Here is a 144,179-nt window from a genome sequence, read left to right as displayed (position 1 = left end):
TGAAAGGCACAATACAAATGTAATTTTGTTGTTGTTGTAGTGTGTGTTCTCATTGTATCTCACTATATGTATATGGATTAGGTGTATGTGTTATAGTTTGAACAATTTATGCTGTGTTTATACTGCTGGAAGCAATGACATCTCCCATCTCCTCCTCCCCACCCTTTCCTCCCCAAATCTCCCCATGCACAAGTGCCTCATAAGAATCTGTAAAGATAGCATTTTTTTAACCAGGTCTTTGATATTTGATTTAATGGCTGAGTTGAAGCTCTGCACAGAACTCTTTTGTTCTTCACATCCAATTTGATCACAAATAATGCCTGAGGTGTGGTTTCTGGAGGAAGAGATGAAATCTACCTCCCATTACGGATTGCCAGATTCAAACTTTTGCAAAATTCAGAGAAACCTGACTGCTGTACTCCCACTTGTGTTAAAGTTTTTTTTTCAAAGCTCAAACTACATTTCTATTAACCTTGTCGTGCTCTTTCATGGTAGAAGTCCAGTTTCAACCCGTTGCTTGTGGAAGCAAAGCTGTACTGCAGGAACAAAATATGCCTGAAGGAAAGGCACTGTGTGTGAGCTCTGTGATTTGCTTGAGGATTTTACAGGATGGGGGTATTGTGAGGGAGCACTGCTTTCATAATGAAGCATGTCAGCAATGCAGAAACTTGGAGGCAGGGAGCAAAAGGGGAAATAATGAATAAAAGAACCAGGTTTTCAAAGGGGTTAATCAGATATGCATTTGAATTGTTGTCATCTCTTTGTAAGAGCTTTGAGATATCTTGATATGATAAGGCATTTTATCAAGTACAAGTATTATTAAGAATTTGACAAGAAGGGCACAGTACATTGTTGCTAATTAAGTAAAAACTAATAAGTGGAATTAAACTATTAATGCCCACCTTATCAAATATTTCGTAATTTAAAATACCTCCACCGATTTCTCCCTTAAATGCCTCATTTCTAAAAAAAAATCTGTGTCCTGTCCAGTCACTTTTGATAACCTTGATGTATTGATTGGGAAGTAATAACTTGCAATAATAATAGTAATAATCCTTGCAGCATGTTATCGAGACATCTCCAAAAGCTTCACAGTATATATGGTAAAGTGGAGCGACTGTGTATTTTATGGACAATTATGCTCCCCTTTTATGAGCATTGCTTATCATTGGTACCAGATGTACATATTATGTTTCTTGCTTCTTCACCTCTTCACAGCCTTCTCACTAAATATAGATGATGTTTGATAATGATGTAGCGACTCAGCATAAATACTGGCTTGGACGGACCTACTGGGACGAATGGCTTGTTTCCGTGCTGTACAATCTATGTAAATCTATGCAAACTGTTAAATAAGCAAAGCATTGAGAAAGCAATTGGATTTCTTTATCAGAGGGTGTCTTGTGAAAATTAACATTAAAGTAATGGTGGCATTGCACAAGCTGTCTGATCTGCTGCAAATGCTCACCTTTTATGAGCATCCTTATCGTTGGTACCAGATGTACGTATTATGAAATACGAAAGTTGTTACAACATTAAGTGGCATTTAGGCCAAGATAAAAAAAATCATTGGATTAAATTTAAATAAGCCATTCTTTTGCACACAAAGGAATCCACTGAATAACCCTAAAGACACAAGCCATTATTACACCTGGAATGGAAACAGTGGAAATACTGATGAAAAATAAATGTTCACAGATTTGATTTACTGAAGTGAGGTAAGAGAACTGAGCAGAACACGGTTAAACTGAGTACCATTTATGATTCTCATCTGTTTAAAACTCCTCTCTGTTTTATTTTCCAATTAGAACAAATATGCGATCCTCTCCTCATATTTTAGGTGTCTACATCACAAAACAATCATCCCAGTTTCTCTCTCTGACCTTCTAATCACCAGAGTGTACTACAGTGCAAGCAGAACTCAGATAACAGGAGGACAAGAAAATTAGCCAACAACACAGACTCAAAGATGGGTCATAGAGCACTCACTACATGTACCACATTTTTCAATCAAACCGAGGGACCTTCTCAATGATTACAATTGATGGCTCAGCACATATGTTTTGGATTTACATAAAATAGAGTGATCATAGCTCTATCTTCAGATCAATTGACCATTGTCCTCAGCTAGTATACTATATTAATCACTCCCATACAATAAATATTTGCCTTGATAGAGCCTAATAGGCTTTGCAGTTTGATATTTCTGGGTGAGACCTAGAAACTAATGGTAGAATGAAAGAGCATCCTGGGTGCAAACAGTGTTTCGTTACAATATCATTGTAGTAACAATGTACTCGCATATGTTTTTGTAATTGAATTCCCTTTCATTTTTTAAAAAATATTTCTTTCCTATGAAACAAGGGAGAGAATGCACTGATATGCTTATTTAAGGGACTCTTAACAGAAACAATAATAAATTACCGCGGTGATACAAGTACAGTGCTATTCCAGACTCCAGGACAGTCTGAGCTATCAGATGGGAGGCTAATTGGCGTATATGCAAATTTGTCCCCAAATTTGTTACTGGGCCAGCCATACTTAGCAGACTGGATGGTAAAAGAAGATAGGATGTATTTCATTACAGTCCTCAGGGACAATGAACACTGCTAGAGAAGATCAAAGGACAGATTATATGACCAATGGATCAACTTGAGAGCATTTTACTTCAGTAAAAATTCTAAGCGTTATTCCTGTCCTCATTATGTTAGGCCTCCTGATTTACATAATTCCTTTTTTAGTTCTTACATTTGACATAGCGCTTTATCAAGTCAAAACATCTCAAAGTTTTCTTTTTCAAGAATTTTCTGCAAACTGTAGACAAATGCTAGTAGTCTTGGCCCTTGGGACAAATCAGCACCTTGCGACTTCCTCCCGATATGAAAGGCACTCTATGAATGTAATTTTGTTGTTGTCGTTGTAGTCTACACTAGTAGTTCTATTTGCGCATTGCGATGTCCCACAAAATAGCCGGGAGGTGAATTGAAATCACCATAGAAACACTGCAAAAATCACCACAGAAATTATCACAGAAATCACCGTAGAATTGAACAATTCATTGGAGCATTGTTGGCCAGAATCTGGGAGAAACTCACTTTTCCTTTCAAAACATGCCACGAGATCTTTAGTGTTTGCCTGAAAAGATAGACTGGACCTTGGTTCAATGTCTCACCCAAAGAACAGCATCTCCGACAATGCAGTTAGGACCCCAGCACTACATTGAAGCATCAGACTAGGCCATAAGCTGAAAGTCGTCAACAAGGGACTTGAACCCACAACCTTTTGACCAAGAGGTGAGAGTGCTAACAACAACAACTTGCATTTATATAGAGCCCTCCACACAGGGCAGCATCTCAGAGCGCTTAACAGTGGCAGAGCTTGGCTCCAAACTTGAAAAAGGGGAGACAAGGGGCAAGGTAGAGGTATTGAGGGAGAGTGTTTCGAAGTTTCGGGGCGTAGTGGCTGAAAGCACGACTTCCAGTGGTGGAGTGGAGGATGTGAGGGACAAGCAGGAGGCCGGTGCCAGTTGAGTGAAGGCGGCGGGTGGTGGATTGTGGAGTGAGGAGGTCGGATAGATAGGGAGGTGCCAGGGAGTGAATGGATTTGAACATGAGAGTGAGGATCTTGAAGTTGATCTGTTCAGTGATGGGGAGCCAATGGAGCCTGGAGTAATCCAGGTAGGAGGGACAAAAGCATGCACGAGGGTTTTGGCTGTATTTGGGTGAGGTACAGTCGGAGGCAGGCAATGTGACAGAGGTGGAGGAAGGCGGTCCTGGTCAGGGACTGGATGTGGTTGAGAAAGGACAGCTGGGAGTCGAATTGGACGCCTAGATTGTGCATTAGTTCAGTGAGGGAGAGCCCAGGGAGGTTGAGGAGTTTAGATCCGCAGGAGTGAAAACATTGATGGGAGCCAAAGTGTATGGCTTCCGTCTTGTCCACATTCACCTGCAGGAAGTTGATGGGGCCAAAGAAGGACCCTGGGGTACCCCGCAGGTGACCGGGCAGGGGTGGGAGGAGAAACCATTTGCCGAGATGAAGTGGAGGTGGTTGTTTAAGTAGAACTCGAACCATGCAAGTGTGGTCCCACTAAGATGAATGAGGTAGGAGAGGCAGTGGAGGAGAATGGCGTGGTTGACTGTGTCCAACGTGGCAGAAAGTAAGCAGAGGTAGTCCTGATAACAGAGAGAGAGTGCTGTCGCTGTGCTGTGGGCAGGGTGAAAACCAGACTGCAGGGGCTCAAGGAGGGAGTGGAGGGAGAGGTGTGACCAAAGTTTACCTGCAACAATGCGTTCCAGGACTTTAGCAAAGAAGGGTAGATTGGAAATGGGATGGCAGTGTGAGAGATTAGAGGGATCGAGGGTAGATTTTTTGAGGAGGGCTGTGATAACAGAGGTTTTCAGGGGGAGTGGAACAGAGCCTAAGGAGAGAGACTGGTTGACTGTATCGGCCAGCAGGAGGGAGAGGAGGGGAAGTTGAGTGACCAGCAGCTGGGTGTGGAGGGGATCGAGGCAGTAGGTGGTGAACTTCATGCAGGTGATTGTGGTTGAGAGGGAGGAGGTAGAAATGGGGGCAAAGGAATGTAAGGAGTGGCAGGAGCTGTGGGAGAGGAAGAAGGTGGATTGGATGGTCTGGGTGAGGTGCAAGGGGACAGTGGGGGGGGAGGACGATGCAGCCAAGTACTCTCTGACAAACTGATTAAGCACTCTCTGACATACAAGAGAAAGAACACCAAGTGTTAATTCAGCTCCATTATTCAGTGAGAAAGTACTCAGCATCCTTGAAGTGCAAGGAAAATCAAAGATGACTGACACCATTTAAATATCAATACAGAATCAGTCTGTACATTACACCATGGAGACTGATTTCTGAGAACAGGGAAGCCAAAGGGTCTGGAATATATCTGTTGCCAGGGACAGCTATAGCAGGTGTATGAATGGGGAACCTTTCCCCAAACAATAAAGTCCCTTTTCTGAGGAATGTTTATGAAATTAAACACTGGGGTGTAAAATATGGTATGATATGACATTTACTGTATCATGGGACATTCTGTTCCTTGTGTGGGTTTCAAGAAGGAAGTTGACAGGTTTATGAAGGATAGAGGCTTGAAGGGGTGTGGGGATAAGACAGGGCAGTGGGATTGAATAAACACCTTCCTCTGAGTACCGGTGCAAACTTGATGGGCTGAATGGCCTCCTTGTTTGCTGTAAATTTCTATGATTCTATGGTGATTTCCCAGCAGGAATGGCAGTGGATGAGAACATCCTTGTCTTGTTCAAATGATGCCCACAGCCACTTGCAACAGCCAGTAGGCACAAACAAGCTGAAGAATAAAGCACCCTGTACTTTACCTATTAGCCATAACAACAACCTCAGAAGAGGAGCTCCACACCCTTCCTCTCCACTGAACTCTCAACCTTCCGTGGGTCTCAGTTGTCCAGTTTCTGAGCCAGGGGTGTTTGCAGTACTCCAGGGCAAACCAGCCAGGCTAGCTTAATGGCAGGACTTGGAAGGGCAGACTAGTCACTGAGGCAGGGACTGCTACCATTCAGCTCCTGTTAACAATGCAAGCCAAAGCCCAAAAGAGGAAGATGATCCTAGCAGGACAAGCATCAGTAAAGCTTGGCAAACAGTACTCTCAATGGCAAGCTATGCGGTTTGAGCTGGTTAGACTCCAGCAGTACCCCAACGCACAGTCTGTGGTCCCCAAGCCTTTGCTCTTGCCAACCTCTGCCTAAAAGTTTCCGGAATTGGGTAAGCAGGATGCACACAGGGAGTGTTTGTACATTCCATTCCAAACACAGAAGTTTCCCTGGGAATGTGTAGGTGGCATACACGTTTAGCACTCTCAATCTGGCTTGAATGCTTTAAAGCACAGACTCCTGACTTACCCAAAACAATTATTTTCCACGATGTGTGATTGTATGAGGTGAGTGATTGTGTGAGTGGTTTTATGTGTGGGTTTGCGAGTGATTGTGGCTTGAGTGTTTGCGTGAGTTAGTGAGTGATTGTTTGTTTGTGTTAGTGATTGCGTGAGTGAGTGATTGCGTGTGCGTGAATGATTGTGTGTATGTGAGTGTTCTTTCCACTTCTCACAGCAGTCATTGAGTCTTCTCCGAGCTCGATTCCCAACACGGGAAGATCCTGCACTGTTTTGTTTGGAGCTGCTGGAACCTGGATCAAAGACTATCCAGACTCTTCATAAAATGGACTCCTAAACTTGACAGGGAAAGACTTTGTTTAGATTGATTCAGAATTAATTTGAACTTATACCGCAAAGCTCAAAGGATACTTTGAGTTTATAAGCTAAACTTCTGCAAATTCCATTAATACACTTGAGGACAACAATAATTAATGGCACACATTAACAGTAAAAGGTGTGCTATATCACAGATCCAGTGATCGCATTTGGGACTGCTATAAAACAGCAGTGATGAATGCTCCAATGGGTTTAAGTACTTTATAACTGGTGAGTTTCTTTGTTGTTGCCTTCTGGAATGCTCTTTCAAAATCCCTCCACCTTACACCTTCTCTCTCTGCTTTCAAAACCCGTCTTAGACTGCACCTTTAGCCACTGCCCTGGGCCCCTCCTATCTCCTTCCCAGCTTGGGCTTTCACTCAGTCTTCACGAAGCAGTTTGAGACATTCTCCCTATATGACAGGTGATGTATAAGTGTAAATTTTTGTTGTGTATGATTCATTATCTCACTCTGAAATGCCTACTGAATGAGAGCAGTTTGAATCTGAGAATCACATCATTGCAGCGAGAGCCCAAGAACCAAACACAAAAGCTTTGTGACTTACAAACGTACTTGAACCGACTGATAACAGGAGAAGGCGTAGATACCAGCACTGGATGCAGTCAGATCAACTGCTCAAACATTCATCTGATCCAACTGTGAAGAAAATAAGTCCTGATATGGCTACAGGTTTTTACAGATGAATATACAAGAAAGAAACAGATTACCAGAGTTAACCAGGAGTTCACCAGAATAAATAATAATAATAATAATCGTAATGGGAGTTTACTAGAGAAACCTGGATTTTAACAGGGTAACCAGAACAACCAGAGGTTTTATAGAATCACCTGGGGTTTACTAGAATAATCAAGAGTTTACTAGAGTAACAATGAGCTGAACCAGGAGATTACCAAAATCAACAATGTATACTTTTTAAAACATCTTTCACATCAGGCGGATGTCTCAAAGCAATTCACACAATGGACCACGATGGAGCTGGGGGAAAAGGTAGCCGAAAGTACAGTTGAGAGATGGGAAGGGAGGAGGAAAGCCTGAGGTCGAAAAGAAAAAAGAAGCAAAGATGGTGGGTTTCACATGCGAGATGACGGAAAAGAAATAAAAGTGAAACAGGGTTGAAAGTGTAGAAGGACGGGGAGAGAGAGGAAAGCGGAGGCACAGAGTCTGTGGTGGATTCTGTGCTTCTAATACTTGTGAAATGAAGGCATTGGGGATCACATGACTTTAGTAACATTAATCACCATAATGACAAAATGACAAGCTCTCCACCATTGCACCAGAGTGTTTCCAGAGCTAACACCTTGAGGCTTCTTAGGCCATACGTTCAAGGTTTTTATATTCCTGTGAATACTGTCAAAAATGTTGCACTGCTGAGCTTAAAAAGCAGAAAAAAGTAATTTATTACAAAAAAAGTATTTTGGGAATGAGAGATGCGCTGTGACTTCAGAGAGCCAATCTCTCCTGTCTTTCCTCCCAGTCAGCCTTAAGATTGAGGTGCTGTCTATTGTATGTGCCAAGTCCACTGAAAAATACCAATTTCTGCCAGATTTGTTGGTCTGAAGTTCAATTTAAAAGTAAATTCTAAGACTGGTTTAAAATGGCCCTACAGGTTAAAATCAGATGAAATTCTGGGTTTATTGCCTATCTCTTGAGTACAGTTCAGTCATTCAATTTGAATTGGAATTCAAGAATTGGATTAGGCAAAATCTGTTTTTCTGCTTTACTTTTTTTGATGATATCGTACAATAAAACTTATTTGCTTCATCCCTTTCCATCCTGTTTAGGGCCTCAGACTTTATTAGTGATGCAGTTCATCCTTCAAAAAGGTTGGACTCAATGTAAAAGTCGTTGGGAACACTCAGCAGGTCGGGCAGCATCGATGGGGAAAGGAAAGTGAGTCAACGTTTCAGGTCCATGACCCTTCGTCAGAACCTCTGTTCTGACAAAGGGTCGTGGACTTGAAGCGTTGACTCACTTTTCTTTCTCCATAGATGCTGCCTGACCCGCAGAGTGTTCCCAGCGACTTCTGTTTTTGTTTTCAGATTTCCAGCATCTGCAGTATTTTGCGATTTGGACTCAATGTATGTTGCTGTGTTGGGTCTCACTGATGGAGTGTTACCTAAGTGTTGTAGTGAGCATCTCCAGTGTGGTTTTACAAGACTGATGGCTATCATTGTGATTCTCTCACTGCTGTATGCATCACTCTCTGATTTGATGTTACCAGTGCAGCGTTACTGTGTGCAATGCCCAATTTGCCATTGTGCAACTAAGCAGTGTATACTTTTACAGTCTGCTCAACAATCTTCAGAGATGTTTGCATTTCAAGAGCGAGTTTCTCTCTCTGACCCTGCAAGTGAGGTAATGTAGGAAGGAATGTAAAAAACAGTGGGGAACACTGAACCACCCTGGGTTTATTCCTGCGCTTCTGCTGAAACTTAGATTGCTTACACCATGCAGCTCAATATTATGTGCATGTCTTGCTCACTTGGAGGTACTCAATTGGTTCTGGGTCAAGTTATGTAATAATAATAATAATGCTTACATTTTCATGCTTCATAGACAAATGCCATTGTATCCTCTGGATGTGATGTGGAACTGAGGTCCCACTTGCCTGTCAAGTGGATGTTAAAGACACCATAAAGAATGCATTTTAAGGGGAATCTAGATAAGTACACGAGGAAGAAAGGAATAGAAGGTTATGTTTGAAGGCTTAGTTGAGGAAGGGCAGGAGGAGGCTCATGCGGAGCATAAACACCGGCATAGACCAGTTGGGCTGAATAGCCTGTTTCTGTGCTGTATATTGTATGTAATTCTATGTAACCTATTTAAAGAACGAAGGGAGTTTCTAAAGTCCTGGTCCTCACTTTCAAAGCCCTCATTGGCCTTGCTCTTCCCTACCTCTGCAGCCTTCTGCGACATCCTAACCCCCTACCAACTTGCCCGCTCCCTCCACTCAGCAGTCGTCGGCCTGCTTCACGTCCCCCGCCTCGCATGCCCCATCATCGGCGGGTGGGCCTTCAACCACTCTGCCCCCACCGTACGTAACTCCATCCCACAGTCCCTTCGCCTCGCCCCCTCCCTTGCCTCCTTCAAGACCTATCTCAAGACCCTCCTCTTCGACCGTTCCTGTGGTCACCCTCCTTCCCCCCCTGCCCTCCACCCTCCCTGATCCCGACCCCCAGCTTGGGTCAGTAACACTGATTGTCCAGCACCTTGGAACGTCCTCCCGATGTGAAAGACGCTATACAAATGTAATTTTATTTTTTTTATTGTAAAGAAAGTTACTAAAATCGACAATCATTAGCAATAAAGTGCTTTGTAATATTATAGCTGGATTACTAAAGGCAAGGATTATAAGTCCATTGCCCTGGTAAGAACGTCAGAATTTACTGTTTTAACACTACCTCCACATTAAAAAATGTGCACTTTCTATCTTAAACACATTTTAATCAGATTGATTCCATGCAAATGGCCAAGTTGAAAGGGATGCTGATGGTGAGACACTGGATGAGTTGAGGGCTTGTCACCTATTGTTGATGCAGGATCAATTTTGAAGCTGGTGTGTCTTCCCGTTGTTTAGGGAGATATTCATGCTGATGAAAGGGAGGAATGTTACTGCTTTCACTTTAAATATCAAGTGCTGACATCAAGCAATCCTAGATCAGGTGTAACAGGACTCAAAGATACACTGCACACCATACACTAACAAATCCACACAGGCACTTTATGGCCTGAATTGCCAAGTGTGAAAATACAATTTTATTAATAATGGATTTATGAGCAGTGCGGCCCAATAACAATGATGAGCATTTCTTGCTTCTAAAACATGTAAAGCCACTTGACTCCTAAAATAAAGTTTGAATGTCCCAAGAATAGAACGGGGGAGTGGGGGTTGGTCCCAATGCAATTGAAAAGTGGGAAAAACTCCAAGCTTCCAAAGAGCATCTATATCTATACCATACTCAGACCAGCCATGACTGAGAGTCTCACGTGAATTCATTTATTTTGTATTATGTAACATCTTTACATCTTTACATCTAACAAAGAATCCTATTATTCTGGCTGGATTTGAACCCATGTTCGCAGAGGAGAAAGGACTATGTGCTACCCCACTGCCCCATCCAGCCTTCAAGGTGCCTTCCCTCCAGGTTAAAACCTTCCATAATGAAGCTGATGCTTTGAAATTGATAAAATAGGTTTTGAGTGTTAAACTAATGGTTGACTTTTTTTCAACTACCTGCCAGAGCTGTTACTATGGAAACATCTCAGAATACCACTTCTGCATTATCTTAATGTTGCAAAATCTTTTATATATTATTTGTTTTTGCTCTGATATCCTACTGTGCCCCACAACACTCGAGGGTAGACAGCGACTGCTGCTAGCAGGTATATCATGCGACAAAGTCCATAGATGCTTACTCTCTCAGGAGCGCTCTCTCTTGATTCAGCTATTCTACAACCAGCTCATTAAAGTCAGTAGCAAACACTGAGATACCAGAGATCATCAGCAGGTCAACAGATAGGTTGACTTTTCAGTAGAGCCCGTGACTAGATGGAACAACAGGCTGGACGAGATGTTAAAGGATAAACCGCAACAAGACAAAGCAAAACTACCAATAAAATACATGGGAACACGTTAGAAAAAGAAGACTGGTGGTGACCAATAACAAATCATAGAATGCTGGTAACTGGGGGTTAAGGATAAAACCATAGTGGAGAGAGCAGCAAAAAAACAGAATAGCATAAGAAATTGGTGGAGCAGGTGAGATTTAAAATGCTCTAAAATCCATAGTCAGGCTGAAGAGCTTCTAACAAAAGTAATAATAATAAACAGTAGAATCCTGTTATAAGGTGCCCCTTATAAGACAGGTTCCCTTATAAATGTGCCTGGTTTATTGCTGCCTCACACTGTTTTGACATAATGAGCGTGGAAGTCAACTAACACTCCTTGATCTCTTTCAGTTTCCCCCTTGGTAAATTCAATTCCATCTATGGAATACTTGCGTTTCCTATTCTTGCATCCTATATTTAGTACCTTGCTATTGTATCTTGTTACCTTGTTACGTGTTATTTGAGTGGGATACCGTTCAAAGGTTCCCTGCCTGATCTGTTAAAGATCTCGTGCTGCTACTTCAAGAACAAGGAATTCTACTGATGAAAGAGGAATTCTCCTGATGGCCAATATTCCTCTTTCATCCAAATTCAATTAGATTCATTGGTGATTTATCCCACTGACGTTTGTACAATGTTGTTGTCACAAATTAGATTCTTTACTTTTATTAATTTCGCTCGTTGTGTGAAGTTCTTTGATTGTTTATTCACTTTGAAATGTTTCTAAAACAAGCATTCCAATCAATCACATCAATCATTTTAGGAGCTATACTTACAATTTTAAAGGCTTTCTCTTTCTTTGGAACCTTCCATATTCCTTTTGCTGAGTCCATTCAATAAGAATGATCTGTCAGAGGCCTGCGTTTTGCATACTATGTCTAAAATACTCTTAATCTGTATTGATTCTCTTGGCTATTTTTAAAAACAGAATACTGAGGTCTAATTTGCAGACTGTGCTAACCACTGTAGGTATTAGCTTGGCTCAGTTGGTAGTACTTTTTCCTGAATCAGAAAGTTGTGGATTCAAGCCTTTTAGGACTCGGAATTCACATAATCTAGACCTGGAGGAGCACTACATTCTCAGATTATTATTATACACCTATGTAAAAAGGGAATTGCAGGCATTGTTAATTACTCAATTTAACAATCAGTGAAAAGGAAATACAGAATGACCTGGACATAACACATGGTTAACAAAAATCAATATCCAGTGTTGATTTCAACTTTTTCTTAACTAAATATGCGGGTAATAAGATTGTCAGGTAACTATTCCCTCCAATTCATCCAGAAAGACAAAATAATCCTGCTGATTCGTTCACACACACACAGCTCTGACATTTCTATTCATCTTATTCAGCAGCTTTTCTCAAGTCACACGCTGGACTTTTTATAATGTCAATTAAAATGTCTCCTGTTTGAGTTTCTAGGGATCTGATGCCAAGTTGCATATTTAACTTCGTTCCCCAATGTCTTCATGCTCCACATTGCATTTTGTGTAATTCTGACAGAAATTGATCAATGGCTGTATCCCATTGTCCCTTTACAATTCAACTTCTTGGCTATGTCGCAGGATATGTTCATTTAACTAACTGGGAACAAAACACAAACACAAACCAGGGGGAGCAATCATTTATGTCTAGAGCTTAAATGTTTCATCATTATTATTACTTCTCAGCTGCTAAAGACATTTCAAAACTATATTCCAGGCTGCCATCTCAGTGAGAGCCAAGCTCTTGTTAAAGACATACAGTGTACGGCTTTGTACCTGTGGAGCAGAGGCAGCAGATTAAAAACATGCAGTTCCCTTAGTGAAGTCAAAGATCAACAACAAAGCAGGCAGTAATTCCTGCAGTCATCCAATGCAAAGGTCGGAATTTAATATCTTTCATTTATATCTTATCCGCTTCCAAATGGTCTCATATTAGAGTCAATATGAGTCTTGCTTGCTTTCCTTCCTCTCTCCAGTGGTTTCAGAAGTTTTCAAGGACCAATCTTTTGTTCCAAGGTAAGAACGTCTACACTTGCGCAGGATTTCATTAAAAACAACAATAACAAATTATATTTGTACAGCGTCTTTTGTATCAGGAGGACATCCCAAGGCACTGGTTAATCAGGTATTCAGACCCAAGCAGGGGGTTGGAATCAGAAGGGGTGGTGGGCAGGGAGGGTTGGGGTACGAGGGTAACCAAGGGTGTGGTTGAAGAGGAGGGTCTTGAGATGTGCCTTGAAGGAGGCAAGGGAGGGAGCAAAGTGAAGGGACTGTGGGATTGAGTTCCAAAGGGTGGGGGTAGAGAGGCTGAAGGTCTGATCACCGATGGTGGGGCAGGCAGGGCAGGGATCTTGGAGCAGGCCGGAATCTGCTGAGCGAAGGGAGCGGACAAGTCAATGTGGAGGAGCAGGTCACCGAGGTAGGAAGGAGCAAGGCTATGGAGAGCTTTGAAGGCAAGGATGGGGATTTTGAACTCTCTCCTCATGGGGATGGGGAGCCAGTGTAGTTGGGCGAGGGTGAGGGTGATAGGGTCATGGAGCCTGGTGCAGGAGAGAATACAAGTTGCAAAGTTCTGGATGATCTGCAGCTTGTGGAGGGAAGGGTTGGGAAGTCTGATAAGCAAGGAGTAAGCGTATATCGAGCCTAGATGTAATGATTGAGTGGATAATGGTCTCAGAGACCTGAGGGGAGAGGCAGTGGTGGAGCCGGGGGATGTTTTCATTGGGATATAATGAAATATAAATATGTATGTTTCCTCTTCCTCAACAAAGTTCTCCAAATAGGTTTTTAGGAAAACCATGGTCCTTAAATTCAAAACATTTGTACACTGCACACTGACGAGGCCTGCACATGCAGAACAGAAAATGAACCAAGTACAGCTGGGACTCAGTGCTTCAGCTGGATTTTCATAAAATGTCAGGCCCTACTAGAAACATTGAAATAAAGGTCAACCACCCAATTCACTCAATGCAGTTGCCATTGAAGTTTGCTTGCCATAAGATTGACTTCATTTCTAATTAATCGTGCTCCCTATGGTGTTATTTTTACATGAACTACATAACTTGTAAGCCCCAAATTTTCACCTTGAGATCATGGTGTATGCTAACACTCTAATGACATGTTGGGGAAGGTCTACATTGTCAAAGGTGCCGTCCCTTGTTCACCCATCTGCCTGTTCAGGTGGACGCTGAAGATCTCATGGCACTAATCAAAAAGAGAAGGGAGTTTCTCCTGGTGTCTTAGTCAACAATCCCCAGATAAATTGGTAATTGTTGTTTGTGAAATCTTGCTGTGTGCAAATTGACTGCCAACAAATACACAATCACTGCACGTAATACAAATTCCCTGTGAAATGTTCTGAGACGATTGTCATTATAAGTGCTGTACCAAATACAGGGTTATTATTATGTGTTGTCGTGGTTGACTTGAAAAACATGTATTATCTAAATTCTTGTTGACTTGTGAAGCATTTGAATCAATGCATCAGAAGTACAACCCATGTACCAGGCAATAACTCACAGAGCATTGGCTAGACAGCAGAAGGAGCTCCAGAGTAGCGTTCTCTGCCTGTCTTTTTGTACAAAAAACAGCAGCACAGGAAATATCAAGCTGATCTGACCAGGTTATTTTCCTAGCCTAACAGATTCCACCTCAAAGCAAACAGTTTGGTTCAGATTATCTTATTCCTGTCAGTAGCCCTTACCAGCTCCCATGCCCCCACTACCAATAGCGTCCCATTATCCTGAGGAAACATATTAAAAAGAAATTGAAAACATATGACTAGTGTGCACCTATTTAGCCTTGGAATAATAACATTCACAAATTGACTAACTTTGAAAACAGTACTTTGAATAATTAAATAAGATCTAACCCCAACAATTGGTTTGATTAATATCTTAACATTAAGAAATGTTAATTGACACTTAACCCATTACACCTGCTGTTACCGCCTATCCACCCCTGCTAATATTCTGAGACAACAACCCAGTTTAGTGCCACTATTTCCATTCATTTTGACACTTTTCAGTGCTGAGTGTCCATTAAGATGGTTGTGACAGTAGAAGATTGCCTGGAGTCATCATGTGAAAAGGCACCAGAAGAGCAGAGGGCTGCGGGGTGGGGGAGGGGGAAGAACTGGAGATAGATTTCGTGGGCAGGATGAAATATCAATGCCGACACTTTGAGCAGATTTCAAAGCTCTTGTGCCTATCTGAGCCCTCTGAAAATCATATTAATAATAATAATCATTACCTTTCACGTCAGGAGGATGTCTCAGGATTTACTGTAAAGTGTCAATGCTGTGTATTGTGTCTGTGAATGCGGCAGCCAATATTTCAGAAACAATCCTGAAGTGAATGGATTAGGTTTAACATCTCATTTGAAGAACGGCAACTTCTGCAATGCACCCCAGCACTGTATTGGGATGTCAACTTAGACTAAATGAGTTCAAAGCCACTTCTTCTGACCAAAAATGTGAGCACCTGATGATATTCGATCCTGGAAGATGGAAGAAAAATATTACAGATAATAATAATAATGCCTACATTTGATATAGTCAAATGAGACGTCTCAAAGTGCTTCACAGGTAAAGTGTAGTGACTGTGTATTCGTACGTGATCTAGTTACGTCACAAACTGGACTTTTATCTGATCGCTTGCCCTCTGGACTAAAGTTAATTGGCCAGAAGCAATGGTTCCTGATCATTCAAAAGAATAATTTTTCTTTAAACTGTAATAAATTATTTTTTTGACTGCACTAAAATGCTTTCCAGATTAGGCGTTTCTGGAATCTTTTATCAAAAAATCTTTTCTTGTTCAGGTTCGAAGAAACAGAACAACTGGTTTACTTCTTCTTTCGCAAAATTGAAGCAATAATAGGCGACCAAATCTCAGAGCAGCCACAGATGGGAGGGAGTGAACACAGTGCACCACTGTGCAATAAACTATACAATATCAGGGGATACACAGCAGGTACCTAACTTCAGTCAGACCCCCAAAGGCAATTCCAACTCAGAGCCTGTGATTTTTCCAGTCTGCAGCACCAAGGCACAGAGTACCTTAAAGCATAATCTCACTCTGATTTCTTTCTGCACTTTCAGCCGTTAGCATGCTGCAGGTAGGTGCTCTTTCCCTTTAAGAGTCTTAAATAGTCCTCTATTTAACCTTTTCCCAGCTAAATGGATTGGATACAACTGGATTCCAACTTAATGCCATAGAATTTCTAGCTGGAAAAGGACTCAAATTGAAGTGGTGATGAAGTGAAAAATCAAGGTATTTGTAAGCTCTGTACATTCCTTATATGCGCCCCTCACCTCCTCCATGTCACCGTCGGTGGCCAAGGCTTCAGCTACTGCATCCTAACCTCTAGAATTCATGCCCCCATCCCTCCCTGTCCTCCCCCATCTATTTGTCTTTAAATCCCACTTTAAACCCACCTCTTCTACCGCACTCCTTGCTTGGAGTTTAATCCCTGCATTGTAAAGCTCCCCAAAACATTATGTGAAGGGTACTATTACAACAACAACAACAATATGGATTTATATAGCGCCCTCCATGCCGGACTGCGTCTCAGAGCACTTCACAGTAATGGATCCCGGGGCCGAGCCGGGGGAAGGGAGGAAGGTGACCAAAGGCACAGTCGAAAAGAAAGGTCTTCAGCCGAGACCTGAAAGTGGGAAGAGAGGGGGCGAGACGAAGAGTGAGGAAGGGAGTTACTATATAAATGCAAGTAATTATGTCTATCCCTCAATTTACCAAAGCTTTATTAATTGCCCAGAAAATGTTTTTACAGCCTGTCCTGTCACCCGTCATCAATGTATTTAAGAGAAACTCGATGCATAGATAAGGCAAAAGGGAATAGAGTAGTATAAGTGAAGGGAAATACAAGGGGTGGGAATTCAAGTGGAGAACAAAAACTGGCACAGACTAATTGGGCCGAATGGTCTGTTTCAGTGCTGTATCACTCTATCTAACTATGTAAAACCTGTCCTGAACATCTGGTTTGTGATTGAATAACTCTCCCTAACTTCTAGAGAATGGATTCAGTATCAGCCCATTGCACCTGATGCAAATTTCACCTCCAGTATTCTGTTTTAAATCACATATTTTTGAAACAAAGAATCATTTTAAGTAGATGAGGGTAAAGATCTGGAGGTCCGGGTTAGCACCTTGAATATTATTGTTGAATTGATTTCTTTTGACTATTCCCACCTTAAAAGAAATGGTCTACATTATTTGAAAACTTATTAATCTATTTTGGATTGCCCATAAATTTTGTCTTATAAGGAATACAATATGGGTTGACAAAGCTGCCATAATTGGACTGCACATTTTGTAAATAAGAGTATGTCAAACAATCTTTTCATGAAGACAAAGTCCCTTCAAGAACTGTGACTTTTTTGAGTTATCAAAAACACAAAAGTTGAAGGCTTTCCAATCCAAAGGTTAAGTATTAACATTTCAGTCAGTCCACAAAGCAATTGTGATAGAGACTTCAAGGCAAGATAGAGAGAATAAATATATTTTATTGATCTGCTTCTAATCATCTGTTTAACTAATTTAGCCAAAGCAATGTTGCAGCTATTTCACATGGCCTATTTTTTCTGTAAATTAATGTTTTCTTCCTTGAGCATAAACCACAAACAAACAATGAGATGGAGCCAGTTGTGGTGCCTACGATTACTTCCGTTTAATAAAAAGTCACATTTATCATCTTCTCAAATCTTTCAAGAATTATCAGATTGCTGTGAGGAAGCACCATCAATAACACCATCAAATATCAAACAGAGCTGAGGGTTGTGTCTGGTGCACAGTCATCAGTGTGCAGTGCACTGTCCGTTCAGTGAAAGAAAATTTATTTTGCATGTAAAAGTGACCCTTGCTTTTCCATAGCATAAACCTGTCATTTCAGTGCCAGACGAAGAAACCTGTGTGAAAATGTGACCAGCTTTGTGAAGTGACTTATATCAACCGGGAACAGCGAGGTTCATTTTTGACCTCAGCGTGTTGCTCTGTCAGGGTCTTGTCTTCGAGAATCAATTCAGAAAAACTTTGCAAAATTCAAAGGACACAAAGATTTCTGTTCAATAGCCGAAAAGACACTTGTCAGTATCAATTTAGCTAATACTCCCTTTGGTGCTGATATCTCTCACAGTTAAGATAAATCGCCTTCACTATCAGCCTCGTTGCTTTCAATGTATCAATTCCCTTGCTACAAGGCTCAATGTGAATTGTTTAGCATGCTCAGCTTCTTCCAGTCTCATTGATATTCACTTTTTTCAGACAAGAGAAACTAAAGCTGCTTTTCAGTCATAAGAGTCATTTTCCCTGCTCTCGGGGCAATTTTTGTTAATATGTTAATATTAGGGATCACAAAGGTCACAGCAGATGACAAAATCAATTAGAACTTAATTAACAAAGCAAGTCCATCATAATATTCATGAGTAGCCAATTTCTGGAACCTTAGGCATTGGAATGGCATTAATTGGAATGAATTATCATTTAACGGAGGGATAGGAAGATTCCTTATGAAAAGTGATTCATTTAACTTTGTAATGCCATTCTCACTGCAAAGCGTGCTGCCGGTGAGATCTTTAAGATTTAATTCAAAGCATCAGGATTACTGCCTTACTGCACAAAGCCAGATCTAGTCCAATGCAAAAGTCACGTGGCCAAAGGCTGAACCAGCAGAGACTATAAAACAACAGATCATAGATGATAATGATTCTTGCATTTGATGTAGCACATTTCATGCTGACAAGTTGAAACATCTAGAAGTGCTTCACAGGATATTACCCAAAAGTATAGTAACTGTATTTGTAGACATAAGAACATAAGAAATGCCAGATGCAAAAAAAGTCCAAGGTCCATCTAGTTCTCCTTTCACCTTCCTGCCGGTCACATGCACATATGTCCCAAACTACCATGTGCTATATCCCATAATGTTACTTCCTAAAAGGAAACTATCTAATCTGTGTTTGAAGTAATCAACATTTCCTGCTTCAACCGTCTCCCTAAGGAGACTGTTCCACAGGTGACTATTCACTCACTGAAATAATGCTTGCATAGATTCGTTCTGAATTTATCCCACGTCAACCACAGACCATGTCTTCTGGCTTTACTATTCTGGACAAGTTGAAACAGCCTGTCATGATCTATATTGCTAGCCCCTTTAGATTCTTAAAGACAACAATCATGTCTTCTCTCAATCTTCTCTTTTCCAACGTGAACAAGCCCAAATTTAGGTGAACAGTATCTGTATGTACCTATACGCATCCAAAAAGAGATGCTCAGTTATTATCTCCATAGTCCATGGTTACTTGTATTTTGTCCACATTTAAGAACTATTTCAATGGGACATTATTAAGATCTTGTTATCTCTTGCAATTGGACTTGAAACTGCTGGCAGAGGTTCAGTGGAATTAGTACAATCATTGGGCACATATTCAGCCCCAGTTGGTATTCAAATTCAATGCAACTTTGGGATGGAATTAATGGGGTTTTAGAGCATGTTCAATGTTGTATCACAACAAATGTATTAAACACTGCTAATTCCACACCTTTGTTATTCTGATTAGACAGAGATTGAATTTGCACTGAGGGGGAGAGTTCGCTTTCCTGATGATAGGGGTTATTACACATAGATTAGACTCTGTATCTATTCCACGTAGTAAAGAGAAGTTGATTCTGTAGCAATGTGCCCGTGAAGCATAATTCAGGGATGATGTGGAAACCAAATACTCCAGTTGCATAGTTAAGAGAGATTGTTTGGAAACTGAAGGCCACTCTATAACTGAGGTATTAGTGGGAAATAATCACTCTTGAGTTTCTGCTTAGTATTTGCTGTGTACAATTATGCTGCTGCATTCGCCTACAAATATACAATCACTTGCAGAAAATTGTGTGAAGTGTTTTGGAACATTTTCGTGATGGGAAAGGCATTATGCCAAATGCAAGTAGTATTAATAATATTGAAGGCTCACAACTCCTGAAAGTATGCTACACGTAACACGAGTGCTCTTTTGTACTTACTGAGACCATTAGTACTATGCTTTGCCACTATATAAATGCAATTTGTTGTTATTGTTGTTGGCCAATTGTCCATTCTGTTTCATGCACACACTTGGGTCCTACAGAGTATTGTCTCTTCACCACCCTGTAGGCTGTTTTAAATGTTCTGGAATTCATCCTGTTCTTGAATCCTCTAGGTGTTGCAGAAAGAGGCTTGTGCTACATAAAATATATGTGGTACGTTCTCTTCAGAAAAAGCTGCATTTCCAAACTTTACGATGCAGTCCATTCAAAGCATTTCACATGTCTGTTATATACGAGACCATAAAAGCTAAACTGCAAACAGCAGTTTGCTTTATGATGAATCACTGCTGTGCGCAATTGGCTGCCATGTTTCGCCCACAAAATATAGTCAATTCACTTTACAGCATATTCTGTGAAGCGCTTTGAGACGTCTAAAAGACATGAAAAGTGCTATATCAAATGCAAAGATTATTATTATTATAATCATAAGATTTAAAAGATTTATTATTGTAAACATGTGACGTTTTCATTGTTATAGAGTACAGCGTTAAGCTCACCTATTGCGCTAAACTTTGTTGGATTATAACATGTGACACTTGAAACAGGAGAGTTTGAAGTAACAGAAAATGGCAGAGCTAGAATAAAAATAGGCAGTCTCAAATAATTAGCATTTAGGTGTTAACACAGATAAGCTGTGAATTTCATTTGGAATAGCTTATCAAAGCGTAAGTTTCTGTTTGAAAGAATTGTACTTCAATGGAAAATTGACCAAGTCTGAACAGGAACTCGATGAATGTTCTCATTAAATATGTCAGGAGTCCTTCAACAGAAAAGAACCAAAGGGAGTTGTTAAAATCTGATCATACCACATTATCAAAAGCTGAGGGAAGACAAATCACTCAGTAGAACTATATATCTTCATCTGTGAAGTTAGAGTGGAAAAATTCAGCTACATCGAAACAGGTATGAATAAGTCCAGATAAATATCCACAGTTGTTTCCGATTAGGTGCGTAAACTCTGCTGAGACTCAAAGCCTGCAATACCAAATTGTGAGACTACAAATGTCAGACTATAATTATTGACACATTGTGAACCCCTAGACTGAGGATCGCTCTGAGTCTTTTCTCAAGATTGAAGAGCCCAAATTTGTCTAATCATTGCTCATAGCTCAGTCCTCTAGCACTGGGGATCATCCTAGTTCTTCTCCAATACAAGTACAATTTAGGAAGTCCTAAAAAAAATAAAAGCATCAAATATTGCAATAATGACAAGTACAGCATTATGATGCCCTACAGTTATTAAATGTACCAACACATTTATATGCCTAAACATAAATAAACAAACCTCTAGAATTATCAGTTTGACAGAGCAGAAGCTATTAATTCCTGCTTTAAATTGATGTGAATGGGCTGTTTGAATCTTGCTTTTTTCTAATTAAATCTGCCTCTAGTAATTTGTTTTGCTGCACTGCCACTATTCAGTTAAAGTGCTGTTTAGTAGGGGAGTGGTAATGACATGCAATGTGCTTCAATATTTGAAGCAATTTAGCGCAATAAGAGTTTGTGAATGCCACATTTTGAACCCTGTTGTTTCTAGTAAGATATTCTGATGCAAACTTTAGATCTGGGATTAACCTGGTTGCATCTACGTTTTGTTGATCTTCAGCAAACTGCTAATTTTATGTGCCAGCCTGACACAGTTGATAGCACTCTCACCTGAGTCAGAAGGTTGTGGATTCAAGCTCCATGTCTCATGCAGTCTAAACTGACACTCCAGTGCAGTTCGGGGTGCGGGTAAAGTGCTGTATTGTCAGAGGTACAATGTCTTTGGATGAGATGTTAAAACTGAGGTCCTGTTTGCCTGTTCAGGTGGATAGTAAAGATCCCATGGCATTATTCGAAAAGAGAAACGAGTTTCACGTGGTGTGCTGGCTGACCTTCCCCCCAAATAAAATTGGTTACTCACTTTCATGGCTGTTTGTGGGACATTGATGTGCACAAACTGGCTGCTGTATTCACCCACAAAACACACATTCACTGCACTTCACAGTGAATCCCGTGATGTGACTTTTAAGTCCTTTTATTGAACCATTCTAGAGCAGCATTCAAAATATGTACCATTAACAAACTTGGTTTACTGTGTCGCTGACTGTAACATCTCCTCCCATATTTCACAATCAACTGCTAATTTATTTGAGTTGCATATTATATTTGAAAATAAGATTTATGAGGTAATTTTTCAGTTGGGGATTCACTTATAAAGTTCTTTTCAAATTGAAATGTGTGTTGCACTAAATTGGATATGATATTTTGAAATTAAATACATAAAGTACTGTGTGTACCTGGTCAATATATTTAAAAAATTCAGTTAAATAATGGAACATCCTTCCAAGAGGTTGGTCGTTGCTTTAAGATACGGAAACAGATATTCAATACAACCTCCTTATGTATCAGGGAAGTAATGAACTGTTCTATTTGCCAAATTATTCCATACTCTGTCTTGATCTGAGACAAATGCGACTGCTGTCAGCGAATTTATTGCTCATAATTGTAGCTAATTTTCCAAAGTGACTGTCAATCTATCATTATTAATCCTCAATAAATTATACATAAATGCACACCTCTTTTGGGGTATTAAGGATAATAGAATCATTTCAAATCCTCTGGCTCTCCAAATGAATCTGTGATTAGTCTTTTGTATTTTCACACACAAAACTGTAAGTGTTAAAATTGATATTTCAAATGCATTATAATAATAATAATCTTTGCATTTGATATAGCGCTTTTCACGTCGGGAGGATGTCCCAAAGCGTTTCACAGAACACACTGTAAAGTGAATTGACTGTATATTTGTGGGCGAACGCGGCAGCCAATTGCGCACAGCAATGTCCCACAAACAGCCGTAGATTGAAAATGACCAATTTATTATTGTTTTGGGTTTTGGAGGGATTGTTATTAGGCTCTGTGTGGAGTAAGGAAACTTGCCCAAGGTTTTGCCCTGCCTGGAATTGAACTCAGGTCTCTCACTTGCAAAGCGAGTGCTCTAACCACTGAGCTACAGGACTCCACATTGAATGTATCATCATTTGTTACAGCTAATTTTCAAAGCAATGCCCGAATGCTTCTGATAAGATGATAATTTCTTCATCCGGTATTAAATTGGGCTTAATGTAAAGGGCAACTCGGCCCAAATGAAATTTTGCAGGTAATTGAAAGGCTTGCTGCGTTTCAGGTCAGGATTGACTTGCAGCTTCTGCAGCAATACTGCAAATTTTCCCCACAGATCACCCACTGTGTTGTCCTGCTAACTTTCTTTAGGAGGAACACCAAACGGATGAATATAATATGGAAAGCAGACAGCTTGAATTGTTTGGAAAGTTTAAGCCTTTTTCGTCACTGAAGACAATGTTATTATGTTACAAACTTTTTCATGTACGTATTGTTCTATGTCATCCTATAATAAGATTATTACCCTTAGGTGCAGGAAGCTGCAGGCAACCACAAAAACTATAAGCATACCAGCACAAAAATTGCTGGCACATAATCCAGGTAAGACTGCTGCTTGAACATGTGATTATCTAAAATTTGGATCCCTAGTAACTAATGGTCATATTCTATTACTATTGACTCTACCATAATCCTTCATAATCTTGAAGACCTTTTTCAAGTCACCATTAACCTTCTCAGCTCCAGTGAAATAAGCCCCATCTTCTCAAGTCCCTCACCTTCGACAACATCCAATTAAGTTTACGCTGAACTTATCCATTGCTTTTATCATTCCTATAATGGAGTGCGCAAATCTGTTCACAATAAGCGAGTTGTGGCTTAATTAAGGTCATGTACGTTTATCCCCTTGCTTTGGTATTCTATATCTTAAGACAAAAAACAAGGATTCCCTTTTTTATGGCCTATCTATCTGCACCTCTGCTCCAAAACGTTGAACTTGTGGAAACTTTAGAACTTCCCTCTCCCATCCCGCAGTTTGGTTTCTTCTCGTGACACATCAGTGTGAAATTTGTAGTGTTTCCTAATGCAATCGACATAAGATTTCACCCCCACTATGCCTCAGCTATGGCTGAATCAGAGAAAAATGTAAGTAACTAAATATATGTAAACATCACGCTATAGCAGAAATGTTTTTATATTTAGCTTGTGGCCTATCTTCTATTATACAAAATACAATGGTTAACCTCCGGAACAGATTGCATCTTAAGCTGATCTAATCGCTTCAACCAAATCTAAATTACTGTGCAAGTGAATCCAGCACAGGCTAATTTAACAAATTTAAAATAATGTTCAGTGAATATGGAAACCGTATAATTCGGAAAATTATTTTGTGCCACAAGCATTGGCTATTATACTGAGCGGATGTGATAACAGTGCTTTGGGAAATGAGCGTCTTGTTGTTAACAAACATTGCTGTGCCCAAATTGGCTGCTGTTTTTGCCGATAAATACACAAGTTAGTACACTTCATGTTAAATCCCATGAATCTCTTTGAGATGTCCTCCTAACCATGAAAGAACATACACCAAATGCAAGGATTATTAGTTCTAGTCGATTAGTTGGGTTTCAATTTAAGTGGGCTCACTAGTATTATCAGGTACATGCATCACCCCAATCTTATCAAATAGCTTGTGTTGAGAACAATTTCATCTACAGATGTAGCAAATTTAAGTGCAGTTCTGTCAACTACAGGTAAGGTTACATAAAGTTCTTTATTGTTCTTTGAAGATATCAACAATCCTCCTGATTTTTTGTACATGAATGCAACAATGGCTATTTTAATAATTTTATAAGCCATAAAATCAAATGTCAAAAAATGTTCAATGCAGATAAATTTAAGAAGCACATTAATGGTTTGAAACAGGTAAAAACAATATGTTAAATTATAGAAAGATGTTTCAGCTGGCTCATGACTGTGAAGGAGTGTTTAACAGAACTCCCAGTCGCCACATGTACACTGCAAACAGAGGGAAATCATCTGCGAGGTGAAGTATTGTCTTATCTAATCTCTGCTGAAAGTGCTTCTGTTCTGCACAATCTATGATGCTGACTCCACTCTCTTCTGGCTTCTTGTGCTGCAAAAGCTGTTCGAACACCCAAAATAAATAGTATATATTCTCGTAGGCTGATACATCAAACCCGGTTTGGTTCTGTGAGGAAATATAATACACTGATTATTAATATAACAGGATTATACATTAACCTGTTCAACCAGTTTTAGGCACATACTCACAGAATAGGGCTTAGGATGGTTCCCACCCATTTGCAGAATTCTGGGTTTAAAATCGATCAGATTATACTAAGGAATGTTTCTATTAACAAATATAGACGAAGGATTAGGCCTTAGCTCTAATGTGAGCGATTTTCTTCTCAACTGTTACTTTCCAGACATTTTTAATTGTATTTCCCAATAGAAATACAAGGGAGTACGAGTTAAAGTAGAAGACATGCAAACAATCTTGATTACCAAACAGCCAGGGAGCAGATCTCAGGGAGAGCAATAGAATGGAGTACTTGGAGCAGAGAAATAAGAAAGGAAAGTTCAGAGGCAAAATGACTATAGTAGAATTGATAAATCAGAGAAAGCTGTGATGGAAGGAGAAAGGTCAGAGGACAGAGATAGGCAAAGGGTCACCTTATATCGTGTGAGAGAGGAGCTGAAAGAGACTTAATTTGAAGAATGGTATTCAATTCTTAGAAAATCTTGTCTTCAGGAAGAGTTAAGATTTGTTGAAGGAAGATATGTGGAATGGAAGAAACAACAAAAAATCTTGGAGACTACTACAGCTAGAGAAGAGTTTCATCAGAGCCCAGAAATATCAAATTAGCTTTTAAAAGCAGATTGAAAGTTCCACAACCAAACAATACTTCACAAATTACAGTTCCAGCATCCAAGATGAATTTGAAAGGTTAATGTATAAATAACACTTTAGTTTGGGTTTTTAGTTCTTAACTCTAGCTGTAAAAATTGTGAAAAATTGTGAAACATTTCGTGACTATTGTGAAAAATAAATATCAAAACCTTTTTCAAAGTCCTGTAATTGAGAAGACAAATATATCAATTTTACAAACACGTTTTCAGCCATGAATAAACCAGAGTGGAAAGTCCTGTTCCACAGAGGCAATGGAATAAATTCCCCTAGACTCCATTGATTCAATTCACATCAATGCGATGCAGAAGGAATGGTTCTCTTAATTCAGTACTTAGCAGTAAATATAATTGAAATAAGTCAACTTCTGCTGAGCTGCGCTACCCAATCTACTGCTGCCAAATTCAATCCCATCACAGGCACAACTCAAGTTCCTCAAACAATGCTGCAAACTTTTCAAATGCAGCAGGGTTTTATAATAATAATCCTTACATTTGATACAGCATCTTATCACGTCGTTGAGACATCTCAAAGCGCTTCACAGAATATATTGTAAAGCGGATTGCTGTATATTTTGTGGACGATCTTTTACGGAGGTTAGACATTGGCCAAGAAAATGAATGGGATTTATTTGCCATTCTAGGTCCTTACCTCCCTTTGGTTTCGGGTTCTAAATATAATAGTGACCTACAATACTATTAACCAATTCAATACTTGCCACTCGTCAAACATTGCTGAAATGTCAGCTCAGCTCCTACTGAAAATGAAAGAGATTCCAATATCTTCGTATTAAAGGTAAAAAAAAAGTTTGCAGAGTCCTAGGCACTGTAACATTTCTTTTATCTGTGAATTCACAACCGTTTTATGTATTTTTTGTCCTGGGAGAGGGTGAAGAATGATAACATTTTCTATGGCTTTCTTAGTGTGATGCTGCCTCTTCTGATAGNTTTTTTTCAGTGAATGCTTTGAGCAGTAAGTCCGTCATATCCTGTGCCACTCTATTATCTTTTTAGTAAGTTTCCATTTGATTACAATGACTCACTGTCAGACTGCTTATCATTGAATTTCACATGGCAGCTCAGAATCATACCTGGCTAATCCAGATAAATAAGGTCATAAAGTTGTCAAACAGTAAAAACTTTGTTGGACTTTTCCTGTGTAGCCGATCTAGTATTGAGGCAATAACAATACCGTATAAAATGGTTGAAATTTCATTATATACTCTCGTTTCCCCAATAGCTCTGATATGAAACAGTCAGAGGCTCAGTGACAGGTTTTCATTATGAGGAGCAATAATATTCCACCTCTGATCTAGTAGAGTTCCACAGAAGTACTCACAGGAAATTAAATCAACAGGAATGAATACAGTGACTTTGGTTAATAATGCATTGCAGAAGCAATAAAAAATAGAAAAAAAAACACGAATAGCAATTCAGATGAGTAGCCTCTTCACTGAGACTAGTGCTATCAGACATATTCCAGTGCCCCCCGACTGGACCAACTTATATAATTCTTCCATTAATGTTCTCTGAATAGGAAGTGATTTAAAAACAAACGCATAATCCTGTACCTTACTAAACAATGCTTTACTGTAGTCAAAGGAGTTTTGGGGAAAATGACATCCTCTAATAATAAAATTGGTCACTTCAATCCACGACTGCTTGTGGGACACTGTTGTGAGTAATTGGTTGCCGCGTTTTGCCCACTAAATATACAGTTAATTCACTTTACAGTATATTCTGTGAAGGGCTTTGAGACATCTCAAAGACGTGATAAGGCGCCATATCAAATGCAAGGATTATTATTATTATTATATTAAATTAAGTCATAATTGGACAATCTGAAAGATGGAATGTTGTAGAAAGCAGTGTCAGACAGTATAGTGAATGGCTTTCACACAACTCTGTCATATAAGGGCCAAAAAAAAGTACAGTGGGGTTCTAATTTGCATGATTTCTATTTCTTGGAGACCCTGAGGAATTTTGCTCTACAAGTTGGAGTCCTGTAGCTCAGTGGTTAGACCACTCGCCTCGCAAGCGAGAGACCTGGGTTCTATTCCCAGCAAGGCGAAATGTTGGGCAAGCTTCCTTACTACACTCACCTCTGTTTACTTAGCAGTAAGAAGGAACCTGGTTGTTAGTCCATTGGCGGATCGCTTTCCCAGGGATAATAACCCCTAAAAAACCCAATAATAATTTGGTCACTTAATCTACAACTGTTTGTGGGACACTGCTGTGCGCAATTGGCTGCCACGTTTTGCCCACAAATATACAGTCAATTCACTTTACAGTATATCCTGTGAAGCGCCTTGAGATGTCTAGAAGACGTGAAAAGCACAATATCAAATGCAAGGATTATTATTATTAAGTTGATTGGATCAGAATAGTTCCTGCACAACGTGTAATATACTTCTGGTTAATGGAAGATGTTCTCAATTACTGTTTCTATACCAAGAAATCTCATTGAGAAATACCACAACTTAATCCCTCCATTATCTCTTCAAAAGGTATATTTTAGCTCTACAAATTTATTGTCGTGTCTGAAAACATCTCATTTCATGACTAATTCTAAATGCTGTGAATTTAAGGGTAAAATCTGCATTTATTTTCAAGTGTCTCTCTTCTTGTTTCATGTTCACAACACAGTAAGCTTTGAACTCATAAGCTGACAGTCCAATGAAGTGCTGGAAGTGTAGTGCATTGCTAGAGGTGCCATCCTTCAGATGGGATGTTAAACTGAGGTCTCGTCTGTCTGTACAGGTGGACATTAAAGATCCCGTGACACGACTTGAAAAGAAAAGGTGGGGTTAACCCCAGGTGTTCTGGTCCACTTAAAATTGCTGATTCACTTCATAGATGTTTGTGGGACATGGTTGTGCGCATTTTGCTGATTCTTCCAATGATTAGTTTCTATTACCATTGAACAATGATAGTAATTAATTGCTAGTTTCTACAATATAGAAATATATTGTGGAGTCCTGTAGCTCAGTGGTTAGAGCACTCGCTTTGCAAGTGGGAGACCTGAGTTCAATTCCAGGCAGAGGGCGAAACCTTGGGCAAGTTTCCTTACTCCACACAGAGCCTAATAATAATCCCTCCAAAACCAAAAACAATAATAAATTGGTCATTTTCTATCCACGACTGTTTGTGGGACATTGCTCTGCGCAATTGGCTGCTGCGTTCGCCCACAAATATAGAGTCAATTCACTTTACAGTGTATTCTGTGAAGCGCTTTGGGACGTCTAGAAGACGTGAAAAGCGCTATATCAAATTCAAGGATTATTATTATTATTATATAGATGGTGGAAAGTTTGTACAATAAGAGAATGTTACCTTATTTCTGGATCCCTGGTTCAAAAGGAAGAGTCACTCCCTATCTAGCTTAGTAATTTAAAACAAATCCTGTATTGACTGAATTGTTAAGATTCAACAATGACAATAATAAGCAGATACAGAAATGGTTGTAATTTCTAATATTATGCATCATAAAAATAACTTCATGTTTTAATCTAACTATTTCTGAGTAACATTTGGATCTAATTTAGTCTGTTGTCAAAACAGCACCATATCCATTTACCTATTGTAAAAATTGAATCCGCATAACACAAATATCTAATAATATTCATATTCATGTCGTAAGTAATACAATCTCACACTATTTTTGTGTGGCAGAGCTCTGCCATACAAAATATTATGACATTGCATTATTTAAACTTATGATCTACAAATAATAAAAAAACATCATATTTTATTCATTACAAATGCATTTCCTTAAAATCAATATTTCTTTGCCAGTGGTATGTTCTTATTATATTCATGGTTTCCTAACTTGTCTTCTCAATAGTAACATAAGAGCTTAATTAAATTGCTTTTACTTAATTTGCGTTAATACTGAATTAATGTGACAGTCTGTATAGGTTCAGCGCAAAGAGATGGTGTTTAACTTGTGTGAATAGTTAGTTAGGCTGACGTTAGAGAGTATTGTAACCGGTTTTGATCACCCCAATTCACAAACGATGCCACGGCTATAGGGAGGATGCAGAGAGGATTTATTTGGATGATACTGGGGAAACTATTTCTATTTTCATTGGAACAGAGATGATAATAGGGATGAACAAATAGAGTTTTTAAAAATTATGAGCAGTTTTGTTAAATTAGATGGGGAAAAATTATTTCCTGGTCAGTGAGTGAGTGACTCACGAGGGCATACATTAAGATAATCAAAAATGGACAAAATTGGGAAGATTTTCTTTTACTTGGATAGTTAGGATGTGGAATGCCCTACCTGGTGCAGTAGTCAAGGTAGAATCCACATCAACCTTTCAAGAGGAAATATGTATGGAGTATGTAGGGAGCCAGCACAGACAAGATGGGTTGAATAGCATTTAATTAATACTATAAATTCCTATGGATCTGAATGAAAATCGTTCACTGTTCAAAACTCTCCTGAAGCAAAAATAGGGAAGAAATCAAATGGTCTTTCACCACATATTGGAACCTTGACCTCATATTCGAGACTGGCACTCTAATGCAGTGCTGGGGGAGCGCTGCATTATCAGAGGTGCCATCCTTCGGATGAGACATTAAACTGAGACCCCATCTGTTCAGCTGGTTGTTGGAAGATCCCATGACATTATTTGGAAAGTGAAGCGAGATTCTCCCAGCGTATGGCTGACAATTCTCCAAAATAAAATTGGTCTTCACTTCAGGCTTTTTGAGGGATACAAACTGGCTGCCACATTTGCCTGCAAATACAGTCATAACTTTTAACAGTAAAATCCTGAAAAGCACACAAAGACTTTTTATGATAATAATAATAGTAATACTTGCATTTAATATAGCACCTTATCAAATCATTGAGGTGCTTTAAAGTGTTTCACAGGATATATTGTGAAGTGGATTGACTGTATTTTGTGGGCGAAACGTGGCAACCAATCGAGCACAGCAGGGTCCCACAAACAGTCGTAGGTTGAGTGGCCAATTTTGTTTTCTAGTGAATCAACTAGTTACTCAGTCATTACAAGATTGATCTCAAAAGTAAGCTACACACACACACAAACCTTTTTTTTACAATCTTTTCTTACGTGGTAAAAGGCTACATCAAATGCAAGAATTATTACATATTATTATAAGAACATCTGGAGCTCAAGGTAAAACAGTCAATTGCACATTACTGTATATAACTGGAGCACAGTCTTCTTTACAGTAACAAATACAGATATTGCAACTCCTATTAACTGCTCTTGTTTAGTATTCAAGTGACCTATACAATGTTTTAGGCCTGTAACTGCATACTTGATAACACTGCCTGTAACCTTTACTTCCAGGCCTGCTTTTGAGCAGATTAGAAAGAAGAAAGGAAAAATGTACATCTTTGTGAAGTAGTAATAATCCGTGCATTTTGATGATTATTAAAAATAATAATCTGTGCATTTGATAAAGCACCTTACCACGTCCTCTAGATGTAGCAGCCAATTGCACACAGCAGTGTCCCACAAACAATTGTGGATTAAGTGACCAAATCATTATTTATTTATTTTTGAAGGGATTTTTATCCCTGGAAAAGTGAACCGCCAATCGACTAACAACTGGGTGCCTATTTACTGCTAGGTAAAACAGAGGCGTGCAGAGTAAGAAAACATGCCCAATGTTTTGCCAAGCCCAGGAAGCGAACCCTGGTCTCTTGCTTGCAAGGCGACTGCTCTAACCACTAAGCTACAGCACTCTATTACCTTTGGAATGATTTTAACATTGAAATATCAAAAAGAGCTTCACAATTAATTACTGTCAAGTGTAGTGACTGTTTTTGATGGCAACTACAATAGCAGTTTGCAGAGAGCTAAGTCCCACAACTGTCTGAAGGACTATTTGACATCACACTGGTTGAAATTCCCCTAATTTTGAATGCTGTCATGAGATCTTTAATGCCCAACTGATGAACGAAGAGATGGGGCCTTAGACTATTGTATAATTTGAAGTATGCCACCTCTAATAGTACAGCTGTATACCAGCACCGTGTCTGCCTAGAGACTGAGAGTTTGTTTCAATTCAGTGGGATTTGAGCCAATGGCACTCAGGATAATGGGGGAGAGAGGAGTTTCCACTTGGAAATTTTTGTCAAAACCTTGTTATAAAATAATACTTGCACTTTATATAGCAACATAAATAATCGTGTTGGATATTTCTGTAGAATCCATAAAAGTGAATATTCAGTTACAGGACAATGAGAGTTTTTCCTGCTATTTTATACACGATTGACTTTAATTTAGGGGCGTACGTTTTTATGCTAAGAGACTTTGGGACTACAGATAAAGACAGATGTGTCAGACTGCATCCGGTCTGACAAGTCTGGGCAGACTGGGATTATATTAGAACCAAGGAGGTTAAGATGCGATTTCATTGAAGTAATCAAAATAATGAAACAAACTGACAGGTTAGATAGTAGATGATGCTTCCTTCATGGTAAAGGAATCCATTACAGAGAGACATAGCCTTAAAATCAGAAACAAGACAGTTAGAATTGAATTCAGGAATCAGTGCTTCCCAGAGGCTTGTGAAGATGTGGATTGTTCTACCCCAGAAAGGTGTAGAGGTGAAATCAATCGAAAAGTTTAACAGAGAGATTTGACAGATACTTAGGTAGTAATTATGTTAGGGGTATAGACTTTTTTTTGGTTGGTTTGGGAAATTAATCTTTTGCATATTTTTATTGTCCGCTGTGGGTGTCAAACATTGCAGGTTCAGATCAACAGGTCAGTTATGGAATAGAACTCCCTTTTGTGGCCTAAGATCCATCGAAGCTAACGGGTATATTCATACAAAATTATACTCACTCATATTTCCCATTTGGTTGAAAGCCAGCACCNTTTTTTTAATTGAAATCTACTGAGTTGGTTTAATAAACCATTGCTCTGTATGTCGTGAAGCTGTACAGTTTGACTGAGCAGCTTCTTAAGTCGAATAGGATTGTGTTGAGGTGTCAGTGAAACTTCAGTCACTCTTAAATTCCACGTTCCATCCTAGAGCGTATTCAGCACTAAATTAGGTCTCAATCAAATTAAAGTAAGTTTGTTATGATGGATTCTCCTTTCTTGACCAACAATTCAAAAAGTTCAAATTGTAATATGTGGTGTGTTAATTTCATGCAATGCCTGCTTTTCATCAAGCCAAAGATTAAAAAGATTTCCTTCACAAAATTATTCATTAAAATACTCCATTGGCTGCCAGCAGTTACTATTTTTTACATATGTTAAAAAGGTCTATCTGCCTTGGGGCAAAGGTAAGCAGGCCCTCATCACAGCTGAGTGGGCTCCAAGAAGTCATCCTTGACAACAGATGATAGCAATTGACTCAATCCTCTGTGGCAGTCTCAGTCACCCGGTTCCTGAACCCCACTGGTCTGCAGTCCTGTAGCACAAGGTTCATGAGAGACCAGCCAGCATTGCTAACCAACACGACTTTGAGGGGCAGACTGGTCGGGAGTGCAGATTCTTCCCACTTGGCTCATGCGCCTGAGACTCTTTGGAATTGAGCAAGCAAGTTCATCACTACAGGGAGAGAGTACACATACTATGTGCCTTCTGCTGGGAAGTTGAGTATGAAAACTGTCAGAGCTATCAAACAATGCAAACACTCTTTGAATAGATAAGTTGGTTGGCAACTTGCTTTTGATTCTGCTCTATGGGGCTCTGGAATTGCATTCAGCATGAGGCAGCCTGACTCAGTTGGTATCAACCTCACCTCTGGGTCAGAAGACTGTATGTTCAAGTCAGATGGGGAAAATGTTACATTGTCAGTTGATTCTTTTCCCAGATGCATCTTTAAAAGTCTAGTCAGTCTGTTCTGGTGGACGCTAAACATCCCAAAATATTATTTGAAAAGAGAAGGGCTTTTTCTGCTGGCTAACTTCCATTCAGGTAAATTAATCATTCACTTCATAGCTGTTTGTGGGATACAGCTAAAGCAAATGATATCAACAAAAACAAATTACATTTGTATAGCGCCTTTTACGTTAGGAGAATGTCACAAGGTGTTGGACAGTCAGGATTTGGAACCAAACTGGAGGTTGGGATCAGGAGGGGTGGAGGGCGGGGAGGATCAGAGTAGGTGACTGAAGGCACAGTCAAAAAGGAGGGTCGAGACAGGCCTTGAAGGAGGTAAGGAAGGAGCAAGGCGAAGGGTGGGGGCAAAGAGGCTGAAGGCCCGATCGCTGATGGTGGGGGTGGGATGGGGGCTGCACAGGGGACATGGAGCAGGCAGGAGCCTGCTGACCAGAGGGAGCGGTCAGGTCAATATGGAGTTAGCTGGTCACAGAGGTAGGGAAGAGCAAGGCCGTGGAAGGTTTTGAAGGCGAGGCCGAGGATTATCCTCTGGGTTGGGGAGCCAGGCGAGGACAAAGCTGTAGGGTCACGGAGTCTGGAGCGGGATAGGGCACGAGCTGCAGAGTTCTGAACGGCCTGCAGCTTGCAGAGGGAGGAGTTTAGAAGCAGGGAGTTAGCTTAGTCGAGCCTGGATGTGATAAATGCATGGATGAGGGTCTTGGGGGATTGAGGGGAGAGGTGGTGGTGGCGCCGGGTGATGTTGTAGAGGTGGGAGAAGCCAGAACGAGGCCTGGCACAGATATTTGGTAGAAAGGACAGCTGAGGGTCAACAAGATGCCAAATTTGGCTCAGTGAGGTGTAGAGTGCATCCACGGATGTCAGCACCACAGATTTTGTCCACAAATAGTCAGCTAATTACCTGTGAAGCACTTTTCAAAGTGAAAAGACACTATAAAGTGCTAGATATTCATGTATACTAGGTTATCAATCTTATGCCCAGTCTATTCCCGACAATACTTTCAACAGTATCTTCAGGGATCAGCATCCTTACTTACTCAAAATACAATCCACAATACCATATAAGCTTTTATATTTTTATACTGTATATTTTCATCCACAAAATACACAGTTAATTCACTTTACAGTATATTCTGTGAAGCACTTTGAGATGTCAAGAAGATGTGATAAGGAGCTATATCAAATGCAAGGATTATTATCATCATAATTATTATTATTGTAGGCTTGTCTTGTGGGTTTACGTGCAATGCCAAGTTGGCTGCTCACACAGTACTGATTATACGTGCTTCAAGTGAACCAAGAAGAGGAGCCCAGATGCAATAAATATTCAAAACAGGGTTTCTGGCAACATTATGCAACTTTTAAAAGATTTTCACATTATTCCTCTGACAGCTGCCATGGAAATTCTGTGCCGCGTCTGAGAAACATTCAAAGCGAAGATGACGATTTCTTCAAAATATGAGATTTTTCTGTATATTTTTTACTTTGGAAATTAATCTTGGTCATATAGTTAAATTTGTTACTATCGGCTAAATTAAATTCTGTTCTATTCAGTACCTAAGCTACATTTTTCTGTGCACGTTTATAAATAATTGTGACGCAGCCTTAGAATCTTACATTTACAATCTCAAATCATAATTTAAGGTTCCACTATTGATGTTACAAACTGAATAGCGCTTAGTCCATAACAATTATTTTACATTACATTCCTTATTTAAAGAACAGCATTAAAAATTACCCACTCGCCCTGAACAACCTCCATGTTGTAGTGAATAAAGCAGTGTATTTTGAACCATGCTCCTGGTCCCTCTTCAGTACCTTCGTGTTCGCAATCACAACTGTTAAGGCCGTAAATAAAGTAAATGTCATATAAGTCGTATCAGTCAGGACCATAGGATTTAATATGACTTACGCAAAGTCCGAGTTGCATGCAAACTGTATAACTCATATAAAATCTGATTTAATCAATAATCTACACTGCACGTGTACAATTCAATGGATAAGGTAAGTGCGCTTGCCCCAAAGCAACAAAGGTGCCAGTACGTTGTATTTAAGTGGGAGATTGTGGCATCACTATTTTTCTCTCTCAGATTGAGACGAATTCAGTAAAACTCGGATATGTCTTACCTTTATAAATCATATAATCGCCTAAGTCATACACTCATCCGAATACCATTCAGTTTCCTATCAAAACCACTTTGATTTCTTTACACTACTCGTAATGCCGCTCCGTGATCCTCCATTACTCCCACACTTATTGGCGGCATTGAAATGCAGGAAATAACATCCTGCACGTGCACTTACCAGCCGGCTGAATTGAATCACAGGAAACTTAGTCTTGATCCATTGACGCATGCAAGAAGAACTTAATTTCCCGTGATTCAATGCGATTCCAATACTTGGGGAAGTGAAATGTGGCGATAAGTACACATGTAGCAATGGATCAAGATGCATTGAATCGCAGGAAGCATAGTCTTGACCCGTCACGGCATGCGCACTTACCTTATCCATTGAATTGTACACGTGCAGTGTAGATTATTGATTAAATCAGATTTTATATGAGTTATACAGTTTGCATGCAACTCGGACTTTGCGTAAGTCATATTAAATACTATGGTCCTGACTGATACGACTTATGTGACATTTACTTTATTTACGGCCATTAACATCTAACACAGGGAGGGAATTCCAGAAGTCGGGGGTATAGAATCTGAAAGCTCAGACACCAATGGTTGGGATGAGGAACTTGCAGCAAGCAAGAGTTAGTCGAGTGGAGGGGGCGAGCAGAGGAATGGGGTAAAAGGAAATCAGAGAGATAAGGAGGAGCTAGTGCATGAAGGAGTTTGTAGGTGAGGGCAAGGACTCTGAAAGCAATACAGCGGGATCAATAGGAGACATTGGAGCCTGGCCACAGTGAATTTGTTTGCAGTATTGCCATATGATTTCTATTGGAAGTGCCAATACGTGCAACTTGGAATGAAAGCCACTGGCTTATAGATACGACAAATTTGAAAATAAAAGCTTGGAATACCGTGTTGAGTCTGTTTGATTCATAGCAGTTTAAGGTAAATAAACAGCAGCAGTCATGCTGAAACAAACTTTGGACAACATTACTTTGAATTTAAATTCTGGGGCATTCAATTTCTCCTCTGACAATACACATCTATCAACTTATGATTCTTATAGCAAGCTGCAATTTGTTCCTTCAGTAATCCCTGAACGAAACTGCTCATCACCATTCTCCAAAGTCACTGAGAACAAAGAGCACTTGCAGTCAACACCAGTCTTCCCTGTGTTTCTTTCAACTCCTTAATTTCCTTTTCTATTGTCTGTGGGGCTTTCATTTGATATCTTCAATGCAGTGATGTGTCAAAGTGGCACACATCAAAGCTCTCCATTCCTAGCATACTGTGGGTTTCTCTGTTTGCCATGTTTCAAAACATATGGCTTTTCCGGGGTAATAATCCCTTAAAGAAAACCCCAAATAGTAATAGTAATAATAATTCTTGCATTTGATATAGCGCTTTTCACGTCTCCTAGATGTCTCAAAGCACTTCACAGTATATACTCTAAAGTGAATTAACTATATATATTTGTGGGCGAAACGTGGCAGCCAATTGCGCACAGCAGTGTCCCACAAACAGTCTTGGATTGAAGTGACCAATTTATTATTGTTTTCTTTTCTTGAGGGGTTATTATCAGGCGTGTGGAATAAGGAAACTTGCCCAAGGTTTCGCCCTGTCGGAAATCAAACCCAAGTCTCTCGCTTGAGAGGCGAGTGCTCTAACCACTAAGCTACAGGACTCCAATAATAATAATAATAATAATAATAATTTGGTCACTCAATCCATGACTGTTTGTGCCCAATTAGCTGCTGTGTTTCGCCCATAAAATATACAGTCAATTCACTTTGCAGTATGTTCTGTGAAGTGCTTTGAGATGTCTCAAAGTCATAATAAGACGCCATATCAAAATGCAAGGATTATTATTATCATTTTAGAGGGGGTGGATTAGTGCTGCTGATTTGCTTCAAACAAAATTAAAGACTGATAGAAGGCAAGATACATAAACAAACAACAAACATATCCTCAAGATACCTACTGTTCTGTTTGAGCATAGAACATTGGGCTTAGATGAGGTTTCTGAATCTCTGTTACACTTCCCTGCAACTGTACTCAAGAGAATTGAAACCATGAATGCACTGAGGAGCATTAACCCCAATATCTCTACAGTGGAAATAGTTAATTCATTAGATGCTCTTACTCTATCTATGGCCCCCGATAGGGAGCTTTCCACTGGAGATGCCACTGATGTTGCCATGGGCTCTATAACAGAGAACGTTACAGAGAACCAGTGCTCTACCACAATAGTTGTGTGGAAGATGATACAGCATACCTTGAGTGTCTTTCAATTCCCCAAATAAAATTTGTCATTAATTTCATGGCTGTTTGTGGGGCACTGCTGTGCACAATTGGCTGCTGTGTTGTGCCCAAAATATAGTCAGTTCACTTTACAATATATTCTGTATATTCTGTCTCAACGACTTGATAAGGTGCTATATCAAATGCAAGGATTATTATTATTAGCCACATTCAGCCACAGTCTCTCTACTTTGCAGTATATTATTATTAAGTAGTGCAGATTTTTCTGCACAGCCAGCTAGATCTCCTGTGTAGCACAGACAGCATTAACACTGTGAATCATGAATCATGTAAAGTTTACTTATTGTGGAGAACGATGGAATGACCTAAAACCAAAAAAGACCAAGGTCCATCTATTTCGCCTTCCACCTTCCTGGTGGTCGCATGCACATATGTCCCAAACTACCTATGTACTATATCCCATAATGTTATTGGTTAATAGACAATTATCTAATCCGTGTTTAAAGGAATCAGCATTTTCTGCTTCATCCAATTCCCTAGGGAGCCTGTTCCACAGGTTCACTGTTCGCTCACTGAAATAGTGTTTGTGTAGATTCCCCCCTTCAATCGCAGGCCATGTCCTCTGGTTTTACTATTCTGGACAAGTTGAAACAGCCCGTCATGAACTATATTGTCTAACCCCTTTAGCGTCGTAAAGACAGCAATCATGTCACCTCTCAATCTCCTCTGTTCCAGTGTGAACGTACCCAATTTACTTAATCAGCCCTCATCAAGTGATATTTAGATCACTTGAATGGCTGATTAACTGTCTGAGGAGGGTCACATTCTCACTACCTCAGGGCAGCAGCAACATTTTCATTAACGCTAACAAATTCCTTTTTCCTTTTTCTCACAACCCACATTTAAGAATGAGCAGAGTGTAATTTTCAGTTTGTTTCATTAAAAAAAATTGTCAATCAGGCCTTTTTGTTTTTTGCAAAACGAAAGTCATGCCTTTATGTTCAGTAGCTTTCACGTACCAGTCATTTCAGATACTTTGAGATAACTTTAGTAATTTGACAGTATTCTGAGGCATGTACCTCCAAAGGACACAGCACACAGTCTATACTTTACAGTACTGTATATCCTGTGAAAGCGCTTTGTCCTGCTGAATGTAAAAGGTACTATACCAAATGTATGGATTATTAATATTATCAGTCTTGAGCAGTTTTAGCTTTGTGTTTATAACCATTTCTGAAGTTTTCCATATATTATACTACTTTTGCTTTCCTGAAAATCAATGAGTTCAGCATCAGTATAACATGTGAAAGTAGCTGATATTAATTTCATATTAATAGCACGTGTAATAATAGCACTTGATTTCAGTGACAGGAAAGGCCACAGCTAACTGTATATTCTATACATATTAAATTCTTTGTATTTGTGTTATTGGTTTCACTGGATTTTATCTTCCTAGTGACAGTATCCAAAGCAACACTGATTAATATCTGCAAAACAATAAATCCTTAGGACCTAAAATATGGTCAAGATTTTAATCTGCGAAAGACATTATTAAACCCTTCTACTGGATGATCAATGGGCAATAATTGTCATTCTGCTCTGCCTTGTGCACAATTGCAAAAATAATTTCTGTTGTTGCAGTTAATTTTAATGTAGTTAAAAAAAATACTTGTGACTAAAGTTTCTTCAAACATGCATAATGCATGCTTTTGTCATCTATCACAACCTGATTCAAAGGAGTAGTGTCAAATAATATATTAACAATATGTACCAACCAACCAAAAGAAAACCCGTATCTAAGTTTAAAGAGTTGTTATTTTTCTATTCCCGCATTCAGCTTAGACATCTTTCCATCACTGCTGTTCATAAATATGTGGTGAGTCCCATGTCATGTTTGTTACACACTAAGCTTTTGGAAGAGAGAGAGAGAAAAAAAAGAGGCCAGAGAGAGAGAGAGGTTTATTACAGAAAGAAAGTGATCTTTTATAGCATCTCAAGAGAGTTTTCCTGGTGTCCTGACCCTCAGATTTTAAAAAAACGTTTATTTTTGCTTAATAGCTGATTGTGGGACACTGCTGTACATACATTGGCTGTCACATTCTCTTACAAAATACAGTCACTACACTTTACAGTGAAGTGCTTTCAGGTGTCCCCTCGATGTGAAAGACGCTATATCAATTGCAAAAAGATATTTTACTTACAAAGAAAATACGGCATGGAAACAGGCCACTTGACAGAACCAGTCTGTGCAGTGTTTATATTCTACACGAGTCTCCCCCCATTCCTTTACTCCCTCCCATTTTCTCCTATTTCCCTCTCCCTCGTGTGAAGGTCTAGCTTCCTCTTGAATGTATCTACACTGTCTGATGCAACTACCTCTTCAGGTAGCAAGTTTCAAAATCCCTGCCTAAAGTAGTTCCTCCTAAATTCTCTTTTTTGACCTTTGTAAGGTCCAACAAACAACTATGAAGTGAAACTCCTTTTAATAATGCATATTAAACCTCACTACCAAAGCATCAGGTGTAAATCCGGCTGTTAGAATCATACTATAAGAAAATAAGTATTCAATGAATTAGACTTTTTGAGTTCATGGCATAGGCTGACACTCCAGTGCAGGGCTGGGGGAGTGCTGGACTGTCTGAGATAATTTCAGATGACCAGTCTACCTGTTCATGTGGATGGATGCTAAAGATCCCATGGCACTATCCGAAAAGAGAGGGAAGTTTCTCCCAGTGTCCTGGCCAACAGTCCCCCCATATGAAAAATGGCATGAAAAATGATTGTTTGTGGTGCGCAAATTGACTGACAAATTTGTCTATAAATAGGCAGTCATTATAGAAACAAATTACTACTAAGCACTATATCAAATGCAAGGATAAAGCACAATATCAAATGCTGGCTACTGTGACACTGAAAAAAATACATTTCACTGAGAAACTATACGAATGCAAGATGAACCTTAAAAGGCAGCGCAGCTTCCTGCAAGACAATTGTAATTCAGCAGCTAATTGAACACAACTCATTACAACATTAATTTAATTGAACACTTCAACTGGTCCCTATTTGAAGTTTATTTGAAGTGATTTCTATCTAATTTAACTTATCTTTTCTAACTCTTTGTGTTAAATTTAGCCTGTCTTTAACTCTTTAATGCAAAGACTTCCCTCTTTCCTATTTGAATCCTACCTTTGGAAAACTCAAAAGGTTTTGATAGACCTTAAATTTGATTTAAAGGCTGTTTGACATGGCTCATTACTGTTGTGTGTCAACCTGTCTCAGTCATACTCTCCTGAGTCAGAAGGTTGTGGGTTCAAGCCCCACGTCAGGATTTGGAATCACTTAGTCTAAGATGACACTCCAATGCAGTGCTGGAGTGGGTGGTGTTGCATTGTCAGAGGTGCCATCCTTCAGATGCCTGTTCAGGTGGATGTTAAAGATCCCATGGCACTATTCAAAAAGGGAGTTTCTCCCAATTTCCTGGCTAACAAATCACCCAAATAAAATGGGTCACTCATTCAAAGGCTCTTTGTGGGACATTGCTGTGTGCAATTGGCTGCCACATTTCACCCACAAAATACAGTCAAACTACTTTACAGTATATCCTTTGAAGCACTTTGAGACGTTGTGACGATATGATAAGGCGCTATATCAAATGCAAGGATTATTATTAGTATGCAGGTTAGAGAGTGCTGCTGCTTTTATGAGCAGCCTGGCAGCCTAGGCTGCCTGACAGCACCCAGACGAGAAAGCACTTCTTTGCAAAGATGAGTTAAAATTCACAACCGTCTCTGTTTGTTTTAGTTGTTGCTGTAGGAAAATGATGATGTAGGAGAACACAGCAGATGTGATGCTGTAGGAAAACACAGCAGGCACATTCCACAAACACCCTGATGTGAATGAACAATTAATCTTAAGCACAGTGGGCCAGTTGCCAAAAACATACCCAATTACTGGACAACAGCAGTGCTCTCACAACATACCAAAATAAAGCAATCTTCTCAGCTGCCCTGTGTGTAGTGGCACAGGCAGACATCAATAATATTATTCCTCTCTTTTTTAAGTTAAAATAAAATATGAAAATAGACAATTCTGTCTCTTAACTGCAGGACGTTTCTTCAGTTTGGGAATTAATTACTAATATAAAAATATCTGCCAGTTAGACAAAATATTCCCAATGTTTGAATTATACAGCAGGAGTCCAATTGTGCTGAATCTACTCCATATAGGAATTCCTCATCTTGTTTTGAGTTATGATGGGGAAGAGTAAAGACCTCTGACTATTCTGCATTCTGCTTGCAATATGCATGAGCTAGGAGCATTAGGGGGCAAAGCATAAAATAAATGCTCTAATCTTCAGCAACGTCATCTCTCTTCATAAGCACAAAACAACTAAAAAAAATCTACATTTTTTAAATGGTTGAAAGCAAAACTAATTTATAAATTCTAGATATGCCGATAGATTCATTCTATTTGAAATATGTACTTTCCAGTGCATTTTTGTGCTCTTTGCTATTCCTGATGTAGGATCACACGTGAAACATTAGCCTACCTTTCTCTTTCAGATGCTGACTTACTGCTGTGCACTTCCAGTGCTTTCTATTTTTATTTCTAGTTTCCGTGCTTTTTTTTTCCATCTTGAGATGATAGACAGATTTCTTATTATTTTGTTCCAATAATATTCTGGATGAAGCAATAATATATTGTTCCATGTATATTTCCAATTCTGCTTTATAAAATTAATCATTGAGGGGATGTGTACAATTCAAAATATCACAAGTGAAGTTTGGATGAAGAAGGCTTTTCTCCCTGTTTGACCAAATACTTCCAGAATACCCATTCTACTATTGTCCTTCTATTATACAAAATTACATTTGTAAAACACCTTTCATGTCGGGAGAACGTCCCAAGGCGCTGGACAGGCAGGGATTTGGATATGAGCTGGGGGTCCGGATCGGGGAGGGTGAAGGGCAAGGATGGTAAGAGGGTGGCCAAAGGATCAGTCGAAGAGGAGGGTTTTGAGACCATCAAGCCGTTTCTTAAATGACTGCAGTGTCCTAGCTTCAACCACCCTTGTGGGCAATCTAATCCAGTGGTTAATTCCTTTGTGTAAAGAAATACTTCTTGTTGTCTGATTTGACATTGCAATTTCCAACCCTGAATTTGTGCTCTTTTGCGGTGTTGCCTTGATGTATCTTAAAGTACTGTTTACATGTTCTATGGAATCTGAAAAATCATACTACTTTTTAAGTTATTTTATCTTTATCAACAATACACAGTAATCAGGTAAATATTTTTGGCTGCTGCTTCTTTCCAGAGGGAAATTGTTTAAATGATTAATTAATAAATATCCCTAAAAATCTATAGTGCTTTTAATGAAAATATCCATATGGTGATTGCAAAGTGCTTTCAAAATATCTTTTTAAAATATGGTTGTGGATGTTGCTGTAGGGACAAATGGGTGCAGAGTGAGTTAGGCTGCTGGGAAGGATGGATGGGAAGGATGGGAAGGAGTGCTTGAGCACTCGCTTTGCAAGCTAGAGACCTGAGTTCAATTCCAGGCAGGGCGAAACCTTGGGCAAGTTTCCTTACTCCACACGCCTAATAATAATCCCTCCAAAACCAAAACAATAATAAATTGGTCATTTTCATTCCACGACTGTTTGTGGGACATTGCTGTGCGCAATTGGCTGCCGCGTTCGCCCACAAATATACAGTCAATTCACTTTACAGTGTGTTCTGTGAAGCGCTTTGGGACGTCCTCCCGACGTGAAAAGCGCTATATCAAATGCAAGGATTATTATTATTATTATTATTAAGGATGTTCCTTCTATGTACCAACTGGAAGACTCCAATTTGGAAAGGGTTTGAGCAGTTCCATATAGGTACAGAACTTCAGCATAAAACTGCCCTGAATTTGCCAATGCCATAATGATGGCTAGTTCAGCAGATAGTAAAGGTCACATGAAGTAGGCAAAATGTAAAATACTGCAGATGCTGGAAATCTGAAAACGAAAACAGGAGTCGCTGGGAACACTCAGCAGGTCAGGCAGCATCTATGGAGAAAGGAAAGTGAGTCAATGTTTCGGGTCCATGACCCTTCGTCAGAACTGGGGCAAGGGCTAACAGGGAGGGGGGAGGCAGGGCAAGGAAGATAAAGGAGAAAATGGGGTAGAGGACAGAGGATGATGGGTTAAAGAGGTGTTAATGATGCAAAAGAAAGGGGGGGGAGGTTGCAACAAAACAGAGGAATATAGGTGTTAATAATGCAAAACAAAGGAGGGGAAAAATTGCACCAAAATAGGCAGACCAGAAAGAGCAAAGGTGTCTGGGCCCCAGATGATACTTGCGCTGTGGCTCATTAGAACAGCGTAGGAGACCGTGGATGGAGAGGTCAGAGTACGAGTGGGAGGGATAAAGCCACAAGCAAAACCCTGAGCTTCCAGTTTCTTGCCTTTTCAACTCACTCTCCCACTCGAGTGGTCTGTTTCCATGCAAGCTCGAGGAACAGCACCTCACTTATCTGCTAGGGACCTTACAGCCCTCTGGCCTCAACATTGATTTCAACAATTTCAGACCATAACAGCTCACCTTCCCCCTCCCCCTCGTCTGTGACCATTACCACATAATCTGGGTCCCAAACGTACCTTTTCTCTCTCTGGTCTGCCTATTTTGTTGCAAGAAAGATCTTCAGCAGAGACCTGAAAATGGGAAGAGATGGGGCGAGATGAAGGGAGTGAGGAAGGCAGTTCCAGAGCCTCGGGGCATGGTGGCTGAAGGCATGGCTGCCGAGGGCAGAGCGGAGGACTCGGGGGACGAGGAGGAGGCCAGACCCGGTGGAATGAAGGCAATGGGTACTGTTTTGAGGAGAGAGGAGGTCAGAGAGGTAGGGGGGTGCAGAGGACTTGAATACAGGGGTGAGGATCTTGAAATCGATCCTCTCTGGGATAGGCAGCCAGTGCAGTCTGGTAAGGACTGGGGTGATCGGGGAGCGGAGTTTTGTGCGGGTGAGAATGCGGGCGGCAGAGTTTTGAATGATTTGGATTTTATGGATGGTAGTGGATACGAGACCGGCGAGGAGGGTGTTAGAGTAGTCCAGCAGAGAGGTGACAAAATAGGGGCAGGTTAGAGCACAACAACAACTTGCATTTACTGTATAAGTCACCCTTCAAATAGGGTGATGGCTCAGAGCGCCTTACAATGACTGGATCAGAAACTGAATAGGGAAGCAGAAGTGGAAGGTGACCATAGGCATGGTTGAAGAAGTAGGTTTTAAGGTAGGACTTAAATTCGGATAGAGAGAGGGTGAGACAGAAGGGCACACAGAGTGATGTTCCTAGGAATGTTCCTAGAAAAAGCACTTATTTGCCGCTGCAACCTAAGATTTCTCAAGTAGAAAACGTGGGTGCATGTCTTTTTTACAGCAGAACTCTCCAGCTTGGGAGCAGGGAAGGCATCAACAGCTCCAGCCCACTACATACAATGTGAGTGCCAGAGAAGTATGTACTTCAATCATAATTTACAGGGACTGTGACAGTACATTCACTGCTAATAAATGCAACTCATCCATGTGGACTCCTAATTTAACCAGGCATGAATTAACACTGTGCAGGAGATATAGGTTGAGATTTACAGTGCATTAAATATTTAACAGAAGAAATAATTTTAAAAATATTTAACAGAACAAATGATTTTAAAAAACTGAGTATCATCTACAGTAAACCTCACATAAATTGTATTAGTTAGGATCATACATTTAATATGACTTATGAGTTATGTCAAACTTGCACAGAATATAAACTCTTGAATGCGATTCAAGCAGATGTACGACTTAGTCAATTATACGATTTATACAGATCAGACTTTTGCAAGTTTTACCGTACTATTAAGTAAAATAATGGGTGTACAGGAGAAAAATACGTTTGAATTATTTGTTCTCACTGTTATATTTTTGCTTAATTTTACGATCAATCCAGAGCAACAATGTTGATGGTGAAAACAATATAAAAAGCAACAGAGTAGATGAAAGATTTAGATCTACATAATTTGGTTGTATACAATTCTAATTCTAACAATTCTAATATGATAGAGTATCCCAGTACTCTATTTACTTTATTGATTGCATTTCGTAACTGCCATCCCATTTATAATCATCTATGTGTTTATCTCCCCAAATCTCTCCTTCACTTCATTGAGTGCTTTTGTCCAAATTATGTTTTCACTCCCTATTTTTTCCCCCTGAAATGCATATTTATCTTCATATTTATTATTATTAAACCTCAAATCTGTAGTGGTCCAATCTTTTCTCTAATAATCTCATAATTTGCCAATCCATCTATTTAGTGTCATCAGCAAACTTCTGATACGAACCATGGAATGTCCTTATCCAAATCTTTAATGTGTATTGTGTAAAATAGAAAGGTTTATTCATCATTACAACTAATGTAGACATCGCATAAAATGTCAGTTTCTGCACTTGTCTCTAACCAAATTGTAAAACAAACAACATAACTAGACTGATGTAACCATTTGAAATTCATTGTAAATCAAACTATCTTTACTACAAAGCTTCAGCTATATTCAAATAAAAACAATTAGTTGAGTCATTTAACTGTTTAAAATCACGTGCATTACAAAGACTTAACTTCCTCCTGACAAAATCATTATAAACTGGCTTTACTTTGTATTATCGAAAACAAATGACCTGACATAGCTGTTGAAATATACTGACTATCACCTCGGGATACATTGGTATATTGACAGCAGCAACCGAATGTTCGAGAAGAATTGGGTGTTAAAAGTAGGGTTGAGGTTAGCATCTGATTACATTTTCCTGGGAAGATCTTCACTCCTCTGAGATAATGAGCAATCGGGTCCTTGAGCATAGATATAAGAACAATGGACCACAGAAAGGAAAGGCTGCAGCCTCAGACACCTGTCTATCTCAAGGCTGAGAAGCAAGTAGGCTGTGGGAGGCTGCCCAGAAGTTGTCCATATCTCTCTCTGTGCAAAGCAGCCTGCGAAGGGTGGGGGCTATCTCTGTGACAAGGGGAGGTGGAGTTAGAAATACATGGAGTCCTGTAGCTCAGTGGTTAGAGCACTCGCTTTGCAAGCGAGAGACCTGAGTTCAATTCCAGGCAGAGGGCGAAACCTTGGGCAAGTTTCCTTACTCCACACAGAGCCTAATAATAATCCCTTCAAAACCAAAAATAATAATAAAACATTGGTCATTTTCAATCTACGACTGTTTGTGGAACATTGCTGTGTGCAATTGGCTGCCTCGTTCGCCCACAAATATACAGTCAATTCACTTTACAGTGTGTTCTGTGAAGCGCTTTGGGACGTCTTCCCAACGTGAAAAGCGCTATATCAAATGCAAGGATTATTATTATTATAAAAGATGTAACTTTGAAATAGTTGGAGTTGTGCAGAGGGTCAGCACACTTCCCAGTGAAATCGATGTTGATTCTACTGTATCTATGTATATGTACAGGGGGAGGGAATGTACCTCCAGTAAGAAAGTGACCATTAAAAGTGAAAGAGGAGGAATAGTGGGTAATATGTTTTCAGTTCCGTTTGCTAGACAGAGAAGTAATAACAGTACAACAACAACAAGATTTCATTTATAGAGCGTCTTTCACGTCAGGAGGACGTCCCAAGGCGCTGGACAGTTGGGTCGGGACCCGAGCAGGGGGGAAATGGTCAGGGGGAAGGGAGGGAAGGGAGGGAGCGAGGAGGGGGTAGAGAGTCGAGAGGGGAGCTGAAGGCACGGTTGAAGAGAAAGTAACAGTTGGTCCGTTTGAAACGCAGAAGTCAGGTTAGGCAGCACGAGTGAGGTGCTGGGCTAAGAGCTGATTGTTTCTGTTGAGTTTACAGCAGCCACTCTCTGTGATTCTGTGTGATAGCTCCATGATTAAGCATTGTTTGTATAGATTGGATGTGTCCGAGGGTATACCGGGCACTAGTCCCTATTAAGTTTTGTATTACAGAATCAGTTGTCCTTGAGGGATTTCTAGGGGCTGATTTCTTATTGTTTTGTCTGGAGTACTGAGCAATTCCTGAGTGCATGCTGTTGCTTCTCAATTAGTTGATTTGTATATCTGTGTCATTGTATGGTTCGGACTGTTGTGTTATCATATGGTCATATGGTTTCAATACAGATTGTTGAACTTTACTGTTTGTCTTAAATATATATATTTAATATTAGTGGAATAAACATTATACTCTTACCGTCGAATTATTAACATAGCTAAACTATCATACAACCAACCAGAGCCCCAGGTGAACCTGAAACACAAGGCAACAACATACCGCATTCATTTACATTTTGATTATATTTCTGTGGCTTTTTGCTTCCAGTCTCACCATGAGTAAAACAGAAATATTGTATACAGCACAACCTCAATACAACCTTAGACTACATTTCAAAAACTAATATTAAAATACGCATGTTTTATAGTCATACGCTTTCTGGCTTTACACCAAATAATGTAGTGTCAGCACATGCAGAGCTCCATGCTTGATCGAACATTAATGTTAATATTATTGGCCAAATATCCAAATGTTAGTGGAGAGTCAAGAGTTCAGAAAATTGTTCTGTGGTACATTAGTGTTACATTCCCAGGAATGGTGTTAATGGATATACCACCAGGGTAATTAATAGCTTTTTAGAGTACTATTAACTTTCTCATGCAATGCTTCGCTCCAGATGTCTGCACTGACTGGGTTTTCATACAGAAAACTGAGGCATAGGATTTGAGAGGACCGCATCCTACCACTGTTCTGTGACGTTGTATTGCCTTACCTTTAGACACGTTTTGATCCAGCCTCTTTAGGTTGAGAATAACACACTGAAAAAGTGTAGTCTGAGGAGCTGATCTGCAGCCTCACATTATGTCTATCCCCCTAATACATATGAAGGAGATGCTGAGAATTTCCTCATCCCCTCACAATGTACCCTCAGGTGAGCTGCGTGTAAAAAACTATATATAGAAGCTTTAGGGAGAGTATTGCTGTGTTGAAAAAATATGCTCATACAGTAAATCTACCATCAGATCAGGGTATTCTCAGATTGATTCACCCTTTAGGTGAACAGGTGTAAACTTTATATGACAGAAAAATGGTTAGTATGGAGACCAAGTGTTTAGCATCAGTGCAGCAATTGATGTGAACTCCTTTCAAACAGAACAGCTGAATATGATAAACCTCCAAAACTTCTCGCACAAATGCTACAATTTTTGCCACCAGTTTCTCCAACTTTAGGGTTGCCCATATATCATGAGTTAATCACAGCAACCTCAACCACCCAAAGGCAACACTGGTTAAAATGTTCAGTTCTGTCAATACCTTGCATTCACACTTCAGCAGCAAAGTCACTTGGCTGTTCAGTCATTTACATGGTGCCAATCAGAATGCCCAAGCTTCATTTCATTCCACTGAATCTGCTCTAAAGCAACAGCAGTGCATCTTGCCTCAGAAGCCTCTCGTACAACCATACAGCTGTAAATTGTTATTAACTTGATTCAACCATACATTTCCAGGTAAATGGGGAAGGGGGGCTGTTGGGGGAGGGGCATTCTATTGCTAAAGTTCAGTGGAACTCACCCTCATTCCAATTATCACGAAATAGCATTTTATTTGAATGATAATTGATTGTGCGTGTTCTTTACTGACAAATGCAACATGTAGTGTATAAGTACAAGTTTTTGCAGATTTCACGGAGCCAGAATTCACTAGCAGCTGTTTGGAGAAAGGTTAAAGTTGCATCCCAGTTGTACTTCTGGCAGCTTATACAGTTATTAATGATCAGCCACTAAGGGGACAATATTCTTCCAATAGAGAACCTGAGGTGATACACTAAGCAGTGTTTTAATTTCCGGGCTATTGGTGGTGGAAAATATTTGGAACATTTTAAGTGTATTGTTACTGGAAACGTTCAACCTTGATCTCGAGGTTCACTAAAGGGTAAAATCTCCCGTTTTTTCTACTCTGTTAAATTAATCTCTTTGCTTTCAACGGGATTGATTCCTTTTTTCCTTCTTTTAGCTTCTGTACCTCTCAGTCTTTATTCATGTATGAGCCTCAACATAGTGTCAGCAAGCAACTCGACCGAGGACAGCATCACAGCTGATGACTGATCCTGTTCTCACAACAGTATGGTAGTTCTGTCATTGCACTCACTGTTCATCTTTTTTAAGCTAAATAAATTTGATATTTCCACTTCCATACATCTAGGGATGACAACCAAATCTCTCCCCGGCTCTATCCTCAATTCCAGAAACTTGCTGTTCTGATTGACTGCCTGTCAAAACACTAAATCCTGCCTGGATGAGTTCTAACTTTCTTCAACTAAACACCAGTAAATGGCAGTAAGATTGAGGCTTTCCCGCTTGGCTCCATTTTTACTCAGGTGCTGTTTGTTTTAATCTGCACAGATACACAGTCCATTTCACGGAGCCCGTGTGAAACCTCAGTAACCTGGTCGACTTTCAACTGTCCTTTAAGCGCTACATCTCAGCACTCTGAAATGCTATCCCATGTGAAGGGCATTATATAAGTGCAAGTCGATGTTGTATATCCAGTTCTCATTCATTCAGCTTTCCCTCCGCAACACTTCCCCCACCATCTCTCCTCCCGGGCATTTGAGACCCTCATTCACATCTTCATCACCTCAAGTCTTAACTATACCAACAGCCTGCTAACCAGATTCCCCAGCTCCTCCCTATACAAGTAGCACATCATCTCGAACTCTGCAGCTCACATCTTCTCCTGCACCAGGCTCCACAAGGCTATCAACCCCATCTTCACTCTGCTTCACTGGTTTCCCATCCCCAGGTGGATTGAATTCAAGATCCTTGTCTTGGGGTTCAAATCCCTTTTGACCTGTGACCCTTCCACCCACTCCCTCCTTCTGCTCAGCAAACAGTGGCCTGCTTCATGTCCCATCTTCATTTTACTACAGATGCTTGCTTTCATCCTCTAAAAATACATACAACCTTTTCAAAATATATAGGTCCTTGCAACTATAAAATCTGAAACAGCTCCAAATAGGAGTAGCTAATTAATAACAGGTGCAATAAATCACTTAAAATAATAATCCTAAATGTAAACATTTTTCTTTTACATCCAAATTATTTTTGCTTCAACATAGATTGCTGGCCTGGATTTGAGATGTTAATGATTCAGAGGATGAAAGAGCCAAATTGCAAGTAAAACTGAATGTGAAGCACTGCAGTTTAATGGCTGTGCCTCCACACATGTTAAGATCACTCCCTCACTGCCTGTACTTTTGTAAAGGGTATCAAATGGTCATGGAGGTTGTTTTTGATGAGATTATCCAGTGACTTAATGAAACACTGATTCTAAACAAACGTTTTTTCCTAGATTGCCATATATCCCACTCTAAAAGTGTTCAAGCTCTTTATTGTCTCTCTCCTTCATTCATGACTAATTGGTGTGCTAAAATATTATATTGGCCGTTAATAGTAGCTGTCTTTTGCAAGAGGAATTTCAGTGATTTGTTATCACTTGTGTGATTATTACAGTCACTTTACTACAGTTAATATTTTCCCTGGTCCTGGTGGATGTTCTATTGTAGTCAGTAAAGGAACTCAAATCATAAATATAAGATAGCAACTAGAAATTCTAAAAGAGAGTTTAGAAGGAAATTTTTATGCAAAGCATGGTGAGAATGTGGAACCTACTGCCGGAAACGGTCATATAATTTAATAATAATAATAATACTAATCATAATAAATAATCCTTGCATTTAATATAGTGCTTTTCACGTCTTCAAGACGTTTCAAAGCACTTCACAGAACATACGGTAAAGTGAATTGACTGTATATTTGTGGGCAAAACGCGGCAACCAATTGCGCACAGCAGTGTCCCACAAACAGTCGTGGACTGAGTGACCGACCACATTATTATTTTATTTATTGAAGCAGAAAGCATCAAAGAATTTAAGAGAAAACTTGAGTTAGAACAGTCCTTCGGGATATGCTTCTGAGATCTGAAGTAAGACAGGAAAGACAAAATGCACAATGAAGTCTCATCAGATCCATCATTTAGCTGTGTGTAAAATACAGAAAGCTGCGCAAATAGTGTAGAAAACAAGCTGAGCCAGGAAAGTTTAAAGACATGTTTAGAGAAAAAGTCACACAAACCCAAATATATATATATTCTGCCCCTGATCTTTGGAACTCCATCCTGGAGTCCCTTCGACTTGCTTGCTCCCTCCCCTCGTTCAAGGCATGTGTCTCAAAACATGTTTTTTTTTGACTGTGCATTTGATAATGTTTTCCTTTTCCATTCCCTTTGGTTCCTTCCCCCAGCTCGGGTTCCCATCTATCCTTGTCAGGTGCTTTGAGACGTCCTCCTGATGTCAATAGTGCTATATAAATTATTTATTTATATACGCATAACTAGTTACACACACACACATCCATATACACATACATACATGTATTCTATACACTCAAGAAGAATTTAATAAGCATGGGAAAAGAGCAGTGGATTTGATTAAGGTTGTTAGCTGTAGTGGAGAGTGTAGGCTTGAAGTGCTGAGGCCTTATTCTGTGCGAGCACACTGCATGATACAAATATGAATCAGTAAAATATCATATGTACAAATACGTGTGTACTCTTTAGTGTGGTGATTTTATTTTAACAGTCAGAGAGCACTTCTGTGGTCCAGACACATTGCTAGAGAAAGGTGATGAGGAAGGGAGTTTTATTCTGTATCAGGATGACTCTATATTTCAAGTATGTTGGCCTTCAAGTATGTTGATGATACAAGTGAAAAAATTATAAAAGTGTTGCATCCCCAGCATTGACAACTCTCTGGTCAAGGTCACAAACGACACGTGCGACCAGGGCTCCTTCTGACTCCTCGTCTTCCTCGACCTCTCTGCCGCTTTTGACACTATGGACCATTCAATCCTCCTCCACTGCCTCTCCTCCCACCTCAACCTTCAAGGTTCTGTCCTTGACTGGTTCAGGTCCTGCCTTTCACACCTTCTCCACTTCGTCGCAGCAAATGGCTTCTCTTCCAGCCCCCACACCGTCTTGTGCGGTGTTCCTCAGGGCTCTGTTCTCGGTCCCCTCCTCTTCACCCTCTCCATGCTCCCCTTTGGTGACATCATCTGCAGACATGGGGTAAATTTCCACATGTTTGCAGATGACACCCAACTCTATCTCTCTGCCTCCACCCTCAATTCTAGGACTACTGGCGTCCTGACCGACTGCCTGTCCGACATCGTCCTGGACGAGGGACAACTTTCTTCAACTCAACGTCAGCAAGACCGAGGCCCTCCTGATTGGCTCGTGCCAGAGTCTCCGCACCTCGGGCGCTGGCAGCAACAGCATCCATAGCTGCACACTCAACCTCACTAAGCCAGTCAGGAACCTGGGTTTCTTGTTTGACCCTGAACTGTCTTTTCTCCGCCACATCCACACCATGACCGGCACTGCCTACCACCACCTCAACATCCCATCCCTCAGAGGATCGAATTCAAGATCCTCGTCCTCACCTTTAAGGCCATCCATGGCCTTGCCCTCTCCTACATCTCTGACCTGCTGACGATGGACCTACCAACCTGCCCGTTCCCTCCATTTAGTGGGCATGTCTCCCGCCCGATCAGCCCTACCATCAGTGGCCGGGCTTTCAACCTCTCTGCCCCCACACTCTGGAACTCCATCCCACAGTCCTTTCGCCTCACTTCCTCCCTTGCCTCCTTCAAGGCCGGTCTCAAGACCCTTCTCTTCAAACGCGCCTTTGGTCTCCCTCCCACCTCTCTGCCTTCCCTCACCCCTACACCATCCCTCCCCCATGCTCGGGCCTCGACACCTGACTGTTCAGCGCTTTGCGACATCCTCCCGACGTGAAAGGCGCTCTATAAATGTAATTTTGTTGTTGTTGTTGTTGTAATGGGAAATCTTACCATAAAAAGCTGACCACCACATTGGATAAATTTCCCAAAGGGTAAAAGCACACTTCCACATGTCTTGCATCATTAATTTTTAACAAATAAGGAATCAAGCTCATGTAATTTACTCTGTCACTCTTCCACCAGTAGTGATCCGGAGATACATAGTTCAGTTGATTTTATGTTACATAGGTGAATAAGAAAGTTTATTACACACTGAAGACTGATCAGCAGCACTGCTTAGTTTAGCTATTGAATGTGTAACTGAAAAAAACTAAATTGTGAGATGAAGAAGATAGATAATTAATAGATTAAAAGATGTGGAGTTCTGTAGCTCAGTGGTTAGAGTACTCGCCTCGCAAGCGAGAGATCTGGGTTCGATTCCTGGCAGCGCAAAACCATGGGCAAGATTCCTTACTCCACACGCTTGATAATAATCCCTCAAGAAAAAAAACCATAATAATAAATTGATCACTTCAATCCACGACTGTTTATGGGACACTGTTGTGCGCAATTGGCTGCCGCATTTCGCCCACAAATGTAGCCAGTTCATTTTACAGTATATTCTGTGATGCGCTTTGAGATGTCTAGAAGATGTGAAAAGCGCTATATCAAATGCAAGGATTATTTAGATAATTGACTTAAAAATGACTGGAGATTAAAGATTCTCTTCCCTGAGTTGCACACATGTTAGATATTTTCTAACACAATCCACCATGTTGCTGAATAGTCTATTTCACATATTCACATCTCTCTGTGTAAACTGATGAAACCTAACTCATGTGTTCACCTGGTATCTTTTGAGTTCGAGCACACAGCCTCTAATTTTAGAGTTTTTGACTTTGTCATATGAAGTAGCAGAGATGATGCTATTTGTATTATATCCATATTCAGTGCAGGGTTTATGATTACATCTTAGCTACTGTGCACCCTGCAATCTTAACTGGTATGCCGAGATAGCCAATCTGGAATATTTAATGTCTTGCATGCCTCAATGGAATTACTCAAAATTGGTTGTGGCTGGACAAGGGATAATAAATTGGTGGAAGTATGAATATCATAAAAGTAAATAGAAAAAGGACCATGTCGCAGGATAGGCTTAAATAGGCTTTTTTGCTATTCAAGATATGTTCTTTGGATTCATAAAGATCCCTGGTTCAATCCCTAGTTGTGCTTAAAATCCCAACATGAGGCTTGAACTCACAAGCTTCTGAATCAGAGGCAAGAGTTCTCTTAACTGAGCCAGGCTGACACTAGTACTCCTAGTACTTTAAAAAATGATGTGAGTGAATGGTTGATACATGTGGAATTTAGTTTATGATAATAATAATTCTTGTATGTTGACATAGCATCTTTCATGTCAGGAGAAAGTCTCAAAGAAAGCGCTGCACAGGATTTACTTAAAGTGTAGTGACTGTATTTTACAGGCACACACAGTAGCCAATTTACACACAACAATGTGTCATGCACAGCGATAGCTCACAAACAGCCATGAAGTGAATGACAATTTTATTTGAGGGATTGTTGGCCACGACCCCAGGAGAAACTTCCTTCTCTTTTCAAAGTTGCCTTGAGGTCTTCAACATCCACCTGAATAGGCAGACGAGACCTTGGTTTAACATCGCATATGAAGGACAAAAACAAGTTATTTTAAAAGGTGTATCCAGTTGAGCAAATAAAAAAAATCAAGAAATTATAACCTATGCGCCCAAAACACAACAGTTATTTCTAGAATATATTACACAAGATAAAATGTCTCTTCGTATATGAAACCATGCTCGTCATTATTTGTAGTGAGTATAGAGTGTGGGCTAGCATTTGTGCATATATGTCAGGTGTTTGGTAAGAATATATGTACAAAGGTGACTGTAAAGATGAATAACTATAAAAAAATGATGCTGTGTAAGTAAAGATGAACATGCAATATGTAGTGTAATTGGGATAGGATAGATTGATATCAAAATGCAGGGTCACCAGCTGCTGATTAGGATGAATCCTGTCCCCAGTGACTGCAGGTGAATGCTAATATGCTGACAATGAGCCCCATGCATGACTAACTTCTCTTGGCCAAATAAATGCAAGTTATATCAATGGCTAACTCACAATTGTCTGGGGCCATAGACTCTGATGCCTAAGTACCTTTGAAGGTTAAATGTGTATAACAAATGTGGACTCTGTAATTCAAATTACATTTACAAGGAATAAAATTAAAATCCAGTCAGCTATAGTAAACAGAGCATTAGAAAAAAAAGGCTGTACTTCACAAAAAAACAATGCATGACCCATAGTTATATATTCATTTGCATCACAAAACTAAAATTGCTAAGTCTGCTTTAGGAGCTGCAACTAATTTACGACATGGTGCAACACATTCATCCGGTACTTTTTAAGCATTGAAGGAATAACCTTCCTAGATTCTTCCTGTGTGTACTCTACACTATGCAAGTGTTTAGAACTACATCTGCATTCATATATGTAGCTTGAAATTCATAAATGCATACATTTCAACTGTTCCTTCAACTGAAATTCCAATCTGTATTATAATGAGTGACATATATGTTACAATAGCCGGTTTTGTCAAAAGGATTCTACAGATTGAGTTGACAAATAGGCTTCCACATGATTTATTGCAAATACAAATTAATCCAGAATACTTACTGTAAAGTTCTATTATATGGCAATGGTATGTGTCTGCACTGTAGTAAGTCAAATTAAACCCTTTACATATAAAATATGTTCTATTATCCTGTTTATTTGCCAGATGTGACAGCAGGGACTTAGTGCACTTGTCTACTGATAGTTTATCCTCACCAAACACTCAAAAACTGACATCTTTATTCAAGTTGTATGACTTATTCTATGTTCATACACGTGCTGAATCTGAACTTGTCATTTAGTGGGTCGGATGCAAAAATCCTAAGGAAGAACAAGTGAATCGCACTTTGACGATTGATACCATAGAACCATAGAAATTTACAGCACAGAAGAAGGCCATTTGTCCCATCGTGTCTACGATGTCTCTTTTAAGAGCAATCATTTCAGATCCATTTACCTGGACTTTCCCCATACTCCCTTTTGGGTATTTATCTAATTCCCTTTCAAAAGCCAATATCACTGATCTCGTCACTGATCAATGACCAATGCAAACAATCAACTCTATCAAAACCCCTCAGAATTTTGAATTATCCTTCAACTTCCTTTGTTCCAAAAGAAAAAGGTCCCAGTTCTTCCAGTCTGTGCTCATAGCCAAAGCCATTCATCCCCAGTATCATGCAAACAAAACTCCCCTGCACCGCCTCAATTGTTTTTACGTCTTTTCTAAAGTGGGGGGATGACCAAACTGAACACAATATTCTAACTTTGGTCTAACTAACAATTTAGATAAGCATTACCTCTTTGGTTTTAAATTCTATACCCTTGGATTTATAAAATCCAGGATTCCATTTGCTTTTTTGACAGCTTAGTCCAGCTGTCTTCCCACATTTAAAGATTTATGTATATTAACCCCCTAGGTTCCTCAGCTCTTCCACTCCTTTTGTAGAGTAAAACAGTAAGATCTTCCATGTGCTAAGGAAATCAAATGTGTCATCAGTTCTATTTTCACTGGACCAGAGAAGGTACCAAATTATGAGGGATTTTGACAGGCTAAATAGGGTGAAGTTATTTCCATCGATAGGGGAGTCAGTGACTAGGAGACATAGTTATAAGTTAGTCAAAAGAAACTGAAGGGAGAACTTTGGAGGAATTTTTTCACCCAGTGCAGCTGGAATGTGGAACACTTTGCCAAGTAGGATATTGGAGGCAGAGACCATTGTAACTTTTAAGAGGGAAGTAGATAGGCGTATGAAAGAGAGGAGCTTAAAGGTGTTTTGAGACGCCGTCCGGCGTGGAGGGCACCATATAAATCCAAGTTGTTGTTGTTGTTTTGGGGATAATGCAGGTCCGTGGGATGCAACGGTATCCTTGCTCGGAGTAGACTTGATGGGGTGAAAGGCCTCCTTCTGTAGTGTAGATTTCTACGTTTCTATGAATCAGGATGCAACAATGTAACATTTAAACCCTCCCACCTCATTGACATGTGCATTTCAGAAGATTTAAGCTTGTGTAGGCTAGGCCTGAATCACTGAGCAACACTACACATGTACTCTGGGTGAAACAGATAAGAGTAAATATTCTTTATTTGTTTGTGGTACAGTTAATATATGGCACCTTGGCAGCAAAAACTCTGGTTATTCTATTTTGTCAGGTAGCAAAAGTGGGGTTGCACATTAAATTTGGTGAGATGAGCAAAGAAAGAAATTTGTTGCAAGGTTAACTTTACAGTTTTTCAAAGGAAATTGTTTTCAAAACGGCAACTTAGGTATCTGCTTGTGACAAGTCTGTGAACGGATAGTGAAGTAAATGTGAACAGATAAGAGCATCAATGCTGTCTGATCTGTCCAATTTATTGTGTATAATCACTTATGGAGTTCAATTCCATCAAACATAGGCATGAATTGCAGATTTACATGTAAGGAAATGAAGGATTATAATAAATCATTTCATTGTAACAATGAGTGTTGGTGGACCCTGACATTTAGTTCTCTGCAAAATGCAATTGCTGACTCCATTGTCACAAGAGAGTCAGAATAGCCGATGGCACCTCCTACACTCTACATCATGGTACTTCCCGCACTTTACATCAACCGAATGCCTTAGTCGCTGGCTATTTTAGCTTCTACTAAATCCCTCAGATCGTGAGATTGCATTAATCATTCAGTTAAACAGCCATCTCGAGTGTCTAAAACTNAAAAACTTGAATCCCTGTGCCAGACTTTCAAATGTTATTACATTCTAGAAAATTATTTAAACAAATCAACAATTATGAAGTAGTACCTGATGGATCTGCCAGAGATCATCTGCAAAAGCGTTAATTCCTGAGAGAAGAGCAGCAAAAACTTGATTCCTCAATAACTGGCATTGTCCAAATACGATGAGAATGTCAGCTCGCAACTCCTGTTCCTGGAACTAAACAGATAAATACCTGAAAGAGTTGAATGATCCTCACTAGTTTCGGGTAGACAAAAATAAAAAAAGGCAGCTATGCTTCACAAGTTAGTAACATATTAACTTTGTGGGCAGTGCATTTGAACATTTTATTACACAAATCCATTGTTGCCTCACTGGCAGTTTGACATTCATTATCAAACAAGATTTGGGATTTATTAGTAAAATTTGTTGCTACTCGGGAAGACGGGTAATGTGCAACTAAAAATTTAGCAACACATAGTGGATGTAATATGCGGCAATTAAAATTTCAGTTTCAGGGTGTAATGCACTTCCATTAAATGAAATGTAACTCGTCAACCAGAAGGTACAAGTAATGCATAACATAACATGTAGGAGCAGGAGTAGGCCATTCGGCCCTTCGAGCCTGCCCCGCCATTCAATCATGGCTGATCTTCTAATCTAACTCCAGCTAATGCCATAACCCTGATTTATCGCCATATCCCTTAATCCCTTTTGCAATAAGAAATAGATCTATCTCAGTCTTGAATATGTTCAAGGACTGAGCGTCAACAGCCCTTTGGGGTAGCCAGTTCCATACATTCACCATCCTTTGAGTGAAGAAGCTCTTCCTCAACTCAGTGCGAAAGGGCTGGCCTCTGATTTTAAGGTTGTGAACCCTGGTTTTAGTTTCTCCAACCAGAGGAAACAATCTCCCACTATCTACTCTATCATGCCCTTTGATGATCTTATAGGTTTCTATAAAATCCTCTCTAATTCTTCTATATTCTAGAGAATATAGGCCCAAATTGGTCAGCCTATCCTCGTAACTCATCCCCTTCATCCCTGGTACTAACCTAGTAAATCTACGCTGCACCCCCTCCAAGGCAAGTACATCCTTCCTTAAATAAGGAGACCAAAACTGCACACAGTATTCCAGGTGTGGTCTCACCAGGGCCCTATACATTTGCAGCAAGACTTCCCTACTCTTATACTCTAATCCTTTCATAATGAATGCTAACATACCGTTTGCCTTCCTAATTGCTGCTGCACCTGCAGACTAACTTTCTGTGATTGGTGTACAAGGACACCCAAGTCCTTCTGGACGCTAACACATTCCAATCTCTCCCCTTCTAAAAAATAACCCGCTCTACTGTTTTGCTACCCAGGTGGATGACTTCACACTTCCCTACATTATACTTCATCTGTCACCTACCTGCCCAATCACCTAACCTATCTATGTCAACGTGGATTTTTTTTTAATGTCATCCTCTGTGTTGACACTTCCTCCTAGTTTTGTGTCATCTGCAAATTTAGATATATTAACTTCGATGTCCTCATCTAGATCGTTGATGTAGATGGTAAATAGCTGAGGCCCAAGGACTGATCCTTGTGGCACTCCTGATCCTAGTCACATCCCGCCAATCTGAAAAAGACCCGTTTATCCACTCTTTGTTTCCTACCCGTTAACCATTCCCCAATCCACGTTAATATGCTCCCCCCAATTCCATGGGCCCTTATCTTTTGGACTAACCTTTTATGCGGCACCTTATCGAATGCCTTCTGGAAGTCCGAATAGACCACATCCACTGATTCACCTTTATCTAGTTTACTTGAAATATCCTCAAAAAATTCTATGAGATTTGTCAAACATGACTTCCCTAAATCCCGCACTACCACATCCTTAATCAATGATTCTAAAATTTTTCTTATCACTGGCCTATAGTTCCCCATCTTTCCCTTTCCCCCTTTTTTAAATAGCGGTGTGACATTTGCGATCTTCCAATCCATGGGGACTGTTCCAGAATCCAAGGAATTTTGGAAGATCAGACATGAGGCCTCCACTATCTCATAAGCTACCTCTGTTAAAACCCTGGGATGCAAGCCACCCGAACCAGGGGATTTGTCACTTTTTAGTACGAACAGTTTCCCTAGCACCAATTCTCTACTAATGAAAATTTCCCTAAGTTGCTCCCTGTCCCTGGTGCATCTCTATTGTTGGCAGACTTGTTGTGTCTTCTTGGGTGAAGAAGATGCAAAGTACCCATTTAGGGGCTCGCCATGTCCTTATCCCCCATTACAACTTCTATCCCCCATTACAACTTCAAATCCCTCATTACAACTTCATGCATCATGGGGCCTTCAGTGAGTTGAAGCATAAGTATGAAGCATATTAGCAGAGCTGCAATTCCTGTTGTGAATTGCAGCGTAATAGTAGGGACCATTATTGCTCAAATATTTAGGATAATTTGGGGAATTGCAGTTTTGTTTTTAACGGGGTAGTGGTCATTTGAATTTCACTTGAAAAACAAGAGAAATGCCACAAAATGCTACAGAGGCAACAGTGAAGGCAAGCTAGAGCTGAAACAAAACATAATTCCAATTACAATGGAAAAGCATATCAGTGAATCATTGCTAATTTTCCAGCCCTTCGGCTGGAAATAAAAAGATTTTCTCTGGCCATTTGTAGATTGAAATATATTTTGTGTATCACAAAAACCTTGAGTCTTCCTTGTAGACGTTCAATCATCTATGCCCTATCCCTCCCTGCTCATGGCTAAGGCATCTTCCATTGTTATTCTGTATTCATGCACAGTGCCCATATACAATCATGTGGTATTCCACATACCATCCTGTTCAATGTAAGAGGGAATTACACAAAAGGCATGGTTAAAAAGCAGAATCATGTTGCAGCATTGGTGAGAGTACGGAATACATTTGCAATGCTGTTACTAGAGAGCGGATGACGAAAGAGCTATCAAAAAAGTTTGGATAGGTTGAAGCTTTTCTTTCTGGAATTGACACAATTGAGAGGGGACCTGACAGAGATGTTTAAGATTACGAAAGAGTTCACTATAATAGATGTTGACAGATTGTTTTCACTTGTTGGTGAGCCCAAAACTAAGGGCATAGTAGATATAAGATAAGGAGTTTAGGAGAAACTTCTTCACACAGAGGGTGCTGAGAGTGTGGATCAGAAGCTGTAGATAAAGTAAATAGCATTAGTGTATTTAAGAGGATAACAGGATAGCTGGGGGCTCGTGATGAGTATTAACTCAGGTAGATATTGATTGAATGGCTGAATTGGCAGACAAGTGGCAGATGGAGCTAGATGAAAAATGTATAGGGAGGAAAAACATAGGAAGAACCTAAATCTTAAAGGGACAGAAGAACAGAGGGATCCAGGAGCACAGACTCACAGGTCACTAAAGACAATGACCCAGGTGGATGGCCATAAAAACAGCCAATGGGGCCCTATCCCCACCATGTTTGTCTGCTGCATCGAACCCTTTGCACAGGCCATCAGTAGGGACGAGAGCATCAGAGGTGTCAACATCCCAGGCAGCCACGGCACACAAGCCAAGGCCTACCTGTTTATGGTTGATATCACCGTCTTTTGCACAGACCAAAAATTGGTCTCGAGCCTGCTAGGCATTTGCGACCAGTTTGAGCAAGCTTCGGGCGCCAAGATCAACTGCCAGAAAAGCGAGGTGATGTATTTTGGAGACTGGAAAGAATGCAGTCACATACAATTTGCGGCGAAGACAGACTGCATCAAAGTCCTTGGCATTCGGTTCGGGGCTGCCGGGGCATGCCAAAAAAGCTGGGAGGAGTGTCTAGATATAGTGAGGAAGAAACTGGTGATGTGTCGCCAGCGCTCGCTCTCCCATCACGAGAAAAAACCTGGTGATAAAGTGTGAAACCCTCTCGGTGTTACTGTACGTGGCCCAGGTCTGGCCTTTGATCAAGAACAACACCACTGCAGTCCTCAGGGAAGTCTTCCAACCGATCTGGTGGTCCAAGAGGGATCGTGTCCGCAGGGACACGATGCACAAACCCTGGAAAAGGGGTCCCTAATGTAGCCCTGATCCTCATGGTCACCTTTGTGTGTAGCTGCCTGAGGTTGTGCCTGGAGCCCCGCTACTCCAGCAACAAAAGCCGCTACTTGATGGGTTTCTACCTGTACCAGGTGCTAAGAAGGATGGGTATGGCAGAATTGCCTCGAAATGTTCCATAAAGCTGGAGAGTGCCAAACACCTATCCTATGTCGAGAAATTCCTGAAGAACACCATCCCATTCTCCTGCGCGATTACAGAGTGGTCCGTGCGACATGTAGTGGAAACAGTTTGAAAGGGAGAGAGGGCAGACCCGATTGGGAGATACCCTGTGGTGACGGCCAGCTACATCTGGCAAAACGCCTTGTCACCGGCCCTGACCAACAACCATCAGGACATGACCTGCCTGGCGATAAAAGGGGCCTTCCCCCTCAAGGCTTTCATGCACGATTGAGGTCTGGGCCAGTCAGCACGTTGCCCTCAGGCTGGCTGCAGAGGCCTGGAGACCATGGACCACCTCTTCCTGGAGTGTTGTTTCGCAAAGGCAGTTTGGAAAAAGATGGAATGGACACTAACGCGGTTCATCCCTGCGGACCTGCTGTATGGCCTCTTCCCGAGAACGCACAGCTAAACCCATATCGAGTGTGCCAGGAGGGTCATAAACTGAGTAAAGGAAACCGTTTGGCATTCCCAAAACCAGGTTTTCTTCTGGCAGAACGAAGGGATGGTGAGGGCCTGCCTCAGGCTTGTGCATGCTAGGATCAGGGACTATGTACTTTGGGTAGCCCACGAGCACACCCAAAACTGACTGAAATAAACGTAAGGGTACAGAAGGATGCTTGAGATGTAACCAAAGAGCGTTTTGCCCACAGATATACAGCCAATACACTTTACAGTATATTCTGTGAAGCACTTTCTCAGACGAAGACCTGAAAAGCGCTATATCAAATATTATTATTATTATTAATCCAGAAAATGTATGTATGGTGCACATCGGGGCGCTTTCCGAAAGTAACAAGTGCGTCTTATCAGGGTGTGCACAGGCGCACACATGGATATGGTGCACACAGGAGCGACTCCCGACTGTTTTAAAGGAAGCGTCCCAAAAAATGTATGCACAACCTCTGTGAGCTGAATGAATATAATGTAAAGAATGGAATGTTTTTGTATCGGGAGAAAGGAAAAAATGGAACAGAAGATATTGTACGTTTTGTTTGTTTGGGATTTCTGTTGTACCAAATATTATATTTATTAATAAATATATATTTTCAAAAAAAAGCCAATGGGGCCTTGGGATTTACATTTAGGGGAGTAGAGTACAAGGATAATGAGGTCATGTTGAATCAGTACAACTCAATGGTCAGGCCACAACTGAAATACTGGGTGCAGTTTTGAGCTCTTCACTAAAGGAAAGATGTGAAGGCACTGGAGGCGGTGCAGAGAGATTCACCAGGATGTTGCTTGGAATGACAAAATAAAGTTCTAGGGAAAGGCTCGATAACCTTTAGAAGTCAGAGGCTGAGAGGGAATATGAAAACAGTATACAGTAGAACCTCACTAATTGGGTCACTCAAGTGACTGAGCAAAAGTGACCTACACAGTGAGGTGACCTGATTACTGAAACAGGTCGGGTGATTCAGGTCATTGATGTAATGTTAAGGGCATCGGCAATGCTAAGAGTAATGAACATTCAGCAACCATACTTTGCAATCTCATTAAAATAAAGGCATTGTCAGATTTAAAATAAAAGCTGTCGTGTATTCAACCTATCTGTTGAGCCTATCCAGGGTTTTGGGACGTCCTCCTGACGTGAAAGGAGCTCTATAAATGTAATTTTGTTGTTGTTGTTGTTGAGCCCATCCAGTCCAGGCAGCGCTTATATTCTGTACGAGTGCCCATCCTAGATCCTAAGCCTAGTCCCATATCCATGTCTTTTGGGAAGATATGAACCACAATAGAATCATTCTTTTGGTTCTATTGGTGTAACTCCTTATCACTGTATGATAATTAGCAAAAGGAATGATTTTTTTTAAACAGATGTTTAGGATGTGGATTGCCCTATCCAGAGCACTGGTCAAGGTAGGATCTATAGAATACAAAAATACATTTGTATAGGGCCTTTCATGTTGGGAGGACCCAGTTGCTGGGTTACATATCAAATGCAAGAATTATTATTATTATTATTTAAAGAGGGAAGCAGATACTTACCTAAAAAGGAGTAGTTTGCAGGGGTATGGGGCAAAGACAGGTAAGTGGGACTGAGTGGATTACTCTTTCAGAGATACCAAAGAGCCAAAGGACTACCTTCTGTGTGTAAATTTCTATGGTCCTATGTGATACAGTTTTCCAACAGGAATTTCAGATGAGAATTCTTAGAGCAGCACTGACATTTGTGATGCAAAAATAGCATCTCACTGTCATGCAATTTACAAGAACAACTACAAATGATGATTTCAAATACAGTAGCTGCCACGACTTCACGTCGACAGTCAAATTATTGCATTTAACAGCAATCACATTTCTTCAGTTATTCTCCTCCCTGGAATAGACTTTAAATTGTTTTGTTTTACCACTCTACAACAACTAGTAATGCACTGTAATTATGCAGATTTTTGCAAAAATAGGTAAAACAGATAAATGTACTCTAACATGCTCGCCTCGCACATGAGAAGACCTGGGCTCGATTTCTAGGCAGGGTGAAACCATAGGCAAGTTTCCTCACATCACCACACACCTCTGTTTACCTAGCAGTAAGTAGGAACCTAGTCGATTGGCAGATCACTTCCCGAGGTAATAATCCCTCCAAAAAGAATAATAATTTGGTCATGCAATCCATGACTGTTTGTGGGACACTGCTATGTGCAGTTGGCTGCCGCATTTCACTCACAAAATACAGTCAATCCACTTTACAATATATTCTGCAATTGTAAAGTATGGTTGAGACATCTCAATGATGTGATAAGGCGTCATATCAAATGTAAGAATTATTATTATTATGTATTATAACTTTCCCATTATCAACAGATCATGACCAGGCATTTCCTATAAGGCACTTGTAATGGTCTGCATTTCCTCAGCTATTTTCTCCCAAATCCACAAGCAAAATAAACAAATTAAAATACAGAAAAGTGAAAATATTTAGGCCACTTCGCTATTGGTAGCCTGGCTGTTTTATGTCGCAGTGTACAATGTTCCTCTCTTATAATCACACAAAATTCACTTATCGGGCATGGATCATGTCCTATATTTCATGCATAATTCTTGTACGGAAAGTGACAGAAACCGCCTCTAATTTCTCACTTGACAAACACTTGCTTTTTGTTTCTATAAAAATTTGATATTTCTTAGTTTCCACTTATTTTGCTCATTAGTGTTTCCTTCTTCATTAGATGTTGTTTATATAGTCTCTGGATTTCTGGATACCGCCTGCGGGAGATGATGTTTCATACATGTGGAGGCTTGGAGATGCTTGAGAATCAGGTAAATTTGCTCTAAGCTTTTTTCGTGATTCCTTCAGTCACTGCTTTCAAAGCCCACCTCAAGACTTCCCTTCGACTATGATTTCAGCCATCTTCAGTCCCCCACCCCCCACCCCACCCCATTTGCATAAAACGCTTTGAATAGCCTTCAGACATGAGAGATACTTTATAAAAGTAGACTATTGTTGTAGTTAAGATCACAAAAACAACAACAACAAGATTACATTTGTATAGAGCCTTTCACGTCGGGAGGACGTCCCAAGACGCTGGACAGTGTACAGCATTTCAGACCCGAACTGGGGTCAGGGGGGAGAAGGGAGGGGAAGGGGGTGGCCGATGGCATGGTCGAAGAGGAGGGTCTTGAGGTGGGACTTGAAGGAGGCTAAGGAGGGGGTGAGGCGGAGTGATTGGGGGATGGAATTCCAGAGGTTGGGGGCAGAGTGGCTGAATGGTGGGGCGGGTGGGTCGGGGGACGTGGAGCAGGCCGGAGCCGGTTGAGCGGAGGGAGCGGGCGGGTTGATAGGGGGTTAGGAGGTCGCAGAGGTAGGGTGGGGCGAGGCCATGGAGGGCTTTGTAGGTGAGGACCAGGATCTTGAACTGGATCCTCTGAAGGAAAGGGAGCCAATGGAGTCGGGCGAGAGTGGGGGAGATGGGGTCACGGAGTTTGGAGTTTGAATCAATTGAATACGCAATTTGCTCTGACATACTAATCTTTGGGTAAACTCACATCGACACTAACCATCAAGGTGAACCTTCGGCATGTGGAGGCAACAGGACACCTAACTCAGAGAGTTAGCTGATTTGGAGTTGGGAAAACTAGTAATTTTCAATTCTATTTGTCTCTGGAGAAAAAATTATAATGTAAAAGCAGTTAAATAGTTGTTGAGCTCCCATGTGAATGTTTGTTTGGCGTGAACTCTGTTGTAAAATGCATCAGGTAAAATGCTTGTTATTTTATGTTTAAAAAGGATTTTTCATTACCGGAGAAAAACACAAAAGGAAATTATTTGAAGCTGATTTTGTTTGAACATGCTGTTGTGTTATAATCATCAACTTGGGGATTACTATTGCTAATCATCGACCCAGGAAGTGCAGTTCCTTTAATGAGTTCCAACTCAATTGCCATTAACTGGAATATTTATTCAAGAAGCATTGTGATTAAAACACATTTGCCTGCAAGCTTGACCCCAAAGAGTTATGCATTAAAATGTGATACTGTAGCATCTAAGTGAGTCGGCACAGAGAGAACGTGACTGGAATAGGAACTGTGAATATAGAACAGCGAAGCATACTCTGAAGCAGGAGGAACATAGAAGATGAAGATGAGATTAAGATATTCAGTTATCGGGACCTGGACAATACTCTTTTTATAATTTCACTTCATGTAAACACTGTCATACAATGTACTATTTAAAATAATTGTGTTTGCAGGTCAATTCCAATGTGAAGTACGTATTGTTTTTACATAATTTGTGTTTTCCCCGATTAAGAAACAAAATCTGTTGAAAATGATCGGAATTTAACTACTACTTACTCTTATATGTCATGCTTTCGTGTAGGGTAGTGTCTTGGAGCACTTTAAGAGGTTATATGGAAATAAAATTCCCCAAATACATTGGCTGTCCCCATTTTTCCTTCCTGATCTTAAATATGAGCAAATGTTTATATTTACAACTTTACAGCAAAAAAAAAGTTGGGTTGCACTATTCACAGATTACTTGAGAAATCTATTCATTTAGGGATCTTTTCATCACAAACATACACATGCAGAAACATATACCAATAATGGAGGTTTACCACAATAATAATAATAATAATCCTTGCATTTGATATAGCGCTTTTCACGTCAGGAGGACGTCCCAAAGCGCTTCACAGAACACACTGTAAAGTGAATTGACTGTATATTTATGGACGAACGCGGCAGCCAATTGCGCACAGCAATGTCCCACAAACAGTCATAGATTGAAAATGACCAATTTATTATTGTTTTGGGTTTTTGGAGGGATTATTATTAGGCTCTGTGTGGAGTAAGGAAACTTGCCCAAGGTTTCGCCCTCTGCCTGGAATTGAACTCAGGTCTCTCACTTGCAAAGCGAGTGCTCTAACCACTGAGCTACAGGACTCCACGATCATCAGATGATCCATTTCAGGCACAAAATAGGTATGAAAAATTCTACACCAACCACGGATTTCTCAAACAGATGAAGTAAGATGAAGATTTCATTGGAGCAGAACCTCATAAAATCACAAGTTTAAGGACAAAGCGGTTCTGGCTATTAGGGGAAAAGACGGGATAAGGGACAGAATTTGATACATTTCACCATTCATAAGAGTGAGAAAGGCCATCAAATCACTTTCTAAAAAAAATAGATTTTGAAAGAATGATTTGAGAGAATGAATCAATAGAATTGAGTTTACATTCCCTTTGGTACATTACGACAATTTCTCCAACTCCTTATGGCTTTCCTACTGTTACAAGAGTCACATTCAATAGGCATGCATCTATGCTGCAGCAATCTCCAGCTAAACCATATTTGCTCTATTTCTCTTTGGGATCAGCAGTAAAGATTTCAAATTGATCGTGACAGAAACACCAGTGTTCAAACCAGACGTCTAACTTAAACCCATCCACTGGAGCAACAAGGCACTCTCCCCGGTCTGAAGGAAATGATAGGTTGATCTGTCTGTCTTTTTTAAACCAGCAGGGCACAGCAGCGAAGCCATCCACATAAAGTCTAACTCCCATATTCCTTTACAAGTCACTAAATTGCTCTTCGAGAGCAATTTATTTCTATGTGAAAATCACATAAACGTGTCAAAATTTTTGATTGATCAAATACTAAAGCACTCAGAGAACAATGAAAACCATTACGTCTGCACAAGCTCCTGTCTGAAATCATAATCTGACAAACTCCATGGATGGGAAAAATAAAACAACAAAAAATTTCATTTATATAACGCCTTCCACGTCAGGAGGACGTCCCAAGGTGCTGAACAATGAGGGGTTTGCACCCGAGCTGAGGGAAGATGACCGAAGGCACAGTCGAAAAGAAAGGTCTTGAGATAATATAAAAGGTACATTATCCAAAACTTATAAGGTGTCTTATATGCTTTTCATAAACAGAACAATATACTGCATTCTAATTCATTGTGTAACAGAATCCACATAAATTAAACAAAATGCAAAATACTGCAGATGCTGGAAATCTGAAACAAAAAAGTCGTTGGGAACACTCAGCAGATCAGGCAGCATCTATGGAGAAAGGAAAGTGAGTCAAAGTTTCGGGCCCACGACCCTTCGTCAGAACTGGGGTATGTTGGGAGAGGCTTTTAAGGGCTAACAGAGAGAGTGGAGGCAGGGCAAGGAAGACAAAGGAGAAAATGGGGTAGAGGACAGGGGATGATGGGTTAAAGAAGCGTTAACAATGCGAAACAAAGGGGGGGATTGCAACAAAACAGGAGAATAGAGATGTTAATAATGCAAAACAAAGGGGGGAAGGGGGGGGGAACATTGAAACAAAATAGGCAGACCGGAGAGAGAAAAGGAGCCAGATGATGTGGTAATGGTCACAGAAGATGGGAAGGGGGAAGGTGAGCTGTTATGGTCTGAAATTGTTGAAATCAATACTGAGGCCAGAGAGCTGTAAGGTCCCTAGCAGACAAATGAGGTGCTGTTCCTTGCGTTTGCACTGTGGAAGCTTGAGGAACAGCACCTCATTTATCTGCTAGGGACCTTACAGCCCTCTGGCCTCAATATTGACTTCAACAATTTCAGACCATAACAGCTCACCTTCCGCCTCCCCCTCTTCTGTGACCATTACCACATCTTCTGGGTCCCAGACACACCTTTTTTCTCACTCTCTTCTGCCTATTTTGTTGCAATTTTCCTCCCCCTTTAATTTCTCCATAGATGCTGCCTGACCTGCTGAGTATTTCCAGTGACTTCTGTTTTTGTTCCACATAAATTAAAGTTGGTTTTGGAACTTAGTCCTTGCTTAACTAATATTTTTGTTATAACTAATAAATAATTCTTGCATTTCATGTTGCATCTTTCACATTGGAAAGACATTGGAAAGTGCTTCATAGGATTTTACTGTATAGTATGTATTTGAAGATAAACACGGAAGCCAATTTGAGTACAGCAATATCAACAACAACATCAACAAATAACCACAACAAATTGCATTTATATAGCACCTTCCACGTCGGCATGAAGCCCCAATATTTCACAAAAGGCCATGAATGAGATATTAAGTGATGCCTAAATTTTATCTGGTGGACTGTTTGCCAGGACACCGGAAGAAACTCCCTTCTCTTTTTGAACAGTGCCATGAGATCTTTAATACCCACCGTCTTGAACGATCCTGACCCCCAGCTCGGGTCTGAAACACTAATTTCCCAGCGCCTTGGGATGTCCTCCCGACGTGAAAGGCGCTATATAAATGTAATTTTGTTGTTGTTGTTTAATAGGCCTCAGTTTAATGAGGTCACCCAAAGGATGGCACCTCTAACAATACAGCACATATTGATTATGATTAATTATATGAGTTCAAAGTCCCAACATTCCATCCTCCTAAATAATTTGTAATGCAGGGAGATATAATACTTTATTTAGCTCTAATACTAAATATTCCTATCAGTGGAAAACAGTATTGTGGAACTTCTGCCTGACTTCAATATTATGCATCTTCAAAGACTTATGATGTGTCCAGATGAGTATCAGGAAGTAATGTGTTTCCACTTAGGACATTTGCCTTTGTGCTCCTATTAGTATGCATTATTGTGCATAAACCAACACTGTGCACAAATTAATGTCAGCAGCATATGCAATGCATTGGCACAGAATGGCTGTGTGCATTTCACAGCACATACTTTATTGATGCACTTTCCTGCACCACTGTGCAAGGTTATCAAGCATCTTATGGAATATTAAAGTACCTTGGGATCATTGCTCTCGGAGTCCTGTAGCTCAGTGGTTAGAGCACTTGTTTTGCAAGCGAGAGACCTGAGTTCAATTCCAGGCAGAGGGCGAAACCTTGGGCAAGTTTCCTTACTCCACACAGAGCCTAATAATAATCCCTTCAAAACCAAAAACAATAATAAATTGGTCATTTTCAATCTATGACTGTTTGTGGGACATTGCTGTGCGCAATTGGCTGCCGCGTTCGCCCACAAATATACAGTCAATTCACTTTACAGTATGTTCTGTGAAGCGCTTCGGGACGTCCTCCCGACGTGAAAAGCGCTATATCAAATGTAAGGATTATTATTATTATTATTATTATTGTTAAGGAAAATACAAAATGCAGCAACTAGGAAATGCAGTGTAAAGTCCAATAATAATAGTAATATTATTAAAAAATCTTTGCATTTGACAAAGCTCCATTCATGTCCGGAGGTTATCTCAAAGCTCTTCAAAAGGATTTTTATTTTAAAGGTAATTACTGCGTAATTTGTAGGTGAAATGTAGCAGGAAATTTGTGCACAGCAATGTCTCACAAACAGCCATGAAGTAAAATGAAATACTATATGCAGAGCAGATCAGATATATAAACTGATAGTCTGAGGCTATTGTTTGCAATATTGTTGAATTTGTTAACATGTTACCAGGAGTGGATTCGGCCAGGTTTCGGCTACGTTAGTAATACAAGTTCCTGCTTTATACAGTAAACATAGTGATCAATAATGCTGATGTTGAAAATCCTACATGAACCACAGCAACAACAACAACAACAAGATTCCATTTATAAAGCGCCTTTCAATTCAGGAGGACGTCCCAAGGCGCTGCACCACAGGTACATGCATTACATTTCATAACAGAGCTGTGTTGCTTTCACTTGTCTGCTCTACAATAAAGTGCTCAGAATAGGTGACACTGGCAACACATGCGTGAGCATGTACAAGCAAGGGAGCTGCAACAGATTATTTGGTTATCACAACGCCGCCTGTACATGTCAAAGTTGAAACTTCTGCACATTTCTGAGTACTATGGTTAGCTGTTATCACTCGTTAGATCTTAAAGACATCATTCAATTTAAACAATCAAGTTTCGCCCACAAATATAGTCAATTCACTTTACAATATATTCTGTGAAGCGCTTTGAGACGTCTAGGAGACGTGATAAGGCGCTATATCAAATGCAAGGATCATTATTATTACATTTGTAGTTTAAAAGAATTTTAAACGTGAGGAGTGACATTTGTGCATCGACGTATTGACAGCTAGGACTTCAGATTCTGACATGGCATCATTCTCAATTAAAGCCGACATTACCATATGCCTGGTAATTAACTTGCAGCAGGAGCACTGTTAATGTTAAGTGGCCCCTATGAGAAGCAAAACTGCCCAAACGTCCTTCCTACCAGCAATTGCCACAACATTGCTGACGTTCCTTCTGGTTCAAAATTATTTCTTCATGATTGCTGGCATTGATTAAGGAAATACACAGAAAATCCTGTTAAAATGTAACCTAATGACAGGATGAGGACCGTACATGCCTTTGCCTTGGGACAACCGCCTGATATGAAATGTAATTTATTGTTGCTGCCGCTGGGAGAATAGCTTCTCCTTGTATGTCTTCCAGAAATGAATTGCTGCTGCCACTTTGCAGCGTTCCAAAATGCGATCTTATGTGAAGGACAGAATATAAATACAAATTGATGCTGTAATTTTTTTTAAAAATGTACTAAGGGAAATCTTTTCTGATTCTCAGCTGCTACAACTGATTTTATTTACACAACACTATTTACCAGCAAATAGTTGGGAAATCCACACTCTTCAACAACTTATGCAGTTTTTGAGAGACTATAAAATGTTTACAATGTCCTGTAAATATTTTATAGACTCTCAAATAATGCAATATTTTTCAGTGGCTAATCTGTCATCAGCAGTATCCTGGAGTCCTGCAGACTGTCACCTTCAGGCAAGCATGTCACCTTGGAGTCAGCTCAGCTCCAGGGACTGAATACATTGCTTAAACACCCTCAAATCTCATGCCACCATGAAAGACTTAAACATTCTAGTTAAATAATCACTGTGGATAAATTGAAAGATCGCATAATATTTCCTCTTGTGAATGAAATATACCAGATACAATATTGGGAGCTGTTAAAGTAACAATAACACGAACAGCTTATCTTTCCTGAGTTTCTTTAAACTTATGTTGCAAATGGCAAGTGAAAAACTGGACTTTGCAGAATCTGATTTTTGCTTTTTCTTCTGCCTATATCAATAAAGTATATGATTGAGATCCATAGAATCACTGTGGAAATCAAAATTATAATTACAAAACAAATTGCTGTGCATGGTTTTATTGCAGCATTATTCATATTCACTCAAGACTAACTCTTACCGCAAGTCTAAAATATTATATATATATTATAAGCACTTCTCTATAAACTGGCTCTACCTATTGATGTGTATGCATTCTTTTAATCCAGAATATGTAATAATGTCTTAATGTTACAACCTCTGGACACTACTTCTAAAACTACATTTGCACTTATATATCACCCTTCATGCAGATAGCGTCTCAGAAGTTGCAAATTAATATACTGCTGTAACTCATAACTGTTTTCAAGTAATCATCAAAATGGTACTACCACAGGATTATTTTCTGTAAAAGTCTTACAAAAATCCCTCCTTCATGTTGCTCGTTATTCATTCGCTGAGATTAGTAATCTGCTCCCAGATCTCTGTCAATGTCATTTTAAGCTTCTAAGAGAAGTGTGGGAGTGTTTCTGGTGGCTTACTTTCTCTAGGAGGATGAGAATGCTTGTACTTCACCAGCTGCGGTCCAGAGTAAGGATAAAAATGCATAGAGGATGGCAAGTCAATATTCATTGGGCTACAAAATCAAAAACACATGGCCAAAGCTCCCAAAATGGTCTTTACCAGTGCTATGGAGTTCTGCGTCCAATGGCTAAAATGGGAGATAATTGCATTCTAGATCCCAAAACGTGACATCTGAACTGAGATTTTGAATGTCATCCTCAACAGCCACTTTGCCATACCATTACATGTTTTGATAACCCTCCCTGTGAAAACAATCCTAAGAATATGTCCTTTTATTAATAACTTTCCAGCTGCGGCAATCATTTTTTACCGATACTGTATTCAGAACGTTCAAGGTTTTTGTTAGATCAATATGGAACCTTCAAAGAATAAATGTTACATGCACTACCAATGGAAGCCAAACAGCATTATTTATTAATAATAATTCTTCCATTTGATATAGTACTTTATCACATCGTCGAGATGTATCAAAGCACTTCACAAGATAAATACTGTAAAGTGGATTGACTGCGTCTTTTTGTGGGAGAAAAAATATTTATTACAAAGTATTTTTAAACTATTAAGCTATGTTAATGCTGAGTCCTTGTGACTTTCCTTACCTTGTCCTTCCAAAAAGCACAAATATTTATAAACCATAAAAGCCAAATGGCTGACAGAAATAGCCTGACTATGCCTTTTGAAAGTTTCTTCAGGATATTACACCAAAGGCTTTTTTGAAATATGTTGATAATCTTGACATCTTGTCAATTTGATTCAGGATCATGAAGCCTCAAAGGGAACTCTTCATACTACACTAAGATGTTATAATGAATATCCTATATCGCCCCCTTGCAGTCTTGAAATGCATTTTGCATGTACAGTATAATTTAATGGTATCATTCAGGATTTACAAGCAACCAAAAAACCACTGAGCTTGCTTCCAAAATTATTATCAATATTATTGTGTGTTTTTGCTTTCTAGTCACATATAGCACATCAATTGTAAGGGAGATTAATCTCTTCTCAGGTGCTTTGCTATCATGGGAAGGATCTGCAGGACTCTCAGAGCAGATATCTTTATTTCAATGGAAGTCAGAACTTCAGATTGGATTGGAAGCATATCTGAAGCCCAACTCGAGAAAGTAATCCACTAACTGTAAAACCAACCAGGAACCAATATGCAAGGAAATGAGTCTCATGATCCATGGAACTCAACAATGCTTGGAAAGAAAGAACTAGAATTGGAAATCATATTGAAATGTCCCAAACAGTTCACAGGTAATTGCTGTCAAGAGGAGTAACTTATTTTGAAGGAAAATGTAGCAGCTAATTGTACCAGCAATTCTCACGAACAGTCAGGAAGTGATTAATTAATTAACATAGAAGATTATTGACCAGAACATCTGAAGAAACTTCCTTCTCTTCTTCATGTGGACATTAAAGATTCCACAATATTTTGAGAACAACCAGATGGGACTCTTTCAGCCACTATGCCCCGAAGCTCCCGGGGAACTTCCTCCCTCAGTAAGCAGTGAGAATCCCTTGAGGATGAGATTTTGTTCCTGGCTATTGAGCAACTTGTAGCGAATCCCTGCTTTCCACACCTCTTGGTATGTTTTTAATATCAATTCATCTAATTTGGATATCTATTTAATTCATTACAACAATGTGCCCCGGAATGCTTGCAGCTCTATTGGCAACAGCAATCAAAGCATTTCAGCCCCATTCAGGACTTCCAGTCATGATTGCGCTTTTGATCATCTTTCACCTCACTGGCTCGCACTCCTACTTTGGTGCCAAGCCACGACTGTTAAGCACTTTGGGGTAGCCTTTCCCAATGTGAATGCTGCTACGTAAATGTAAATTTGTATTGTATTGGTAGCACTCTTGCCACTGAGTCAAAAGCTTGTGGGTTCAAGGCCCACATTGGCACATAACCTTAGCCGACCCTCCAGTGCAGTGCTGGGGTTGTGTTCCATTGTCGGAGATGCTGTCCTTTGGATGAGATGTTAAACCCTCTGCCTATTCAGGTAAAAGTTAAAGATCCGATGCCATCATTTAAAAAAGAGAAGTGAATTTCTTCCGGGGTACTCGCCAATAATCCCCCAGATAAAACAGGCCAGCAACTTCATGGCTGTTTGTGAGACATTGTGTGCAAATTGGCTGCTGAATTCACCTACAAATACACAAATACACTTCACAGTAAAATTTTTTGAAACGCTTTGAAATGTCTTGATAACATGATAAGAACAACAATAAGTCTATATCAAACACCAGCATCATTAGTTTTCCTATTAACCACTCAAAGTACTTTAAACGCTTTGAGCTTTTACACTTTACAGCCTTTGCTAAATCTTTTCAACATTTTCTCATCAACTCTATTAACTTCTGTTTTACATCAGCTGCTTTTAATCAATCACACATTGAAGAGTTTAGCTTCTGAGTGATGTGGTTGACTTTGGACTTTCACATGATTTATTTTTCAGGGCTTTACCATCATCAGTAAGCTGTCCAGAAAACATTATAGCTTTAAATCTAAGACTTGTCTCTACCATTTTCACATTTTTACTTCCTACATACAACACCTTCCATTTATTTGTATTGAATTATGGATCAGTGATCATCCTGAGTACATAACACCTTTGCTGCCTCCTCTGATTCCACAGGGTCCCTAACTTGATGTCATTTGTAATTTAATTAAACTTCAAATATAGACCACCTGTACCAAATCCACACTGCCACCCCCAGTCCTTGCCAGGCTTTGTTGACTCCCTGCTGCAGAATAGATACGATTTCAAGATCCTCAAATTCACCTACAAATCACTTCATGCCCAAGCACCTCACGGCCCCCTTCGCTCGGCTGGCTTGGGTTTTCTGTGCATCCCTTGACACCTGGGCTCCACCATTGCAGCCTAGTTAAGACATCTATTAGAGTATGCACAGGTTAGTAGTTGACCCTAAATTCAAGGGGAAATTTACCTTCATACTTTTGCTGCTCCTTGCAATTATCAGTTGTATAGAACAACAATAAATAGTTCATTAAATAGTTTGCATCCAAGATTGATTCAATGCAATACAAATTTACATGGGATCTTTCATGTCACACAGAAGTTTCAAGATGCTGGACAGTCCAGGGGGGAAGACGGCCTAGAGTGCGGTGAAAGAGGAAGGTCCTGAGGTGGTCCTTGAAGGAGGCAAGGTGAGGGGTAAGTCGGAGGTGAGGAAGGGGTGAGTCAGAGGAACTTGTGGATAACAAGATACAAGCATACCTACATCTTTTCTGGCTTCAATATTCTGCTGAGATACTAAACAGATTTATTAGGCATAGGGCCTAATAAAGGTTATTTGCATATATATCTACAATGATGTTTTCTACTAGTTTCCAAGTCAAGCTAACATTACCGAAATAGCTCAGCTTTGAATATCTTTGCAATGTTTTTCAATGCTAAAGGAGCATGTAACTGTTCAAAATAATGCAACCAAATATTACAGCTACCCACATAAAATGTAATTTCACATCATTTATATGAATTTAAACTCATTGAGTAACACCCATACACAAATATTCTCTCTGAGGCAATTGAGGTAACACTCTTGACATTTACACCAGAAATATATTGTCTGCTAGAGTCTCTGGTTCCATCTAAGCGATCATTTCTCTTTTATTGACACATTAAAGTGTCAAATCTTGTAGAAAAATAAGAAAATGTTTTCAGATTCTCCACAAAATACATCCAACACACAGAATTCCTCAAATGTTATACTCTAAACAGGATTGTTTTATAAATCATTTACATAGGTCCGGAACCAGTTTCCTGCCCAGATCAATGCCCAGGTTGTGAAGAATTTCAGCCATCTTAATTTTGGGAAGAGGAACAACAGTGAAGCCCTGTAGCTCAGTGGTTAGAGCACTCACCATGCACGCGAGAGACCTGTGTTTGATTCCTTGGGCAAGTTTCTTTTCTCCACATGCCTGATAATAATAAATAATAAATAAATAAATTGGTCACTTCAATCCATGACTGTTTGTGGGACGCTGCTGTGTTTCACCCAAAATACACAGTCAATTCACTTTACAGTATATTCTGTGAAGCGCTTTGAGACGTCTAGAAGACGTGAAAGTGCTTTATCTAATAAGGATTTTTTTATAAATCGAAAAAGGCAACAAACAGCACATAAATGAATCAATACAGGTAAAAGGATAATAAAGGGATAATAATAATAATAATAATCCTTGCATTTGATATAGCGCTTTTCACGTCAGGAGGACGTCCCAAAGCGCTTCACAGAACACACTGTAAAGTGAATTGACTGTATATTTGTGGGCGAACGCGGCAGCCAATTGCGCACAGCAATGTCCCACAAACAGTCGTAGATTGAAAATGACCAAATGGCGAGAAGTTAGCTTTTTGCTGAATAAAAGCAAGTTTCAGGAGAAGGTAAAAACAGGTCTTGAAAAAGAAAGTATGCTTAGCCTAATTGAATCATTTAAGCAGAAGGTGTGCTAATTTAATTTAAGTTCCAAAAGTTTCCTTGTGGCACTTCTCCCTTCTGACTGTGCTCTGAGTTACTGAACTAATATGGCCTACTTCATGAATAGATGCTATATCTAATTACAGAGAAAAGTTCTCAGTACAGTGCAAGATCATAATCAATAATGAAGATTACATGCTGATCCAATCAATACACTTGTTACAATAATCTTACAAGAATGTAATATGGATATACCAGTTGGGCCGTATAGCCTGTTTCTGTGCTGTAGAATGAATGTATTCTAATGTATTCTAGATGCAAACCAGGCTTCAATCAAAATATTTATTATCCTATTACTGTTAGCACAATTTAAATGATGCAATGAATTCCATAAAATTGGCTACAAGTATTTGTTATACCACAGCCTGCACTTCTCAGCATTTGAGATAGTACCCTGAAAGTAATCAGATAGGATTGTCCGTTGTTCAATGTAAAACAAGGCAGATAACACACTGGGAAACATCTAGGTTATTTACTTGTAAATCGAAGCAATGAAGTGATTTACGATGTATCTGCCAAATTAAAGAGCTCAAATCACTTGACAAAGGTAGTTGTGGGCAAACAAGTTAATCTAACCTTGTAAAGACAAGCGGCAAGGGCACATTTTAAATGTCACAAGGCATTTTGAGCACTTTTAAACCCATCCCATCTTAAAACCTAACTCTTTGATCTCGCCTATGGCCACTTCTCTCTTCCCCCCTCTAGCGTAGCATCCAAATCCAACACTGTGAAGTGCTTCAAGGCGTTATCCTATGCAAAGGGAGCTTTTTGTAAGTTCTAGCTATTATTTGATTCTCTCTCCCCGCAAATTTACTCTATATATATAATCAAGCACTTAGAAAGTAGTAGAGAAGATTCAGTGCTGAGTGGCTGAATCAGGAGCTATATCCAGTCTTTAAAGTTTAATAAAATGGTTCATTCAGTTGTTTGATGGACAAACCATGTTCAAAGTGTATGGGGTATCAATAAACAACCAACTATTTTATTTCACTCCATTCTAATATACAGGAATTTCCATGTGTATATAATATATATTAATAATAATCCTTGCATTTGATATAGTGCCTTATCATGTTATTGAGATGTCTCAAAGTGCTTCACAGAATATACTGTAAAGTGTATTGACTAAATTTTGTGGGTGAAAAACAGCAGCCAATCGACTAAACAACCGGGTTCCTACTTACTGTATAGTAAGGAAACTTGCGTAAGGTTTTTCCCTGACCGGGAATCAAACCTGGGTCTTCTCAATTGCGAGGGGAGTGTTCTGTGTGCGTGCATGTGTCAGTGAGACGCATAGAACTCTGTTTGGTTTGGATACTCTTAAGTATGGTGATGAGTTTCAGACACTCGGCTGTCAGCTTGCTAAGCTACATTGCCAAAGTAGATGCATTCAGATTCCTGGAAATGAAGCTCACGTTGTACAGTGCTCTAGTTAGTCTGCAGGTGAAGTACTGCCAGCAGTTTTGATCATCACACAGAATACCATCACCCAGACCCTGGAGAAAAGCAACAAAGTTGATGCCCAGCTTTAAAGCACTGAGCTATCAGTAATGACAGGATAAGACATGGCTCAGAGGAGACCGTGTAGAGATCTACAAGACGCTCAGTGGTGTAAAGTAAACAGAGAACAATATTTTCACATATATCAAGGCAAGGGGACAAGTGATCCAAGACTGTGAAAGTCAATTTTAAGACAGAAACCAGGAAATATTTATTGATACAGACCTTAGTTTTAATCCAGATTGTTTCACAAAATGCATCTCTTAATAGCACCAATCAACCCTCCGCAATCTTCCGCAAAATCTGCCAAATGGCCTGCAATTTTTGGCAAATATATCCGCACTTTTCTATTGTTCCAGATTATGAGTGTACACAAGATATAATAAACAAATATTTTCAAGAAAAAGACAACATTTCTTCGGATCAAATTCTCATTTGTTCATAACTTCCTAATAGTGGCTGTTTTGCCATTTATTTTTATAAATATTTTGCAACAAGAGTTCTACCTCTATTACCATTGAATATATTGACTGTTTCCTATAAATATACTACCTCAAGGTTTCTCAACCAGAACTATGTCAATATCATCTGGAGGTTAAATCCATATAAATCAACTATTTCCCGCACTGTTTAAAACCATAATGTGTGGAACAGCAGCTTACTAATGATGAGCAATACTAATGGAAGGAACTGCATGCAGCTCATACTGGGGGTGGACATCTGCTGTGTGTTGTCACAAAATACCACTGGACTTTATATTTCTGTTGTAAATAGAGTCTAGTTCACAGTAACTATTGTTTCTATTCTTTCATTATGAAATGTTTTCTGCAAGGTTTCTGCTCCACAGCTGCTGTTCATGTCTTTACAGCTTCCGTTACTGTCCCCACACAGCTTCTGTTACAGTCTCTGCATAGGTTGGCGGATCTCTACTGAAAGCTTAAAGTCACGAAGGCTGAGAAGGTCACTGTAACTGACCTTGGAGGAAACAGAAAGACCTGTCAGAAACGTCACATCACCCGGAGCGGCAGAGACAGATAATGACCAGAATACAAAATTTGAAGTATCCCTCAGAAAACTACATTTAATTTAGCCCACTGTCTGCATAAAAGTTGGGACATCAAATAATGAAGCAACTCTAGCTGCCCCAGACTGAGGTCATCAACAAGGCTGAATTGATTTAACACCTGCTTGTTAGTAAAACTTTACAGAAGCACAACTGATGCTTTACAGGAATTTTTTTTTACCAAGCTAGATCCCATACTGGACAAGACTGATGATGAGCTTTCAACCTGTCTTATGAACCCACATAGCATTCTTTAAATTAGTAATGCGGCCAATGACAAATTCAGTCTTAATTTAGAACTCAGTTTTCCACAGTTCTAAAAAAGAATTGACTTTGAAGTTAAGACAATTTAAGTATTTTCTACAATTCTGCACAATCTTAATTTTTTAAGACAAGAAGCTCTTTAGGCTAAAACTGGGTTTAATTTCAGGCAGATGGCAAAGTTTTACAGGCAGAACACAAGCTTTCCCTATGTCCACCCTGCTTTAATCACCAACACTAGAAACATAAATTCTATCTGATAGTGGTTACTGATGCAAGTAATAGGCATGTGAAAACTCAGCAGCACACTGACTTCTAAAGAGGAAGCTTCCAGTCACTATGAAAAAAATTTAATATGTAGGAAGAATAGGGTATAATGTCACAGTAACTTTAATAAGTGCAGAAATCTGCGTCATCAAGCTGTACGAATGTCTCAGTTGGAACATTAGCTTCAACAAAACTAGCTTGTGCAATCTGGGCACCGTATTGTTAGACTCTAGCCCCTCCAACATGGTAGGAAGAATTGTTTGGTGAAGACAAATAATAAGTGTAATAAATTTGATCACTGCACACTAAGCTCGTTATTTAAGGCATTCAGATGCAAAATTTCTCAGGTTGCCAAGTACGGCGATAATAATAATCATGCATTTGATACAGTGGCTTTCATTTCAGCAGGACATCTCAAAGTGCTTCATAGAATATACTGTAAAGTGGTGTTACTGCATAATTTGTGAGTGCAGCAGTTAATTTGTGCACAATAATGCCCCATAAACAGCCATGAAGTCATTGGCCAATTTTATTTTGGAAGATTGTCGGCCATGACACTGGGAGAAACCCGGCTCTCTTTTTGAATAGTGCCATGGGATCTTTAAAGTCCATTTGAACAGGCAAACTGGACCTTGGCTTAACGTCTCATCCGTGGACATCACCTCCAACAATGCTGCAGTCTCCCTGCACTTAGAGTGTCAGCCTTGACTACATAAATTCCAAATCCCGACATGGGCTTGAAACCTTCTCGTCGAGCCTAGCAAAAAACAAGACTTGGGAATCCTAGTGGGCGCTCTGGGGGTATTGCTGGAGCTAAAAGTGCATACAAAGTTTTGAAGTATTAAAGTGTTCCTATCGCAAACATCAAAAAGTAAAAGGTTTTAAATGTCATTGTGCTTTCACTCCCAGATAGGGAAATGCTCATAGTTATCAAGGGTAACACGCTTCCCTCATCTAAATTCACCTTAAAAAAAACTATCTGGCTACTCATTTTTGTAGTGAGAAGTTTGGGACACAAATTGTTTGCCTTTTCCCACATAAAAACACTCATTTAATTTAAAATAGTTGTCATTTTGTGAAGCACTCGGAGATTTTTTTAAATGAAAAATATTATGTAAATGTAAGTTGTTCTTAAAAAATAGAATTAAAATAGAATGGAATAAAATGGAATATTGTCAAAAGTAGCAAATTGCCAGAGATCACTGATCCTCCGTTCTGCAGCTCACTTAAATCCCTTTGGACTTGCAAGCTACGCTCCATTAGCTGTTCATCAACCTACTTGCTACCTATTAGTTTCAGGCTTTTTCTGTACACTGATACTTTACAGAAATAAAATCCCACAAAAGGGCTAAAATATGTCGAAACATAGTCACAGTAATTTCCATACAATAATTCTCCAAAAATGTAACACTTTGTTCCTGTCAACTAACCTAATCAATACCTCTTAAGAAAAGCAGACACAATAATCCTTGCAACAAAAACAGAAGTTGCTGGAAACACTCAGCGGGTCAGGCAGCATCTATGGAGAAAGGAAAGTGAGTCGACGTTTCGGGTCCACGAACCTTTGTTCTGACTTTGATTTTAATGTTTCATCCAAAGGACAGGACGTAAGACTAAGACACTACCTCCAACAATGCAGCACTCCCCACACGGCACTGGAGTGCCAGCCTGGACTGTGAGTTCAAAGTAATACGTGGGGCTTGTTCCTGCAACTTTCTGACTCAGAGACGAAAATGCCACCAACTAAGCCTAAGCCAGAGTGATATCCAATAGGATATGTAAGGAAGGCATTCAAATTACTTTGAACAATCTGCCTTGAAACATCACATGCTGCATACACACAAGCAGGGCTGGATGAAGGGTACTGGGGGCCCTAAATCAGGTCACATTTGGGGGACCTTCGTGGAAAAATGGGGCCGTTGATTTGTGAGGCACCAGAGCTAACAAGCAAAAGAATGCACAAAGTCCTTCCCCACCCTCCCATACTGGTACTATCTGAAAGCTGGCATCACCCTGGCTTCCTTCAGTCCCTGGGCTTGGGGTGAGGGCAGCTGGTCGGGTGGAAGACAGTGGATTGCTCACCATCATCTTGGAAATGAGGGTTTTCCTCTCTTCCAGGCTCCCCGGTATCAAGGTGTGTAGTGCGCCTGGGCAAGGATGAAAGTGGTAGAGTAGTAGTAGTTTGGGCTTGCACTTAAGTGACTATAAGGCTAATTTGCAGTTGCAGTCCATTGCTGGGGACCTGGTGATGGTACGGCTGATGCTGGCGGATGTGGCTGATGCTGGCGGAAGCTTTTGGTAAATTGGGAGCCATTTTTTGGGGGGGTGCTCAGGAACCATTTCCGGAAATGCCAGTCTGCCCCTGGTGACATCCATATCTGGGGCTCCTCAGACCTTTGGTCCTAAACCCTTAGTTGGTTTATTAGTTAAATCTGGCCCTGAACACAAGCAAAACTAATATGAGTTGTTTCAACAAACAGTACTTAAAAGAATGTTAAGCATACATTGCTTGTTTTTGTATTTTCATCGTATTTGTACATACAAAACTAAGCACCATTTCACAAAATAGTTCTGTATAATGAACCTAACTCATTTGTTGAAAGCACAGGCTGGCAAACTTTCCTGCTCTTTGGCCAGCTAGGACCATCCTGCCCATTAAGGCTTTAGCTTGCAGGGTTAACAAAAGTTGAGTGGGATGACTCCCTTCCCCCAGTGATTGATCTGCCCTTCCAAGTCCTGCCAATAAGCAGCCTGGCTGTGCTGTCATCAGCAGTGCCCTAGAATACAGCAGACACGCCTATCTCAGAAGCTGGACTACCGAGCCAGTTCAGCTCCAAGGAGATGGCATATACCTCCCTCCAAGGAGGATAATCACTAGTTGGTTGTTCAACATCCAAAAAGTGAAGGTTTGAGCCCTCACAGGATGGATGGTAGATACCAGGAACTATTTCAGCATGAAATGTGTGAGAGCATTGCCACCATCTTCTTGTCCGCAGCTCTGGCACATTTACATTCCCATTGGTTCCACCATTGGAGATGCAGAGTCTGCAAGCTATTCAAGGTGGATTCCAGGACCTAGACGTATGAATGTGTGTTCACAATCTCAGACTCCAGGTAGAAGCCCTTATTGTTTCTGAGGCAGATGAGGATATTAAAAGCTGATTAATTTGCAATATTTACAAAATGGCTAACCTATGATTTCTGAAAGCTGGGGTGTGACAAAAGGCCAGAAAAGGTAAGCAGCCAGCTTTTGATCTCCAACCATTGTTCGTATTTTGCTATTTTTTAAACTACAAGGATCTGTTTGCAATTAATACACACAAGACTCCAGATGCACATATACTTTCACAATTTGTGATCGACCAGTTACACTTGTGTCACTGCTGGTGAGAGTATAGGGGATGGGGAGAGAAGAGGCAGGCATGCTGAGAGATGGGCCTAATGAATAGATCACAGCTACCGGATGATTCATCTGCCTCAGAAACAACAAGGGCTTCTGCCATCTCACTGGAGCACAAATTCCTGTCACTTAATACGAATGATTGGTCAGGGCTGCCACTGCCTTCGATAATCTTGATCTGAATCATCATAAGTTAAACTGGAGTTGAGAGAGTCTCCGGGTAACCAGACCAGTGTGAAAGCAGTAAATAATCTGTAAAATCAGCAACCAGCAAGTCACTGAGAACAGCATGTAAACCAACATGTAGCCTTCTTAATGGACTAAATTTCTTCCAAACAGGATCTGTTAAGAGTATGCAAGTCAGCTAAAAAGCTCTGCACATCCATCTGCACTATCCACTGTACCTGGATGCTTTTCTGTTGTGTTTTGGGATATAGAAAACAACAATCAATATAAATTTCACAAGATCACAAGAAAGGTTGGGACGATGAAGGCTGACACACCAACATCCTACCCACTAATCATATTGGAATCATCCTCTCTGATCCCCAACATTAGGGATACCCAAAATATTTTATTTTACATTGATCCACCTACTTAACATTTCCAGCCTTTTCTGTTTTTATTTCAATTTCCAGCATCAGTAACTTTTCTTTCATCTCCACAATGGTATTGCAAAGGGACTAGAGGAGGGTGCCTGGGGAACAAATCAACCATTTTCTTAATTTAAACTGAAATAAATAAAACCATTTCCATGGTTACCATCAGTTGGTATGAAATCGCATTTGTTATTGGAAACATTTCCATTCCAGTTTAGCCAAAGTTATATTGAAACAATCTATGCATGAGATGATTTTAGAACCTGTGGTTAATGATGCTGAAACATTTGGTATTAAATACAGTGCAACACCCAGCAGATAAATGGGATACCATTTGCATGATGGCAAACCAAGTGTGCAATAAAGAACAAGCATTCTGTGCACAATTCCATCCCACAGTGAAATTGGTAGGATATCCCTTTAAGAAGTAAAAGGCAACTAAGAAAGAGTCAATGAGACAAAAACAGGAAGTACAAAGAGATTGGGACAAATTGGTGTTGTTATGGTTTGTGCATGGAAGTGCACTGAGTTGCTAATAAAGAAATTTACTAACACACCTGGACTTTGGATTGATAGTTATTACACAATCCTAGATCACTAAACAACATTATGTTTCATCACATTTAGTCAGAAATAGCAGCTTACCGCAATCTACAGTTCTCACGTTTCTCACCAGTTTAAAAGTGCCATCGCTGCTTTACAAACTGAAAACAAATGTACTCAAATATCCCTCATAGTGATAAAATAAATAGCAAAAATATCCATATTACGCTAAGTTAAATTTTCTACTCCCTTTCTGTGTTCCATCCCAAATACTCTCAAAACAAAATGATGGTAATGGTCCCGAAATATTTGATCATCTCAGCAATAGCAGAGAACATAAGTGTATAATGGAGTGTAAAGCGTTCATACTACAGCACAAATAGACAAACAGACAAGTGATTTTGTCTTATACTTTCAGTCTCTTGCATAAGTATTACCTTGGCTCAGTTAGTGGCACTCTAACCTGAAGGTTACTTCACCAGAAGGTGTCCCTTCCCCCAAAAGTTTTGTTGTCCGGTAATAATAAAAACAATCCTTTCATTTGATATGTGGCTCATCACATTATCAAACATCTGCTGAGAATATACATGTTTCTGACTAAATGTGATGAATTGTAAGAGAGCACAACGAGAATGTTGTTTGGTGAGCTAGAATTTCACTGGGGGAAGGAATTAGGCACTGAATGCATGTTGATTATAACACACTTGGTTTGCCATCATACAAATGGTATCCCATTTCTCTGCTGGGTATTGGATGGAATTTAAAGCAAATGTTTCATCATTAGTAACCACACTTTCTAAAGGATTTATTGGAAAGCATAGTGACTGTAAATTTGTAGGCAGCCAATTTATACACAACAATGTCCTACAAACAGCCATGAAGTATTCCTGAAGTAGAGGAAAATCCATTTTGGCCACAGAACAAATTCATACATTACAGGTTGTTTGAATAAAACAGTATTGACTGACAAATTAATAAAATAGAAAAGATAGGTGAGTTAAACTAAACAGTCAACTTAATTTGAGATTGCTGCCTTCGTAACACAAATGCAAAGAACACACTGGCTTCTCTACCTATATAAAGAATACACAAAACACAGAATATTAATAACAATAATAATCCTTGCATTTGCTATACCGCCTTATCGCATCTTCAAGATGTCTCAAAGCGCTTCACAGAACATACTGTAATAATAATAATAATCCTTGCATTTGATATAGCGCATTTCACGTCTTCTCGACGTCTCAAAGTGCTTCACAGAATATACTGTAAAGTGAATTGACCGTTAATTTGTGGGCGAAACACGGCAGCCAATTGCTCACAGCAGCGTCTCACAAACAGTCATGGATTGAGGGTCCAATTTAAAAAAGGTAAGGAATTATTCCCCCTGCCACGCAATTCGCTAATTGACTAACAACGGGTTCCTACTTACTGTTAGGTAAACAGAGGCTTGTGGAGTAAGGAAACTTGCCCAACATTTCGTCTTGTCGGGAATTGAACTCAGTTCTCTCGCTTGCAAGGCAAGTGCTCTAACCACTGAGATACACGACTCCACGAATGAGGAATGAGAAAAGCTATTCAGTCCATCTATTCCATTCTTTCCACAGACATCATATTATTGCACTAATGTGAACTATAACCCACTTTTTAATCTCCTGAGAAAGGCAATTGAACAAGAATGTAAACTTCATGAAATCATGTCCAACTTCTTGGGTAATAAAATATGATTCCAGAGTCTTACATTAACATTGCAACCTACATTATTCAACTCTGAACAGCTGCAGTCCACATCTCTCATTTTTATAGCCTCATCATTTGCACAAATCATTGTATTTTATAACTCTACTTCTCTCATAGGCATTTTTCAGTGTACACCATTAGACAATGACAAATAACACAAAGGAACCCTTTTGCCAGACAGACAGATCACATTAATAAGCCCACTTCAGAAATCGTGTCAGGGGCAATTATAACCTGGAGAGTGATATTCAGCATATTCCCACTGGCGCTTGTAGAAGTTGCAGCTGTCCATTTACAGTAGTATATGCTGAGGTTACAATTACCAGATATCGGTTTACAAACCACTACAGGCTCTGCTCCACTGCATCTAGTTTTCTTCCCAAATAATCAATTGTGTAGAAGAAAATGATATGTTGGCTATGGTTCAATTCTAGTTAAAAAGCCACTTTTTCCCTGCAGAGTTCAGTATGTCAGTTAGATTTTTGAAAGTTTTTCTTCATTTTCATTCGCAGCAGGAAATATAGTAGCTTGGTGCTACACAGTTCTATTACAAATGCAATGCAACTCCACAAAGTGGATTTATAAACCACTCAACAATGAATCGCTACAAAGTGAATATGTCTAACCAAATTTGCATCAAAAGAAAATTCAAATGCATTAGCATAATGTGTTAGATTGCTTGATAAAGCTTCTGAATGCAGCTCAGAGAACACAGTATGGTGTCAAGAATTGATTTCAAATAAAATTCCAGTGCACACTTCACTAAAAACATCAAATGGAATAAACTAAAGTTTTAAAAAGTTGTATATGATTTTTAAAAAAAATAAGAGGTATTATATGTTTTACATTCCACTCTGCGGAAGTCTGCTCTTTGCTGTGCACAGACAATCCCAGACAAGCTTCCAGGCCAGCGAGATACCTGAGTTCAATTCCAGGCAGGGCGAAACCTTGGGCAAGTTTCCTTACAGTCGATTCACTTTACAGCATATTCTGTGAAGCGCTTTGAGATGTCAAAAAGATGTGAAAAGCGCTATATCAAATAAGGATTATTATTATTATAAAGTCATTTTGAAATTACTGTATTACACAGTTTTAATTCTCATTTAATAATACAAAGTATTTTCTGTTTCCATGTTAATACACTAAATACAGCAGAATCATATTGATATGCACATGGGATGGCTGCAGAATATATATGATTACTGGAGCTCATATGCCAAGTGCCAGGTTTACAGCAGTTTTATTGCAATTATCACTAGGTTGATCACAATGCATTTTCAGCTCCACTGGATTATGTGGCAATTTATCCAAAGGTTGCATTAACAAATTCATTCAAAGGCCTTCATTCACCTCTGGTTCATCAGTTTTCCAAACCTAGTTTCTCATTAATCCCAGAAATATACAGTACATTAACTTTTATTGAGCAAGTGCACTTTGAGGAAATAAGGTTAACATGCCCAGATAGATGCTGTCTTACCAACTTGAAATAGCAATAAATGAACAAGAGTTCACATATGGTTGTTTCTTGCACTGCCACTTTAACTCTGGGGCCTGAGGTTTAATATTGCCCAAATTAAAAGTCTCCTCTCCATTAGGTGCAAGACGTATAAAATATGTAATCAATTCAGCCTAATTACCAGTAACTGCGAGCCCTAAATACCAATACAAACAAGTTCTAATGACCATGAATACCCAGTGTTTCTGTTCAGTATCTACACTTTCATTTAAGGGCAATTAGTGGGATGAGTTGGGATCAACAATTTAATTCCCTGTCCTACTTTTATAGCTGTTTCTTTTAAGAAAATAAGCGACAATTTTAAGTGAGATTTCCAATTTTGTACATACCCAATTCAAACAAATTACTAGTGCTACTAAGCTATAGCCCATAGTTAGTTTGGGACATATATGCATTTGACCGCCAGGAAGGTGAAAGTCGAACCAGATGGACCTTCGTCTTTTTTCGCCTTGCATTTTTTATGTTTTTAAACTGATCTCATTTTAAATCTCTTCTTAAAATTAAAGCAGCCTTAGAGTGGCACAGGATGTGCATTATTGATCCCACTTGTTCTGTTAGATGACCTCTATTAAGACACAGATAATACTAAAAAAAAGCTCAGGATAATCATGCTGATTTGTACTTGTTTCTATTGCAGCTTACCTTTCATTCTATATTAAGGCTTCCATTTGTTTTCAATAATGCAGCCCTATTCATTTCTAAAGGTTAAATGAAACTGCTAAGAGGAATTACTGCAAACTAAACACAGGATATGCAGCTCTTATCTTATACTAATAATGTCTGTGTGCGCTTCAAGAAGGATCTCAATAAATGACTGAAGTAGCGATATGATTTATACCTCATCGGAAAGGTCTTGTATCTGAGAGTGATATGGGCATATTTGTGTACGGGCATTTCCTATCATTCGTGAGTTATTTTCAGTTTTGCATAGTGCAGTTAGGCCTGGTGCCGCGCTGGCTGACCGTGGCACTGTGGCATCATGTGTCACAGAGCACACACGTAGCCAAGCGGCGGGTACAAAATAAAGAACACAGACGAAGCTAAGCCACGGCAACAACAACAACATTACACTTTTAAAGCGCCGAGTCCTCCCACTGAGTCCTCCCAAAAGGAGTCCTCCCACAGCGGTCCTCCCAGATGAGTATGGACCAAGATGAAATGTCTGTGTGTGTGTCAATCTACATTCCATATTGGATCCTTTGATTGCAAGCGAAGCTGCAATGGGTACAGGCTAGTTCTTTATATTTATGAGTAACGGGCTAAAAATGTGAGTTGTAAACATCTGTCACAGTCACATGTATTGGAGATTTATCGGAAAGAACTTGCAGTCACTGGCTATTTTAACAAAATACAATGATACACTTTATAGATTGATTTGATATTCTGAAAGGTACAATAATTAAACGTGGAGTGACGGGGAATAATTTATTTTCAAACCAAATAACAATAATAATTCTTGCATTTACTAAAGCGCTTTTCAAATCTTCTAGACCACTCAAAGCGCTCAAGAATGTACTGTATGTAAAGTGAATTGACTGTATATTTGTGGGTGAAACAGAGCAGCCAATTGCGCACAGGAGTGGCCCACAAACAATTGTGGATTGAAATTATTGTTTTTTTCTTGATGGATTATTATCAGGTATGTGGAGTAAGGAAACTTGCCCAAGGTTTCGCCCTGGCTGGAATCAAACCCAGGTCTCTCGCTTGCAAGGCGAGTGTTCTAACCACTGAGCTACCGGACTCCACAGCTAATATTTCACCCACAAAATACACAGTCAATTCACTTTACAGTATACTATGTGAAGCAATTTGAGATCTCTCAAAGTCATGATAAGGCGCTGTATCAAATGCAAAGATTATTATTATAATAATTTAGAGCAGGAACTAGTTTTAAGGGCTCTGAGACAGAATCGGCGTGAAGGCTGCTATACAAAAGTAAGTTGTTCTTGTTGTTGATTTGGGACTCATATTGGTTTCTCATGCCTGACTGGAAAGACAGACTCAGTTGTGTGGAAGGAATTGCATGCCATGTTGCAGCTCGCTACATATTCAGAGCAATATTTTTAATGCATTTACTTTAGTATGTAGTCTGTGTCAATCTGGCAGCACTCTCGCCTCTGAATCAGAAAGCTGTGCATTCAAGCCCTACGTCAGGATTAGGAACTCATATAGTCTAAACTGACACTCCAATGCAGTGGTGGGGTGTGCTGAAGTGTTGGAGCTGCCATCCTTCGGATGAGAACATCAAACCAAAACCCCATCTGCCTGTACATGTGGATGTGAAAGATCCCATGGCACTATTTGAAAAGAGAAAAGAGTTTCTCTCTACTAGTATCCTGGCCAATCCCCCCCAAAAAATTGGTCATCACTCCTTGGCTGTTTGTGGGCATTGCTGTGCACAAATTAGCTATCTCATTCTCACACAAAACACAAAGCCACTATAGTTTGCAGTATATTCTGTAGAATATACTTAATTCTTAGGAAACCTCCCGACATGAAAGGCACTATACCAAATCTAAGAATTAATTATTACCATTACTAGTACCTTTATTGCAAAAAAATCAAAATCTCTCAAATACTGTATTACCAAATGGATTCTTACAGTATGCAGACATTTAATACAATTAATCAGAGAAGAAGATAGTTGGCTGAATTCTGCATCAAAATACAATATTACCATTCCCTAAGACAAGGTGTCCTTCTCAGACTGGAATGTCTAAATTTTAGTCCGCCTAAAGCAATTCTAAATTCCTTCCACGGCTGCTGATCATCTGGCCGATTTATTTTTGTTAAATTCCTCTAGGACCTAGGTCATATTTTTAAGCATCCTCTGATGACACATTACTACTAGCCCGACTGCAAAAATAGCTTCAGACACACTAAGAAATCCACATTTTCACATGCCACATTTTCACATGTAACTGTAAGAGAGACTCAGTTTGGCTTAATGGGAGGGAGGTCATGCATGATAAACCTATCACAGTTCTTTAAGGCTTTGTGGAACTCAGTAGATATAAACATTTAGAGTTGGTCATAGAGAACATTAATCCGAAGGTTGAAAAGACCTGAATAAAGAGGGAATCACTAAAGGGAATCATAAATTGACAAAATCATAGAAAACAATAAATAGAGCGCATAATAGAGCTGCTGCATCAGCATGGAAGAAAGTCACTAGCAGGGTGCCTCTTGTGTAATCATTGCTCAACAGATGTTAGTTACGTGGTCTCGGATGAGAGCCAAGATCTTGCAAGTTGGCATAACATACATGGGATTCCCTGCAGATAAGATGTTTATATTCTCTTTCAAGGTACTCATTCGAGTGCCGAGGGCAGTAGCAACACTGACACTTTCCTAAACACCGTAAAGTTTGCAGCCAGAGCCGCAGTCAAAGCCACATGTCACTCCATAATGTGATGAGTGGGTGGTTTATTAATTATGCCAGAGAAATCTATGATCCAATCCATTATGTGCTTTGCCCCATTGACTCAGTTGGGAATATTCCAAAATAAATTATTTTTTTTATTCTCCTGTAAATGTGAATACAGTAGTTGTTGCTCTTCTACCCAAATTATATAAGCAGGTATGCTGTTACCCTTCACCATCTAGTGGATTAAAACCCCATGACTGAGCACTTCGAATAATCGCACTTTAGCTCCAATCATTTGATTTGATAACAGTTCATGCTGGCTGTGTTCTCCAGTCTTCTCTATCACAATAACAACAACAAAATTACATTTGTATAGCGCCTTTCTTGTCAGGAGGACGTCAGGAGGACGTCCCAAGGCGCTGGACAATCAGTGTTTCGGACCCGAGCTGGAGGTCGGGATCGGAAAGGGTGGAGGGCGGGGGATTAACGTGGGTGGCCGAAGACACGGCCGAAGAGGAGCGTCTTGAGACAAGTCTTGAAGGAGGCAAGGGAGGGGGCGAGGCAGAGGGACTGCAGGATGGAGTTCCAGCAGGTGGGGGCAGAGTGGCTGAAGGCCCGCCCGCCAATGGTGGGGCGGATGAGGCGAGGACAGAACTGCAGTGGCACAGAAATCTAAACAGCAATAGAATAATAACACACAAACACTCCAATATAAAGAATAAGCAACTCAAGCTTCAGTGCACATGTAGTCAGAATACTTTCTGTTTACGTAATCTTAGAATATTTTACAGTATCAGTTGGATGCGATTAAGCAGCGTTTATTCTAAGCAAATGTGATTCTTATTGATGTGCAATATGAATGCATCTAACTCTTTCCATGAACAATATCCAACACCCGAGCAACATCATGGACACTCTATCATAGGGATACCATTTGCAATGAGATTGAGCTGAAGGAATTGCAGTTGCATGTTTTCACTTGGGTGCAGCCTGAGCCATGTTTCCAGGCAGCACACACTCCATAGGACTGAGGATCAAATTACTGAAACCACAAGCACTTACAAAACATATTAAATGATGTCAAAATCAGTCATTTTAGAATTGTGACACTTTAATGCTTAGCCACAATGTGATTGAAAAGGGTTGCATTTCTAAACTTAAAAAGTGAAATGAAAATAATTAACCAGAGGGGATGAAAATGCCAGATTTTTAAAAGAGGAATTGTAAATCGCTGACTACTGTGCCCATTCCTCTACACTGACTGATAGGGAATTAGTTTAGTCATATCCAGTAATGGATCACACTACAAGACCAATTATAAATGATCAGAAGTTAATTATCGTGACCCAATTTCAAAATAAAACCCACCACCTCTCAACTTTGGAGATGACTGACAAAAGACAGTCAGTGGAAGGATGGGGGACAGAGATTTGAATTGTATCACTCTTTAAGTTTAGACTTGCATCCTTCTTCAACCACATTAAAGCTAAACATTAAAGGGTTACAGTTCTAAAACAACCTATTTTGACAGACAAGGCAGAGCTACAGCACCCTTCAGGAGGTTATCCTTTCTTGCCGATAGACTGCTGCCAATAAATTGCGAAATAAATGAAGTTCACTGGACTGGAAACACAATCTTATTCGAAACAATGTCAGGTAAAGAATTTACATAACCTGTCTTCATGAAACATCCAATGACATTCCACAGCAGATATAGCCAGGCAACTTTTGCGCCTGAGCAAGAAAGTATTTTATGGTCAAAGTATATTAATACAGGTTATTTGGATCTTTGAAAGAGCAGTAAATCTCAGAGAATCTGGGATATACTACTATTTGGTTAAAAAAGAGTCTGGTTATATGCTGCTTTCACAAAAAATGACGGAATACATGTATCAGTGATTTACAACCCAGGTCATCTCTAAGGTTGAGAGGTGGTGGGGTTTATTTTGAAATTGGGTTACAATAACTAACTTTTGACCATCTATAATTGGTCTTGTAGTGTGATCTACTGGATAAGACTAAACTAATTCCCTGTTTACCAGATTCCCCAACTCTTCCCTCCACAAGATACAGATTATTCAGTACTCTGCAGCTCGTGTTCTCTCCCCCTCCAAGCTCCATGAGCCGATCACACCCATCTGCACCTGCCTTCACTGGATCCCCATCCCCCAGAGGATCAAGTTTACTTTCAAAGCCCTTCATGGTATAACGCAACTACAACAATAAATTACTATAAGAACTACTCATTGAGATTCATTATTCCCATCCCCACACCAGTAAACCAGAGCCTTCCAACAATGTATTAGACTTTTTCTTTTTAAAAATACAATAAGCAAGATACGGCTTATCTGCACGCATTTCATTTTAAACTATGACCGAGACAAGTGGCTTGGGAGAGCTGAAAAAACCTGAAAACCTAGAGAATTGAATAAAATATTAAATAAAGATTGAAGAACATAGTACTGTAGGCTGTAGCCTTCCTCTGAGGAATAATATAACTGCACTGACATGAAAATGAATTAATAGTATTTTCTCCTAATAAATTCAACCAGTCATCAACTATCACAAAAATAGTCCAAAACTACTCTCTCCAGAAGGAGATAGAAATACAGATTATTTTTAGTAGATTATAACTTTTTTCTTATTGAATGCTTTGTTGATATTCGAGCTTTAAAATTTTTAAAATAGAATTCTTCTCAATGGAAATGGAAAGGACAGAGTGGTCTGGAAACAATCTTTCAGACTGACTCACTCCTTCCGAGTCAGCAATCAGCTCATCTGCTGAGCTCATTAGACACCAACTTTTAAACAACCAAATAGCCATTTGAAAAAAACAGGATTTTGCTATCCAATCAATAATTAATGTTTTCTAAATTTCTGTTAAAAAATGAAGGGATAAGTATCCTTATGGTGAAAACATTTCCTATTTTCATTCCACAGTTGTTACTAAAAATAGTGATATTTTCATTAGTCTTTATTCTGGTAATTCTCATAGTGTTGTACTGATAGTAGGTCTGGTCATCCTCCACCATTGTTCTGTCCTATACAAGTATACATGCAATCTATCACCACAGATTCCAAAATAACAACTTCTAATACAACTAGCACCTCTAATCCTGAAACATGTCCCTCAGGCCCAATGGCTGCAGTGTCCTATTTAAGACTACATCACCTTAAATATAAAAATTGCATAAAATTGTGGAAAATCATTAAACTCAGACTTAATTTGGAAGCTGTTTTTTCACATTTATTTAAAAAAAGCTTGCTTCCAAATTAAGACCACATTTTAACGATTTTCTCCTTTTTTGTGCATTTTTAAATTTTAAAATAAAATAATAATAGGCTAAGTCTAGTGAAATTTCAAGCCTCTTGTGCTGGGAGATCATCTAGAAATGTATGCACTGGATCCGCATATCAATGAAATGAGCACAATCACTACCAAGTATAAGAGTCTAAAAATAATTGTAGAACTTATATACACCACAGAGCGGTATGACATTTCATGCAATAGCAGAATGATGCACCACTTTCCGTAGACGACAACAACAACAACTTGCACTGTATAGTGCTCTCCATGCAGGATAGCGTCTCCGAGCATTTAACAGTGATTTGATTGCGACTGACTTGATTTTTGTGAAAACTGGACATAAAATCAATGACAATTTCTCAGTTCAAAACGTGATACTACATTTGGAGAGCAAATCACACTCAATCAAACCTAAAAGTGTAGTATAAATGGAGTTTAAATTATAAGAGACAAAAAGAGCTGAACAGATTTTAATTGTAAAAAAGACTTGAAAGAGTAGATTCAGCTTTCAAAATGTTAAAAGGCATAGGTAGCATATCTGTTGGCAATATATTGACTTGAATTAAGAACACAGAAATAGAGAAGATGGGGAAAACAAGGCAAGAAGAAGAAAATAAATGAAAACAGAACATTTAAGGAAATACTGCATATGGGAAAAAACATAGCAACCTTTACCTGAGATAAAAGATAAAATACATTCAGATAAAATACCAATTCTTATTTTCCATGCTGGGTCTAATCTCAATTCCCCTATTGACCACTCTCAATTCTCTTCCTCAATATAATCTCAACTGTGAGCCCAATCTCATCTGCTTGATGATCATCACTCCAGATCTCTTTGCCGTTCAATTTCTACACCATGGCTGATACAATCTCGGCACTTTTTTGACCACAATCCCGATGCTTCAAAGAGCAACATGAACTTTTGAATTTTCAAAGATCTGTTTATTATGACTCAATCATAATTGTTCATTCCAAAGAACCAGTCTTTATTGCAGAGTTTTCTTTTTCAGATATTTCACACATTCCCATCTGATTTATTCATGGTCAATTAATTCCGCCTCGTCATGAACTGACACTTGTTGCAACATTTGCCAATTTATATGTTTAGCCGGATCACAACCCTTCCAATAACTTTTCTTTCTTTACCTACATTATTAGTTAGTTCACATATTTGTTGACTGACTATCATAATAACAACAGTTTACACCAAGAAAAGGGCATTGGGTTTGAATGGGGGAGTTATCGGGCAATTTGTCAATGGCAATTTTATTTATATGATACAACAACAACAAAACTACATTTGTACAGCACATTTCACGGGAGGACGTCCCAAGGCACTGGACAATCAGTGTTTCGAGCTGGGATCGGGATCGGGGAGGGTGGAGGGCAAAGGTGGGTGACCAAAGGCATGGTCGAAGAGGAGGGTCTTGAGACGGGTCTTGAAGAAGATAAAGGAGAGGACGAAGCAGAGGGCCTGTGGGATGGAGTTCCAGAGGGTAGGGGCAGAGTGGCTGAAGGCCTTCCCACTAATGGTGGGGGGGGGGGGGGGGGGGAGAGTGATGGGGTCGTGGAGCCTGGCGCTGGAGAGGACACAGGCTGCAGAGTTCTGGATGATCTAGGATGAAAAAGGAAGCATCTTGTACCCCACACAAAAACTCCAAAGACCTCTATGCATATTTCACTGAAACAGCCTTGCCTAGTGCTGTACAGTGGATCCTGTTTGTGTTCTGATAAGCCCAAAATACTTACAAGTCAGTGTAGTGACTATAAAAGACAGAAAGACAGAGACCCTGGTAATGCGGTATCACACAGACTGAGACGAACCAGATTTGTGACCTGGTTCTTCTGTATACCAGCTTGTGTGAGCCTGATTTTCTTGCGATTCCAAATAACACAAACAACTCATAACTTTCCAAGTTAACAATTTGATTTCAATTAAATACAATATATTGACAATTTGAGTCTACAATTTGGCACCCCAGAGAATGTTTGCAATACATGGGAAAGGACAGGGGAAGGTCAAGCACAATTAAAAGAGATCCAGTATGAAATAAACGGTTAGAGCAACGGAAGGCAAGCAATTTAAAGAGCGATTATAACGTCCTTTAGGAACAGTTGACAAAGCTTTGTCCTGAAAGTCTGTATTCCATGACAACCCTCATGAATGTCCTCATCTTCCCCTCCCTCTCTTTCTTCCCGTACACTCTGACCTTAGCTTTTCAGATTTTGTGCAGGTTTTCATCAACAGCTCCAGCTTTTACATCGCCTGAGAGCCACATATAGGATTTGTCCTCTCCCCCACTTGGATCCCCTTTTTGTGGAGTCCTGTAGCTCAGTGGTTAGAGCACTCGCTTTGCAAGCGAGAGACCTGAGTTCAATTCCAGGCAGGGCGAAACCTTGGGCAAGTTTCCTTACTCCACACGCCTAATAATAATCCCTCCAAAAAAAAAATAAATTGGTCATTTTCAATCCACGACTGTTTGTGGGACACTGCTGTGCGCAATTGGCTGCCGCGTTCGCCCACAAATATGCAGTCAATTCACTTTACAGTATATTCTGTGAAGCGCTTTGGGACGTCCAGAAGACGTGAAAAGTGCTATATCAAATGCAAGGATTATTATTATTATTATTATTTTCCATTCCTGATTTTATCTTTAAACTCCTCTTGGGTTTGTAACAGGCTAACTGAACATCTCCCCTTTTGGATGGCGAATGAGTTCACCTCCACTGATGGCGCTTTTCTCATGGATGCCTCGTTGTTCTGATATATTTGTTCTTTATCCTCAGCCCTATCCCAATCTCCTTTGGTTTGTAAAGTGCATTCCAGGTTTTCTTTTCACTACGAAAATTATGAAGCTGACTCGCTTGCACATCAAGTTGCCCGATGGGGGAAAGCATAGTCATTTGCCTGTCTCAGGGCGACTCAGAGCACTCCTGTTTCAGTTGTAAAATCACTCAACTTGGACAACGCCTGTTCACAAAAACAGGATCAATCAGTTCGAGCTGCGATTCAAGAAAGGTGAGGACCTTCCAGAAGGTTCCCCATTCACTAGGCAAAATTATGTCTGACAAGAAAATCAAATGCTTTACAAGATATTATCAACTAATTTCCTTCTCACAATTCTCGATTGCCACACAGCAATGGCCCACAAACAGCCATGAAATAAATGACCATTTTTTTTATTTGAGGGATTGTTGGTCAGGACACCAGGAAAAATCTGCTTAAGATCTTTAATATAAATTTAATATAAATTTAATATAATTTATAAGATCTATAAATGGAATCTTGTTGTTGTTGTTGTTTAATATCCATCTGAACTATCAGACGGGACCTAGATTTAACATCTGCAGAACGCCATATACCAAATAATACATCATTCATGTTGAATGTGTCTGAATAGGATTACCCCATTTTATGAAATTATTTTTATGGATCACAAATTGCACCAATATTACTTGCACATGTAGTCTCCTTTTGCCAGGTTCTTTGGAGCTTACAAATTTCCCCCCCTCCCAAAAATGCAGCATTATCAGATTTACCATGTAATAAGCACTTGTACCTATAGGTAACCTCATTTAATGAATCATTTAAACTTATAAAACCATTTTCAATGAGAATTAATTTTGCTGCAATACACATGAAGGATTTATACTCCTAGAAAATTATTAGCAGTTAATAATAATAATAATAATCCTTGCATTTGATATAGCGCTTTTCACATTTTCTAGACGTCCCAAAGCGCTTCACAGAACACACTGTAAAGTGAATTGACTGTATATTTGTGGGCGAACGCGGCAGCCAATTGCGCACAGCAATGTCCCACAAACAGTTATGGATTGAAAATGACCAATTTATTATTGTTTTTTGGAGGGATTATTATTAGGCGTGTGGAGTAAGGAAACTTGCCCAAGGTTTCGCCCTCTGCCTGGAATTGAACTCCGGTCTCTCACTTGCAAAGCGAGTGCTCTAACCACTGAGCTACAGGACTCAGTTAAATGTGGCAATAATTCTTAGACAATGAATAACAATATCTTCACTGATTGTTTAAAAAAATCATTAAACACCCTTTCCTCCATTCTTAAAATACATATCTTTTTGCATAACAATATAAAACAATACAGATATTTTGCCAAAATAGAGTGAAATTGCTGATTTGTTCTTCTACATATACTGTATATTTAAGGCATCACCATTCTATGACTGTGTGTAGATCTACCAAATAAATGTCTGTTTAAAGTATAAATCAGACCATAAACCATTCTGTTGGAATAGATAGGTTACTTCCCCACAAGCTGTCAGTTTCAATTGACAAACTATCAGTCACTGACTTTGAACCGTCAATGAGTGTGTCACAAGTTCAAATGCAATCAGATAATCACAAAATAAAAATTGCTTTCTTCAGTAGTAGTCAGCAAGTGTATAAGAGCTGACTACATAATTTTATTTTGCCTTAGCCAATTTTGAACATTTTATTCCAATCTCTACTGAAATTTAACATAAAGGAATTTAAGTGATGCCCCATGTTACCATTATAGAAAATGCCAACTTATGCTCATATTGTAAACTAGTTATTTATAATCTATAATTTATAATTATTGATATTATATAGAGTCTATCAGTGTTTTAGAAATTCTGGAAAGCAAAATTAAACATCTGCGTCATATCTAAAATGAAACGCATAACTAGTTTTGCTAAATTCTCTGTAATTCTTTGCTGCAGTAATGTATGCATTTAGTTGTTTTACACATTTTCTTTCAATTGGAATTATATACACACGCCTTCAGTCATCTTTCCACTCACATTGCCCTCAAACTCCCTTGATTCCAACCCCAGCTCAGGTGCAAACCTCTCACTGTCCAGCTCACCAATTCTTCGATGAATATATTTCTGACATCTTTTAACACTGGGCTCCTTCTGACTGTTAAATGCATTGCTGTATGCTGCACTTTGAATGGCAATTGCGGGCATTAAGAGCTAAACAGAAAAGAATGCAGTTTAGAAAGTAATGTATTTTTGTCTACCTACACTGTGCGAACTTTTGCATGGCCTAAAGAAGGAGCAGACTTGATAGGTCCAATAAGATTTTCTTCTGTCCTCACCTCTGTAATGCTCTTATTTAGGGATTGAAATAAAAGGTCCCGTCAAGTGATGAGAGACGTGCAAATTGATCCCTGAAAATTGATAAGCTTATCAGCATTTTTCATAATTTCAATAATTCAATTTCTTCCCTATCAGAAGAAGAGAAATTCACTACCATCAGAGAAGCAGGCTACTTATCCTCTAAGGAGAAAAACAGTCTTAGATTATCTAGTCTTCCATATTCCTTGAATATACTGGGATGATTTTGCCATTGCATAATTTTAATGAAGCACATTAATTTTCCCTTCATGGGATATTCATTTTAACCTATTTTGTATAACTCAAGGTATATAATTCTGTCACTTTCACTGTTTCAAAGAATAACATATCACCCAAGTCAGTTAATACAGGGCCATGAAACCCCAATGACGGTGTCATTTTTGGAACACATGCTTCCTTTGTACTTGTTGTACACAGGAACTCAAATTGTACAAGTGCACTTTAGTTTCTACGAAAGGAGATAATGAATTAAAAGATGATGGCAAGTTGGAAGGAGATGTTGAGTTGAAAGACGAAACATTATGTTGAGTTAAAAACTTGAAACATCCATTTTATGCAACCAATGAAAAGTCATAAAAAATGTAAATTTGCAAAAGTTGGCCATTTTTTCCATGCCTCATTATAATATCGCTTCTGTGTCATCAGACTCAACCGATTGTGCTGTAACAAGATTTCCCTATAACTGTCAGGAGACATTTTAAAAGTGTTTTGACGCAAATTCCAATAAAGCTGAGAACAAAACAAGGTATAAAAGGGAATTATATTAGTACTTGAAAAGAAATAATATAAAAAGGTATGGGAAAAGAGCAGGAAATTAGTACTTGACCATAACCTCAAGCTCCAGTGGAAAAACTGGCACCAATATAGATTTGATGAGTTGAATGGTCTCCATCTGTGCTGTAAGCTTTATAAGTAAAGTTTGTCACTGTTGGAGCATTGTATATATTATCATGCCAAATATTAATTTACTTTCTGAAGGAAATGACATGTGGTTCAGAAAGTTTCACACAATTACTTTAACAGATCTCCCCCAGGCAAATAGTGACTCAATTTCAGTTAAAGGTTTAGGTTAAACACTGGGCCACTGACAATTTCATCTGATTCAACAACAACAAATGACACTTGTGTAGCACCCTTCATGTCGGAAAGACGTCTCAGGGTGCTGGACAATCAGGGGTTTTGGACCGGAGCTGGGGTCAGTAGGGGAGGAAGGCAGGGGGGATTGGGGTGGGGGGATGGCAGAAGGCACGGTCGAAGAGGAAGTTCTTCAGACAGGACTTGAAGAGAGAGGGTGTGGCGGAGGGATTGCAGGATAGAGTTCCAGAGTGTAAGGGCAGAGATACTGAATGCCCGACCGCCAACAGTGGGGCGGAAAGTGCGGGGGACCTGAAGCAGGTCGGTGTCTACTGAGCCGAGAGAGTGGACAGGCTAATATGAGGTTATGAGGTCAGAGAGATGGGGGGAGCAAGACCGTGGAGGGCCTTGAAGGTAAGAACGAGGGTTTTGTACTCGATTCTCTGAGGAATGGGGAGCCAGTGAAGCCAGGCAAGAACGAGGATGATAGGTTCCCGGAGCCTGGTGCGGGAGAAGACACTAGCTGCAGAGTTCTGATTAATATTTACAATTTTATGAACTGAAACATTTAATTCACATTAGCAATGCCATTCTGAAGTATGTATCTACAATATGTATGTAAGAACTCCTAAAATATGATTACTCAAAGAGATCCATTCATTTGTAGTTTTTAGAATGACATATGTTGACTGCAACCAAAACTTGCATTTATATAGCGTCCTTCACAGGGATAGCATCATGAAGCGCTTATCAGTGGAGTGGCTTAATGCCCAGCAGGAAAGTGGGGTGTTCAGCTTTTCTCTTCCCTCCATAAGCGGCAGATTATTCAGAATACTGTGGCTCGTGTCTTCTCCCACACTAAGCTCCATGAGCTGATCGCCCCCATCCTCACCCTGCTTCTCTGGCTCCCCATCCCCCAGAGGACTGAGTTCAAGATCCCCATCCTCACTTTTAAAGTGCTCCAAGGTCTTTCTCCTCAGCTACCTGTGACCTACTAAACTTTACCAACCAGTCTGTTCCCTCTACTCAGTAGTCACTGGCATGCACCATGGCCCCCGCCCTGCCTGCTCCACCATCGGCAGTCAGGTCTTCAATCTTTCCTCCCCCACCCATGAAACTCCATTCTGGAGCCCCTCCACGTCATCCCCTCCCTTATCTCCTTCAAGGCTCATCTCGAGATCTTCCTCTTCGACCATGCCTTTAGTCATGGTGCTGGACAGGACACGAGCTGCTGAGTTCTGGATGATCTGCAGCTTGTTGAGGGAAGAGTAGGGAAGGCCGACAAGCAGGGAGTTGGCATAGTTGAGCCAAGGTGTAATGAAGGCATGTATAAGGGTTTCAGCGGCCTGAGGGGTGAGGCAGTGGCAGAGTCAGGCAATGTTGCGGAGGTGGGAGAAGGCAGAGAGGGTTATGGCATGGATATGGGGGAGAAATGACAGTTGAGGGTTGAACAAGACACCTAGGTTCCTGACCGTGGATGCTGATGCCACCAATACTTGCGTGGCTGAAATCATGGCCGGCAATTATGGAGCGGGGAGGATGAGGGAAATGCAGCAGAGCCGTGAGAGCTTCGCCCAAGTGAAGGCAGCAGGGAGAGTGGGAAGTGAGCAGATTGGAGATAGTGAGTTGTTGGGGTGTGAACAGATTTATAAGTGAGAGTGAAGATCCTGAAATTGATCTGTCCTGAAACAGGGAGCCAGTGGAGACTGGCAAGAACTGGGGTGATGGATCGGTCACCCAATTTGCATTTCGTCTCCCCAATGTAGAGGAGACCACACCAGAGCAGCAAATGCAGTAAACTACATTGGTGGTAGTACACGCAAATCACTTCTCACTTGAAAACTGTGTTTGGGGCCCTGGACCTGTTTGGGGTATGGGAAAAGGTGAAAGGGCAGGTATTACATCTCCTGCGCTGGTATGGGAAGATGCCAGGGCGAGGAGAGCAACTATTGGTGGTGATGGAGGAATGAACCAGGGAGTCATGGAGGGAATGGTCCATTAGTGGTTGGATCATATGGAGGTGCCAGAAATGGCAGAGAATTATTTGTTAGAAAAATAGCCATATTGCGAGGTATTGGAGGCCAGTCATCCCCAGTGGAACTGTTCCCCAGCATTGTTTTAGGAAGAAGAAAACAAGTTTGGGGTCTTGGGGGGGTGGGCAGGGAAAGTAGTCTCTTACAAACATCCACATTTACCCAGATAATAATCCTTGCCTTTGATATAGCTCCTTATTAAATCTTTGAGACGGTTCAAAGTGCTTCACAGAATATACTGTAAAGTGAATTGACTGTATATTTTGTGGGCAAAACAAGGCTGCCAATTGCACACAGCAGTGTCCCACAAACAGTCATGGATTGAGTGACCAATTATTTTAAAATTTATTTTGAAGGAATTATTACACCAAATCCATTTTTTCACTTCTATCCTTGATTCCAGGTCCATTGATTGACTGCAAAAAAAGTCTCACATGTATGTGGTTATCCTGTGAGATACAGTACCTTTAAAGCAGTTTTACTAGTAGATATTACTATGCCACTCATCAAGTGTCAGAGAGTAGCAATCATGCAGCTCAAGAACAAAATTAAGCACTTTGTAGTTGAGCAAGTTCTCTCTGCTGCTCCAGGTCCTAATTGATTTTCAATCTAAAAAGTCAGCAAAATGTAATGTCACTGCAGAAAATGTGTACTTGGTCAAAATATATTTCACCGGTTCGGCAGAGCAAGAAAAATATGGCTTTATAGCTCTTTGTTCGGCAGTTAAGACAAAGACATCGATCTTCTGTGTGTCCAGCAATAACACTTTTCTCAGTGTGATATGTGCGGGTCCCAGTAGATATTAATCTGTCACTTTGATCAGGGCCTTGTCCGAAATGTGTGGAGTATAATTAATGAATAAGTTTGTTTCACTTCAGTGTGTAAGACATCTAAGCTAACCTACCTTGCCAGATTTTAAAGTTAAATTAAAAAAAAACACTGCAGCTTTCCAGTCAGTCTATGTTCCAGGCTATGAATAAAAATGAATTGCTGGATTGGTTAAGGTAATTATATAGGCATGTCAACTTAAAGGGTAGCATTACTCTGCAGTGTTTAAATATTTCCCATAACTTAAAGGCGGCATACTGTAACATTATAAATAGGAGCATGAATAGCATGAATAAATAGGAGAGATGTAATACTACTTCTCGCACTCATCCACATTTAGGTACATACTGCACCATTTTTTGTACCAATTATTATTTATATGTTCCTTGTTTCTAATCTAAATTTCTCCACTCCTTTTGCTACCAAGGTTAATAGATATTTTCACAACTCACTTACAATCTCCACTACTGATAATCAAAATATTGCAATAAAGGATAAGAATAAAAATGTTAAATATGAAGTAAATTGAACAAAGCCATCTAATGTAGGCAACAAACTAGATGTTACAGATTCAAAACTAGTAAGAGGCTGCATTTCTTCAATATATTCAGACATAAAATCCAAATGCCTAGACTGTAAATAATTCTGAATGACTTCACCTTACATTCATGTTTATTGCATCGTGTTAAGGACTCTTGCTTATCCAGAACTTGCTGGGAAATAAAATACATTCACAGGGGAAACAGGAAAGGAGAAGCATTTTCTAGCTGCTATGGCCAAGGCAAACACTTAAATACAATAAATACATAAATAATGATAATTTCAATTGAATAAAGTCTATTAGAAATAGCTATTAGATGGAAATTCACATACAACACAATATGAAATCTAGCATTCTTCCTGATTAAAATTAAATACTCATTCAGCGATAACCTAGTCACTGCAATTGTAGAAGCACAACTTTCTTGTAGATTTTGCAACAGATTTTACTATCAAATCAAAATGAAACTTCAATTATTCGTGAAATTTAAGTTTTATGAAGTTCCATACCTGCATTAATTATATCACTTCAAATTGGTTCACATAAGAGCTTTGTGATCAGACATGAACATTAATCCTTGCCTTTGATATAGCGCTTTTCACGTTGGGAGGACGTCCCAAAGCGCTTCACAGAACACACTGTAAAGTGAATTGACTGCATATTTGTGGGCGAACGCGGCTGCCAATACGCACAGCAATGTCCCACAAACAGTCGTAGATTGAAAATGACCAATTTATTATTGTTTTTGGTTTTGGAGGGATTATTATTAGGCTCTGTGTGGAGTAAGGAAACTTGCCCAAGGTTTCGCCCTGACCTGGAATTGAACTCAGGTCTCTCACTTGCAAAGCAAGTGCTCTAACCACTGAGCTAGAGGACTCCGATGTCCTCTTCAACTACACTGACGGTTATCGTCCCTATATAGCGCCTTAACATGTCTTCGAGATTTTGCAAAGCGCTTCACAGATTATATTGTAAAGTGAATTGACTATATTTTATGGGCGAAACGCGCACAGCAGTATCCCACAAATGGTCGTGGATTGAGTGACCAAATCATTATTAGTATTTTAAAAATTTGGGGGAAGGGATTAAAACCCCCAGAAAAGTAATACACCAATCGATGAACAACTGGGTTCCTACTTATTCCTGGGTAAACAAAAGTGTGTGGAGTAAGGAAACTTGCCCAATGTTTCGCTTTTCTCAGGAATCAAACCCAGGTCCTCTTGCTTATGAAACAAGTGCTCTAACCACTAAGCTATAGGTCTCCACATTTTCTCCAAAATACATTGTAAGATACATTTAAAAATATCCAAGTTTTTATTTTGTGGACCTTATAAATGGAGCCATGAAATCTAACTATGTATATTCCTGATAATCAAGGGGAAACTTTATTTCCTCCTAACAACTTCCAGCCCAAAATTGATCCATTAGACTAGAAACCTCCAAGTCCACCTTGCCTTGGCCTGAAAGACTATTTTGTCTTAAAATGTAAGATTACAGCCTTTTTAAATTAATTTATAATTTGGAAGCTGGTTTTCCAGAGCTGTTAGAAACAACCAACCTCCAAATTAATAGTGAATTTCAGAATTTCCCACAATTTCGCATTCTTAATTTTTAAGATAAAATGGTCTTTTAGGTGAGGGCTAGGTGACATTTGGGGTTTCACAAAAATAATTTACACAAATACACTAAATAAACTGGAAACCTGGTAACTTTAAACAGTTAAATAAAGGTACTTAGCACCCCGATTGGAAAGGAGTCTGGTGCATTTTGGTTGGCCATAAGGCCTTAAGGACCTGTCATCTAAAATTAAATTATTTGGTTCTGAAACCAACTTATAGCTCCTGCTTTAATTCAAATATAATTTTAACTAAAATGCAAGATACAATAGGGCAAATTTTAAATTATGCTTTGTCACGATTAAAGTAAAATTTGCATAAACAACTCAATCTGTCTAAATCGTATAATCACCCAAGTCGTACATCTGCCCAAATCCCATTCAAGAGTTTATATTCCATGCAAGTTTGACATAATTCATATTTTGCATAAGTTATATTAAATGTATGGTCCCAACGGATACAACTTATGTGAGGTTTACTGCTTTCCCATTCAGGTATAAGCTCCTACTCATAACAAGAAGCTCCATTAGATAGATGTCCATAAATACAAAAATATATACAAAAATATGGAACAAAATTTAGTGTACTTGAAAGTCTAAATCTTCATAAAGAGGAACTTACCTAATTAAAGTGTACTTACCCTATTTACCTCTGAGTTGACCAAAAGGACTTTTATGAACTTCTTCATGAGCTCCTCCACCCTCTTCATGCAATGCGCAAGAACCATCTTTGGCAATGTAGCATCATCCATCAGACAGACCAAAGTCTGTGTTACTTCCATCAGCAAAGAAGCTGACAGTGGATATCTAGGCTTCTGACAAAAAGCAAGCAAACTCTCAGCAACCTGTGAGACAGAATCTGTCACTACCGAGCAATCACTGCCTGGAAGCAATGATGCTGCTGTCAGAGTTCTATCGGCTGTTAGCTTTTTAATTCTTATTAAGCTCTGTAGAAACTGTGTGTGAAGACGGAGCATTTTTTCTTTCTCTTGTGATTCTTCCTTTTTGGCAGGGTTTGATCCAGCAGATATCAATGTGGCATCGGGTGATACCATAGCCTCTTTACCAGTTAACAGATAAGCATTAAGATGTCCCAGGCCATGATTAACTAAGAGGTCTTGAGTATCAGCAGATCCTTGTCCATTAGTTAGATCACAACCAGAATCTTCTAGATGACAAAAATCATTCTTGGAGATCAGAGAATCTTGACATGGAGTTTCCAAACTGGAAACAGATTTATCTCCTGAAATATAATACAGCAAACACTTAAATTTAAATGGATGCAAACTACTCTCAAAGGGCAACTGATATTATTAGTCAAACAACTACAGTAAGTGTTATTTGGAACTGGGGTCCAGCTGCACCCTTTCCTTTCCCTTATCAATGAAATTATTCTATTGCGGTCTACAAATTGCAATCCCGTACCCCGGGCATTAAGGGCGTTATATAAATGCAAATTGTTGTTGCAATAATTGGGTATCTAGATCCACTTAGTGAATAGACAAACAATATAAGAAACACAGGTCATTTCATGCCACGCACAATACACATTATTGAATATATAGAACAGCAGACTCACCAGTGAGTCTGCTCAAAGATTAAACCTTTACTTTTTAATCTTCACTTAACCTGGTGGCAACATTACCATAGAGCTGATTTTAAAAAAGTAAAGTGAATCTTCTCCAACGAAGTTCTGCGATTTTATCCTTCTTACAAGATTACGTGTGAAGAATCACCGCTAAGACAAGGTACTAGAGAGTAATAAGTTCTTTTACTGCACAGATTTACTGAAATAGTGACTGTGGATTTGTAGGAAAATGTAGCAGCACATAACAATGTCTCACAAAATGGCCTGACGTGAATGAATCCCAAGGGCTCTGGGATGTTACCCTGTGCGAGGGCCGCTATATATAAATGCAAGTTGTTGTTGTTGACTGGTTTTATAATAATACTTGAATTTGATATAGTGTCTTATCACGTCATTGAGACAACTCAAAGCGCGTCAGAATATACAACAACAACAAAATTGCATTTATAGGGCGCCTTTCACATCAGGAGGACGTCCCAAACCGCTGAACAGTCAGGTGTCGGGGCCCGAACATGGGGGAAGGGTAGTGTAGGGGTGAGGGAAGGCAGAGAGGTGGGAAGGAGACCAAAGGCACGGTCGAAGAGAAGGGTCTTGAGACCGACCTTGAAGGAGGCAAGGGAGGAAGCGAGGCGAAGGGACCATGGGATGCAGTTCCAGAGTGTGGGGGCAGAGGGGCTGAAAACCCGGCCACCAATGGTAAGGCGGGTCGGGCAGGAGACATGGAGCAGCTCGGAGCCCGCTGAACGGAGAGAGTTGGTAGAGAGTCAGCAGGTCAGAGAGATGGGAGGGGACAAGGCCATGGATGGCCTTAAAGGTGAGGACGAGGATCTTGAACTCGATCCTCTAGGGGATGGGGAGCCAGTGGAGTCGGGCGAGGGTGGGAGTGATGGGGTCTCAGAGCCTGGTGCTATATATTGTAAAACGGATTGATTGTGTATTTTGTGGGCAAAACGCGGCAGTCAATTGTGTACAGCAATGTCCCACAAACATTCGTGGATTAAGTGACCAAAGTTGTTTTTCAAGGGATTACTACCCCCAGAAAGCGATTTCCCAATCAACTAACAACCGGGTTCCTGCTTACTGCGAAGTAAACAGAGGCGTATGGAGTAATGAAACTGGCCTAACATTTCACCCCGCCCGGGAGCAAAATAACACAACATATCTTAAAATCCTAGCAAAATTTTGTAGTCCTTTTTTGATGGCTTAAAGAAATCAAAGTTCTGTCCCTATATGTTTGCTATCCTATCTGTAACAAAGCGACCACTTAGTCCATCCATCTGTCTGGCAAATGGCCACATAATTTCCTCAGTCCCCAGAACTGCCTCAGATAATGCTCTGAATATATATTTTGAAATGGTCACAGTACATTTCAACCATCTGCCATTCACCCTGTAAAACATTTGTTGCCAATACATTTGAAAGCCATAATCTAATGGTAATATGAATTTATGCACTTGTGGTATTTAAATGTTGAATGTTGATGAAGCTGTAAATGAAGTGCAGCTGGCCATAAATAAATCACTAATTGAATTTTCAAAGAGGCAGAAAACAGCTCCAGAGAGATAAATCCATTTTATGTAAACGTATGAAAGTTATCCAACTGTCTTCTGCACTTACAAAAGCAGAAATTAAATTCAGATTGGAGAAAATTAAAGTATTCTGCCACTACAATATTTTATACAAGCATTTGTGGTTAGAACATGATGCTTAATAGAAAGCCATTAATATGCAATTTGCTCCACTTGTGAGTATGATCTACACAACACACTTGTGTTCATACATAGAATATTATTGTGTTATTCATAGATTATACATTGTTTACAGATGAAGCTGTTTGGCCCATAATGTTCCTAACACAGTGCCTGTCCTTCTCTCCCCCCATTTGCTCGTCATCTCCACAGTACAAGTCCTTCCCTCCATCCCCTACAGTGTCAGTTTATTCTCTTTCATTTGTCAGTTGTTGTACACAGGCATACACAGATAGCCTTTCTCTGTACACCCCCGCGCATACACTCACTGTCTTGCTATCTATAAAACTCTGTATCTGTATCAGAACTTCATGAGTGCACAAACTGAAAGAACCCCACTGCTGGCTAACTTGTGGGCTAAACATACATACTTGTTCAATTGAAGATTCTCAAACGAAATTTAAGTGCAAAGCCTTCCCATTTGTGATTTACATCACCTGAAACCCTGGAATTTTATTGGAATGACATAACACATTCCAATAATGATCAATTGACAAAGGCCTAACTGTCCTGGAATTCTTTTAATTGGTTATCAATTACATAAATAATCACACTAGTAGTTGGGTAACCCAACTGGCAAACAAGTCTAGTCCTCTCAACTATATTTTTGTACAATAGAAATAAACATTTTCACTATCCAATGATAAAAAAGGCTCCTGCCTTCATTTTACACACTTCAGAGCACGCATGTTTCAGTTAAAAAGAGGGCACAGGCTAAAAGAAATGCAAGCCTCAACTGAACTACAAATATTCTGCTACATTTTTTAAGATTAAGGTCTTTGACTTTCACTGCTCGTTTCAGCTCTTGTGTGCGCTTCTGGTTTGTGGCATTTCTGCTTCTCTTTGAATGGTTTACAGCTTATATAAGTTTCTCTGTTAACACCATATGTGAGACAACTTGGGATTCAAGCATTGCTATCATTTTTTTCTGTATATATTTAAAGGGCCATAGAATGTGTACTTTAGAAAAGCTGCAAAGCAAATATGAGCAAAGATTAAAACAGCCCAAACTTACAACACAAATCTCTTATTAAAAGAGTACACATTCACACTGAAATGGAGACTAGCCTGGCCAGCATCATTACAATAGAAGAAAATGAATACATAAGTATTACATTATAGACACTTGACATGCTTACCAATACCACTGGGTAACCCAGGCATGGAGCGCATTCGGCTCAGCAACAATTCCTGGCGGAGGTGTAACACTTCAGCTTTCCAAGCCTCTGCTTTTCGTTTCCAATTCACCTCCTTGTGACACAAGTTTCTGGCCAAGTGCTCTGCATGCTCTCTGCTGCTCTTCCCTGGAGGTCTTCTGCCAATTACAGCTAGGGCCAGGGCTAATTTTGATATTTTCAGGTACCATGTCAGTACATCCCAGTTCGGCTGTCCTCCTGACATTACTACAGAATAAAAATATTTAAGGTCACAGTAAACAAGAGAGCAGAAACACATGTAATCTACCATGTTATCCATTCTCCCACATATAAATATGGATTATAAACTCAGCTACAGTATAATGCTTTACCAAATATCAGCAATGATATTAATAGGATGTTTATTAATGTTATTGCGGATTCTACTGCTCATGAATGATGTCAACAGACATTGCTTACTTTTATAACAATGCAATGTTACCATGAAAGGTTTTTGTTGCTACAGCGTTGTTCTCGGTTTTGTGGAATATCAGCATGTTTCAAACTCCTTTAATTTAAATAGCAAAATAAGGAACAGTTTACATGCGAGTGCATCATGAAAATCCAAGGCAGTGTGTCTCTAAGCACTAAGAACTGACACCCAAAATGGAAACAAAGTAGGTGGGCTATATATTTGGCATATTTTAGTCTCAAAGACTTACAATATTCATCTTCCTGCTTTTAAAATTGCCGGCATGTTGTTATGATGAATGGATAGTTAGCAATTTTGAAAAACAAAATGGAAAGTATACCGTTTACTTTCTTCCTCCTTTAAGAATGGACCTGTTCAAAGTTTAACTGTTGTGTAGTTAAACAATCAATAATACAATCAAACAAGTTGTCCTCACTGGCTCCACTGGAACCAATCCCTAAAGAAATACAATGCACTAATAATCATTGTTCTTTCCTCTCTTTATTTTAGTTTATTTTTACCAGATTAATTTGTAACCCGTGTATAAGCACAATAATTAATATATGCTCTTGACAAATGATAAATATCTCAATTAAGGATTTGACCAAAATTCAATAATTTTCTTGTTTAAATAACACATCAACCAGTTTACTGGTTATGAATATCTGAGAATCAGCATCGTTGTGTGTCTGGCTCCAAATACATTAACCTCCTTAATATCTTGCTCAGAAGTTGCTATTTTACATGAACGGTGCCACTTAAATCCAGACAATTTGTTTTCAATTTATCACGTTACTTCACCAGTTTTCAATTCAACTAGTAAACTGGAGATTAATCTTGTTTAAAAGTCTCAAACATCTGAAACTCCAAGTAACTTACATCCAGTGGTTCAGTACCCAGGTTTGTGAGATGCAAAAGCCATTACTTCTAAGTTTGTACTAACAATGCTTTATATGCTCTGTGAAGCTCCAATGTATTTAGAACATTCAGAGGACTTTTCTGCTCCTCTTACTGAATTATTTGTATTTTGGGGGGTCAGCTGGGTGTCTGACATACATGAAAACCCATCCCCACATTTAAGAATATCCAAACCAGACTGAGTTCCATGAATGCATGCTACCAAGGCATGGAAATTTTCCGTCTAAAATGGAGTGCATATTAGAGGAGTACTCAACTTATGAATATTCTCCCTCCCTTGGGTGATGTATTTTGATTATCTTATTTCAGAAAGTATCAGGCATAGATTTGTGAGAGCCAAGGCTTCGGGACTCCAGAGTGTGGGTTGGGATCCTGCTGCAATTTCACCACTTTTAACCACTTATACTGCCATTGAGCACTGCCATGCAAACTTTCATCGCTTGTCCAGCTAGGACCCATGGGATTTTTCTTTGCAGTGTTAGCAGGAGTCTAATAAGAAGAATGCCTGCCCTGTACTTGGCTCAGTGTGTATCATCTTGGCTAGTTGTTTAGAAGGTTGTAGGTTGAAGCTTCATGTTGGGACTTTGAGCTCACGGCTGATTTTCGTGTATAGTGCTGGGAGTGTTGCAATGTCCGAGGTGAAGTCCTTCGATGAAAAGCTAAACCAAGGACCTGTTCAGATGACAGTAATAGATCCCAAGACACTACTCAACAAGAGAAGGAAGTTCCTTTTGGTTTCCTGACTAACATTCCTCCAAACAAATTGGTTATATTCACTCATGGATCTATGCTGTGCGCAAATTGGCTGCTGTGTTTGCCCACAAAGTCACTGCACTACATAAGAATTATCTGTGAACCAATTTAAAATGTTTTGACATTATAGTTGCTATGCCTAGTGCAAGGATTATCCTGACCAATGATCCATATACAGATTTCTCAAATTTTATTTGTACTATAATGTGACATTTCATAAAATTAATTTCACTTTGAACTAACCTTCTAAGCAATTTCACTTAAAAACTATGGGAATCTCATTCAAGTTTCATTTTAACTATAATTTAGGTTCAGTATGTGAACATTCCCAATGAGAAAACCAAGTGAAAATTGAATAATCAAAATCTTAAAGGAGCACAGATAAACTGAACCTTTAATGTGACGTCCTCCTGACGTGAAAGGCGCTTTATAAATGGAATCTTGTTGTTGTTGTTGTTGTTAATGTGATCAAAAAAATCAAGCAAGACAACATGGACAAATGCTCTAATGAGAGAAGATGAACAGATTAATGATTTGGCACAGAGAGTGATGAACATATCGAAGAAACTACTGAGGAAGGCAATGGAGGCAGACTGTCAGCAAATTTACGAGGGAATTAGAAAGCTTTTAGCGAAAAATTGTGAAAGCTTTTTAAAAAATGCAATTCAAGGTTATATGAGTTGCTATTGTACAACATTTTATTTGTTTTTTAAAACTTGTTACTAGCTAAAAGGACTGCAATGTCTATATAATTCCAAATCCCTAAATTTTAGCACTGTATATAATGTTTTTACTACATACAAATTTCTGAATATTTTCAAGAAAAAAGCAACAAATTGTCCTATATAATTAAAATGGGGTATAGGAGTTTGTAGGAAACTGATCTTGTTAAAAATATTTCTGTGCTCCAACTCAAGTAAACGCAAACGAAGATACTACTGTGATATGATAAATAATTCAACATGAAACAATTCAGCCTCACAAATGAAGTCATTCATCACGTCACTTTCTGCCTGACAGATTCATTGCAAATACACTTCCCAGAAAAATACCCATAGCATTTCAAAGGAAAACCTTCTGATCCATTCTCCAATACAAGCCCATCATTTCATTGATTTTATCACTCATCCTATTTTCTTATTAAAAGCTGAATCCTAACCAAGTATTACAGATGTCTTGTTTGATAATACAACTTACATTCTACAACGGTTCAAAGAAAACAGGATATATATACTGCAACAACTAGCATTTATATAGCATGCTCCATGTAGGATACTGTTTTGGAGCACTTCACAAAGAAGGATTATTATTATTATTATGGAGATGGTCTCTGAGCAAGGGAGATCGGCGAAATGTTGCTCAGCATAGGAGTTTGTACAATATTAACGATGCTGAGTTTTGACTGAGTGCAGCATTTTGATAGCTCATGGAAATAGTCCATCCTAATATTTACCTGCCAAGTATCAAATTTGTGTAGAAATTAGAGAATATAAAGTAATAATCCTTGCATTTAATGAAGTACTATTTCAATTGAAACGTCTCAAACTACCTCCCAGAATGTACTCTAATGTAAAGGTGCAGACAAACACTGCAGGCAATTTGCACACAGCAATGTCCCACAAATAGCCATGAAATGAATTATCTGAGGGATTGTTGGGCATGATACCGGGAGAAACTCTCTTCCAACTAACACCTTTTCTAAGACTAATTTAATTTCAGAACTAAGAACATTCAGAGAGAATTGCAACACGTTGAAGTAGTTTTGAACCTGGGTCAGTCCATTAAACTAAAGGATTGTGCATTTGGGATAATACATTGTCAAAAATGAACTTCTGTAAGATGATTCTATAATGGAGAGCTTATGTAAACAGCTCCAGATTTTTTTTAAATGGTAGTTCCATTGGTTTTCTGATAAGGTTTTATATGTCTTTTTAGATTGGCCCGTCAAATGGCAAGGCATCAGAAGAGAAAGCAAATGGGAAACTAGTGATCATGTTTTTTATTCTGAATGAGATATAGTATGACTGTTTCATATGATACCTTTAAATGAAATAATTTTCTAGCCGTCCTTTTTGTTTTTCAGTAACTAAAGAAATCAAAATAAATTTTATTTAAATATATATTCATCTAAATTGAACATTTACATAAGCAGGTGAAACTTGCTCATCACATCCTCCACAAACCTTCGCATTCTACGCTGATTTATTTAAAATAATCACAAGAATTTATAACAATCTTATTATAATCATTACATTTGATATTACGCCTTTTACTTTGGGAGGACATCTCAAAGTGCTTCAGAGTTTACTGCAAAGTGCAGTGCATTTGTATGCAAACATGGCAGCCAATTTGCATATAACAATGTCCCACAAACGGTCATAAAGCAGTGACTAATTTTATTTGGCAGATTGTCAGCCTGGGCACCTGGAGAAAGTTCCTTCTATTTTCGAATAATACCCTGAATCTTTAATGTCCACTTGAACAGTCAGATGGGACTTCAGTTTAACATCTCATCTGAAAGACAGCATCGCCAACAATGCAGGGCTGTCCCAGCACTGCATTAGAGTGATAACCTAGGCTTGCGAGTTCAAAGTACAGACCTGGGGCTTGAAAACACAACCTTCTGACTCAGGGACAAGAGTGTTACCAGGTGAGCCAGGCTAATCTAACCTCACCAGGACATTTTCTTGCTATCTTGCTGGGCCATTTAGACATGTACCACGAGCAATACAGACAAAATTACAACCAAATAAGTTCTTAACCAGCTACTGAGAGCTCAACTAATCATTGCATTTGATGCATCACGTTAATGAAACATCTTAAAGCACTCCAATGTAGAGTGTCGGTGTGTCATCTGTGTCGGTGAACGAAGCAACAAAATTGCACACAGCAATGTCCCCCCACAAACAGCCACAAAATGAATGACCACTTTGCAGGATTGTTGGCCAGGACACTGGGAGAAATTCCCTTCTCTTTTCGAATGGTGCCATGGGATCTTAATATCCATCTGAACAGACAAACAGACACTCAGTTTAATGTCTCATCCATAAGATGGTATCTCTGACAATGCAACACTCCCCAACCACTACATCGTCACTCTACACTATGAGCTCAAACTCAAGATGTGGGCCTTGAACGCCTAACCTTCTGACTCAGCGGCTACTAACTGAACTAGACACCTGACACCTTTTCTAGCATCCGTTCAAGAGATCCATTAGTAATTTAGTAATGATAATAATAATCGTTGCATTTAAAAATAACAAAGAGATTGATGAAAGCAGTTGATGTAGTGTATATGGCGTTTGATAATCTCCAGCCTGGGTCCAAATTCTTGACTATCCAGGGCCTTGGGACATCCTCCCGACATGAAAGGTGTTTTACAAATGTGATTTATTGTAGAAACAGCAAACTCAGCCCCCAGAGCAGAGGGAGTAAGGCTTGGCTTGGTTTAGCTTGGCTCCCCACATCCAAAGACTCTTCCACCCACAATCCAGAGCCTCCTCACGCCTCCCTTCCAGAGCCTCCTCCCCCCCATCTAGAGCCTACTCCTCCCCCCCCACCCCCCATCCAGAGCATCCTTCACCCTCCCATCCAGAGGCTCCTAACCCCCCATCCAGAGCCTCCTTCAACCATCCATCCAGAGCCTCCTCCAAAGCCACTTTCAGCCCCCATCCAGAGCCTTCTCCCTCCATCCAGAGCCTCCTTCCCCCCATCTAGAGCCTCCTCCCTCCATCCAGAATGTCCTCCCCCCATCCAGAGCCTCCAACCCATCCAGAGCCTCCTCCCCTCCATCTAGAGCCTCCTCCCCTCCATCCAGAGCCTCCTCCCCTTCATCCAGAGCCTCCTCCCCTCCTAATAATAATAATCCTTGCATTTGATATAGCGCTTTTCATGTCGGGAAGACGTCCCAAAGCGCTTCACAGAACACACTGTAAAGTGAATTGACTGTATATTTGTGGGCGAACGCGGCAGCCAATTGCGCACAGCAATGTCCCACAAACAGTCGTAGATTGAAAATGACCAATTTATTATTGTTTTTGGTTTTGGAGGGATTATTATTAGGCTCTGTGTGGAGTAAGGAAACTTGCCCAAGGTTTCGCCCTCTGCCTGGAATTGAATTCAGGTCTCTCACTTGCAAAGCGAGTGCTCTAACCACTGAGCTACAGGTCTCCTCCCTCCCCATCCAGAGCCTCCTCTCCCTCATCCAGAGTCTCCGCCCCTCCATCCAGAGCCTCTTACCCCCATCCAGAGCCTCCTCCACCCCATCTAGTGCCACCTCCACCCATCCAGAGCCTTCTCCCCCTCATCCAGAGCCTCCTCCAGAGCCGCTTACACACCCCCAAACAGCCTTCTCAGAACCTCCGTCTAGAGCCTCCTCCCTCCATCCAGCACCTCCTTCAACCCTCCATCCTGAGCCTCCCCCGCCCCGCCCCCCTCATCCAGAGCATCATCCATCCCATCCAGTGCCTCCTTCAACCCTCCATCCTGAGCCTCCTATACCCATCCAGACCTCGGTCCCTCCATCCAGAGGCTCCTCCCTCCATCCAGACCGTCCTCCCCCCCCCTCCTCCTTCCCCCACCCCCCCTCCTCCCCCACCCCAGCCTCCTCCCCCCCTCCCCCCCCCCCAGCCTCCCCCCCCCCTCCTCCCCCCCCCCCCCAGCCTCCTCCCCCTCAGCCTCCTCCCCCTCATCCAGACCCTGGCCCGGACCCTCGCCCTGGCGGCGGCTCGGGCTCAGCTCCTCACACCGAGCGGCCGCTGACTGACTGACTGACACTCACTCTGTCGGGGCGCAGCGGCCTCTCGTCTCCCCGCCCCGTCTGAGGGCCCCGCCGGCTCCTCCATCACCTGCCACTCCCGAGCCCCGCCCCGCCCCCAGCCCCGCCCCGCCCCCAGCCCCGCCCCTAGCCCCGCCCCCAGCCCCGCCCAGCCCCAGCCCCGCCCCAGCCCCGCCCCAGCCCCCCCCAGCCCCGCCCCTAGCCCCGCCCCCAGCCCCGCCCCGCCCCAGCCCCGCCCCCAGCCCCGCCCCAGCCCGCCCCAGCCCCGCCCCTAGCCCCGCCCCCAGCCCCGCCCCGCCCCCAGCCCCCCCCAGCCCCGCCCCAGCCCCGCCCCCAGCCCCGCCCCGCCCCAGCCGCCCCAGCCCCCCCCAGCCCCGCCCCCAGCACAGCCCCGCACCGCCCCCAGCACCGCCCCGCCCCCAGCACCGCCCCGCCCCCAGCACAGCCCCCAGCACAGCCCCGCCCCCAGCACCGCCCCGCCCCCAGCACCGCCCGCCCCCAGCCCCGCCCCGCCCCCAGCACAGCCCCCAGCACAGCCCCGCCCCCAGCACCGCCCCGCCCCCCGCCCCCAGCACCGCCCCGCCCCCAGCACCGCCCCGCCCCCGCCCCCAGCACCGCCCCGCCCCCAGCACCGCCCCGCCCCCAGCACCGCCCCCCCCAGCACCGCCCCGCCCAAGCACAGCCCCCAGCACCGCCCCGCCCCCAGCACCGCCCCGCCCCCAGCACCGCCCCGCCCCCAGCACCGCCCCCAGCCCCGCCCCGCCCCCAGCCCCGCCCCCAGCACCGCCCCGCCCCCAACCCCGCCCCCAGCATCGCCCCGCCCCCAACCCCGCCCCCAGCATCGCCCCGCCCCCAACCCCGCCCCCAGCCCCGCCCCGCCCCCAGCCCCGCCCCCAGCACCGCCCCGCCCCCCCCCCCAGCACCGCCCCGCCCCCCGCCCCCCCAGCAACGCCCCGCCCCCCCCCCCCAGCACCGCCCCGCCCCCCCCCCCCAGCACCGCCCCGCCCCCCCCCCCAGCACCACACCGCCCCCCAGCACCGCCCCGCCCCCAGCCCCGCCCCCCGCCCCCCCAGGGCAACATTAACTCCCACACAACCACTGACTCCCAGATGACTCCTGACTGGAGGGCAGCCCTGTGTCTCCAGGGTAACTCCTGTCTGTGGGGTCACTCCTGGCTGTTGCTCCCGGGCTCCGCTGGAAGGAAACTCTGCTCCAGTGGGCAATGTAGCAATAATTGCAGTTATTGCCTAATCATTGATATGATTCTCAGTCCATCAGAAACATTCTGAGGAGTGCTACAAAATAAAAACATGGATATTTTTCATCTGTATTGGGATCTCTGTAGCTCAGTGGTCAGAGCACTCGCCTCGCAAGCAAGAGGACCTGGGTTTAATAATAATAATAATAATAATCCTTGCATTTGATATAGCGCTTTTCACGTCGGGAGGACGTCCCAAAGCGCTTCACAGAACACACTGTAAAGTGAATTGACTGTATATTTGTGGGCGAACGCGGCAGCCAATTGCGCACAGCAATGTCCCACAAACAGTCGTGGATTGAAAATGACCAATTTATTATTGTTTTTGGTTTTGGAGGGATTATTATTAGGCTCTGTGTGGAGTAAGGAAACTTGCCCAAGGTTTCGCCCTCTGCCTGGAATTGAACTCAGGTCTCTCACTTGCAAAGCGAGTGCTCTAACCACTGAGCTACAGGACTCCACAAATTCCCAGCAACGCGAAACGTTGGACAAGTTTCCTTGTTCCACATGACTATTTATCTAGCAGTAAGTAGGAATCTGGTTGTTAATTGATTGGTGGTCGCTTTCCGGTGATAATAATTCCTCCCCCAAAAATCCACAACTGTTTGTGGGGCACTGCTGTGAGCAATTGGCTCCCATGTTTCATCCACAAACTGGAGTCCTGTAGCTCAGTGGTTAGAGCACTCGCTTTGCAAGTGAGAGACCTGAGTTCAATCCCCGGCAGGTCAGGGCGAAACCTTGGGCAAGTTTCCTTACTCCACACAGAGCCTAATAATAATCCCTCCAAAACCCAAAACAATAATAAATTGATCATTTTCAATCTACAACTGTTTGTGGGACATTGCTGTGCGCAATTGGCTGCCGCGTTCGCCCACAAATATACAGTCAATTCACTTTACAGTATATTCTGTGAAGTGCTTTGGGACGTCCAGAAGACGTGAAAAGCGCTATATCAAATGCAAGGATTATTATTATTATACAGTCAATCCATTTTACAGTATATTCTGTGAAGCAATTTGGGATATCTCAACGACATGATAAGGTCCTGTATCAAATGCAGGGATTATTATTATTCCTGAGAAATATGTAATGCCTCTGAAGAGAAGGACAGTCCAACTTTTGTTATGCCTATGATCAAGGCATCTGATTGTCTGTAGGAAATGTTGTCAGAACAGTGAAAGTGGAACATGTGTATTGAGTTAGAACGCTAAATGCTGGACATTTAGACTCAGGAAATAAAATTAAAGCAGAATTTCGATTGAATGCACATTCATCGATTATTAAATTAAACCACAATTTCCACTGTTAAGACTCTGAATAAAAGTATAGTTTAACAAGGTGATGACAGATGTGTTTCCAGTTCACTGTTCAGCAAACAAATTAAGTATATTTTGTTGCATCTCATGTAAATCAATGGTTTGTATGTTGCCATCACTGTCAGAATTTGATATTCACTTAGCAAAGGTAGACTGAATATTCTTTTGTTTGAAGATAAAGACAGTACTTCTTAGGCTTAGGTGCCTGATATCAGAAGAAACAGATGGTGGAAACATTTCATGGTCTAAGCACAAATTTTCTGAATCTTCAATATTTAATGCAGTCTCAGAATATCTAAATACGTTTGACAAACTGAAGTTACAAATAATAATCCTTGCATTTGATATAGTGTTTTTAATTTCAGAACAACATCTTGAGGCGTTTCATAGGATTCACTGTAAATCGTATGATTTGATATAGTTCCTTATCACGTCTTCAAGACGTCTCAAAGCGCTTCACAGAATATACTGTAAAATGAATTGACTGTATATTTTGTGGGCAAAACAAGGCAGCCAATTGCGTACAGCAGTGACCCACAAACAGTCGTGAATGGAGTGACCAAATTATTTTAATTTATTTTGAAGGAATTATTATCCCCGGAAAAATAATCCACCCATTTAGGTGAACATATAGTAGGACCGTAGCTTCAGATGAGAGGTCAGAGGCAATGAACAAAATCTGCTTTTAACTGTTAAATATTTTAATTTAAATTTAAAATGTGTTTAAGTTAATCGTTGCCATGTGAGGAATTCTTCTTATATGTTTCTATTGTCTTGTCTATATGATATTATTCAGGACTGGCCTTGGGACCTTCTTTGAGCAGTTTATCCTTCTTAATTGGGAAGTCTACTCCTTATCTTCCCAGGCCTGGCACATGATGTTTTGCAGACCTTTTTCCTTCCAGTTCTAACTGGTACCCAAGGTTACAATAACACTTAGGAATGTGCATCTGGAGAGAGGAGAGATAACGGGTATCGTGGTTCCAGCCTGTGCCACATTCCGTTAGTAAGAAACCTAATTTGGCGCCCATTTTGACCTATGTTAATACAATTAATTAAATATATATAAAAGAATGGATATAAAATCTTGTTCTATTCTAAATGATTATAGGGGAATCTCTCTATCCCAACAATAATAAGCAATCATTATAATGATGTAATTAGTGTACTGTCTTTAGCTTTATCATGTTGTCATTTCCCAAATGTTCTTGCATAAACAAAAACACTTAGAACTATTAGGGGAATGATGCTCATTAAAGCACTTTGGAAACAATAAGTACATTCACACCCAAGTGGAATTGCTGTAAATTCTCATGAGAAGTATTTTAACTTACATGACTGAGGAAATTATATTTAAGCATCTAAACAAACAAGAAATTACATACTTGCTCCACATGATACACTGAATAATAGCTGCATTGGCAGATATCAGAGCTCCAATAACAAAGAAGAAATAAGTGGTTCACTGAGCAGTGGATTTTCTAGATTGTCTAGGAGGCTGTGGACACAGATCAGCAACATTTAAATAATAATAATAATAATAATAATAATCCTTGCATTTGATATAGTGCCATATCATGTCATCGAGACATCTCAATAATAATAATAATAATAATCCTTGCATTTGATATAGTGCCATATCACGTCTTCGAGACGTCTCAATAATAATAATAATAATAATAATTCTTGCATTTGATATAGCGCTTTTCACGTCAGGAGGACGTCCCAAAGCGCTTCGCAGAACACACTGTAAAGTGAATTGACTATATTTGTGGGCGAACCCGGCAGCCAATTGCGCACAGCAATGCCCCACAAAGTCATAGATTGAAAATGACCAATTTATTATTGTTTTTGGTTTTGGAGGGATTATTATTAGGCTCTGTGTGGAGTAAGGAAACTTGCCCAAGGTTTCGCCCTCTGCCTGGAATTGAACTCAAGTCTCTCGCTTGCAAAGCGAGTGCTCTCACCACTGAGCTACAGGACTCCACGCACTTCGCAGGATATACTGCAAAGTGAATTGCATAAGCAGGTGAAAGTTGCTCATCATATCCTCTACAAACCTTCGTGAAACGTATCAAAAGGAAGTTCCAGGGGGACGAGTCTGAGGCCCACCCAGTTACCTGTGGGATTCATTAATTAAAGACAATTTAAATTTAAATAGCACCTTTCATTGTCAGGAGGAGATACCAAAGGGCTTGATACTGCTGGCTAAGCACCTGATCTAGGGGTTGAGAGCAAAACAGGGTGAGGAAGGGAATGATGACCAACAGGATGGTTAAAAGAGGTGGGCTTCAAAAGGGGGAGGGAGGGAGCAAATCAATAGGGAATTCCAGAGAGAACAACAACAACAACAACAACAAGATTCCATTTATAAAGCGCCTTTCACGTCAGGAGGACGTCCCAAGGCGCTGCACAGTTGGGTCATGACCCGAGCAGGGGGGAAATGGTCAGGGTGAGGGGAGGGAAGGGAGGGAGCGAGGAGGGGGAAATGGTCAGGGTGAGGGGAGGGAAGGGAGGGAGCGAGGAGGGGGGAAATGGTCAGGGTGAGGGGAGGGAAGGGAGGGAGCGAGGAGGGGGAAGAGAGTCGAGAGGGGAGCTGAAGGCTCGGTCAAAGAGAAAGGTTTTGAGACCGGCCTTGAAGGAGGAAAGGGAGGAGGCGGCGAAGGCACTGGGGGATGGAGTTCCAGAGCCTGGGGGCTGAGAGGCTGAAGGCCCGACCACCGATGATAGGGCGGTTGGGGCGGGGGACGTGGAGCAGACCGGAGCCAGAGGAACGGAGGGTACGGGCAGGTAGGTAGGGGGATAGTAGGTTGGAGAGGTAGGAGGGAGCAAGGCCGTGAATGGCCTTGTAGGTGAGGATGAGGATCTTGAAATCAATCCTCTGGGGGATGGGGAGCCAGTGGAGGCGAGCGAGGGTGGGAGTGATGTGGTCGCGAAGCCTGGTGTGGGACAGTACACGAGCTGCAGAGTTCTGAATGACCTGCAGCTTGTGGAGGGAGGTGGCGGGAAGGCCAGCGAGGAGAGAGTTCCCATAGTCCAGCCTTGAGGTGACAAAGGCGTGGACCAGAGTTTCAGCAGCGTGAGGGGTGAGGTAGTGCCGTAGTCTGGCGATGTTCCGGAGGTGATGGAAGGCGGTGCCAGTTGTGATGCGGATGTGAGGGAGAAAGGACAGCTCAGGGTCGAACAGAACACCGAGGTTCCTGACTGGCTTTGAGAGGTGGAGAGTGCAGCCTTGGATGCTGATGGTGTCAGCGCCTGAGGTGCGGAGGCGCTGACGTGAGCCAATCAGGAGGGCCTCGGTTTTTCGCACGTTGAGCTGAAGAAAGTTGTCTCTCGTCCAGGACTCGATGTCGGACAGGGGGCAGAGTAGCTAAAAGCACTGGCAGAGGACAAGAAGCAGGCCAATGCCTGCCAAATAGACACCAGGTGAGTTGGTAGGGTTCAAGAAGGTCACAGAGGTAGGGTGGGGTAAGACCGTGGTGGGATTTAGAAGGGATGACAAGAATCTTGAACTCAGTTCTCTGGGGCCAGTGGAGTGAAGCGAGGATGAGGGTGACAGGCCTTCGGAGCTTAGTGCGGAAAAAAGCACAGACTGCAGAGTTCTGGATAGTCTGTAGCTTAATTACAAAACCTCTTGAGAATCTCACAAATGAGAGCCCAGTGTGTAGTGTTAGCTCCATCTAAATTGACATTCACACCTGCACTGATCCCAGATCATCTGCTATGTGCAATTGGCTGCCACGTTTTGCCCACAAAATACAGTCAAACTACTTTACAGTATATCCTGTGAAAAGCTTTGAAACATCTCCACAACATGATAAGACTCTATATCAAATGCAAGGATTATTATTATCATCAAATTTCTGCACACAGTAGTAAACAATTACATTTCTATGTCTTTTCTGCATTTTATATGTTCAGGAAACAGCAATAACAACTTTTATTTATATAGCCCCCATCATGTAGAATAACATCATCGACTGCTTTACGGTGGCAGGGATGGAAGCTGAGTAGGGTGAAGGGATAGATGACCTTCAGCAATTCGTAGAGGTAGGTATTAAGGCAGAACTTGAAGACATATAGTTGGAGAGGGAAAGTGAGGGAATTGCATAAGTTAAAATAGGAAATCTCAGCCACTGATGGTAGGGTGGGAACATGCAACAAATTTGGATTAGCGGAGCAGAGAAGATGAGCAGAGGTTAAGAGGTGATTAGATAGATAGGGAGATGTGAAGGAATTCATCTGTGTGGGTAAGAACACTGTATTCATTTGTAAAAAAAAAAGCTTTATGTTGTGATGTAAAGTCGCAAGCGTAGATATTCTGGAAGAATCATATCAAATGGATCGAAGAGCCTTCTTCATTTAAACAACAACAACAATTTGCACTTATATAGTATCCTCCATGCAGGGTAGCGTCTCAGAGCTCTTTACAATGGCGGAACTTGACTCTGAGCCGGAATGGTGGGATCGGAGGTGGCGGTGAGCACAGTCGAAAAGGAAGGTTTTCAGCCGGGACTTGAAAAGGGGAGAGAAGGGGCAAGGTGGAGGGATTGAGGGAGAGTGTTCCAGAGTTTTGGGTGTAGTGGCTGAAAGTGCGACCTCCGACGGTGGGTCAGAGGGTGTGAGGGACGAGCAGGAGGCCGGTGCCAGTCGAGTGGAGGCACCGGGTGGTGGATTGGGGAGTGATACGGTCGGAGAGGTAGGGAGATGCCAGAGAGTGAAGGGATATTAACACGAGTGTGAGGATCTTGAAGTCAATCTGTTCGGTGATGGCGAGCCAGTGGAGCCTGGCCAGAACTGGTGAGATGGGGGTACAGAGTTTGGTCCGGGTCAGTATGTGGGCGGGAAACTTTGTGGTGTTGTGATTTTCTTGATGTTTTCTATATATTGTCTATTTTACACAACTGAATGACAAAAATGGAATCCAATTCTACAATTACAAATATTTTGATACAAAATTACATTTGTTCTTTGTTTTGATCAGGCCCATGTTTGATGTTCATTTACCCTTTTATCTAAGAAATATTCAGGAAAACTACAGTGAGTTCAGACACACAAACTGTGCAGTGTGCGAGAGAAGAGGGACAGACAGTGATGACAGGCAGAAAAAGATTGGTCAATTAACTTATGACACGATATCTATAACACTGACACCACGCAAGCTTTCGGAGAAAAGAAGCAAATCAAATGCATGCAGACACAATCAAGAAACTCTACAGTAATTTAAGAAACAATTCTAAAATCATTTAGAATGTCAGCAGGCAGTTTTGAACTTCTGACTTTCATTAAAGTATGTTCGGGAGCTGGCAGCATCAGCATCCACGGCTGCACACTCAACCTCACGAAGCCAGTCAGGAACCTGGGTGTCTTGTTTGACCCTGAACTGTCCTTTCTCCCCCACATCCACGCCATGACCGGCACTGCCTACCACCACCTCCGCAACATTGCCAGACTCCGCCACTGCCTCACCCCTCAGGCTGCCGAAACCCTTATCCATGCATCAAGGCTCAATTACGGAAACTCCCTCCTCATCGGCCTTCCCAACTCTTCCCTTCACAAGCTGCAGATCATTCAAAACTCTGCAGCTCCGTGACCCCATCACTCCCACCCTTGCCCGACTCCACTGGCTCTAAAATCTGTTCCTTTTCAAAATAAGCACTTTTTTATTTAGTACAGCCACATGCTTTTGGACAGCAGAAGATTGAATTCTGAGTCCTCAATTTGACAGGAATTAAATTGTATTGACCGAGTTCAACAAGTTGAATGGAATTACTGGATTTCAAAATCCATCACAATAACTGTTCAAATTCTAAACTTTTACATGTCAACACCTAAGGGCTGAAATATAATGGTCTTAGCTTTAAGACTGACCACTGTCTTTAAAGTTAAGATTGTGCAGCATTTTGCAAAAAATCAATCTTAATTTGTAAGACATTTCTTAAAAATTGTACCTATACCAAATTGATAATGAATTTAAGAGTTTTCCAAAATTCTGCACAAAAAATTGGTCTTAAGGCTAAGGTCATTAGAAATGTTTGGGCTTGGTTCTATGATTTGGCACCTCTGAATTCACTCACCTGAAGGCATATAATAAACAGCATTTCCAATTCTGAAAGAAATGTCAACAGAACTGCAAATGAAGTTGTATTTTGTGGTTTAACAGAGGCTCAAAATCCAATGAGGATTAATTTGCATTTCTTCCAAAGAGCCTGCTAAAAAGCTTACTTTTTAAAAACTTTTTGCACAGGAGTGAAGTGTAATGATGAATTTCTTTTGACTTAACTAGCTTCTGACACTTTATAAAACAAAATCACAGAGAGCTGAGAAAACTCAGCAGGTCAGGCAGCATCTATGGAGAAACAAAAGTGAGTTCAGAACTCCGTTCTGATGAAGGGTCGTGGACCCGAAACATTCACTCACTTTCCTTTCTCCATAGATGCTCCCTGACCTGCTGAGTGTTCCCAGCTCTCTCTGTTTTTGTTTCAGATTTCCAGCATCTGCAGTATTTTGTGTTTTGTTCCAACACTTTATACTTGAATTGCACCTAAAGTTAATGGTCTATTAATCTTTGGGGAATAGACCATAAACTAAGAGTTATGCTGACACCTGACTGCCAAACCCAGGAAATAGATTTCCCAATGTTTTACTGATATGGATAAAATCACTGTCAGATCCAGATACCTAGACAAAGACGGTTAAGGTACATTAAGCAGACGAATAAATGCAAATCTTTTCTGCATTGTGTGAGATACTTAAAATGTTACAGGGTAGAGTTTGATGCCAAATAATTGAGATTGTAATTTATCATATATAATCCAGATTATACAGGCTTCTCAAGAATATTTCAAGACACGGCAATGTGACACGGATGTCTTTGTTTGATAATTCATTCAATGTGACGCCATAGTCTCTGGAAACTATTGGTTTTTTTTTGCATTTTTTGGAGGGAGATGTGTCAAGAGCAGCAGTCAACATACTAAATATTATGGAAATTAATAGATCAAACATCAACACATGTTTACTGTGGTTGGGAGTAGGATAGGGTGGGTATTTTGGAAGGATGAGAACAAATAGAACAAATGGTTTTCTTCATCTGATCCTCTCTTGTATACAAGCTGAAGAAGTAATGATTCACTAGGAAAGCAGATTGACTATGGTTGTTGTGTAACACCGATTTAAAATGGCACTCATGTCAGCTTAAGAAACTGAAAAAAAATTATTTGGCCCCATAGCCACATCTCCTCATTAAGTGTCTTGTTCTACAGTATTAACACCTCTATTCCCCCCCTTTGTTTTGCATCATTAACACCTTCTTAACTCATCATCCCTTGTCCTCTACCCCATTTTCTCCTTTGTCTTCCTTGCCCTGCCTCCCCCCTCTCTGTTAGCCCTTAAAAGACTCTCCCTCTCAACATGCCCCAGTTCTGATGAAGGGTTGTGGACCTGAACCGTTGACTCACTTTCCTTTTGCCATAGGTGCTGCCTGACCTGCTGAGTGTTCCCAGTAACTTCTATTTTTGTTTCAAAATAAATATTTGGTTGTTCCCATGTAGAGTTTCCAAAATGTATCTCAATTGCAATTATTTGCTGGATGCAATCAATTTATATGTCAACATTTCTAATGAGCAGCTAGAACTGTAGTCCTGGGACATGATTAGAATTCAACCATTCTGTTTTGGTCATATTTGCATATACAGTATGAATTAGTTTTCTATCAATTGAGCCTCAACCACTTAAATAATATAAATGGAGAAGCATACTTTGGTTCAGTTTCAGTTTTTATATCTCAACATTACACAAAACAAGTGTTCAGAGGATCTTTTACATTTTTAGCCTGAGTTAGAATAAAAAATTAACAAAACAGAATATCAAAGTTCTTTTTAGATCAGAATACTCTGATTTATTTAGAGATGGTAGCTACTGACTGAATTAGACAGAGAACTGTACCCTTTCATTTTTGTTTCAAATGCATTCCAGGGGATAGACAGGTGATAGAATAAAAATACTGTACTTGCATTATTATGGTGTTTTATCATCTCTTCACCAGTGTGAGGTGTAGTGATTTTTATCTTGTTGGTAAATGCAGCAGGTATTTGCAGCAACAATTTCTACAAGGCCCCATAAACATCCATGAGATATATGGAGAGTTATTGGCAAGGACACCAGGAAAATCTCCCTTCACTTTCCGAATAATTTCATAGGATTTTTAACATCTGCCTGAAACATATGGAATCATGGCATCTGAAATATGGTATCTCTGTCAAGATAATACTCTTCCCAGAAATACACTAGAATATCAACCTGGATTATGAGTTTCAAGTCTTAGTTATTTTCTTAATTTTCTCAATCTTTTCGGGCTGTATTATATTATAATCCACGTCTGGAATGAGTTATCAGGAAGGGTAGAACAGCAAGAGTGAGAAAGAAAGGGAGGATGGGAGATAAATAATTGGAGAATGAAGTGACAAGATCACAAGATTAGTTTGGATGAAGAAAGGCCTTTGCCCCATCTGATTTTATCCCTCCAGAACTCCAGAAAAATTGTTGAATGTTTGAATGTGTTTTAACTTTTTCTATAGTTCATGAAAGATTTTACAAAAAAACAGCTTCAAAATAAAGATTGTATTTAAGATTTGACAAATTTTGACTCTCTGAAATACAAAATTACATTTGTATAGCACCTTTCACATTGGGAGCAAGGAAATGCTATATAAAAGAACAAATCTTGACCCAAGTGAATTTTACTCTGTCAATGTGGTGATTTATTTTTCTATCTGTGAAAATGTAGGTACAAATACAAATTTACATTTATATAGCACCTTTCAAATTGGGAGGACTCCCTGAGTGTCCACCTGAACTGAGGGAGGGGCTGAGGGGATGAGATGAAGAGGAAAGGGGGAGAAAGATGCCCCAAATTGAGGTATAATTGAAAAGTCTTGAGGTGGACCATAAAGGAAGCAAGGGAAGAGGTGAGTCGAAGGAAGTCTGGGATAGAGTTTCAGAGAATGGAGGGAGATTCACACATGTGGGGCAGAGGCAAACACACAACAACAGTTGCACTTACACAAACAGCCATGGTGTGAATGACCAATTTTATCTGGGCATATAGTTGTTGAGGACACTATCTCTGTATGTTATAAGGCATCATATGATATGCAGAACTGCAAGAAAAGTAATTTAAAATGTGTCCTGCTGGCATAGCATTAAGAGAATTTGCTTCATAATCTGGAGGTCCCTAGGCTGTCCAACTCTTTGGCTATCCAAACACAGTTTGTGATGAGTTTTATCAGTTCTCCACCAGACCAGTGAATGCAGTACCTGAGGAGATCTGTGTACAGTGTTAGGGGGACACTGCAATGGAAAAAACTGAACTGTTATTGCTTGTCTCTTTATTTAACAAAATTAAGGGAAACTATTTTAAACTAAGGAGAAGAAATTGCAACCACCATTGCCTTCATTTATCACGTAGTCAGGAAGCTAATTCCTGTATCAACATTAAAACAATGTGACGCTCAACAGCAATATCATTTTCATGTGACTATTGCAGTTTTGTTTTTCATCACATGTCATTCTCTCTTATTATTTACAAGTTTAGCAGATCAACAAGTTCCAGATCAGCTCCATACATGCATTGATCTCAGTAGACTTCGAGGATCAGTGAAAGATTATGACATTCTTATTCAACATCAACCCTTGCTCCTTGCTACTTGTTTTGGTCAGCCAGGTGTCTGACACTTGCGGAAATCCTCAGCATACTAAAGGGTATCTAAACCAGACTGAGAGTTCCAAATCTGTAAGCCACCTTCACATGGAAATTTCCCCATCTCTGAAATGGAATATGTACTCTCCCCCTGGAGGGATGCATCCCGCTTATTTCATTCTACAGAGCATTAGATGCAGATTGGAAAGTACCTTGAAGATCCTAGAGTGTGTTGGGGTACTGCTGGAACTTAACCAGAATAGTTTGCTATTGAGAACGCCTTCTGATCACACTGCTTGTCAGGTATGATTGATCACCCTACCCATTAGGGCTTACAGGTTAGCAGGAGCCGATTATCCCTGCTCCTCTGTCCGTCCAAATCCTGCCGATGAGTTAGGCTGGCTGATCTGTCATCGACAGCATCCTGGAGTACTGTGGACCAACTAAACCACTAAGTCCACTACAGAGGTTGACTCAATTTTGGCATTCTATTGCCAAGCAAGTTACTTTGGAGCTTTATCAGCTCCAAGGAAACACTGCTACCACCCTTTGCCCCTTTATGAGGGAGAGAGAGAGAGAGAGAAGAAAGGCACCACAAGCCTCTGGAAGAGGTAGAGATATTGCATATTACATGCTCAAAAGTCAGCATGACCTCTTGGCTATTTCAGAACTGGATTGAGCATTGAATCAAATGCTTTGCAACCATTTTCCAGGAAGAACTTAGTCCAATTCAGATGAATTTAGTTGATGGAAAATGCACAAGGTACAAGGATGAAGTGAGCTGATCAAAGAGCAGCTATTTATTGCCTAGGCAGGGATGTAGATTAACTGTTTGGGGTGAAGAAAGTGCAATTGATACAAAGAAAGGATAATGTGTGACACAAGTACTTATAGTAATAAAACACAAAGAGTTTATGAACATAAATGTCTTAGTTCTTTCATTTTAAGCATCCCACCTACACATGGAAATCCCAGAGTTAGATTGTTGGAATGGAATGCTCACTCTCTCCCTGAAGAGACACTTCCTGCTTTCCTAATTCCAGAAAGTATTAGGCACAGGTTGGCAAGAGGCACGGCTTGGGGACCCCAGAGTGTGTGTTGGAGTACTGCTGAAGTCCAACTAGCTAAAACTGCGTAGCTTGTCTTTGATATTGCTGTCCAGCAAGTTTTCCTGCTGCTTGTCCAGTTAGGATCACCCTACCAGTTAGAGCTTTGGCTTGCAGGGTTTACAGGAACTGAATGGGATGACTCTCTACCGGCAGTGACTGTTCTGCCCTTTCAGGTCCCTGGAATACTGCATACCTGCTGGTTCAGGAACCGGACGACTGAGACCACCACAGAGGGCTGGCTCAATTCCGACATTCTGTTGACAGGTATGTCACCTAGGAGCCTCACTGCAGGCCAGTCAAGGTGGGTTCCAGGCGCTGGACTTACAGACACGTATTCATGAACTTGGCCTTCAGGTAATGCCTTCCAGCAGCTGTTGCCCCAAGTCTCGGAGTTTCCTCATCAGCTATTGGGGGGCATCTGCATTCAAGGTGGTGGGAGGACCTTTACGGGACAGCTTGTGACATGCCAGCAGCCTTGATGTTTTCGAGGTCCAAGTCCAATCCTGCATACCAGGCTTACTCAGCACCAGCTGCTTTTTCAGGTCCTCATGCGAGGTACCTTGGTAAATAGATGTGCCCGCAGTGAAGCCGCATCCGCCTCCAGGGTGCTTAGCGACAGGTCCAAGTACACAGTTACTAAATTCAAAATAACATTTTGAAAAGTATTTTGAGTGATTTTGACGACAGCATAGATGTTGTCAAATGCAAGAATTCTTGTTATTAATGACAAAAATTACATTGGCATAAAGCAAATATACAGTAACAATACTGTGTACATAAGAAGAGCTAGTATTCAGCTACTAAGATGAACTCAGCACAGTTGTTCTTGAGGTTATGAACTGAATTAGGTTTGTTATCTCCTAATTCACCAATAAGTCTCATTGTTAAGGTTTAAACATTCATAAACAGAAGGTGAATGGAAATTATACTCACATCATAATTCTTACATTAAGTATAGTGCCTTTCACAAAGAGAGGAAGTCCCAAAGCTCTTCACAGGATATATCGTAAGTTGGAGTGACTATGTGTTTTGTAGACAAACACAGCAGTCAATTTGTGCCCGGCAATGTCCCTCCCACAAACTGTGAGAAACTGTTTTCTCATTTCAAATTGTGACGTGGGGTCTTTAACATCCACCTGACTAGGCAGATGGGAGCTTGTTTAATATCTCAATGAAGGATGGCACCTCCAACATGCAGCATAGCCACAGCACTGCGTTGGGAGTGTCACCTTAGACTATATGAGTTCAAAGTCCCGACATTGAACCTACATTGAACTTGAACATACAACCTTCTGACTCAGAGGCAAGAGTGCTACCAACTGAGTCAGGCTGACACACAAATAAACTGTAAAGTGCAATGATTGTGTATTTTGCGTACAAACAATGTTAAGTGTTGTTAGTGTTCCATTAACATAGCTTTCTATTAGTAGACAAATAAGAAAGGATATTAATTTTGTTGGTAGACACAATTGTTCAGCATGTGGTTCAATAAAGTATTTGCCATTAAATAGTCTTAAACCCTGTTTTGTCTACTGTCATAATTGTTAATTGTATGAATTTTGTTCCCTTGTTTAATAATTCATGTGCATACCCTTTTCACTTTATTCTCAGAATCTCCCACCGATAAGCAATGCTTCACGTCATTAGCAATGTCGAAACATAATAAACATTTTACTTAGTAAAAGTGGCAAATTAAGTAGCAAAGACTGTTCATTTAATATGGATCCACAAGATTAAAAACGACAATGTTTCGAAAAACAAAATGAAAATGATGGCAGTGAAGCTTTTCTGAAAATGCAGTCTGTTTGCCACCTTCAGTTCAACGGTAGTTCTGCAGGTCGAGCATTTGCTTTTCTATAAAACACGGCAATATGTTAACTTTCACAGGATTTCACTTTACCAGTCTTTCTCTGTTATTCTTACTTGTAATTTACCTGTTTGCAGCACTATGAGATTCTGTCCTGTGTGTAGGGCAAAATATGAATGCAAGTTGTTGTTAATGTAAATTATTGCACATTTTGCTGCATTAACCCTTAAGTGAATGTAGATGAAGAAAAGAATGAGAACAATTCGGTTAATATGGAAGTTCAAACAATCAGGGTGTAATTTACAAATAATTTCCTGTGTTAATTGCAAATTCTGATTTGCGAAATTCATGGCAAAAAACTGACGTCTCACTGGCTTTGTTCAGACTCTGCTGACTTGAAATTCACAATTGGCGAACCTCATTAGGGAAGTCACAATTAACCCATCTCATCTAAATATTGCACATTAGATCCCACAGCACATCACAAGGAAATACAACCTGTTTTGGGTGTGTGATACAAATATCAGCCACTTGTCACTTGACACATGGGCCATTTAGATTCTGAACAGGACATTCGGAATTGGGGGAAAAAACAACTGGAGACCACAATCCTGAAATAAAAATAAGGAATTCCTGAAATGATCTGCGAGTGGATCAATGTCTGAAAAACAAAAATAGCTTATATTTTGCCATCCTCCACCAAAGCTCTCACATACATCGATTACTATCTCTCCTGTATCACCCCCAAAATATTAACTTATTATTCTCTTTCAGTTACTGATCAAGCTGCTGTACCTTTTGTTTTAATTTCAGATTCACAAAAAGCTCTGAAAAAGGAAAGAAGCGGCTCTATCTTCGGTCCTCTTCCCCATCTTCATCCGGCTCCATTGTTTCCCTCACCTGGTGGATTAATTTTAAAATCTTCATTGTAACTATCAAATACCTCCATGTCTTTGCCACCTACCTCTTTGAGCTCTTGTGATCTTACTACATTGCCCACCCCCACTGCTCTGACAGTTCTGGCCCTCTATCACACCATTGGTGGGTGAGTCTTACACCATCTTACCCCACTCTCTGGAATTCTCTTCCTAAATCTCTTTGCCTTGTACCCTCCCCGACAGTTTTCAAAACCCATTAAAAACAAACTATCTCTGTGCTTGCACCTTTAGTCATCTCCCTCCTACACTCACCCCTCCCCATTTACTACCCTAATCGGGCTTTCATTCCAAAATATTTTGAATGTTTAACTATGAGAAAGGTGCAATAGAAGTGCAAGTTGTTGTTGCTGCTGATTCCCTGTTTCTTTTTCTGTGTCAAACCCAGAAATGTGTTCTTGCTAAATATAGCCATGAATGTACATGAATGCCCAAGCGAACTGTTCCAGGTTGTCAGTGAAGGTTGCATTGTTTAACTGATAAATTAAAGGATCCAGGAGAGATGCAATTTCCCAATGGCAGTCAGGGATAATGAAAACATCCACTTTCAATAGTTGCAGATTGACGAGGAACTAGTATCGTCACAAATAAATTGAAATAATATTTGTGCTGAACTATTTTGGAATTATATTATGTTCACCTTGTACTCTGGATGGCTGTATGGAGTGTGCAAGGTCCGCTTTCTAGTAGATGTATCTGAATGAGTTTGGAGTAGTATGAATTTACTGTCATGACTCTGCCTGCTAACAATAAAAGTTAGTTGAGTCTCTCCAGATTTTATGAAGAAATTGGAATTATTTGACTATCAGGGAACTGGATCAAAACAATTACTGCAAACACTACAGGCTCAGTAACCAGAACATAAAGCAATTGAGTGTAACAGCTTATATGTCTGTGTTGAGACTCATAGTCAAGGCATCATTGTATCGTGCCTTTAATGTAGAATGAACATCTATTTCAAAGCTATTTTATATTGATATTGTAGAAAATAGCAATCAGGGAAAAGAAAGATTTAAGGATGTTGACCACAGGCATGATCAAAGAGATTATGTTTTAAGATGGCACTTTCAAGGGTGTGCCGAATCATTGTCTAGCAACTAATTTAACATTTGATTACTTTTCTTATTTTAAGATATTCTGTAAAAAAGTCGATATGATGGAAGAAATTGTCTTTTTCACCATTTAGCTGTTCAGTGAGGAATTCTGAAATCTGGTCATTGAAATCAGTTTGTGTTTACACAGTGTCAATAATAATACAAACTGGACACCAATCATAAGAAATTCTGTGATATTCCCCGAGTTGTTAAATTTAATGCTCACTAAATTCTACAACTCCATCCTCCTTCCTCAGTCTGCTGGGCCTCTCTCTGACCTGTTCCCCTTTTGAACACTCCAGCAATGCTGCTCAAGCCTATTATTGCTCAGTGACGTGTCCAAGCCTTCCTCAATGCCACCTTATGGCGCAATCAGCAGTGCAGCACTGTGGAGCAGAAAGCCTAACTTAGGCTTTCCATTTCATGTCACATTGAGGCCCTTAAAAAGAATCCACCAATTTCATAGAGGTAGCACAGTACATGCACATTAAAGTAAAATTATCTGTTAGGTTTTTATGTTGTTAAAATGTCAATCATATGATTAATTGTATTGAAATCTATTGAAATATTCTGGGCCGTCCATTGGGCCAACAAAGAGTTAAGGAGCTAACAGGTTGCCTGGGAGGTTGATAGAGGCCAGTGCGCTGGACATATTTAAAAGGTGGGTATTCTAAAAGAATGACGTTAAAAGTCCCAAAGCCCTCCTTCACCTGAACCTCTATTGTGGCCTTGCTGTACTGTGAAACCAATTACCAGAAGGAATTCCTTCTGCTCCAAAATCTATATGTCCAAAGCCTTCAACACTCACTCCCTTGCAATAATTGTGCCTCTTTTGGGGTGCTAGCTCTGTCCCCGAGGTAACGCTAGGTATTAATAAATACAGAATATGAATATTTCTCAGTGATAAATCTCGGTATCATACACTGAGATATGAGAAACACTTTCCCACAAAAAGGAATGTAAAATTCTCTTCTGTGTAACATTATCAGAGCTGCTTTTAGCCAAAATGATTCTGATACAGACAAACCATCTCCTATTATTCAGCTTAATTATACTCTTTGTGACAGCTGTAGTCATTAGAAGATATGTGGAGTTTTCACAAGCAAAGTAACATGTTGAACATGGGCTTCTGAGTTTGTGAGAAAACGTTGCACTACATGTGACAAAATTGGCGCATTTCATTCACTTTTTAGGAAAGCTGTTTTATCAACACTCAATATAGCAGGACACACCGTGACCAGAAGGCTTTAGTTCTGTAAGTGTGGGCTGTTACTGGGGTTACTATGCAGCCTATGTGGCTTTTGGAAGAGCTGCTACATAGTAATGCGGTAATCAGAATAAGAGTTTAAGCTGCCATATTTTCAGATGACCTACAGCGTAACCATTCTGGAACAGTGCATTACTCATGGAACTGTTGTGATAACAATAAAATAACAATCTTTCTTTTTGTTATTGCACTTTATCTTGCCCAAAATGCTTTTTTTTTGTAAAATGTGGTGACTGTATTTGTAGAAAAATGTAGCAGCCAATTTGTGCACATAAATGTTCTACAAACAGCCAGGAAGTGAATGATCAAATATTTATCTGGGGGATTGTTGGAGGAGAAACTCCCATTTTCGAATAGTGCCTTTGGTCCTTTAACATCTACCTGAACAGGCAGACAGAACCTCAGTTTAACATCTCCAACACTGCTGCATAACCCAGCACTGCATTGGAGTGTTAGCATGGACTATGGATTTCAAGTCCCAATGTGGGATTTGAAAACACAATCTTCTGATTGAGAGGTAAAATTGCTACAAACTGAGCCAGGCTGACACCTGAAATATAAATAGAGTGAATCTTGACCAGGTGGAATTTCTCCCTCATTGATTTTTGTGCTGACAGGTGAAAGGAAATGTGCTGATAATGGATATAATATTAATGATGGAGATGAATATTCTGGAGACTTACCTTTATAGTGAAATCTGTATAATACTTTTCTTCAGGAATAGAGTTGGAGCAGGATTTGGCTGTGGAACGAGTGGGCTTGATTGGGGATGAATACGCTTTTCTCTTGTCCAATCTACTTTAGGTTCTTATGCAATGTATAAATCCATCAGTTAAGACCTATACTATTAACTCTCCCCACTTTGATCTATCTTTCATAATACATATTGAAGGGTTTAGACTTGGTTTCACTGATTCTTTGTGAAGCATTTTCATCGTGCAGCCCATAGCAGATATTGACAGACGATATATTCCATTGAAGTCAATGGGTAATGCTGTTCACACTGAAGGATTTATTGCTGGAACATGACTGGTGTATTAAGTAATAATCCACAGTAATATATGTGACATACATTGACGAGGCCACAATATTAATATAATATTGACAATGCTGCATTAAGTTCTACATCTCTTCTATGCTGTGTTGCTACACAACCTTTGCCTTGTAATTTCTTAATGAGAAAGAAAGAAATGTATTGATACCTGATCTGGCACAATATACTTGGAAGTTTCAATAATAAAGATTCTTAGAGAGCAATTACATTTCTCAATTGAAGCTCTGACCATCTTTAGTAGGAAAATCACAATTATTAATGTAACCCTAATTGTATTATTCAATACACAATTCATGTAATCTCCAAGTAGGAACAATTTTTTTAATTTCATAACTCTGAGTTTTCCTCTCCACCTATGGTTACATTAAGATATTGGCCACCTCAGTTATGATTGTATTTTGACACAATGACAATAATAATAATCCTTATATTTGATAGAGCACCTTTCACATCAAGGGAATGTCTCAAAGTGTTTTAGAGCTATATTACAAAGTGCATGTGTATTGTAGGTGAATATGGCAGCCAACTTGCGCACGGAAATGTCCCGCAAACAGCCATAAAGTCAATGACTGATTTTTTTGGTGCGTTGTTGACCAGGATACCTGGAGAAACTCGCTTCTCTTTTTAAATAGTGCCTTGAGATCTTTAACTTACATCTGAACAGACAAACAATCTTCATCGCAGCAGCTGATGTCATGGTGATACATTCCTCCTTGTTGTCTGCTTGGTCTTAACCTCACCCCTGTCAGATACCAATTACAAGCTTGCACCCTGTGTTTAGTTGGTCTGTTCATCTCATCACACAATATAATTTATGCATTAATTCCAGCAAGCCATTTGTTAGTCATATTGACAGAGATAATATCTGCAGCTCTAGTCTCATCATATCCTTGAATGAATTTGTTAAAAGGTCTTGAACAGTGAGAGATGCATAAGGTGCCGTCAATATTTAAAAGTGCTTTGTGTTAATTGTTGATATTTTAAAAGTCAGTCTGTAGAATTCCCAAACTGTTTATTTCATCATCCAAAGCATGTATTAGATATGCAATAAAAAATAATAGCTTGTGAGATTGATAGAATTGAGATACAGTATTATAAATATGGAAGGCCTTTAAATATTAATACTCCCAGTTGGACGTAACAGTTTCAGCGCCTTGAGACGCTTATATGAGGGCGCTATACAAGTGCAAGTTGTTATTATTGTGCTTATTTTGCACTCGTAAGGAAACCGTGAGTTCATTTAATATTTCATGAATTGTGTCTATTCCTCTACATACTCTTAGGACTCCAAATCTCTAACCTCTTTGTAAACAATGGAGGCATTTTGGGAGTGGAAAGGAATTTATCAATATACAGTTATTGGTGTAGCAGCACAATGAATGCAATACAAATGACAGCAATACATACATAGTATTTTATCATAAAACATTATATTTAATACAATATAAAAGGCAATCTAAATATTACTGGCTACATATTGTTCTTGCAAATGGAGAGCAATGCATGAAATTTAAAAGCTCACTGGTCAAATGAAACCTAATGTTGCAAATAGACAAATAGACAATCAAGTGCATCCATTATTGGCCTCATTAATAGAAAGTAGTAATATATAGATTAAAATAATATCAATAGTTATGCATTCGTTGATGACTGCCATGATGGATGAAATGTACATACCATTATGAATGTTTGCAAATGTGTCATCAAAAGAATTAGAAGTTCTCGTATAGTTCTGCAAGAAAGGAATTTCATCAGGGCTGAGGTATAGCAATGCAGACTACTGGACTTCAGCCATAGACTGTAAGGAAATCTCTCATTAGGACAGAGGTAAACAGCGTGTGGCATTCTCCACGAGGATGCTCAGCCAGTGGATCGCAAGGTTACATTCATACTGAGCATCTCCCAGGCCTCATGAGGTGTAAATCTGGCAGCCACTGATTTTAAAACATCACAGCTCTCACTGCTGAAATTGTTACAGCAGCAGAAAAGTTGATCTGAGTAGCTTGGCAGTAAAGTAACATATCTTTTCTTTAACATATTGGTATTGTGCATGTCCTCAAATATCATTTCATTATCCATCTCAGTCAGCTCTGCAATATCGAGCAGTCGTTAAACATAGATTCCCTCATAGCACAACTTATTTTTAAAGTAGTGTACCTCATCTGTCCAGAACTAACTGGAGTCCAGTTCTGTAAGGTGCAACTATACAGTGGGAGAGGAATATAATGGACTTTAACTTAACTTACTGAATACAGCTTTATCGACCACTCTTGTTACTCTCACAAATATGAGTAATGAATCTTGACACATTTATAGATTTCAAGAAGCAAATTTTCCCTGACTGCGCTTAGTTTAACCTTCATGATGCCTCAGGAAAGCATAATGATTAGAGAGAAAAAGAAGACTTTTTCACCCCCGGAGTCTAAATTGTGATATTTAAATACAAGGGTTAAAATTCCACCTGGGGTTTAGATTTATTCATTTATGTAGATTCAAGAACAATCGAAGTTTACCAAATTCTTAAGTACGGCCATTAATTACGAAGCTTTTTTCTTGGAAGTTATTTTAAAACGAAAGAAAATGGGCTTCAAAATCAAGCCTGCATTCAACAATTTGCAAAATTCTACACTCTGAAATGTTACAAAAATAGAGTCAATAAATCTATTGCAACCTCCAATGTGTGAATGCCATAAAACATTTTAGATTTGGTAAAAGGCAAGTCCTAAACAAGCGGACACTGTTTCACACTCTGCCTTTTCTCACATTTTGCCACTTGTGGGAACAGCCATGAATTGTTCACAAGATCACAAAATCAGTTTAGATGAAGAAACTCAGCTCTCAGAGCAAGCTGCTCATTCAATCCCACTGCCCTGCCTTATCCTCACCCCTCTTCAAACCTCCCTCATGCCCTTCAGAGGGCCTCATTTGAAATTTCCGAAAACAATCAGCACCCGATTTCCATTTTAAGAACACCAAGGAGTGAGAAAATAAAACTGCAGAATTTTTAACAAAGCAATTGAGGCAGGCTTTCAAAATAAAATTAACCTAACTTCCATCAGAATCTGACTTGTATATTGTGCTTTGATTATACAATGCTCAAATCATATTTCTATTGCTGGACAAGTTAATTGCTTTATGTTGTATTATAGCCCATACGCTGGGTTTTAATTAGTAACCTGCCAATCAAATGCATTGTTGCATATTGATGCACCCTTGAATAATAAAATAATACATAAAATAATATACAAATTCTTGCATTTGATATTGCACCTTTCACATCAGGAGGACCCATCAAAGTGCTTCACAGGATATCCTCTAAAGTGTAGTGATTGTGTATTTGTAAGTGAATGTGGCAGCCCATTTGCACACAGCAATGCCCCACAAATAGCCATAAAGTGAATGATCAATTGGGGGATTATTGGTCAAGGCACCGGAAGAAATTCCCTTCTCTTTTCAAGTTGTCCCATGAGATCTTTAATATACACATGAAAAGGCAGGCAGCCAGAACCTTGGTTTAATGTCTCATCTGAAGGACAGCATCACCAACAATGCAACACAACCCTAGCACTATACTGGAGTGTCAGCCTGGACTATGAGTTCAAAGTCCCAATTGGGGCTTGAACCCCAAACCTTCTGACTTAGAGGTGAGCATGCTACCAACTAAACCAGGCGGACACACTTCATATACATATTCGGAGGTACTAATAATTTAAACAGGGAAGAAAGTTTCTCCTTTTTCATGGCCAACAATCCCCCAGATAAAATTGGTCTTCCACTTCATAGCTGTTTGTAGGACATTGCTCTACAAAAATTGATTTCTGTGTTGCCTACACAATGAACAATCCCTACACTTCACAGTAAATCCTGTGAAATGCTTTCGGATACTGACCCAATGTGAAAGATGTTATATCAATTGCAAGGAATATTATTATTATAATATCAGCAATTTGGATTGTCTTTGGAGTTTGATTTTAATGAATGCACACTGTTCGGTAGTTTTTTTAAATTGCCTCATGCATTTTTGATGCACAGGTTTTATTATATCTACATAACTGCAAAGGGGAGATGGTGTCTTCTATTGCAGCTCATATGCGCAAATCAATTTCATTCAAAAGGAATGCAGAGGGAAAGAGCTCTTAAGGTTTTACAGGACCGAAGACAACTCAATTACACTGTGATGGAAATGTGGTGTCTGGCAAGAATAGTACTAATGTATGTGTGCTCACTGGGGCTTATGTTTTTTGCATCTGAAACTCAAGTGAGCAAATCTGAAGAGAAAACCAAAAGGGGCAAGAAAAACCAGAAAGATTCAGCAAAAAAAACGGAATAGAAGGTAAAAACTCTAGATAATATATAAATAATGGCAATTAAAACCAAACAATTACTAATCACTATGGGGATTTATAAATGATCATGGGCATGTCAATGTATATTGGATTAACTGATGGATACTTACGAATCATCTGATTAATAGTCCTAAACACCACACGGGTAACTTCCAGGTGGGTCTGTCATCAGCCTCAATAGCTTGAGGTGACGAATAATATTCCTTTACATTTCTCCAGAGCTCTGTCGCTAACAGAGCGAACTAAGAGAGATATGAACCGAGGTAATTATTATACAATGCTGACATTACCATCACGTTTGCCTCCCCCTTCACTATGGTTGCACGAATGTTAATTTCTTCTCCAAACTGCACCCGACGCACAACTTTCACGATAAATTGAAGACCGCTGATCTCTCCCTGAATGAAAATAGCAATCATTAACCAGCAATTTACAGTTGATGCCCACGACGTAGTCGTGCAAGAAAGCGTGCAAAGAAGTGTCAGTGTGCAGACGGTGTAATGGGCAGAGAGCATTTGACTGGTGATGGCATCTTTGCTTCCCTGCAGTTGGTGCACATCAACAACAATTCCAGAACACTTTTTTTTTAATTTTTAATATTCGGACTAGTTTTTTTTACCCCACCCCCCACAAAAAAGAGTTGTCCCACAAAACACATGCAAACAGACACAGGGCGTTATGACCCAGAAGGAGGCGTGTTAGTGCGTGGCAAGAAAAAGGACAGTAAGTTGAATTTCCTCAGTCTGACTGTGCTGGTGGGAGGGACAGTATAAAAGGAGGCAGTGAGTGCAAACCACACACATGTGCCCACACTTTGCACTTGGCAGCACAGCTCTCACAACTGAAACATACAGACCCCGGCAAAGCCGAGCCAAGCCAAGCCGAGCCGAGCCAAGCCGAGCCAAGCCAAGCCAAACCAAGCCAAGCCGATCGCACGTCTGACTGACTGACTGACTGACTGACTGACTGACTGACTGACTGACTGACTGAGTGAGTGAGTGAGTGAGTGAGTGAGTGACAGAGGGTCCAAAGGACACAGTGCATCTGTGGAAGAGTGGATCGAGTGACCAACATAACATCAACACAGGACTGACCCTGAGCTCGATGGGGGCTCAGAGGGGGTCTTTTGACTGCATCGATCATTGAAGTCTGCCGATGGAGTGCGTTTGTCCGGTGGCAACTGCGCTGCCAAAGCCCTTTCATTCCGATTACCAACTAAACAGCAAAGAAACCCGCTCTGCTTCAGAGAGAAAGCCAAAGGATGAGCATCACTGGGAGCAGAAAGGTGTCCCCATCAATGGTCTTGTCCGGGAGCTAACACAGCGCAGCAAAACTGGACTCCACTTTGAAACCGAATAGGGTCGCCCTTCAGCAATACAGCGGGGACCCGAGCGGTATCAGATGAACTGGCGATCACTTTCAATTTCAACCTTTCAAGCAAAAGCACTCGGATCCATTCTGAACGCGGACCATTCATCCGCTCTCAACTACCTGTGCAGAACTGTGCCTCTCCAAAGGCGGCTCCTCACACCAGAACACAGAATCACGACAGTGTTCCTCACTTCCAGTAAGGACTCGGTGTGTTGCATTGATT

At 40.3% G+C, this 144,179-nt stretch overlaps 1 protein-coding gene across 2 annotated transcripts; it reads right to left on the bottom strand.

Moving 5' to 3' along the window:
* Positions 1 to 24,719: 24,719 nt before the first annotated feature.
* On the bottom strand, positions 24,720 to 118,774 carry mei4 (meiosis-specific, MEI4 homolog (S. cerevisiae)). Of its 2 annotated transcripts, XM_042332696.1 has the most exons (5): positions 118,703 to 118,774; positions 111,783 to 112,046; positions 107,949 to 108,550; positions 58,779 to 58,910; positions 24,720 to 25,041 (listed from the first exon to the last, which is right to left on the bottom strand). In XM_042332696.1, exons 1-5 carry the CDS (start codon positions 118,764 to 118,766, stop codon positions 24,799 to 24,801), a joined length of 1,305 nt encoding a protein of 434 aa, XP_042188630.1. In that variant the 5' UTR covers positions 118,767 to 118,774; the 3' UTR covers positions 24,720 to 24,798. The 2 variants fall into 2 exon arrangements, with proteins under 2 accessions (XP_042188630.1, XP_042188631.1); XM_042332697.1 differs by lacking the exon at positions 58,779 to 58,910.
* Between the last annotated feature and the right edge of the window lie 25,405 nt (positions 118,775 to 144,179).

The sequence above is a fragment of the Callorhinchus milii genome, unplaced genomic scaffold, assembly GCF_018977255.1.
Source record: "Callorhinchus milii isolate IMCB2004 unplaced genomic scaffold, IMCB_Cmil_1.0 Scaffold3, whole genome shotgun sequence".
In the NCBI taxonomy this organism is placed as follows: domain Eukaryota; kingdom Metazoa; phylum Chordata; class Chondrichthyes; order Chimaeriformes; family Callorhinchidae; genus Callorhinchus; species Callorhinchus milii.
Note: the sequence above shows the minus strand (reverse complement) of the source record. Positions and strands in the feature narration are given on the sequence as shown.

Excerpts from the sequence above, each read along its gene's own strand:
- mei4 (XM_042332696.1), bottom strand. The coding sequence starts at position 118,766 with ATGGAGGAGCCGGCGGGGCCCTCAGACGGGGCGGGGAGACGAGAGGCC. Across the intron at positions 108,551-111,782 it reads TGGGTTACCCAGTGGTATTG|GAGATAAATCTGTTTCCAGT; the intron begins GTAAGCATGTCA and ends ATTATATTTCAG. Across the intron at positions 58,911-107,948 it reads TCAACTCAGAGGTAAATAGG|TTCCAGGAACAGGAGTTGCG; the intron begins GTAAGTACACTT and ends TTATCTGTTTAG.